Raw genomic sequence first — 130,570 nt, forward strand, 5'->3', positions numbered from 1 at the left:
CAGTATAATGCCCCCATAGCTGCCCCCACACAGTATAATGCCCCCATAGCTGCAAACACAGTATAATGCCCCTCACAGCTGCCCCCACACAGTATAATGCTCCCCATAGCTGCCCACACAGTATAATGCCCCTCATAGCTGCCCCATACAGTATAATGCCCCTCATAGCTGCCCCATACAGTATAATGCCCCTCATAGCTGCCCCATACAGTATAATGCCCCCATAGCTGCCCACACAGTATAATGCCCCTCATAGCTGCCCCATACAGTATAATGCCCCCCATAGCTGCCCCACACAGTATAATGCCCCCCATAGCTGCCCCACACAGTATAATGCCCCTCATAGCTGCCCACACAGTATAATGCCCCTCATAGCTGCCCCTACACAGTATAATGCCCCTCACAGCTGCCCCCACACAGTATAATGCCCCTCACAGCTGCCCCCACACAGTATAATGCCCCCCCATAGCTGCCCACACAGTATAATGCCCCCCATAGCTGCCCACACAGTATAATGCCCCCCATAGCTGCCCCACACAGTATAATGCCCCTCATAGCTGCCCACACAGTATAATGCCCCTCATAGCTGCCCCATACAGTATAATGCCCCTCATAGCTGCCCCATACAGTATAATGCCCCTCATAGCTGCCCACACAGTATAATGCCCCTCATAGCTGCCCACACAGTATAATGCCCCTCATAGCTGCCCCATACAGTATAATGCCCCCATAGCTGCCCCACACAGTATAATGCCCCCCATAGCTGCCCCACACAGTATAATGCCCCTCATAGCTGCCCACACAGTATAATGCCCCTCATAGCTGCCCCCACACAGTATAATGCCCCTCACAGCTGCCCCCACACAGTATAATGCCCCCATAGCTGCCCCCACACAGTATAATGCCCCCCATAGCTGCCCCCACACAGTATAATGCCCCCCATAGCTGCCCCCACACAGTATAATGCCCCCATAGCTGCCCACAGTATAATGCCCCTCACAGCTGCCCCCACACAGTATAATGCTCCAGATAGCTGCCCCCCATACAGTATAATGTCCCTCATAGCTGCCCCCACACAGTATAATGTCCCTCATAGCTGCCCCCACACAGTATAATGTCCCTCATAGCTGCCCCCACACAGTATAATGCCCCTCATAGCTGCCCCCACACAGTAGAATGCTCCCCATAGCTGCCCCCACACAGTATAATGTCCCCCATAGCTGCCCCCACACTGTAGAGTGCTCCCCATAGCTGCCCCCACACAGTATAATTCCCCCCACAGTATAATGCCCCTCACAGCTGCCCCCCACAGTATAATGCCCCTCACAGCTGCCCCCCCACAGTATAATGCCCCCATATCTGCCCCCACACAGTATAATGCCCCTCATAGCTGCCCCCACACAGTATAATGCCCCTCATAGCTGCCCCCACACAGTATAATGCCCCTCACAGCTGCCCCCACACAGTATAATGCCCCTCACAGCTGCCCCCACACAGTATAATGCTCCCCATAGCTGCCCCCACACAGTAAAATGCCCCCCATAGCTGCCCCCACACAGTATAATGTCCCTCATAGCTGCCCCCACACAACATAATGCCCCTCATAGCTGCCCCCCCACAGTATAATGCCCCCCACAGTATAATGCCCCCATAGCTGCCCCCCACAGTATAATGCCCCCATAGCTGCCCCCCACAGTATAATGCCCCCATAGCTGCCCCCCACAGTATAATGCCCCCATAGCTGCCCCACACAGTATAATGCTCCTTCATAGCTGCCCCCCACAGTATAATGTCCCTCATAGCTGCCCCCACACAGTATAATGCCCCTCATAGCTGCCCCCACAGTATAATGCACCTCATAGCTGCCCCCACAGTATAATGCCCCTCATAGCTGCCCCCACACAGTATAATGCCCCTCATAGCTGCCCCCACACAGTATAATGCCCCTCATAGCTGCCCCCACACAGTATAATGCCCCTCATAGCTGCCCCACACAGTATAATGCCCCCATAGCTGCCCCACACAGTATAATGCCCCCATAGCTGCCCCACACAGTATAATGCCCCTCATAGCTGCCCACACAGTATAATGCCCCTCATAGCTGCCCACACAGTATAATGCCCCTCATAGCTGCCCACACAGTATAATGCCCCTCATAGCTGCCCACACAGTATAATGCCCCTCATAGCTGCCCACACAGTATAATGCCCCTCATAGCTGCCCCACACAGTATAATGCCCCTCATAGCTGCCCCACACAGTATAATGCCCCTCATAGCTGCCCCATACAGTATAATGCCCCCCATAGCTGCCCACACAGTATAATGCCCCCATAGCTGCCCACACAGTATAATGCCCCCATAGCTGCCCACACAGTATAATGCCCCCATAGCTGCCCACACAGTATAATGCCCCCATAGCTGCCCACACAGTATAATGCCCCCATAGCTGCCCACACAGTATAATGCCCCCCATAGCTGCCCCAGATCAGTATAATGCCCCTCATAGCTGCCCACACAGTATAATGCCCCTCATAGCTGCCCCCACACAGTATAATGCCCCTCACAGCTGCCCCACACAGTATAATGCCCCCATAGCTGCCCCCACACAGTATAATGCCCCCATAGCTGCCCCCACACAGTATAATGTCCCTCATAGCTGCCCCCACACAGTATAATGTCCCTCATAGCTGCCCCCACACAGTATAATGCTCCCCATAGCTGCCCCCACACAGTAGAATGCTCCCCATAGCTGCCCCCACACAGTAGAATGCTTCCCATAGCTGCCCCCACACAGTATAATTCCCCCCACAGTATAATGCCCCTCACAGCTGCCCCCCCACAGTATAATGCCCCCATAGCTGCCCCCACACAGTATAATGCCCCTCACAGCTGCCCCCACACAGTATAATGCTCCCCATAGCTGCCCCCACACAGTAAAATGCCCCCCATAGCTGCCCCCACACAGTATAATGCCCCCATAGCTGCCCACACAGTATAATGCCCCCCATAGCTGCCCACACAGTATAATGCCCCCCATAGCTGCCCACACAGTATAATGCCCCTCATAGCTGCCCCATACAGTATAATGCCCCTCATAGCTGCCCCATACAGTATAATGCTCCCTCATAGCTGCCCCCCACAGTATAATGTCCCTCATAGCTGCCCCCACATTATAATGCCCCTCATAGCTGCCCCCACACAGTATAATGCCCCTCATAGCTGCCCCCACAGTATAATGCCCGCATAGCTGCCCCCACACAGTATAATGCCCCTCATAGCTGCCCCCACACAGTATAATGCCCCTCATAGCTGCCCCCACACAGTATAATGCCCCTCATAGCTGCCCCATACAGTATAATGCCCCTCATAGCTGCCCCATACAGTATAATGCCCCTCATAGCTGCCCCACACAGTATAATGCCCCTCATAGCTGCCCACACAGTATAATGCCCCTCATAGCTGCCCACACAGTATAATGCCCCTCATAGCTGCCCACACAGTATAATGCCCCCCATAGCTGCCCACACAGTATAATGCCCCCCATAGCTGCCCACACAGTATAATGCCCCCCATAGCTGCCCACACAGTATAATGCCCCTCATAGCTTTCCCACACAGTAAAATCTCCCTCATAGCTGCCCCCACACCATATAATGTCCCCCATAGCTGCCCCCACAGTATAATGCCCCCCATAGCTGCCCACACAGTATAATGCCCCTCATAGCTGCCCCCCACAGTATAATGCTCCCCCATACAGTATAATGTCCCTCAGAGCTGCCCCCACAGTATAATGCTCCCCATAGCTGCCCCCACAGTATAATGCCCCTTATAGCGGCCCCCCCACAGTATAATGCCCCTCATAGCTGCCCCCACACAGTATAATGCCCCCACAGTATAATGCCCCTTATAGCGGCCCCCCACAGTATAATGCCCCTCATAGCTGCCCCCACGCAGTATAATGCCCCTCATAGCTGCCCCAACGCAGTATAATGCCCCTCATAGCTGCCCCCACGCAGTATAATGCCCCTCATAGCTGCCCCCACGCAGTATAATGCCCCTCATAGCCGCCCCCACGCAGTATAATGCCCCTCATAGCCGCCCCCACGCAGTATAATGCCCCTCATAGCTGCCCCCACGCAGTATAATGCCCCTCATAGCTGCCCCCACACAGTATAATGCCCCTCATAGCTGCCCCTCAGTGTTTTGTAGGGTATCGCGCCATTGAAAATCATTCTAATAATAAAATAAAACAATTATGATATTCCACATACCCCTTACATTAAAGTGGACTCTAAATAAAGAAATTCCCTGTCCAGAATGTTTTAGTGTAGATTGCCGCACTGTGTATATAATTACATAAGTGTACAGACCTACCCACGCATTATATTAAACGCCCCCATTACGTATAGACCTATATGCGCACGTTCAATATCCTAAGCGTGCTGAGCCCATTTAGTTAGACTGTGCACATGAGAAGGGTGGAGGACAGTGCGGCGTGCACAGTAAGCCACGATAGATCTGGCAGCTAATGCACAGATATGGTGTCTGGATCAAGCTCAATACATATATACAGCACCAGAACAAATGTCAGTACATATATACAGCACTAGAACAAAGGCCAGTACATATATACAGCACCAGAACAAAGTTCAGTACATAAATACAGCACCAGAACAAAGTTCAGTACATAAATACAGCACCAGAACAAAGTTCAGTACATAAATACAGCACCAGAACCAAGCTCAGTACATCTATACAGCACCAGAACCAAGCTCAGTACATCTATACAGCACCAGAACCAAGCTCCGTACATCTATACAGCACCAGAACCAAGCTCAGTACATATATACTGCACCAGAACAAAGGTCAGTATATATATATATATATATACAGACCCAAGCTCAGTACATATGTACAGCACCAAAGAAAAGCTCAGTAAATAAATACAGCACCAGAGAAAAGCTCAGTAAATAAATACAGCACCAGAACAAAGCTCAGTACATAAATACAGCACCAGAACAAAGCTCAGTACTTAAATACAGCACCAGAACAAAGCTCAGTACATAAATACAGCACCAGAACAAAGCTCAGTACATAAATACAGCACCAGAACAAAGCTCAGTACATAAATACAGCACCAGAACCAAGCTCAGTACATAAATACAGCACCAGAACCAAGCTCAGTACATAAATACAGCACCAGAACCAAGCTCAGTACATAAATACAGCTCCAGAACAAAGCTCAGTACATAAATACAGCTCCAGAACAAAGCTCAGTACATATACACAGCTCCAGAACAAAGCTCAGTACATATATACAACTCCAGAACCAAGCTCAGTACATATATACAACTCCAGAACCAAGCTCAGTATATATATATATATATATATACACACATACATACAGCACCTGTACAAATACAGCTCAGTACAGAGATAATTAGCAAATTTAGTTTAACCCCTGCCATATAAGTTTGTACGGCATAAAACAACAGCTCCCAGTATAGCGAAAACGATGGTAAGGATATGCTCTGAGTTGCTGTTTCACAAAGAAGAACGATACACACATCATCACTTCAGATCATACAGTGACTACAGTACTGAGCAGTCACAGTGAGAATAAACATTTACATTTGTTGACTCATCGGTGACGACTACTCAGATTCTAGTCGTTCTCTTTACTTTTCCATCTGGTCCAGAACTCCATGATGCTTCCTGGCCATGACCTATTTCTGTAGGGTCAATTTGCTGCTCAGATATCTTCGGAAGCTCTCTTTTTCAACATTTCTGCACCTATAAATGAAGAGCAAATTCTTATGGTACCACATTCTATGCCCCCAAATATAATAGTATCATACGCTGTGTCCCCGAATATAATAGTGCTACACACTGTGCCCCTGAATATAATAGTACCATACACTGTGCCCCTGAATAAAATTGTGTCAAACACTGTAAAGTAATGCACCACACACAGTGCCCCCTGTAGATAGTGCTCCCAGTAGAGCCCTCTATAGATAGTTCTCGCAGAGCCCTCTATAGATAGTTCTCGCAGAGCCCTCTATAGATAGTTCTCGCAGAGCCCTCTATAGATAGTTCTCGCAGAGCCCTCTATAGATAGTTCTCGCAGAGCCCTCTATAGATAGTTCTCGCAGAGCCCTCTATAGATAGTTCTCGCAGAGCCCTCTATAGATAGTTCTCGCAGAGCCCTCTATAGATAGTTCTCGCAGAGCCCTCTATAGATAGTTCTCGCAGAGCCCTCTATAGATAGTTCTCGCAGAGCCCTCTATAGATAGTTCTCGCAGAGCCCTCTATAGATAGTTCTCGCAGAGCCCTCTATAGATAGTGTTCCCAGTAGAGCCTTCTGTAAGTAGTAGCGTTCCCTGCAGTCCAGGCCCCCTGTAGTGTTCCCTGTGGATAGAGCCCCCTGTGGCATTCAATTTAGCGTTCTCTGTATAGTGCCCCCTGTAGCGTTCCCTGTAGATAGGGCCCCCTGTGGCGTTCCCTGTAGATACGGCCCCCCTGTGGCGGTCCCTGTAGATAGAGCCCCCCCCTGTGGTGGTCCCTGTAGATAGAGCCCCCCCCTGTGGTGGTCCCTGTAGATAGAGCCCCCCCCTGTGGTGGTCCCTGTAGATAGAGCCCCCTCCTGTGGTGGTCCCTGTAGATATGGCCCCATGTCGCATTCCCTGTAGTTAGGGCCCCCTGTGGCGTTCCCTGTAGATAGTGCCCCTGAGGCATTCCTGTTGATAAGGGCCCCTATATAGTCTCCTGTAGTTAGTGTTCCCTATATAGTCCTCTGTAGTTACTGTTCCCTGTATAGTCCCCTATAGACAAGGCCCCCAACGCTTCCCAGAGTAGAAGGAGAAAAACATATGCTTACCTGTCCCATTCCCGTGACATCCTCCAGCGACGCCAGTCTTCCTCCAGTGGCGCGATGACGTCATCTGGCCGACTGCATCATTACTAAAGCGCCGAATAGCGAGGCATCATGTGCCTCGCCAGGGCAGCGCTGGGCTACTCAAGTGTATCCGAGTCCTAAGAACGTGGATACAAATGAGTGCAGGGGACCGGTTCCGGCTTCCCTCTTCACTCAGTTCTCCGAACCGGCTGTAATTTTAACAACCAGTTCGGGAGAACGGGCGAACTGGCCGGATCCCACCCCTGCTCACATCTTCCTCAGTCTTCTGTCTGTGGGTGGAGTTAACTGGTGGTTGGGCTGTGAGTGGAGCTCTATGTGGGCGTGGCTTTTTGTGAGCTTCGGACACCACGTCCTTCTTGGTTATATAATAGATTATCACTTCTGAGGTGGAGTTCATTCACACGAGCCGTCCTGTGTAGTAATAACCTCCTCCAGTCTCTGCCATCGTCTTGGTCAGCGTTTGCGCATAATCCGGAGATAGCTACGATCTCAGTTTAACCGCTTAGGCCTTGTTCACACAGTGCAGGTTTGCTGAGGATTTTGCATGCATTTTTTTAAATTGGATCTAGGAGGGCAGACCTACAAGACCTTCCGTTATGCTTTTTAGCATCCGCTCCTGGTTTTGGCTTGAAAAATGCATGTAAAATCTGCAGCAAAACTGCACTGTGTAAACAAGGCCTTAGATGTAAGGGGTAATTACAATTGCAGCACTAATGGGGTTTTACAATTAAATTCTGGCCGATCTTTAACCCCTGCACCCTTGGGAGGCATTCTGAGGAAACGTCTGTTGGCACATTGTTCACCTCTGGTTTACAGATTTTCCCCAGTTAGTTCAGGGTATCACTACTCCACCCAACTAACTTTCTCCAACAGGAAACCCAGACTCGCTGAGGACGACGTGTTTCACTAAGGGCATGGTCACACGTGGCGTATTGCTGCAGACACTGTCCGCATCAATGCCGCACATAATCTGCGTTGCAGATTCCGTTGCGCCTTTGCCTAAAATGTGCTGTAAATTGAAGCGGATTAGCCGTTGCGTATTCAGGTGAAGAGTACTTCCTGCTGTCTTGTAAAACATTTCTTCTCAGTCTGGCTGTAGACCTCGAAATACATAGGTCCAGCCAGAATGAAGAAATATCCTGTTCGCAAAAACAATCCGCAACGCAACACACATAAGATCTGCGGATTTCATTGCAGAATTTTGCAACTCCATTGAAGTCAATGGAGAAGGACACCAAATTCCGCACCACAGCCTATGGTCCGCAACGTGTAAATGAGGTGTGGAAACCAATGGAGTAACTGTCCGCTGCGGATTTCCACCGCAATTCCGCCACGTCTGGCCGTGCCCTAACTCTCTGTAATGAACTTACCGTGCCCGACCAATCAGATACTAGACGCCGTATTTCATCACCCGTTCACTGCCCTCAGTGTCTGTTCGCTGTCTGGCTTGTGCCTTTCTGTTGTGATGAATTTTATCTCAATCTACTCCACTGGATCATCCTCTGTATTGCACACTATGAAACTCAGAACACCAAATGGGTATTGTATAAGGCAAGAATTATGTATCAAAAGATAACCATTTAGGTAACTAAAAAATATATTGATTTAAATTTAATACACCACAAAGAGAATAAAAACAATTAAAATCAGCATGTAAATGCTGTACAAGAATCACTGGGAGGGGCACCCTGATAAGTGCCAAACAATAAAAAACCCCCACTCACTCACCTAGACCCCTCAACAGACGTTCAATACATGAAATATCCAGCAAAATGTTGCATAAGATCAGCTTGTCCTGGTTTCGAACCATGAGGGGATTGAAAGCCCCACGCGTATGGCCACAATGTGGCTTCCTCGGGATAATTTGCTTGTGAGAGTGTGGTCATGTTATATAGTAACATAGCTAAGTAGTAATTATAAGTGCAATAGTTTGCACCCTAGGGCGCACTTACCCCTCTCTGTGCTCCAATGGACAAGAGGTGTGGCACAAGTCGACGTCCGCTCGTGTGCACCTGATGACGGCCCTGGCGCACGCGCAGTACACCCAGTGGAAGTGCTCTACGTCGTGAAGGGAAAACGGCGTATTGCCACATTGACTGCTCATGCGGCAGGACCGTCACCATGACAACATGATGCGGCTACCCGCGCATGCGCAGACCATGTCCAGGAGTGTGGGGAAAAGAGGGGGGACGGGAGCGGGCAATTTGCCTTCGGTTCAGAAGGTTAGAGGTATTCTAGCTGGAGAACAATGTCTGTTATGACGATAATCTAAAATAGCATAAACATTTATTTGCATATATAAGTATTCTGGGAGGGTAATGCCAGGACCTGTGCAGAAATAAACATGCACCATATTATTTGTATGTGTGTGCTGTAAGAACACATGTGAAAGTGCAAAGTACAATAATGAAAATATATATAAATATATCTAATACATAACACTAATACTGTCTCATGGAGGAGACCGTACAAATGTATGATAGAAGATATGCACGTACCAATATCCAGACGTAGCTCCTCACAATACATTGTATCTCATTTAGACACTCTAGTATTTCCTTGAAACATTCAAATGTTTTTAGAAAATTAGCCTGTCAAGAACAATTAGTAGCACTTCATGTGGAAAGATAGATAGAAAAATGAAGTGGAATTATCATTATATTGCTTTGCTTTTCTTTTTTCTTTTTTCTTTGTCAAATACTTTCGGATCTCACTCATACCAGATGGAACAGGCATTCAAGCCGACCAAGTATGTAAATATTACATTACTGTAGTGTTTTTCAGAGAAAACTTTCATGTTGGCGGCACGGTGGCTCAGTGGTTAGCACAATTGCCTTGCCAGCGCTGGGGTCCTGGGTGCAATTCCAACCAAGTACAACATCTGCGTGGAGTTTGTATGTTCTCCCCGTGTTTGTGTGGGTTTCCTCCGGGTACTCCGGTTTCCTCCCACACCCCAAAAACATACCAATAGGGAATTTAGATTGTGAGCCCCAATGGGGACAGTAAGAAAGAGGACCACTGCGTAATATGGTGGCACTATATAAGTAACTGAAATAAATAAATATGTCATTCACTACCCATGGATCCCACCCATTCCAGGTGGGACAGGGTCTCAGACCAGTCAAACGTATGGATATAACCTGAGTGGAAGAACATTTTTCGTTTCTATAGACGAGTTGAAGGTAAGGTAGGTACAAATCCTGTTAATTTACCTTCTAAATTCTTGATGCGTTCCTTAATTCGTCCCACCAATGTATGGTCATGTTCTATCAACATGCGTATGAGGATCTGTGAACATTGTAATAGACCCTGTTCCCACATCAACCTCCCAAGCGGGAAAGATTTGTGCTCTAAGACCACCTGGTGAAATACCTAATTTCAAGTATTCCTCTAAGCTTTTAACATTCCACCATACTCTAGTATACCTTGTGATAATTTCCTCTGTCAGCATCTTAAATTCTACATCTAAAGTCTACCACCAGTTACAGTGGACGTTCGTCCTAAATCCACGTACTATCCAGCCCATCATCGGGGTCCGGCCGTAGATACTTTTTCATCCCTTGTTTGGAATGAATTAAATACTCTCGAAACCCCCCTAATAACTAAGGATAATTTAACTGCATCGGAAAGAAAAGCCATCAGATCACTTAAATCCAATACCTCCCTGGTCATTCGGTCTGCAGACAATGGGGGAGGGGGGTATAGTTCTCCAAGACCGTGTTGAGTATATTAAAGAGGCTTCACGAATACTATCTGATGTCTCCTTTTTTGAGAAATTAACTAACAACCCTTTACCTTCTCACATTATCAGTTTCAAATCTCTTATTGATACGGCCTTCACCGAAGGATTACTGATCAAAAAAGAAATGCAATTTTTACAAGTCCCCTTTCTTTCAATACCCTTCATGTATCATCGACCAAAAAGCCACAAGTCTATAACTATATCACCGGGATGTCCGATTATTGCTGGCATAGGTTCTCCCACCAGCAATCTTTCTCATTACATAGACCTACATCTACAACCTTATGTTCTTAAATTACCCTCATATCTTAGGGACTCGACTCAGTAAATTGGGGACCTTCGGGCACTTAATTGTAACTTCGATTTCTCTTTTCGTTTCCTTTCCGCAGACGTTTCAGCTCTCTATAGTAATATCCCTCATGACAAAGGTCTAAATACCATAGAATCTATTCTCTACGCTGATCATCAGATACCTAATACACAAGCCCGTTTTCTTACTGACTGTATCGATTTTATCCTCAAACACAATGTTTTTACTTTCAACAATGGATTTTATAAACAGATCAGGGGGTGCGCTATGGGCTCACGATTTGCGCCTTCCTACATGGGAGCATTTGAAGAGGTATACATTTCGGGTGACCACCCTTTTAAAAATCATATCCTCTTCTACCGTCGTTATATTGACGACCTTTTTTTCATTTGGAATGGAAATCGCTCCGATGCCGATTTTTTTTTTTTTTTTTTTTTTTTTTTTTTTATCAAACACCTTAATATGAACGACTTTGGCCTGAATTTTACGCACAATTATTCTGCCAGGACAATAGATTTTCTAGACTTGAACATTGGTAAAAATACCAAGGGTAAACTGATCACCAAAGCCCATTTTAAAACTGTAGACGTGAACTGTTATTTCAATTTTAACAGTGCACATTACCCCCCCCCCCCCTGATTAAAAATATCCACTTTGGCCAATTTCGAAGGATTAAGACAAATTGCTCTGACCCTAAAAAATTTAATTCTGAGTTTAAAATCTTAGAAAAGCGGTTCAAAGAAAAACACTTCCCTAGAAGTCTCATTAAGGGGGCTCTGAATAAAATCAAAACCTGTAAAGGATTTGCCAGGCACAACTTCTGTGTATACGCCCATAGGTAATCAGTCTGCACCTGGTTCTATGTCTCTGAGACTGACTCCATCTTCCACCACTCAGGATGGCAGGCTTAGGAGTGGGAGAGCCTATCGCAGCCTGGCCAGACGGAGCTAGCTCCCGCCCTCTGTCTATTTATACCTGCCTTTCCTGTTCCTCCTTTGCTTGTGATTCTTCTCGTGTGGTTTCCTGGCCCAGCTACAGCTCCTGACTATTTGATTCTGCTCCATACTGACCCTGGCTTACTGACTACTCTCCTGCTCTGCGTTTGGTACCTCGTGCACTCCTGGTTTGACTCGGCTCGTTCACCACTCTTGTTGCTCACGGTGTTGCCGTGGGCAACTTCTCCATTTCCCTTAGCTTTGTGTACCCTTGTCTGTTTGTCTCGTGCACTTACTGAGCGTAGGGACCGCCGCCCAGTTGTACCCCGTCGCCTAGGGCGGGTCGTTGCAAGTAGGCAGGGACTGAGTGGCGGGTAGATTAGGGCTCACTTGTCCGTTTCCCTACCCCTGTCATTACAAAACCATTCGTCATGAGGAATGTCTACTACCTGTTCCTAAAACCACAGACGCCGAATATTCTAAATGTAATTTTATAACTACTTATAATAATGGTAACAAGCAGATTAGGTCTATTCTTTTTAAACACTGGCACATTCTAACCAATGACGCCTTTTTAAAAATCTTCTTACCTGCAAAACCTAATATCACATTTAGAAGATCACAGACATTACGAAACATTCTCGCTCCCAGTAGATGACGTAATCCCAAACTCATTTCCACCACAATGCTTCCTACTTTAATTGGATTTTACCGTTGCGGCCACTACAGATGCATGTGTTGCTCTAACATTGCACATAGGGTTAAAACTTACACTTCAGTGGTTACTGCGGAAAGTTTTAATATCAGAATGTTTTTAAACTGTGGTAGTGACTATGTCATCTATTTGTTACAATGTCCTTGCAATCTGCAGTACATAGGAAGGACTATCCAATCCCTACGCTGTAGAATTAATAAACATCGGTCTAATACCAGTAAAGGTTTTCCTAATCACAGTGCATCACGCCATTGTTCGCTGGTATATGAATGTCAATTTGACAATATTGTGGCGACACCAATTGAACAAATTCCGGCTGGTATAACCAACAGATTCAACCATCTTAAAGGGAAGGTGTCGCAAAACATTTTTTTTTTCATATGTAATATTGCTTTTAGTATGTTATTAAAATAAATTTTATGCGCCGTTGCCACACAGACGGCGTACTCTGCAGTGAATGGAACGGCTCCCGTTCGCATTCTCTATGGGGAATTATGTGCCTTATTCCATCTCTGTATGTGGGCGTTGTGGAGAGAAGTGTATGAGGCTGACCAATCAGTGACTAATCCGTGTCATACACTTCTCATTGTTCCAGCCCAGCTTCTTTCACTGGGCTGGAACAATGAGAACTGTATGAAGCTGATTGGTCACTGATTGTTCAGCCTCATACACTTCTCTCCACAACGCCCACTTGGTCAAAAGTAAAACCACGCCCAGTTGTCTATTAAGAAACTAATTAGCATAAATCTAAAATTGTTCATAACTTGCTCAAAAATGATCGTTTTTCAAAATAAAAACCACTGTTATCTACATTACAGCGCTGATCAGATTATGTAGGAGACAGGGCGCTTATAATGTGGGGACAGAGCCTCTTTAATACTAGGACCACTGTTATCTACATTACAGCGCCGATCAGATTATGTAGGAGACAGGGCACTTATAATCTGGTGACAGCCTCTTTATTACTAGGACCACTGTTATCTACATTACAGCGCCGATCACATTATGTAGGAGACAGGGCACTTATAATGTGGGGACAGAGCCTCTTTAATACTAGGACCACTGTTATCTACATTACAGCACCGATCAGATTATGTAGGAGACCGAGCATTTATAATCTGGTGACGGAGCCTCTTTAAATGTAACTGTACAACGTATGGGAAGAAGACTGAATTAGTGTTTGGCATAGTAATGATTTGCTCATGCTGCGGCTCCTGTCAGAAGTTGTATAACAGGATTATCCGGTGTACGTCTTCTGTGCGCAGCTGCCGATCCTCCGTTGCTGCCAGGGATGTTTTTCTTTTAAATTTTGATTGTTTAGTTAACATAGAAATAGACAAATGTTGTGAGTATAAACAATCCAAGAGCGGAGATAAACAGAAAAGTAACAGTTGTATAAAGAAGGTAATAAAATGAAGCAAAATGTGAGGTGGGAACAGGACAGGACAGGATATGACATGAGAGGGACAATGGTGTATGGTGGTGTGTGGGCTGTGTATGGAGGTGTGTGGGCTGTGTATGGTGGTATTATGTGAGCTGTGTATGGAGGTATTATGTGAGCTGTGTATGGAGGTATTATGTGAGCAGTGTATGGTGGTATTATGTGAGCAGTGTATGGTGGTGTGTGGACGGTGTATGGTGGTATTATGTGAGCAGTGTATGGTGGTATTATGTGAGCAGTGTATGGTGGTGTGTGGGCGGTGTATGGTGGTATTATGTGAGCAGTGTATGGAGGTATTATGTGAGCTGTGTATGGAGGTATTATGTGGGCTGTGTATGGAGGTATTATGTGAGCAGTGTATGGAGGTATTATGTGAGCTGTGTATGGAGGTATTATGTGGGCTGTGTATGGAGGTATTATGTGAGCTGTGTATGGAGGTATTATGTAGGCTGTGTATGGTGGCATGTAGGGTGTGTATAGAGGTATTATGTAGGGTGTGTATAGAGGTATTATGTGGGCTGTGTATGGAGGTATTATGTGAGCTGTGTATGGAGGTATTATGTGGGCTGTGTATGGAGGTATTATGTGGGCTGTCTATGGAGGTATGTGAGCTGTGTATGGAGGTATTATGTAGGCTGTGTATGGAGGTATTATGTAGGGTGTGTATGGAGGTATTATGTAGGGTATGTATGGAGGTATTATGTGAGCTGTGTATGGAGGTATTATGTAGGCTGTGTATGGTGGCATGTAGGGTGTGTATAGAGGTATTATGTAGGGTGTGTATAGAGGTATTATGTGGGCTGTGTATGGAGGTATTATGTGGGCTGTGTATGGAGGTATTATGTAGGCTGTGTATGGAGGTATTATGTAGGCTGTGTATGGAGGTATTATGTAGGGTATGTATGGAGGTATTATGTGAGCTGTGTATGGAGGTATTATGTGAGCTGTGTATGGTGGCATGTAGGGTGTGTATAGAGGTATTATGTAGGGTGTGTATAAAGGTATTATGTGGGCTGTGTATGGAGGTATGTGAGCTGTGTATGGAGGTATTACGTGGGCTGTGTATGGAGGTATTACGTGGGCTGTGTATGGAGGTATTATGTGGGCTGTGTATGGAGGTATGTGGGCTATGTATGGAGTTATTATATAGGTTGTGTATGGAGGTATTATGTAGGCTGTGTATGGAGGTATTATGTAGGGTGTGTATGGTGGTATTATGTGGGCTGTGTATGGAGGTATTATGTGGGCTGTGTATGGAGGTATTATGTAGGGTGTGTATGGAGGTATTATGTGGGCTGTGTATGGAGGTATTATGTAGTGCGTGTATGGTGGTATTACGTAGTGTGTGTATGGAGGTATGTAGGCTGTCTATGGTGGCATTATGTGGGCTGTGTATGGAGATATTATATAGGTTGTGTATGGAGGTATTATGTGAGCTGTGTATGGAGGTATTATGTAGGCTGTGTATGGAGGTATTATGTGGGCTGTGTATGGAGGTATTATATAGGTTGTGTATGGTGGCATGTAGGGTGTGTATAGAGGTATTATGTAGGGTGTGTATAGAGGTATTATGTGGGCTGTGTATGGAGGTATTATGTGGGCTGTGTATGGAGGTATTATGTAGGCTGTGTATGGAGGTATTATGTAGGCTGTGTATGGAGGTATTATGTAGGGTATGTATGGAGGTATTATGTGAGCTGTGTATGGAGGTATTATGTGAGCTGTGTATGGTGGCATGTAGGGTGTGTATAGAGGTATTATGTAGGGTGTGTATAAAGGTATTATGTGGGCTGTGTATGGAGGTATGTGAGCTGTGTATGGAGGTATTACGTGGGCTGTGTATGGAGGTATTACGTGGGCTGTGTATGGAGGTATTATGTGGGCTGTGTATGGAGGTATGTGGGCTATGTATGGAGTTATTATATAGGTTGTGTATGGAGGTATTATGTAGGCTGTGTATGGAGGTATTATGTAGGGTGTGTATGGTGGTATTATGTGGGCTGTGTATGGAGGTATTATGTGGGCTGTGTATGGAGGTATTATGTAGGGTGTGTATGGAGGTATTATGTGGGCTGTGTATGGAGGTATTATGTAGTGCGTGTATGGTGGTATTACGTAGTGTGTGTATGGAGGTATGTAGGCTGTCTATGGTGGCATTATGTGGGCTGTGTATGGAGATATTATATAGGTTGTGTATGGAGGTATTATGTGAGCTGTGTATGGAGGTATTATGTAGGCTGTGTATGGAGGTATTATGTGGGCTGTGTATGGAGGTATTATATAGGTTGTGTATGGAGGTATTATGTGAGCTGTGTATGGAGGTATTATGTGAGCTGTGTATGGAGGTATTATGTAGGCTGTGTATGGAGGTATTATGTGGGCTGTGTATGGAGGTATTATATAGGTTGTGTATGGAGGTATTATGTGAGCTGTGTATGGAGGTATTATGTGAGCTGTGTATGGAGGTATTATGTGAGCTGTGTATGGAGTTATTATGTGGGCTGTGTATGGAGGTATTATGTAGGCTGTCTATGGTGGCATTATGTGGGCTGTGTATGGAGATAATATGTGGGCTGTGTATGGAGGTATTGCGTAGGCTGTGTATGGTGGTATTATGTGAGCCGTGTATGGAGATATGTGGGCTGTGTATGGAGGTATTATGTGTACTGTGTATGGAGGTATTATTTAGGCTGTGTATGGTGGTATTATGTGGGTTGGGTATGGTAATATTATGTAGGGTTTGTATGGAGGTATGTGGGCTGTGCAAGGAGGTATGTGGGTTGTATATTAAGGTATAATGGAGGTTTGATGTGGGCTGTGTATGATGGTATGTGGTTTGTGTATGGAGGTATTATGTAGGGTGTGTATGGGGGTATTATGTAGGCTGTGTATGGAGGTATTATGTGGGCTGTGAACGGAGGTATTATGTGGGCTGTGTATGATGGTATGTGGTTTGTGTATGGAGGTATTATGTAGGGTGTGTATGGTGGTATTATGTAGGCTGTGTATGGAGGTATTACGTGGGCTGTGTATGGAGGTATTACGTGGGCTGTGCATAGAGGTATTATATAGGGTGTGTATGGAGGTATTACGTGGGCTGTGTATGGAGGTATTACGTGGACTGTGTATGGAGGTATTACGTGGGCTGTGTATGGAGGTATTACGTGGGCTGTGTATAGAGGTATTATGTGGGCTGTGTATGGAGGTATTATGTAGGGTGTGTATGGAGGTATTATGTAGGGTATGTATGGAGGTATTATGTGAGCTGTGTATGGAGGTATTATGTAGGCTGTGTATGGTAGCATGTAGGGTGTGTATAGAGGTATTATGTAGGGTGTGTATAGAGGTATTATGTGGGCTGTGTATGGAGGTATGTGAGCTGTGTATGGAGGTATTACGTGGGCTGTGTATGGAGGTATTACGTGGGCTGTGTATGGAGGTATTATGTGGGCTGTGTAAGGAGGTATTACGTGGGCTGTGTATGGAGGTATTACGTTGGCTGTGTATGGAGGTATTATGTAGGGTGTGTATAGAGGTATTATGTGGGCTGTGTAAGGAGGTATTACGTGGGCTGTGTATGGAGGTATTATGTTGGCTGTGTATGGGGGTATTATGTGGGCTGTGTATGGTGGTAATATCTAGACTTAGTACAATAATATGTGGACTGATCTTAAGATGAGCAGCTATGATAAGGATGTGATGTATGAAGGTGACCTACAGTCAGACTCTCCCCAGTATGAAATGTCTGATAACAGGGAACAATAGATTGTATTTACCTGTCCTACAGTCACCCCCCCCCAGGCTAACATGTCTGATAACACAGAAGAATATATTAAAGATGCTTTGTCACCAGATTATAAGTGTCCTGTCTCCTACATAATCTGATCGGCACTGGAATGTAGATAACAGCAGTGGTTTTTATTTTTAAAAACGATAATTTTTTAGTAAGTTATAAACAATATTAGATTTATGCTAATTAGTTTCTTAATAGACAACTGGGCGTGTTTTTACTTTTGACCAAGTTGGCGTTGTGGAGAGAAGTGTATGACGCTGACCAATGAGTGACCAATCAGTGTCCTACACTTCTCATTGCTCCAGCACAGCTTCTTTCACTGCACAATCACACTAGGCTGGAACAATGAGAAGTGTATGAAGCTGATTGGTCACTGATTGGTCACTGATTGGTCAGCGTCATACACTTCTCTCCACAACGCCAACTTGGTCAAAAGTAAAAACACGCCCAGTTGTCTATTAAGAAACTAATTAGCAGAAATCAAAAATTGTTTATAACTTGCTAAAAAATTATCGTTTTTCAAAATAAAAACCACTGTTATCTACATTACAGCGCCGATCAGATTATGTAGGAGACAGGGCGCTTATAATGTGGGGACAGAGCCTCTTTAATACTAGGACCACTGTTATCTACATTACAGCGCCGATCAGATTATGTAGGAGACAGGGCACTTATAATCTGGTGACAGCCTCTTTATTACTAGGACCACTGTTATCTACATTACAGCGCCGATCACATTATGTAGGAGACAGGGCACTTATAATGTGGGGACAGAGCCTCTTTAATACTAGGACCACTGTTATCTACATTACAGCACCGATCAGATTATGTAGGAGACCGAGCATTTATAATCTGGTGACGGAGCCTCTTTAAATGTAACTGTACAACGTATGGGAAGAAGACTGAATTAGTGTTTGGCATAGTAATGATTTGCTCATGCTGCGGCTCCTGTCAGAAGTTGTATAACAGGATTATCCGGTGTACGTCTTCTGTGCGCAGCTGCCGATCCTCCGTAGCTGCCAGGTATGTTTTTATTCTAAATTTTGATTGTTTAGTTAACATAGAAATAGACAAATGTTGTGAGTATAAACAATCCAAGAGCGGAGATAAACAGAAAAGTAACAGTTGTATAAAGAAGGTAATAAAATGAAGCAAAATGTGTGGTGGGAACAGGACAGGACATGACATGAGAGGGACACTGGCGTATGGTGGTGTGTGGGCGGTGTATGGAGGTATTATTTAGGCTGTGTATGTAGATATGTGGGCTGTGTATGGAGATATGTGGGCTGTGTATGGAGATATGTGGGCTGTGTATGGAGATATGTGGGCTGTGTATGGAGATATGTGGGCTGTGTATGGAGATATGTGGGCTGTGTATGGAGGTATGTGGGCTGTGTATGGAGGTATGTGGGCTGTGTATGGAGGTATGTGGGCTGTGTATGGAGGTATATAGGCTGTGTATGGAGGTATTATGTGGGCTGTGTATGGAGGTATTATGTAGGGTGTGTATGGTGGTATTATGTGGGCTGTGTATGGAGGTATTATGTGGGCTGTGTATGGAGGTATGTGGGCTGTGTATGGAGGTATGTGGGCTGTGTATGGAGATATTATGTGGGCTGTGTATCGAGGTATTATGTGGGCTGTGTATGGAGGTGTTATGTGGGCTGTGTATGGAGGTATTATGTGGGCTGTGTATGGAGGTATTATGTTGGCTGTGTATGGAGGTATTATACGGGCTGTGTATGGAGGTATTATGTGGGCTGTGTATGGAGGTGTTATGTTGGCTGTGTATGGAGGTATTATGTGGGCTGTGTATGGAGGTGTTATGTTGGCTGTGTATGGAGGTATTATGTTGGCTGTGTATGGAGGTATTATGTTGGCTGTGTATGGAGGTATTATGTTGGCTGTGTATGGAGGTATTATGTGGGCGGTGTACGGAGGTATGTTGGCTGTGTATGGAGGTATTATACGGGCTGTGTATGGAGGTATTATACGGGCTGTGTATGGAGGTGTTATGTGGGCTGTGTATGGAGGTGTTTTGTTGGCTGTGTATGGAGGTATTATGTTGGCTGTGTATGGAGGTATTACGTGGGCTGTGTATGGAGGTATTACGTGGGCTGTGTATGGAGGTATTATGTGGGCTGTGTACGGAGGTATTATGTGGGCTGTGTACGGAGGTATGTGGGCTGTGTATGGAGGTGTTTTGTTGGCTGTGTATGGAGGTATTATGTTGGCTGTGTATGGAGGTATTACATGGGCTGTGTATGGAGGTATTATGTGGGCTGTGTACGGAGGTATTATGTGGGCTGTGTACGGAGGTATGTGGGCTGTGTATGGTGGTAATATCTTGGCTTTGTACAGTAATATGTGGGCTGATCTCAAGATGAGCAGCTATGATGAGGATGTGATGTATGAAGGTGACCTACAGTCAGACTCTCCCGAGTATAATTTATCTGATAACAGAGAACAATAGATTGCATTCACATGTCCTTCAGTCATCCTCCCCCCAGCCTGACATGTCTGATAACAGAGAACAATAGATTAAATCTAACTGTACAGCGTAAAAGACAAATATTGATGTGAGTGTAGACAATCCAAGAGTGGAGACAAACAGAAAAGTAACAGTTGTATAAAGGAGGTAATAAAATGAAGAAAAGTGTGAGGTGCAGAAGAACAGGGCAGGACATGAGAGGGACAATGGTTTAGCGGTCGGCGACCGCCCCCAGTATGTATAGGATGGACGGTCCAAGTCCTTACAACCCGCACGATAGTATATCTATGGCGCTGGCTCTAACTGGTTACCCGAGCGAGCAGGAGGCAGCTTAAATGTTTCTGACTGCCGGACATCCTGGAGAGACGATATAAGCAAATTTTACCACTTCTGTCTTCTCTAGTTTAACATACACAGCGCTCATTGTTTTTTTTTACCTTGGAGGAACAGGCCATAATGAGAAAAATCTAAAAGTAAAATAAAAAATTAATAAAATACTAAACAAACATAAAATACCCCTCCCCAAAAAACATTTTATACAGTGGGAGAGTGGAGTAGTTATTTTCTACGTTGACGCCTGTATTCTAAAGAATTCCTATACAGCGTGATGATTTCCTCCTTATATATTTAGTTCTTCCCCGGCCTATACATAATCTGTAGCCCAACAGCATACCTTTCAACCATCCCAGATTCAGCGGGACATTCCCGTAATCCGGGCGGTTTACCGCTGTCCCGGGCGGCCGTGCTATGTCCCGGTGTCAAATCTATTTGCATCCTTAGGACGCAGATGCAGTTGAACCCAATGATGAAGCAGGGAACAGTTGGCTCCCTGTTTCAGCATTAGTACAGAGCGAGCTCCTTCACTCGTCAGGATTTCCTGGGCACAGTGCTACTTTAAGCTCTGAGCCCAGGGAAGCTCTTGACTTCACTGTCCATATATGGACAGTGACGTCAGTGGCTACTACTGGAGCAGAATCCCCTGCCTGAGTGTTGCCAATGCTCTTGCCGGGCATTCGGGTCCTAGTGGCAACCCCTGACGTCACTGTCCATATATATGGACAGTGACATCAGGGGCTACTCCTGTAGCGGAATCTCCGTCCCGATGCTCTGGCTGGGAACTTTGCTGCTAGAGGGAGCCCCAAAGGTGCGATCTACAGGAGGGGGATAGCGCTATCTACAGGGTGGGTGGTGCTATATTCAAGGGCGGTGTGGCACTATCTACATGGGCACTGTGGCACTATATAGGGGCACTATCTACAGGGGACACTGGCACTATCTACATGGGCACTGTGTTACTATCTGTGGATTCTGGCAGCATGAGCAGCTAAGGGGGTATTATACTGTATTGGGGCAGCTAAGGTGGCATTAAACTGTATGGGGCAGCTATGGGGCATTTTACTGTATGGGGCAGCTAAGCCTGCATTATACTGTATGGTGGAAGCTATGAGGGAATTATACTGTGAGATCAGCTATAGGGGCATTATACTGTATGGGGGCAGCTATGGGGCTTTATACTGTATAAGGGCAGCTATGTGGGCGTTTTACTGTAAGGGGAAGCTATGGGGCATTATGATGTATGGGGCAGCTAAGGGGCATTTTGTATGGGGGCAGCTGTGGGGCATTATACTGTATGGGACAGCTGTGGGGGCATTATACTGTATGGGCGCTGCTATGGGGCATTATGCTGTATGAGGGTAGCTTTGGGGACATTATACTGTACGGGGGCAGCTATGGGGCATTATACTGTATGAGGGCAGCTATAGGGACATTATGCTGTATGGGGGCAGCTAGAGAGCATTATACCGTGTGGGAGGCACTATGGGAGCATGATATTGTATGGGGGCAGCTAGAGGGAATTATACCGTGTGGGAGGCACTATGGGAGCATGATATTGTATGGGGGCAGCTAGAGGGCATTATACCGTGTGGGAGGCACTATGGGAGCATGATACTCTGTGGGCTGAACCGGATGTGTATGGGCGGGGGTGGGATTAGAGGCATGGCTTAAAAGAAAAAATGTGCGATGTCCACAGGATAGGTCATCAGTATATGATCGGCGGGGGTCCATCCCTGGACCACGCACTGATCAGTGGCTACGGCTGTTTTCGTGCACCGGATGTCCTTCTGGGAAGCAGATGGCTATGTCACAGTATAGCGGTTGAGCTGCAGTACTATTCAAGTAAATAGGAGCGGAGTTGCAGTTCTGCAGCATGGCCGCTATACACTGCATAACATCCGGTGATGGAGGCAGCCAGAGCAGCTGATCGATGCAATCATCATCAGTATGAAAAAACGGTCCCTGCCCTGGCAACCCCTTTAAACTCTGCATCTGGCAAGGCTTAATAACAGAGCACTGATGACAGGCTGGGAGGCCTTCGATAGGCCTCCGGCTGACATGGCAACCGATCAACACATCTATTGCTATTGGCCATGTCATCTGAGGGGTTAAATGGCCAGGATTGGGTAGTGCATACCCGACGTACGCGTACAGTGGATGTTACAATGGTTAAAATATTTTCTGCCATGGTGGAAAGTAAAGGTAAATCAAACAATTGTTTAGCCTGAGATATTACCAGGTCATTAATGGACGTAACCAGGAGAGAGAGATTTAGCAGTAGGGTGTTTCACGCCTGTGCCGTGCCAGAATACAGGTAAGAGGATTGTTCTCAAGGAAAAGTCTGGAGAGGTGATGTTCCAGCCATAGCAAGGAGGTCCACGGAAGACTTAAAGGGGTTCTCCAGGGACACAACATTTTTATTTTCTATGTAACTATTTAATAAAGTTGCTAATATATAGTCTGCATTAAATCTGATCACTTTCCTTCATATTCTCTCTACCTCTGCCCTGCCGGATGTTCTGATTTTCGTGTCTCTCTTTTTTTCCTCTCGACACCGGCTCGTGCATGAGAGTCATTATACACACAGCCCTGTGTCAATACCTCACTGACCTACGTAACGACACAGGGCTGTTCTTTACTAGTTATTCCTCCCCCTCTTTGTCTATTGGCCCCCCACTAATTCTCCCTACCCCTTTAGTTTATCCCGCGCACCTCAGATATATAATGTGATCCCCATCATAATATATGTAGCCTATATATAAAGCAAAGAATGAACGGAGCGGACATTGAGGAGGCCGTGCACCAATAGGATGCCTCAAAACCCGGAACTTCTGACGTACACCCGGGTTTGAGGCATCCTATTGGTCCACAGTCTCCTCAACGCCCGCCTCTTTTATTATGCCTCAATGCCCGCTCCATTTGCCTCTTATTAGTAAAACTCCTCAGTGCTCGTGCGCTGCACGGCTTGAGAAAAAAAATGTCCCTCGAAAACCCCTTTAAAGTTGCCTCCTCCACAGGCACATGCAATTTGGTGGTAGATGTGTCAAACCAGTCGACTAGACGGGAGAGTTGTACTGCTTGATAGCAGATCATAATATCCCTTGAAGGCAGGTCTTTGTTTAGAGCCAACCCAAATATATAAAACGTGTGTCTCAAGGGTGGGAGGAGCAGGGTAGAGGTATCAGAACAGATGGAAGGGCGTAAAACTTTTTGGTAAAATAATAATTTTAAAGGCATTCGTTGTCCCTTTCTATGATTTATATATCGGATTTGCCATTTAGAAATAGTTGATTTTTTTGGGGACAATAGGGGGTTAATTGTCTTCATCTCAAAAATCAGGGAATGCCGTCGGCTTTATCCCAAGGTATATGATATCATCAAAATGAAGGGGGAGGTCTTAAAGTTAGACACTGTCACGGCACGGGGTGTGGACCCACTGGGCCGTACCGCGTAGCGTGATAGCAGCTGACCAACTAGGTACAAAACAATGTCTAGTCCAGAATGGGTACTTGAGGCAATGTAGACAGTAGCAGTGACACAACTTGACTTTCACTGTAGATGGCACGGTAGATGCAGCGGAAGACACGACTTGACTCTCACTGTAGGTGACACAGAGGCACGGTAGCACGGGATACAGGATACAGGCAGCAGGAACGGGTAACACTGGGAACTGGAAAACACTGGTAGACCATTTGCAAGACAAACTATAGGTAGACAACAACGCTCAGGCAAGGAACAAGTGGGCAGAGCCCTTTTTATAGTTCAGCAGAATTCTGGGCTAATTATTGACTAATGACAGCTGGATGCGTACTGGTCCTTTAAGGCCGTGCATGCGTGGGCGCGCGCGCCCTGTGGGAAACAGTCCCAGAACCAGGAAGTTCCCTGGAGGCAGATGTCGCCGAGAACACAGATGTCCATGGCCGGGGCCCTTAGAGGGTAAGTCTGAACGATGGCCCTCGGCCATAGACGTTACAGACACCTTACCGAATTCCTCAAAAATATTTGAAAGACACGGAAGGACTGTGAGTGGGTAAGTAAATATAATAAGATCATCCGCAAAGGCGGCCATATAGTCTCTCCAATATCCACTCCTTCCGGCAACGTCTCCCGTGTCTGCCTCTGAATTATGGATTCAGTCGTGAAAATGAAAAGCAAAGGGTACAGGGGGCACCCCTCTATCATGCCATTTTAAATCAGGAAGGGCTGGGACAAAGGAACGTTTACCTTCACCCTTGCACTAAGGGAAGGATAGAGGGAAAAGATTGTGGATGAAGCCGGAGAGTTAGGGACATGAAGGTCCAGTCCACCTCATCGTAGGCCTTCTCGGCATCAGTCGATAACAAGACTGAAAGGAAATTTTTTCGTTTGGGTGTACTTCATGAGGTGGTGGAGAATGCGGGCAATGGGATGGTAAGAGACAAGGGGGCAGCTGCATGATCTGGAATAATGATAATCCCTGCTTAGGGGTTGAAAGTCAAAGTCAAGTGGTTTTGAGGAATGAATAGATAATCGAGCCCCTGCTATGATTTTTGAGGGTGTGTGTAGATTGAATAGTCCCTGATAGAAGGACCTCCAGAAGCAGTGGCGTAGCTATAGGGGTCGCAACGGTCGCGACCGGGCCCTCAAGCCACGTGGGCCCACAGGGCACCCGTTGTCACACAGCGCTGACCGCACTTCCAACTGTATTTGCGTCCTCAGGACGCAAATACAGTTCAGTGAAATACTGGAGCCTCGCTCAGATGGCTCGTTGCAGGCAGGCGCGATGTAGTGACATCACTGTAGTGAGTCACTCACAGCACAGACCGGAGGAGAAGGATCCCCCACCCGTCGTGGGAACGGGGATAGGTAAGAAATTATGTTATTGTTTTTCTATTAGGTACATACATATGGTAGCATTATACTGGGTATGGGAAGGGGCTCATATGGCTGCAGCTGAGGGGGCATTATACTGTATGTGGCAGCTATGGGGGCCATTATACTGTGTGGGGGCAAGATACTGTATGGGGCAGCTATGGGGGGCATTCTACTGTGTGGGGCATTATACTGTATGGGGCAGCTATGGGGGCATTATACTGTATGGGGCAGCTATGGGGGCATTATACTGTATGGGGCAGCTATGGGGGCATTATACTGTATGGGGGCATTATACTGTATGTGGCAGCTATGGGGGCATTATACTGTATGTGGGCATTATACTGTATGGGGCAGCTATGGGGGGCATTATACTGTGTGTGGCATTATACTGTATGTGGCACCTATGGGGGGCATTATACTGTATGGGCCCTTATACTGTATGGGGCAGCTATGGGGGGCATTATACTGTATCTGGCAGCTATGGGGGTCATTATACTGTATGGGGGCCTTATACTGTATGGGGCAGCTATGGGGGGCATTATACTGTATCTGGCAGCTATGGGGGGCATTATACTGTATCTGGCAGCTATGGGGGGCATTATACTGTATGGGGGCCTTATACTGTATGGGGCAGTATGAGGGCTATTATACTGTGTGGGGGCATTATACTGTATGGGGCAGCTATGGGAGGGGCATTATACTGTGGGGGCATTCATGGGGTCTGTCGGGCAAGGCGGCTGGACATAGGCGTGGGCAGGGGTCTGCCTGCAAAAAACTGTGTGTGAACAGGGCCTTAGAGTGTTTAGTGCAACTTTGTAATTTGTTTTTGCTTTTTTATATACAGCTTCTATGTTTCCTGGATACATAAAAACTGTATCCTGCACTGAAACCCATATCCGTCATCTCAGCTGGACTGACGGCCTCGGGGACTGCGGGTCTTGAGTGTCAGATCCATCTGTTATCCATCACATCAAAGTTCATAACCCGCTGACTTAACGGATACAGGTTTCAGTGCAAGTAGAAAAACATGGCTGCTCTCTCCCAAAGTCAGCGCCACTCCTGACCATGGGTTGTGTTTGGTACTGCAGCTCAGGTCTATTGAAGTGAATGGGGCTGAACTGCAATTCCACACACAATCTATGTACTGGTGTGACGCTGGTTTTGGAAGAGCGCAGCCATATTTTTCTAATCCTGAATAATCCCTTAAAGGAAAATAATCTCAATTAAATTTGGAGATTCGATCAAATGGGATGTTTCGCACCAAATGCTTTACTGACACCTTTTGTTTTGGCGCCATGTAGCAACGAGAGATTGTGTTGGGAAGTTCACCTTTGAGAAAGTCAGTTTCCTGTAAGAGGATGATGGTTGTGGTCATTCTTTTACATGCTTTAGATTTTCTTGGCGTTTGTTGACGTGACCTGGAAATGAGATATCACCTACTAAGAACGAGCGAACACAATCCAACAAGATAACGGTAATCCGTAACGTGGGAGTATTTCAGAGTACGCCGACGTAGAAACAGTAGGTAAATATTCCTGTGTAGGCTCAACACTAGACAATCCAGAGGAGGGGGAGCTCCAGTGTTATGTTGGCGAGAGCTTGTACCTTGTAAATGTCACTCAGGATGGGTGGAAAGTCCCTTTCTGTTAAATGATTGCTAAAAATGGGCTCTTAAGCCAAATTACAACAGGCTCAGTCAAATGGCCAGCAGCAGAGAGAGGTCTATTGGCAGTGATGTAGATTATCCACCCTTAGACCAGCCTCTCCTCTTATTGTATAATCGCTGAACCCAACTTGCTGAACGATTATTACGCTAATCCAACGCGTTTCTGCACCACTGATATCTGTGGTACATCATCAGGGATTATTATTGTTTAGATTGTTATTGCCGGCTCGCACGGTTCTGTGCTGAATCAACCTCCCGGCTCGTGCACAACTCAGATACAATGGTCGCACACGAGCCGGAGAGGTGCCGGTCTTTTATTGTATTATGGATTAGATTTATTGGTGACATTCTAATACTATGGAAAGGAACCAAGGGAGAATTCGAGGAATTTGTGGCAATCCTTAATGTGAACGATATAGGTCTATTCTTTACGTCAGAGATCAGTGTGAATAAAATTACATTTCTGGACGTGTGGATTTCCAAGACATCTTCTGGTAGTATTCAAACCAATATGTACCGTGAACAAACGGCTACAAACAGTCTTCTTAGATGGGAAAGCTGCCATCCAATGAACCTTAAACGTGCGATTCCGAAGGGTCAGTATTTGAGGGCACGACGGAATTGCTCAACTATGTCCGATTTTAAAATATCGGCACGTGAATTGGAAAATAGGTTCATTGGTAGAGGATACCCGAGACATGTCCTAAGGCTGGCCTACCAGAATGCTTTGGGGTGTAATCGGGATGACTTACTCAACCCCAGGCCAAAGAAAAAGGATGATGATCTCGTGAGGGTCATAGGCACTTTTGACTCCGCCAGTGTAGAGGTGAGATCAATCCTACAACGTTATTGGGAAATTTTAAAAGCTGACCCAGACGTAGGGGACTTGATAGGAGAATCTCCCCTGATCACATTTAGGCGGGGGCGCAATGTTAAGGATCATGTAGTGCACAGCCACATGGGTGGGCAGGATTCCCCTGCCACCTGGTTAAACAGCAATCTGAAGGGAAGCTTTAGATGTGGATCCAGCAAGGCATGTGCATCCATCGTATGTAACAGAAACTTTAAGAGCACGAATACGGGGAGGATGTTTGAAAATAGAACCTACATCAACTGTAAAACGAAGGGAGTCGTATACTCGATTACATGTGGTTGCCAAATACAGTATATTGGCAAAACCATAAGAGAATTCAGAAGGAGGATCCGTGACCATATAGGGGACATTAGGAGGAAAGAGGACACTCCGGTGTCTCGCCACGTCTGGGAATGTCACAACGGGGATAGCTCGATCCTTAAATTTCAAGGGATTGAGCACATTAGATCCACGCTCAGAGGCGGTGACCTTAATAGGATAATCCTACAAAAAGAGGCACAATGGATCTTTCGTCTACAGACTATCAGTCCTCTGGGCCTCAATGAACAAATCTCATATGCATGTTTTTTATGACGACACCTACTGGGGTATACCCAATTTGTACATGTTTAGTGCCATTCAGTGAGTTCATACTAATCAAGGGCTATGTTCCTGGTCCATCCCTAAAGCTGGCTATTTACTATGTATGTGATTCTAGCGCTCCTATATATATAGATTGCTTTGGTAGACGCTAATGTAGTGACCTCTTCATTTTGTAGATATGTGTAAGTCAACTGTACTGTGTATCCATCGTGCATGTATATAAGCTTTCAGGTATCCATGGCTACTGTGGACGCTATGCGTCCGAGATACCTGTGCGAGAATTAGGCTCGCCGTGACCCCGACACGTCATGACTAACGCACTCTACTCGGGCAGCAGGTCCTATGTTTAACTACAGTATGTGGTCATCCCCTTGCTAACTGACTAACAATGATCTGTGTAACAGGCAACATTTTGTTATGCCCCCAAGCAGTGATTTCTCATCTCTATTTATTTATGTTCAAATCCATAGTACTGTATCCCCGCAGTGTTTATACCCGCTTTCGGATCTCCAAGGTTACCAAGGACGCTTAGCGTCCGTAATGTCTCTGATTGGCTGTCTAAACAAGGGGGCTCGCCGCAACCCTGACAGGTCATGATTGACGTGTCTGACTAGGATTGGCGGCTTGACGCAAGTATGTCAGCAGAGGAGGAGGGCTTAAGCCTGTTAAAAGACCGGCACCTCTCTGGCTCGTGTGCGACCATTGTATCTGAGTCGTGCACGAGCCGGGAGGTTGATTCAGCACAGAACCGTGCGAGCCGGCAATAACAATCTAAACAATAATAATCCCTGATGATGTACCACATATATCAGTGGTGCAGAAACGCGTTGGATTAGCGTAATAATCGTTCAGCAAGTTGGGTTCAGCGATTATACAATAAGAGGAGAGGCTGGTCTAAGGGTGGATAATCTACATCACTGCCAATAGACCTCTCTCTGCTGCTGGCCATTTGACTGAGCCTGTTGTAATTTGGCTTCAAGAGCCCATTTTTAGCAATCATTTAATAAAATTTATTTTAATCGTTCTATTCAGGCAGTAAATCTAGAAATTAACGGAACGTAAACAATTCTATCAATGTGCACAATCTAAAGTCCCTTTATGCTTGATTTGGGTATTTGCCAAGTCTCATTTTTTGGTGCCTCTGGAAGAGAGTCGCGTACCGGAAGCCAAGAAGGTGTTGTGGAGGGATCTATGCCGAAGGGTGGGCATGCCGTTTCAAGGTCAGCAGGCGAGCGGATCGTATATTGTATTCCCTGGGATTTGTAGGACACTTCTATCTTTTACCACCTGTCCATCAGAGATATCGTGGAAGAAGGAAATTCTGGTTCCTTCAACTATTAACTATGGCCTGGCCTGGACCCTACGGTGGGCGCCTCTTTGGTGTTGGAGTTCAGCAGTTTACAGTCTCTAGGTGGCTCTCCTTCTGTGGGTTCAGGACGTAGCGGGCTTCTTGTTTGATGTCTGCTAGTTCACACATAACAGACTGAAGAACTATTTAAATTATTTGCTGCCAACTGTTTTGGGGATAAATGTTTTTTATAGGAGGATTCAGGTGCTTCATCATCATCATCATCATCATCATCCATTCAGCCTCTGATGTTTCATGGTGGTCCAGAGGGGTCCACGGGGAGGATTGTGGTCCACGGGGAGCATTCAGCACCACGTTTGTTGGGATAGCCGAGTGGCCTGGCATCCTTTTTTTTTAAGGAATTTGTCCAGCTCAGACAGGGCTTTTTTTCTGTTTTGCAGAGCTCGTCGGGTCTCCACCTTGGTTTGACAGATTTTCACCATCTTACTTTGCTGAAGTATGATTAACCCCTTAACGCAATATCACGTAAGTGTACGTAATAAGGTTTAAGGGAAAGTCTGAGCAAGCCCCATACTCGGCGGGTGACGGCTGTGTTAGACAGCCGACACCTCACTCCAGCGGGCGGAATCAAAGATCACTTTGATTCGGCCCATTTAATACCTCGCGACCGCTGCATTTTTAGTGTTAGAAACAGGGGGGCGCGATGGCTTGTTTGATGGAGCGCCCCCTGAGCCGGTAACAACGGCTAACAAAGGCCTCCAGGTCCGCCATCTTTGTACTCCTTTGAAGCACTGCCTCCAGCAGGAATTCAGAGGGGACTCTCAGAATCACGAGATACTGCAATACATAAGTATTGCAGTATATCATGCAAGCGATCCAACGATCGCTGCTTTAAGTCTCCTAGGGGGACTAATACAAAAAGTAAAAAATCTGTTAAATAACGGGTTTTTTTATGTTCCGAAAAAAAAAGAAAGTGTTTACAGTTCAAAAAACCCCCCTTTTAAATTTTTTTCCCTAAAAAAAAGAAAAGTTGACATAACTGGTATTGCCGTGTCCGTAGAAGTCTGAACTATCACAAAATAGCATTGTTTAGAGTCACCGGTGAATTCCGTAAAAACCAAAAATATAAAAAACACGCAAATTGCTGGTTTTTGGTCACCTTAGCGCTCCAAAAAAAATTAATAAAAAGTTGCATATATTAGGGGCGTGGCTACGACGGCAAGGTAAGCGGACGCACTTCCATGGCGCTCCAGTGTCTCATCTAAAATCAACAGGCATCCACCTCCAGGCGAGCTTCTGGGCTAACCCCCACTGCATGACTTTATTCCCCTAGACAAAGACGAGCATAATTGTGGTTTTGGGGCCGAAAACAAAAGATTTTTCAATCGCGGCCTACACACGAGGACGGAGCAGGGGACTAAATTTTGGTCCGGACGGAACTCAGGCAAACGGAACTTGTTGCCGCTGACTCCAAATAACAGGTGGGCTCATCAAACTGCCCCCACATCTTTACCTTACTCCCCAGGACAAAAACGAGCCATCTCCTCTATTTAGAGACCACTGTAGTCTCTGTACAGACATTTTCGCATTTGCGGCCTAGCACCGCATAGGAGACCTGGGCCTAGATTAGGGAGTGAGGCCAACTGCAGACCCATCCTCAGCTGGGAACACTACTGAACCACAGAGCAGTGGTTCAATGCCCTGCTAACCTAACAAATCATATAACAATATTGCAAAAACATCCCAGTGCTGACCTTTTAGAACTAAAGTGCTCTATGTAATGCCTTAGTCCTCCTATATGATCTGACACACCGCATAACTTTCTACCACGGACCTAAATAAGCTACATAACAACTAACTGACTACAAGGACCCTTGAATACGACCCAATGCCAAGACGGGGCAAGACTCCTAAACCGTCATCAACTCAGTCCTCCATCCCAGATATATTTTGCAGAAATTCTCTGCCTTCCATGCTTTAGGACACGGATTGAGAAATGTCGGCATCACAGGCGTCACAAGTTGATGATCCAGAACCTTTGCCGCAAAGGACTCCAAAAAGAACTTCACGCTCAATAGCCCCTGATACGGCCAGGGAAGACCATCTTACTAAAGAGGACTTAACAACATGTATGGATGCGTTGTATCACAAATGGAATGCCTCCATTCATAAAGAATTACAAAGACCGACGCATGATCTTACAATGGAAGTAACCTCAATTGGCTCCCGTACAGATCTCCTACAGACAAAACATGAAGAATTGCTAAAAGCACACGGAGATCTCAAAACAGAAATAGATTTCTTGAAGTCTTCTCAAGAATCGATACATCTTCATCTGGAAGACTTAGAAATCAGATCTAGACGGAATAACTTGCGCATACGAGGAGTTTCAGAAACGATAGAAGATCTCACAGACTATGCAGTACAACTTTTTGCCTAGTTCTTACCAAATTTTTCGACTAATCAATTCCAGATGGACCGTATACACCGCGCACTGCGTCCTAGGCCTGCTGTCGGAGAAAGACCAAGAGACATCGTTCTTCGTCACTTTACAGTAAAGGAAGAAGTTCTTAAAGTGGCTAGTGACAAAACCCGCTCTCCTTCAAACAAGAATCACTACATATTTTTGCGGATGTATCTCCAGTTACCTTGGAAAATCGACGACAACTGAAACCTCTTACGGACATCCTAAGAGCGGCTAGGATCAGATACAGATGGGGTTTCCCATTCAGACGGACTTTTAACTACAAGGGCTCACCGCATAATATCACAGCACTAGACATGGGATGGAGACTGCTCATCCGACAAGGTCTCAAAGAAGGGACTCCCATTCCAGCATCAGCAGACCGACCTCATCAACGCCTCCCATTAGAACCCATTTGGACAACTGCATGGCGGCCACAACTACAAATGACTCCTCCAGCAGGTCCAGCTTCGCCAAGACCAAGATCACCAAATGTGACCCGAGGTGAAGGGTAAAGATATATAATGTAATGTATACCTGACATTTTTTTTTCTTATAGACACTATGGAGCTTTTTCCTCTTCAATACCACATCATCTTCCCGGCCGGGATTGAGAAGAACTGGGCCAAATACCATGAGTATATTCTGTAATACTCTGTATAGTAAGCCCTCTTCTTTGAACACTACCGGGCTACCTGACTGGCTCTCAACACAATCGCTTCCGTCTCTGACGGCTGAGGCAAGATTACAACTTAATTCGCCGATCACAGCAGGTGAGGTCACTGAAAGCATAAAAAAACCTTCCCTCATCCAAGACCTGGTCCTGATGGTTACTCCGCTCTATGTTACAAAACATTTCTGTTGACTCGAACTACTTGTATAGCACTCTTATTCAATTTGGCATTAGGGGTCTATACCTGACAGCTATCAGAGCGATATATCACTCTCCTCAAGCTAGAGTAATCAATACTCTCCCTATTTCCAGATACAAAAGGGGACGCAACTTGGCTGCCTGCTATCTCCTCTCTTGTTTGCTCTCGCCATGGAGCCTCTTTCACAACACATTCACCTATATCTGGACATTAAGGGATACCGTTTGGATACCCATGAGTTTAAATTTATCATATATGCAGATGATTTGCTTTTATTCATTTCAACACCACTTGTCACTATGCAAGTTAATATGTCGCCGGGTCAAGTGGAATTGTTAAAACTTAATCTTGGATTTCAATGGAAACATTCCCACTTGACATATTTAGGTATCGCTCTGGCTAGAGACCCAAATAATTTATACCTCACTAACTACCCCCAAACATTTGCATCTATCAGGAAACTACTGGAGGAATGGTCCAGGTACCACATATCATGGATGGGCAGACTCATTGCAGTTACAATGACAATTCTACCCGAGCTGCTGTATTTATTTAGGACCCTGTTAAGGATCCTCTTCGTGCCATCTCCCATATACAGTGGATAATAAACAAATTCATATGGGCGAATTGAGGATCAAGAGTTAGTAAATCCACGTTGCATCGCTCCACCGTTAGAGGTGGACTTAGCCTCCTAGACCTGAAATTGTATTATTATGCCTCTCAAATCTCACAAATCGCAGCCTGGAACTGTGACCCCGGCACTGTAAAATGGGTTCTGTTTGAATCTCTTACCACATCTCCATCCTCACTTCGGGCGCCGATGTGGTCTCCGGAATTAAAATCTCACATACCTGACATCAACAATAAAATTATGAAACGCTCCCTAACACTCCGGCTACTTTGCCGGGATAAGTTTCATCTAATATCACATCCATCTTCTTTACAACCTTTATTACCTAATCCTGATTTCCCGCCGGGATTGCACCCAGAGGACTTTCAGTGGTGGACCTCATCAGGTTTCAAATCCTCAATTAAATTATGCAAAGATGGTAAACCCCTCTCTTTTGAGACCCTACGTCAGGACCCTCAAATCCCGCTCCGGGAACATTTTAGTTACCTACAAATTCACCACCTTCTCTCTGGCTCTGCCTTTCTACCACATGACCCCAGTCTAACCTTTTATGAAGCTACCGGTCAAGACTCACCTAGGGGAAAAGGGGCTGATTTCCGTCTTGTACTCACAACTTATAAGCGCCACATACAATGGTCCTGCTACATATATACTAGCTTGGGAAAGAGAACTAGGGACTATACCTGATTCGACCTCGTGGCAACAGATATATGATAGAACGGCTACAGTCTCCCTATCGAACAACATTAAAGAAACCTGGTATAAAATCTTAACAAGTTGGTACCTCACTCCTGATAGAGTAGCCAAATTGTTCCCGGGTAGTTCTGATACTTGTTTTAGAAACTGTGGAGAAAGGGGAACTATGGCTCCTATTTGGTGGTCCTGTCCAATATTACCGGCCCACTGGAAAATAATAGAATGTCTAATTAATTCTAAATTACATCTACAAATCAAGTTATTCTCTTGGTCGGCGTTGCTGAACGCAGACATGCCGGATATACCTAGACAAAGTAGAAAATTAATCTCACATATTCTATCAGCAGTAAAATGGACCGTAGCAATCAGCTGGAAATCCCTGACTATTCATTTTCTGGGGACGCTAAACAAAATTAAAGAGATAAATCAATTTGAGAAAACAGTGTTCTCGAAAACAGACTCGCAAAATGTGAAGCCCAGTGGATCGGTTGGTCCTCGTAAAAATCGCTTTTGTTAGATTATGTGAATTATTTATACATGAAAGAAGTAAAATCTTTACTGAAGATAGCTGCACCAAGTTTTGATTGTTTTCGTTTTAAGTTTTATTCTTCCTTACGAACTTCTAATACCTCGAACACGATATTCAAACATCTCCTAGAGACAACCATTGACTGAGATTTAATACATAATAATCTAGGAAGGGATTCCGTGTTTTTCACTAACACCATACTCGTACGTATATTTGAATATATCAGTGAAAACTACAGCTCGCCCTGCAAAGTTTAAGCCCTCACACCGCTAAATTGATGGAAAAATTAAAAAGTTACTGCTCTCAGAAGATGGCGGCACAAAAGTTTTTTTCCATTTAGCAAATAGTTTTAATTTTTTTAAAGTGATAGAACAAAAGATATAAATTTGGAATCGTCGTAATCGTATCACTCTGTAGAATAAGGTGAATATGTCATTTTTACTGCCTGATGGACGCCGTACAAACAAAACCCCCCCAAAAATGGCGTAATCGCTGTTTTTTGCCCATTTCACCCCACAAATATTTTGTTCTCAGCTTTCCAGTACATTATGCAGTACAATAAATGGTGCCATGAAAAACTACAACTTGTCCTGCAAAAAACAAGCCCTCATAGGACTATATCGACGGAAAAATAAAAAAAAGTATAGCTTTTGGAAGGTGGGGAGGAAAAAACAAAAGTGAAAATCCGAAACATGGCTGAGAAGGGAAGGGGTTAATAAAGCCGAGCAATGGACTGGGAATGTAGAGCTCAGAGTTATAAGGCCATCCAGGAGTCTACTAATTAGATGGTGTGGACTATACGTTTAGTCCTGTAAAAACAAAGCAGACATAAGTGGACTCCCGATGTTAGCGTCCAGAAAAAATGAAGGCTATACCCCTACTCGTATGGTCGACTATTGTCGTCTAGTCCTTATTCAGGACTCAGGAGAATTCCCCGGGCTATTGATGAAAGTTGCTAGTATGCAGCTTCCTTGACAGCTGGTTGTTCGGAGGATATTCTTGCCAGTTGTGCCTGATGTCACCGGCTGTGGGCAAATGGAGTTGTCTTGTAAGTGGGGCATTGGGATCTCCTCTTTCTTGCTGCAGGTGAAGGACCCACTAGGACCAAAGGGACTGCAGGAGTGAGCGATGTGACCGTGCTACAGTCGGTTGCCACGGGATCGCTTCAGAGCAGCTCAAGACAGCAGGGAAGGCCACGGCCTCTGGGAGACAGGTAGGCCACACTGGTTTTGGCGATGGTGCGGTCATCGAGCTGTGAGCTCCAGATCTCGATTGGCAGTCTCAAAATCACAATTCCTAGTGTATGGGCTGCAAGACGTGGTCAGGTTTCGTAGCTCAGGTAGATTTTCCGAGAATATTTCAAAGTACACCGATTTCTCAATGTATAAACAGTATGTAAATATGAATGCATGGCCTTGGGTTGAGCTGTGGGAATCAGAGTGACTTGTTGGAGGGGACGATTACAGCCACAGGGTCCACAATGGACTCTAGGCCGAAGCCTTGTGTCCTCCAGGTCTCAGATAGTGTAGACTTTGTGAGAATGGCAAATACAACAAATAAGAGCTAGATGGGTGGCAAATTATTTGGTAAGATAGTGCATTTTTGGTGTAATTTGGCCTTGATTCCTTTGATAGTACTTGGATAGAGCACAAGGGATGTATGTCTTGCTCGGTTGCCAGTCAGCCACGCCCTGGCAAGGATGTTTTCAGGGTGTGAGCGGGTAGAGATGTTCTCTAGAACCAGTGGCATATCTAGTGGGGGGGTCGACGACTGGCGGGTATGTGTCACAAGGGTTGCCAACCGTCCGTAAATTTCTGTATTGCGTATGTAAAAAAACAATTGATTAGAAATCAATTATTGGGATTATAATTATCATTGTTTTAGAAGCCACAGTCCATGCTGCTAATGTGGTCATACCACTATACTAAGCTGTAGGTGGAAAATGACATAGAATCTTTGATTCATTGTGGTTTTCCAAATCGCCAGTAAAAAATGTTTTCTGTCCATGATTTTTGGACAGAAAAAAAACCATCTAGTTTGTCAACCCTGATGTGTCCTGGTAGCCAGGGGGCGCCAACGAACCACTCTGCCTTGGACAGGGTATTTAGAAACCGGAATAGGGCAGCAAATGGAATCTTTGCCGCGGGTAAAGGAGGCTCCCACTCTGACCAGGACATCCTACTGTTTCCTGTAGAGGGTCTTCTCTGAATTATAGGGTCTCAACTGGGGTCTGAAAAATAAGGTCTAGTTTGAAGCCTGAATTTTGGGGACTGAATTATGGGGTCTGGGATTGGGATTAAGTGGGCTCTGGAATTATTTTGGGGTCTAGTCCAAGATCTGGAATATTTTTTGGGTCTGGTTGGAGATCTCAAATAACTTTGGGGTTTAGTCCGAGATTTCAAATAACTCTGGGTTCTAGTCCGAGGTCTGGAATATTTTTGGGGTCTAGTCGGAGATCTGGAATAATATTTCCATTATGGTTTTCTTTATGTAGGTTTCACTCCCGGTTTTGGTTTGCAAATACAGATACAAAATACTGTTCAAGGTGCCGAGTATGTAGCGGTTAGTCCAGAAGGGGTTAATAATTAATCAAGAGTCACAAGGTGTTTATAAAAGACAGCAACTAAGATCTAAATAATCAGCGGCACTTCTAACTACAAAGGTAAAATCTGAGTCACTATCTAAGAATGTGGACACTGCACACGGGCCAGAACATGTAGCCAGAAGATAAGACTTCACCGCTCTGACATGTTGTAATCACAGGCTCATTAAAGGCAGGGGGGCACGACGGCAGAAGTCATCTCTGTCTAAGTGTCATATTGTCAAAGTGTCCTGGCAGTTATACATGGCAGTTAGACAGGGAAAGTGACAGGTAAGCTGCATTACCAAATCAAACAAACTAGCACACTAATTCTAATTATTAGATTCACGATTTTACTAGTTTACAAACAAAATACAAATAAAAATGTTCGCTGCCGCACTCATTATCATAGCTGCTCTTGCTTTACAATCCTACCACCCATTTAGGCCTTGGCAAAAAACAGTCCACATCAGTCCCTCTCTCCTTGCCTCGCCCATGTACAGCTCCCATGCACTATTCACTTTCCTCTGTCAACTTAACCCATCTCATCCCACTGCCCAACATAAAAAACGCTCTCATAAATCACAGAACCATCTGCTGTCTCTCTCCTTTCTCCTGCTACTAGCTGCAGAGGACATCTCTCCCAACCCTGGTCCTCCCTTCTCTTCTGCCAACCTTGCAAATCTTATTACCATTCCTTGTACGTCTTCTCCTGTCTCTTTTAACTGTGCTCTCTGGAACTCTCGGTCCGTGTGCAACAAACTCACCTTTATTCATGACTTATTCCTTTCTAACTCTCTCAACCTTCTGGCTCTTACAGAAACATGGCTACACCTGTCTGACACGGCTTCCCCTGCTGCTCTATCTTATGGTGGTCTCCAGTTCTCTCATGCCCCCTGACCTGAGAACAGGCAGGGTGGAGGAGTAGGTATACACTAGACCAGAGAACAGGCAGGGTGGAGGAGTAGGTATACACCAGACCTGAGAACAGGCAGGGTGGAGGAGTAGGTATATACCGGACCTGAGAACAGGCAGGGTGGAGGAGTAGGTATACCCCAGACCTGAGAACAGGCAGGGTGGAGGAGTAGATATACCCCAGACCTGAGAACAGGCAGGGTGGAGGAGTAGGTATACCCCAGACCTGAGAACAGGCAGGGTGGAGAAGTAGATATACCCCAGACCTGAGAACAGGCAGGGTGGAGGAGTAGGTATACCCCAGACCTGAGAACAGGCAGGGCGGAGGAGTAGGTATACACCAGACCTGAGAACAGGCAGGGTGGAGGAGTAGGTATACCCCAGACCTGAGAACAGGCAGGGTGGAGGAGTAGGTATACACCAGACCTGAGAACAGGCAGGGTGGAGGAGTAGGTATACACCAGACCTGAGAACAGGCAGGGTGGAGGAGTAGATATACCCCAGACCTGAGAACAGGCAGGGTGGAGGAGTAGGTATACCCCAGACCTGAGAACAGGCAGGGTGGAGGAGTAGGTATACACCAGACCTGAGAACAGGCAGGGTGGAGGAGTAGGTATACCCCAGACCTGAGAACAGGCAGGGTGGAGGAGTAGATATACCCCAGACCTGAGAACAGGCAGGGTGGAGGAGTAGATATACCCCAGACCTGAGAACAGGCAGGGTGGAGGAGTAGGTATACCCCAGACCTGAGAACAGGCAGGGTGGAGTAGTAGGTATACCCCAGACCTGAGAACAGGCAGGATGGAGGAGTAGGTATACCCCAGACCTGAGAACAGGCAGGGTGGAGGAGTAGGTATACCCCAGACCTGAGAACAGGCAGGGTGGAAGAGTAGGTATACACAAGACCTGAGAACAGGCAGGGTGGAGGAGTAGATATACCCCAGACCTGAGAACAGGCAGGGTGGAGGAGTAGGTATACCCCAGACCTGAGAACAGGCAGGGTGGAGGAGTAGGTATACACCAGACCTGAGAACAGGCAGGGTGGAGGAGTAGGTATACCCCAGACCTGAGAACAGGCAGGGTGGAGGAGTAGGTATACCCCAGACCTGAGAACAGGCAGGGTGGAGGAGTAGGTATACCCCAGACCTGAGAACAGGCAGGGTGGAGGAGTAGGTATACCCCAGACTTGAGAACAGGCAGGGTGGAGGAGTAGGTATACACCAGACCTGAGAACAGGCAGGGTGGAGGAGTAGGTATACCCCAGACCTGAGAACAGGCAGGGTGGAGGAGTAGGTATACCCCAGACCTGAGAACAGGCAGGGTGGAGGAGTAGGTATACACCAGACCTGAGAACAGGCAGGGTGGAGGAGTAGGTATACACCAGACCTGAGAACAGGCAGGGTGGAGGAGTAGGTATACACCAGACCTGAGAACAGGCAGGGTGGAGGAGTAGGTATACACCAGACCTGAGAACAGGCAGGGTGGAGGAGTAGGTATACACCAGACCTGAGAACAGGCAGGGTGGAGGAGTAGTTATACACCAGACCTGAGAACAGGCAGGGTGGAGGAGTAGGTATACCCCAGACCTGAGAACAGGCAGGGTGGAGGAGTAGGTATACACCAGACCTGAGAACAGGCAGGGTGGAGGAGTAGGTATACACAAGACCTGAGAACAGGCAGGGTGGAGGAGTAGATATACCCCAGACCTGAGAACAGGCAGGGTGGAGGAGTAGGTATACCCCAGACCTGAGAACAGGCAGGGTGAAGGAGTAGGTATACACCAGACCTGAGAACAGGCAGGATGGAGGAGTAGGTATACCCCAGACCTGAGAACAGGCAGGGTGGAGGAGTAGGTATACCCCAGACCTGAGAACAGGCAGGGTGGAAGAGTAGGTATACACAAGACCTGAGAACAGGCAGGGTGGAGGAGTAGATATACCCCAGACCTGAGAACAGGCAGGGTGGAGGAGTAGGTATACCCCAGACCTGAGAACAGGCAGGGTGGAGGAGTAGGTATACCCCAGACCTGAGAACAGGCAGGGTGGAGGAGTAGGTATACACCAGACCTGAGAACAGGCAGGGTGGAGGAGTAGGTATACCCCAGACCTGAGAACAGGCAGGGTGGAGGAGTAGGTATACCCCAGACCTGAGAACAGGCAGGGTGGAGGAGTAGGTATACCCCAGACCTGAGAACAGGCAGGGTGGAGGAGTAGGTATACCCCAGACTTGAGAACAGGCAGGGTGGAGGAGTAGGTATACACCAGACCTGAGAACAGGCAGGGTGGAGGAGTAGGTATACCCCAGACCTGAGAACAGGCAGGGTGGAGGAGTAGGTATACCCCAGACCTGAGAACAGGCAGGGTGGAGGAGTAGGTATACACCAGACCTGAGAACAGGCAGGGTGGAGGAGTAGGTATACACCAGACCTGAGAACAGGCAGGGTGGAGGAGTAGGTATACACCAGACCTGAGAACAGGCAGGGTGGAGGAGTAGGTATACACCAGACCTGAGAACAGGCAGGGTGGAGGAGTAGGTATACACCAGACCTGAGAACAGGCAGGGTGGAGGAGTAGTTATACACCAGACCTGAGAACAGGCAGGGTGGAGGAGTAGGTATACCCCAGACCTGAGAACAGGCAGGGTGGAGGAGTAGGTATACACCAGACCTGAGAACAGGCAGGGTGGAGGAGTAGGTATACACAAGACCTGAGAACAGGCAGGGTGGAGGAGTAGATATACCCCAGACCTGAGAACAGGCAGGGTGGAGGAGTAGGTATACCCCAGACCTGAGAACAGGCAGGGTGAAGGAGTAGGTATACCCCAGACCTGAGAACAGGCAGGATGGAGGAGTAGGTATACCCCAGACCTGAGAACAGGCAGGGTGGAGGAGTAGGTATACCCCAGACCTGAGAACAGGCAGGGTGGAAGAGTAGGTATACACAAGACCTGAGAACAGGCAGGGTGGAGGAGTAGATATACCCCAGACCTGAGAACAGGCAGGGTGGAGGAGTAGGTATACCCCAGACCTGAGAACAGGCAGGGTGGAGGAGTAGGTATACACCAGACCTGAGAACAGGCAGGGTGGAGGAGTAGGTATACCCCAGACCTGAGAACAGGCAGGGTGGAGGAGTAGGTATACCCCAGACCTGAGAACAGGCAGGGTGGAGGAGTAGGTATACCCCAGACCTGAGAACAGGCAGGGTGGAGGAGTAGGTATACCCCAGACCTGAGAACAGGCAGGGTGGAAGAGTAGGTATACACCAGACCTGAGAACAGGCAGGGTGGAGGAGTAGGTATACACCAGACCTGAGAACAGGCAGGGTGGAGGAGTAGGTATACACCAGACCTGAGAACAGGCAGGGTGGAGGAGTAGGTATACACCAGACCTGAGAACAGGCAGGGTGGAGGAGTAGGTATACACCAGACCTGAGAACAGGCAGGGTGGAGGAGTAGTTATACACCAGACCTGAGAACAGGCAGGGTGGAGGAGTAGGTATACACCAGACCTGAGAACAGGCAGGGTGGAGGAGTAGGTATACTTCTTTCCCCACACTGCACTTTCCAGGTCATTCCCCCGGTCCCCTCACTCACATTTCCCTCCTTTGAAGTCCACACCCTCAGACTCTTTCACCCTTTTCCCCTCCGAGTGGCAGTTGTCTACCGCCCCCCGGGCTCACCCCGCCAATTCCTGGATCATTTTGCTGCCTGGCTTCCACAATTTCTATCCTCTGAAACACCCACTCTCATCATGGGTGACTTCAACATCCCCATTGATAACCCAATCTCCTCATCTGCCTCCCAGTTTCTATCTTTAACCTCGTCCCTCGGTCTGTCACAACTTACTAACTCTCCTACACATGAAGACGGGCATTCACTTGACCTGCTCTTCTTCCGGCTCTGCTCAGTTTCTGACTTTATTAACTCTCCTCTCCCGCTTTCTGACCACAACCTTCTCTCCTTTACTATCAAATATTCTCTGCCTCCTCAGGTCATCCCTACGTATCAGACATACAGAAATCTACATGCCATTAACACTGTGAAACTCATAGACAGTCTACAGTCCTCATTGTCCCCTATCTCTTCCCTCTCCTGTCCCAATCTGGCTGCCAAACTTTATAATAACACTCTCAAAAATGCATTGGATGAAGCAGCCCCCCCTACACTCCGAACCACCCGACAAAGACGACGACAACCCTGGCACACGCCTCAATCCCGCTTTCTTCAACGGTGCTTGAGATGTGCCGAACGACTGTGGAGAAAATCGCATTTGGATGCAGATTTCCTCCATTACAAATTTATGCTAAAAACTTACAACTCTGCCCTTCACCGCGCCAAACAAGTCTACTTCACTTCTCTCATCTCCACACTATCTAATAATCCAAAACGCCTCTTTGATACTTTTCACTCCCTCCTTAGTCCTAAAGTTCAGACGCCAATCACAGATCTCAGTGCTGAAGACCTGGCCAATTATTTTAAAGTTAAAATTGACAACATCCGGCATGATATTCTCTCCCAGTCCCCTAGTAACATCGATCCCCTTCCCTCCCGCACTCCCTCTTCTTCACTCTGCATTTGACCCAATAACTGAAGAAGAAGTCTCGAGGCTCCTCTCTTCTTCTTCTCGTCCTACTACCTGCCCTAGTGATCCTGTCCCCTCACACCTCCTCCAGTCCCTCTCCCCGGCTGTCACTAGTCACCTGACTAAAATATTTAACCTCTTTCTTTCCTCTGGTATCTTTCCCTCCTCTTTTAAACATGCCATTATAAACCCATTACTGAAAAGACCAACTCTTGACCCATCCAGCGCTGCCAACTACCGACCGGTCTCTAATCTGCCCTTCATCTCCAAACTCCTGGAACGCTTGGTCTACTCTCGCCTTATCCGCTATCTCTCTGCTAACTCCATTCTTGACCCCTTACTATCTGGTTTCCGCACTCAACACTCCACAGAAACTGCCCTTACTAAAGTCTCAAATGATCTCTTGGCGGCTAAATCGGACAGTAAATCCTTCCTCCTGATTCTTCTGGATCTCTCTGCAGCCTTTGACACTGTAGACCACAAACTCCTACTTAACATGCTCCACTCTATTGGCCTCCAGGACGCGGCTCTCTCTTGGTTTTCCTCCTATCTCTCTGACCGCTCATTCAGTGTGTCATTTGCTGGTTCCACCTCTTCTCATCTTCCCCTTGCTATCGGGGTTCCTCAGGGATCAGTCCTAGGTCCGCTGCTCTTTTCTCTCTACACAGCTCCTATTGGACAAACCATCAGCAGATTTGGCTTCCAGTACCATCTCTACGCTGATGACACCCAATTATATACCTCTTCCCGTGACATCACCCCTGCTCTAATACAGAACACCAGTGATTGTCTGTCCGCTGTCTCTAACATCATGTCCTCTCTCTATCTGAAATTGAAGCTTTCTAAAACTGAGCTCCTTGTGTTCCCACCATCTTGCTTCTCTCTATTCAAACATTTCTACACCTATAAAGAAAGATAAAGTTCTCATCACACACACACACACACACACACACACACACACATATATATACACACACACACACACACACACACACATATATATATATATATATATATATATACACACACACACACACACGACACACACACACACATATATATATATATATATATATATATATACACACACACACACACACACACACATATATACATATATATATATATATATACACACACACACACACATATATACACACACACACACACACACGACACACATATATATATATATATACATACGCACACACACACACACACACACACACACACACACACACCATGCCCCCTGTAGATAGTTCCTGCCATAGAGCCACCTGTAGATAGTGCCCCCATATAGCCCACCCCTGTATAGTGTCCCACATATAGCTCCCCCTATAGTGATATACAGATAGCCCACTCCTGTATATAGCCCCCTGTAGATATAGCCCAGCCCTGTATATAGTGCTCCACGTATAGCCCAACCCTGTATATAGCCCCCTGTAGATATAGCCCACCCCTGTATATAGTGCTCCAGATAGCCCACCCCTGTATATAGCCCCCCTGTAGATATAGCCCACCCCTGTATATAGTGCTCCAGATAGCTCACCCCTGTATATAGCCCCCTGTAGATATAGCCCACCCCTCTATATAGTGCTCCACAGAGAGCTCACCCCTGTATATAGCCCCCTGTAGATATAGCCCACCCCTCTATATAGCCCCCTGTAGATATAGCCCACTCCTGTATATAGTGCTCCACAGATAACCCACACCAGTATATAGCCCCTGTAGATATAGCCCACCCCTGTATATAGTGCTCCAGATAGCCCACCCCTGTATATAGCCCCCTGCAGATATAGCCCACCCCTGTATAAAGCCCCCTGTAGATATAGCCCACTCCTGTATATAGCCCCCTGTAGATATAGCCCACCCCTGTATATAGTGCTCCACAGATAGCCCACCCCTGTATATAGTGCTCCACAGATAACCCACACCAGTATATAGCCTCCCTGTAGATATAGCCCACCCCTGTATATAGTGCTCCACATATAGCCCACCCAAGAATATAGCCCCCCATGTAGATAGAGCCCCACCATCGAAAAAGACCCCCCTGATAGATAAAGCCCCCCATAGGTAAAGCCCCCCTGTAGATAATGCCACACACTTTTTTCTTATGATAAAATAACAAACTATTTGTAAAGGATCTGCCAGGCACAGCTTTGGGGTTAACCTCCTTAGGTAATCAGTCTTCACCTGAGTCTATCTCTCTGAGACTGACTCCAGCTTCCACCACTGGCAGGCTTAGGAGTGGGAGAGCCTATCGCAGCCTAGCCAGACTCAGCTAGCTCCCGCCCTTTGTCTATTTATACCTGCATTTCCTGTTCCTCCTTGCTTGTGATTCTTTCCGTGTGGTTTCCTGGCCCAGCTACAGCTCCTAACAATTTGATCTCCTGCTCCATTCTGACCCTGGCTTTCTGACTACTCTTCTGCTCTGCGTTTGGTACCTCGTGCTCTCCTGGTTTGACTTGGCTCGTTCACCACTCTGTTGCTCACGGTGTTGCCGTGGGCAACTGCACCTTTCCCTTTGCTTTATATTCCCTTGTATGTTTTGTCTCGTGCACTTACTGAGTGTAGGGACCGTCGCCCAGTTGTACCCCGTCGCCTAGGGCGGGTCGTTGCAAGTAGGCAGGGACAGAGTGGCGGGTAGATTAGGGCTCACTTGTCCGTTTCCCTACCCCTATCATTACATAATCACAAGCCCATATACCTAGTCTACCCTGGTCCCTGACACTACTATGGACCCCCTTGAGACCCTGGTTCAGCAAATGCAGGGTCTCTTCCTACAGGTCCAGGCCCTGGCTCAGAAGGTCAACCAGCCTGAGGCTACCTTGGTAGTTCCCCTCACCTCTACTCCTGAACCCCACCTCAAGTTGCCCGACCGGTTCTCAGGGGACCGGAGGGCTTTTCTCTCCTTTTGGGAGAGTTGCAGGCTTTACTTTCGCTTAAAGCCCCACTCCTCAGGTTCTGAGAGCCAGCGAGTGGGTATAATTATGTCCCGGCTCCAGGACGGGCCCCAAGAATGGGCCTTCTCCTTGGCTCCTGACGCCCCTGAACTTTCCTCCATTGATCTTTTCTTTTCTGCTCTCGGACTCATTTATGACGAGACTGACAGGACTGCCTTTGCCGAGAGTCAGCTGGTGACCTTACGTCAGGGTAAGAGACCTGTTGAGGAGTATTGTTCTGACTTTAGGAAGTGGTGCGTAGCTTCTCGGTGGAATGACCCTGCCTTAAGGTGCCAGTTTAGGTTGGGTCTGTCGAATGCCCTGAAAGACCTGCTAGTTAGCTATCCCTCTTTTGACTCCCTAGACCAGGTTATGGCTTTAGCGGTATGACTTGACCGACGTCTCAGGGAACGACAACGCGAACGTTTATGTGTTTTCTCCTCCGACTCCCCCATGATGCCTCCCGAGGGTCCGTTGCTTCGTTCTTCCCCGGAAGACTCAGAGGTACCTATGCAACTCTGGGCCTTCGTGTCCCCCCAACAACGTAGAGATTTTCGCAGGAAGAATGGTCTCTGCTTCTACTGTGGGGATGACAAGCATCAAGTGAACAACTGTCCTAAGTGTAAGAATGCAGCAGGAGAACTTCCGCGCCTAAGTGATCATCGGGGAGGTCACTTGGGCGCACAGGTATTTCCCGTAAATATGAAACGTAATAAGATCTTGCTTCCCTTTCAGGTCTCTTTTGGTGGTAGGTCTGCTACCGGCAGCGCCTTCGTGGATTCAGGGTCCTCTGCTAATATTATGTCTGTGGAATTTGCTATGTCTCTTGCTATGCCTTTGATTGATTTGCCTAAACCTGTCCCGGTAGTGGGTATCGACTCCACTCCTCTTGCTAATGGTTATTTTACACAGCATACCCCTGTTTTTGAACTCCTTGCTGGCTCCATGCATTTGGAGCAGTGCTCTGTACTGTTGATGCAGGGATTATCGTCCGATTTGGTTTTAGGCCTTCCCTGGTTGCAGTTGCATAATCCCACGTTTGACTGGAATACTGGGGAGCTTACCAAATGGGGTAATGAATGTTTGACGTCATGTTTTTCTGTTAATTCTATTTCTCCCCCTGAGGAGGTGAATACGCTACCTGAGTTTGTTCGAGACTTCGCTGATGTTTTCTCTAAGGAGGCCTCCGAAGTGTTACCTCCTCATAGAGAATACGATTGCGCTATCGAATTGGTACCAGGAGCTAAGCTTCCTAAGGGTAGGATATTTAATCTTTTTTGTCCCGAACGTGAAGCCATGAGGGAGTATATCCAGGAATGCCTGGCCAAGGGTTACATTCGCCCCTCTACTTCTCCGGTAGGTGCTGGCTTCTTCTTCGTAGGGAAGAAGGATGGTGGTCTTAGGCCACGCATTGACTACTGTAACCTGAATAAGGTCACTGAAAGGAACCAGTATCCCCTTACTTTGATTCCTGATCTCTTTAATCAGGTTCAGGGGGCCCAATGGTTCTCTAAGTTTGATCTACGGGGGGCGTATAACCTTATCCGCATCAAAGAGGGGGATGAGTGGAAGACTGCGTTTAACACGCCCGAAGGTCATTTCAAATACCTCGTCATGCCCTTTGGGTTGTGTAATGCGCCGGCGGTCTTCCAGAATTTCATAAATGAGATTTTGAGAGACTACCTGGGGTTATTTCTTGTAGTGTACCTTGATGACATACTGGTGTTTTCCAAGGACTGGCCCTCCCACATTGAGCATGTCAGGAAGGTGCTCCAGGTCCTTCGGGAAAACAAACTGTTTGCTAAAACCGAAAAATGAGTGTTTGGGGTACAGGAGATACCATTTTTGGGTCAAATCCTCACTCCTCATGAATTCCGCATGGACCCCGCAAAGGTTCAGGCTGTGGCAGAATGGGTCCAACCTGCCTCCCTAAAGGCGTTAGTGTTTTTTGGGGTTCGCTAATTATTACAGGAGATTCATTGCTAACTTCTCGGTCATCGCTAAGCCTCTTACGGACCTCACTCGCAAAGGTGCTGATCTCCTCCACTGGTCTCCAGAGGCGGTCCAGGCTTTTGAGGTCCTTAAGAAGTGCTTTATCTCGGCCCCGGTGCTGGTTCAGCCCAACCAAATGGAGCCATTTATCGTGGAAGTTGACGCATCCGAGGTGGGAGTGGAGGCTGTCTTGTCCCAGGGTACCAGGTCCCTCACCCATCTCTGCCCCTGTGCCTACTTCTCCAGGAAGTTTTCGCCCACTGAGAGTAACTATGATTTTGGCAACCGTGAACTCTTAGCCATTAAATGGGCATTTGAAGAGTGGCGCCACTTCCTGGAGGGGGCTAGGCACCAGGTAACGGTCCTTACCGACCACAAGAATCTGGTTTTCCTAGAATCTGCCCGGAGGCTAAACCCGAGACAAGCTCGATGGGCGCTATTTTTTACCAGATTCAACTTTTTGGTTACCTATAGGGCTGGGTCTAAAAATATTAAGGCCGATGCACTGTCGCGTAGCTTCATGGCCAGCCCTCCTTCGGAGGAAGATCCTGCTTGTATTTTGCCTCCCAGTATAATCATTTCTTCTATTGATTCTGATTTAGTCTCTGAAATTGCAGCTGATCAAGGTTCAGCTCCCGGGAACCTTCCTGAGGACAAGCTGTTTGTTCCCCTGCAATATCGGCTAAGGGTACTTAGGGAAAATCATGACTCCGCACTATCTGGTCATCCAGGCATCCTGGGTACCAGACACCTCATTGCCAGAAACTATTGGTGGCCTGGCTTGCCTAAAGACGTTAAGGCCTACGTCGCCGCTTGTGAGGTTTGTGCTAGGTCCAAGACTCCCAGGTCCCGACCAGCGGGCTTACTACGTTCGTTGCCCATTCCCCAGAGACCTTGGACACATATCTCCATGGATTTTATCACCGATTTGCCTCCATCCTAAGGCAAGTCGGTGGTGTGGGTGGTAGTAGACCGCTTCAGTAAGATGTGCCACTTTGTGCCCCTCAAGAAACTACCCAACGCCAAGACGTTAGCTACCTTGTTTGTCAAACACATCCTGCGTCTCCATGGGGTCCCGGTCAATATTGTTTCGGACAGAGGGGTACAATTTGTTTCTTTGTTTTGGAGAGCCTTCTGTAAGAAGTTGGAGATTGATCTTTCCTTCTCCTCTGCTTTCCTGAAACCAATGGCCAAACTGAGAGGACTAATCAGTCTCTAGAACAATATTTAAGGTGTTTTATCTCTGACTGTCAATATGATTGGGTCTCATTCATTCCCCTCGCTGAATTTTCCCTTAATAACCGGGTCAGTAACTCGTCAGGGGTCTCCCCCTTTTTCTGTAATTTTGGGTTTAATCCACGGTTCTCCTCCGTTTCACCTGGTAGTTCCAACAATCCCGAGGTAGAGGTCATTCATCGGGAACTGTGCACAGTCTGGGCCCAGGTTCAGAAGAACCTAGAGGCGTCCCAGAGCGTACAAAAAACTCAGGCCGATAGAAAACGTTCTGCTAACCCCTTGTTTATGGTCGGGGATCTGGTGTGGTTATCATCTAGGAACTTGCGTCTTAAGGTCCCGTCCAAGAAGTTTGCTCCCCGGTTTATTGGGCCGTATAAGGTGATTGAAGTCCTCAATCCTGTCTCCTTCCGGCTGGAGTTGCCCCCATCTTTTCGTATACACGACGTGTTTCATGCCTCCCTCCTTAAACGCTGCTCCCCGTCCTTGGCTCCCTCGAGGAAACCTCCTGTTCCCGTTCTCACCCCTGAGGGGGTGGAATTCGAGGTGGCCAAGATTGTGGACAGCAAGATGGTCCAAGGCTCCCTCCAGTACCTGGTCCATTGGAGAGGATACGGGCCTGAGGAGAGGACTTGGGTACCCGCCCGGGATGTTCACGCTGGGGTATTGGTCAGGAAGTTCCACCTTCGTTTCCCCAGTAAACCAGGTCCGCTTAGAAAGGGTCTGGTGGCCCCTCGTAAAAGGAGGGGTACTGTAAAGGATCTGCCAGGCACAGCTTCGGGGTTAACGCCCATAGATAATCAGTCTGCACCTGCTTCTATGTCTGTGAGACTGACTCCATCTTCCACCACTCAGGGTGGCAGGCTTAGGAGTGGGAGAACCTATCACAGCCTGGCCAGACTCAGCTAGCTCCCGCCCTCTGTCTATTTATACCCGCCTTTCCTGTTCCTCCTTGCTTGTGATTCTTTCCGTGTGGTTTCCTGGCCCAGCTACAGCTCCTAACAATTTGATCCTGCTCCATACTGACCCTGGCTTTCTGACTACTCTCCTGCTCTGCGTTTGGCACGTCGTACTCTCCTGGTTTGACTTGGCTCGTTCACCACTCTGTTGCTCACGGTGTTGCCGTGGGCAACTGCCCCTTTCCCTTTGCTTTATATTCCCTTGTATGTTTTGTCTCGTGCACTTACTGAGCGTAGGGACCGCCGCCCAGTTGTACCCCGTCGCCTAGGGCGGGTCGTTGCAAGTAGGCAGGGACAGAGTGGCGGGTAGATTAGGGCTCACTTGTCCGTTTCCCTACCCCTATCATTACACTATTCAAACTCACCTTAATCCCGTTCCCACGCCGTCCGGCAGCAATGGAGACCTGCTCTCTTCTGCACAGGTCTCCTGGGGTTGAACGCTTCCCTTTCAATCAGAGCCTTTCAATGACGCAAGCGGCGCAAAGTATTGCGCCGCCTCACTTATAGAAAGGCGCTGAATGGCCGGCAGTGGCGGATTAAGTAGACCACAGGCCCTGGGCTGTTACACAAACTTGGGCCCCCCTTCCCTACCGCCGCTCTGCCGTGTCTATAGTGAACACCACCTTTCTGTGTGATCATTGACAAATGGTTGTTACGATTGCTCTTGTCAAAGGGCTGCGTCCCTACATACTGACAGTCTCCAAACATCGCTGACAGTATCACTGTGTAGGGACACTTCCTCCTGACAATGAGAATGGTAACACACATTTATCTATTAGTCCTGGGTACACAGAGATATGTAGAATACAAGGATTACCTCCAACAGACATGTCAGGAGAGGAGATCCCCTATAGATCCAGTGATGTCTTCTCTAACGGGAGCCGTTTTCTTTTCTTCTCCATCTGACACAGACCGCTATGGCGACTTCTCCTGATGAGACATCTTTGCTCCTCGCTTCTGCAGCCATTTCCAGCCCTTATAGAAACACACAAATTTAGACACCAAGGCCCAGGATCATACATTAAAGGGGTTGTCCGGGCACAGACCGTTTTTCATACTGATGACCTATCGATGTGCCCGGACAACCCCTTTTACTCAGACTAATAAATTTGGACCCAAGACTAAATCATAGAATAAATACAGAGCCCAGACCTTCTAAGCTATTGCAGACCTCAGACCAGACCCCCTAAACAAATACAGACCCCATCACAAGCACCCTGAATAAATACAGACCTCAGACCGGACCCCTAAATACAGACACCAGACCTGACCCCCTACACGAATAATGACCCCAAACCTGACTCCCTTAATACAGAACTCAGACCAGACCCCCTAAACGAATACAGACCACTAAATAAAAGACCTTAAAACTAATACAGACCCCATAAACTAATAGACCCCAGACCACACCCCAAAATACAGACCCCCTAAATACAGACACCAGACCTCAAACTAATACAGATCCCCTAAATACAGACCCCCAGACCAGACCCCCTATTCTAATAGAGACCTCAGACCAGACCCCTAAATAGACCCTGTAAACTAATACAGACCCCAGACCTCAAACTAAAACAGACCCCCTAAATATCGACCCCAGACCACTTAAACTAACACAGACCCCTAAATATACAGACCCTAAACCCCTTAAACTGATACAGACCCCAGACCAGACCCCCTAAATACAGACCTCAGACCCCTTAAACTAATAAACACCAAACCTCCTAAATACAGTCCCCAAACCTGGCCCCCTAAATACAGACCCATTAAACAAATCAATCCCCTTATACTTACAGTCAGTCTTCTCTGTGGAGTCACTGCTGCTGCTGCTCGTCCTGCGGTCACGTGACCAGCAGCTCTCTAAGCAATAATAACAACTTTAGAGATGAGGTCATGTGACCTTATGTCTAAAGGTCCTTTTGCAGGATATACACATTGCAGTTTCGTCGCGGTTTTTGGCGCGATTCGCGGCAAAATCGCGACAAAACTACAATGTACCATGATAATTATAGTGCAGGAGGGGGTTGCGCTTGCGCCCGCCCTCTAAATTGCGCCCAGGGCACATGCCCCGTCTGCCCCCCTTAGCTGCGCCCCTGCTATAAGTAGACATCAAGCAGAGATCTTGAAAACTTTAAAGATTTGATCCAAAAAGTAATTTGGAAAGTTGTATAAGTTTTCATTATACAAAGAGTAACATGTATTAAAGAGGCTCCGTCACCAGATTATAAGCGTCCTATCTCCTACATAATCTGATCAGCGCTGGAATGTAGATAATAGCAGTGGTTTTTATATTGAAAAACGATCATTTTTGAGGAAGTTATGAGCAATTTTAGCTTTATGCTAATAGTTTCTTACTAGACAACCGGGCGTTTTTTTTAACTTTTCACCAACTGGTTGTTGTACAGAGGAGTGTATGACACTGACCAATCAGTGACCAATCAGTGACCAATCCTACACTTCCCATTGTTCCAGCCCATTGTTCCAGCCCATTGTTCCAGTGTGATTGTGCAGTGAAAGAAGCTGGGCTGGAACAATGAGAAGTGCATGACGCTGATTGGTCACTGATTGGTCACTGACTGATCACTGATTGGTCAGCCTCATACACTTCTCTCCACAACGCCCAGTTGGTAAAAAGTAAAAACACGTCCAGTTGTCTAGTAAGAAAGTAATTAGCATAAATCTAAAATGGTCTATAACTTCCTCAAAAATGATCGTTTTTCAAAATAAAAACCTCTGTTATCTACATTACAGCACCGATCACATTATGTAGGAGACACGGCGCTTATAATCTGGTGACAGCCTCTTTAAGTGTAACATTCCTGTAACTATGGACAAAGTTCAGCATGTCCTTCCTCCGCCTCCTCCGCCTCCTCCTCCTGAACATATTGCAATATTCACTTGCTTCTAGCTCTTTCTTCCTGCGGTTTGCAGCCTTCCCAGTCTTCTTTTCTCCTCTCTCGCAGAATTACACCCCCTCACCTCACCTCGCAGGGTCCCTGTATAGCAGCAACATGGAGAACATCACACCCAGCCCAGCGGAGTCCGGATTTCTGACGACAGGCGACCCCCAATCATGTAGGCAGACACCAAGTGGAACTTTAGAATCTCTTTATAGCGAAGAACATGAACTGCAGAACACCTGGGATAACCCAAGAAAGGTGAGTGACGGGGGGGCGTCAGGTCAGGGGTCTTTATATAACATCAAGCATATATCTGTGTGTTGCTGGGTGATACGCGGGTGCTGGAGGGTGAGATCTTGCAGATAAGGGATTGTTACACCCCAGGACGTAGGATATTAAGGTTTGGCCGTTTTTCTCTGTGCTGTGTCGTTGTCGTATTCTTTACAACTTAATTATAAGAATTTAGTTTTATACTTTCTTTATTATTGTTATTTTTTATTTTGCAGTTTTCATCTATATTTTAGATATGATTTTCTCTGAACTTGTCGGCGACACGTTGTGTATTTGGAAGCGCAGGTTTTGTATCTGAATATTCAGCTTGTAACACTCGGAGCATTGCAAACCTGGGGAGAAGTTGAGAGCTCACTGAGCGGGCACTGGCTGGGGCGAGATGAGGGTGCGTGGAGGGGGCAAAACTCCAGACCCACAGATTAGTATCTGGGTTACAGTTAGAGGAAGGGGTAGGGGAAAAGTGCCCGGGAGGATAGTCCTTGGCTGGCACACCCTGGTAATTACGCCTTTTGACTGATATTGAGGATGTAAGACCAGGACTAGCGCCACTACATCAGGGCATTACCTCTACCACCAAGGACAATGACTGCTGTGGGAAGGATGGGAGTAGTAGTGCAGCAAACGTCAGACAGATGCTGGTGGTAGTGGATTCTATTATGAGATGGGCCGTTTGTCGCCGCGACCGTGAATGCCGAACAGTGTGTCGTCTCCCGGGTGCTCGGGTTCGGCATATTGCGGATCGAATAGACAGATTGCTGGGTGGGGCTGGGGAAGACCCGCCTGTCATAGTACAAATTGGTACCAATGACAAAGTCAGCTGGAGATGGAAGGTCCTTATAAATGGTTCTAGGAGAGAAGCGAAAGTCCAGGACCTCCAAGGTTGTGTTTTCAGAAATACAACCAGCGCCACGTGCGTCTCTAGAAAGACAGCGGGAGATTAGGGGGTAAAATAAGTGGCTTAGAAATTGGTGAGAAAAGGAAGGGTTTGGGTTCATGGAGAACTGGGCTGACTTCTCTGGCAGGTACAGGCTCTATGATGGGGACAGGCTGCACCCAAATGGGGAGGGGGGAGGCTATGCTGGAGGAAAGAAAGGTGAGACGGCTGGAGAGGTTACTTCCCGCACGAGGACGTACAGTTACTGAGTTTTTCCCGGTGCACACTGTCGGCGACACTGTGCACACTCCACTCTTGCCGACCAGCGGTCCTTTGCCGCTGGTTTCGGCAAATTAACCCCTTAAATTCGGCGATCAGCTGCAATCGCCGAATTTTGGGGGTTTCTAACATATCGGCAGACCCCGGTCCGAAATCGCGGGGTTTGCCGATAGTTACTATGGCAAACGGAAGCCAAACAATGGCTTCCAGGTCTGCCATGGACGGAAGCCCATCAGGACCAACCTTCGGCTGGTCCTGATAGGCTTCCTGTCAGAGTGACAGGAAGTCACTGTGTCGTTCCCGATGGCACACTGTCGGCGACAAGGTGTGCATCGGGAACTTGGAGATCAGCTGTCCCCGACAGCTGACACTCCAGTGTTGCCGATCAGCAGCTCATCGCCGCTGATTTCGGCAATTAACCCGTTACATGCGGGGCTCGATTGCGATCTCCGCATGTAGCGGGTTTGTAGCACAATCGCAATTGCAATCGTGGGAGCTTCTGATGCTTGTGATGGCACCCGGGGGCCAGACAACGGCCCCCAAGTCTGCCATGTATGTCAGCCTATGAGGATCAGCCTCTGCTGATCCTTGTAGACCAACTGTCAGAGTGACTGTGACGTCACACTGACAGTTGGAATACGTTACACTACCTAGGTAGTGTAATGTATTCTAGCAGCGATCAGAGCTGCAGGTCAAAAAAATAAAGTGTAAAAAGTAAAAAAAAGTTAATAAAAATGTTTTATAAAAGTGTAAAAATAAAAGGTTTTGTTTTCTTATAATAAGTCATTTATTATAGGGAATAAATTAAACCGTTAAATAAAAGTACACATATTTGGTATCACCGTGTCCGTAACGACCCAAACTATGAAACTATAATGTTCATTTTTCCGCACGGTGAACGCCGCAAACAAAATAAACGGAAAACTGCCAGCGTCGCTATTTTTTGGTCACCACCCCTCCCAAGATATAGAATAAAAAGTGATCAAAAAGTCGCATTTACCCCAAAATTGTACCAATAAAAACTACAACCCGTCCCGCAAAAAACAAGACCTCCGACAGCTTTTTTTGACGAAAAAAATAAAAAAGTTACGGCTCAGAATAGCGTGTCCCAGAAAATAAATTATTTTATAGAAACTTAATTTTATTGTGCAAACGCTGCAAAACTTAAAAAAAACTATACACATATGGTATCGGCGTAATCGTACCGACCGGCAGAATAAATTAAACCGTAATTTATTGCGCACGGTGAACGCTGTAATAAATAAAGAATTTAAAGCGCCAAAATCGCTGTTTTTTGGTCACCTTAGCTCTAAAAAAGATCCTGAGAGGCCAAAATGCTCACTATACCCCTAGAAAAATTCCTTGGCGGGTGTAGATTCCAAAATAGGGTCACTTTTAGGGGGTTTCCACTGTTTTGGTCCCTCCGGGGCGTTTCAAACCTGACATGGCACTGAAAACCAATCCAGCAAAATCTGCGCTCCAAAATCCAAAAGGCGCTCCTTCCTTCCTGAGCCCTGCTGTGGGTCCAAACATCAGTTTACGACCACATATGGGGTAGTGCTGTAATCGGGAGAAATTGCTTTACAAATGTTGGGCGGCTTTTTCTCCATTATTCCTTGTAAAAATGAAAATATTCTATGTTTCCACAGAAAAATAGGTGATTTCCATCTTCACAGACTAATTCCACTAAATTCTGCAAAAAAACTGTGGGGTCAAAATGCTAACTATACCCCTAGAAAAATGCCTTGAGGGGTGTAGTTTCCAAAATGGGGTCACTTTTTGGGGGTTTCGACTGTTTTGGCACCACAAGACCTCCTCAAACCTGACATGGTGCCTAAAATATATTCTAAAAAAAAGGAGGCCCCAAAATCCTCTAGGTGCTCCTTTGCTTCTGAGGCCGGTGTTTCAGTCCATTATCACACTAGGGCCACATGTTGGATATTTCTAAAATCTGCAGAATCTGGGCAATAAATATTGAGTTGCGTTTCCCTGGTAAAACCTTCTGTGTTACAGATTTTTTTTTATTACAAGTGAATTTCGGCAAAAAAAATGAAATTTTTTAAATTTCACCTCTACTTTGCCTTAATTCCTGTGAAACGCCTAAAGGGTTAAAATACTTTCTGAATGTGGTTTTGAATACCTTGAGGGGTGCAGTTTTCAAAATGGGGTGATTTATGGGGACTTTCTACTATATAAGGCCCTCAAAACCACTTCAGAACTGAACTGGCACTGAAAAAATGGCCTTTTGAAATTTTATTGAAAATATGAGAAATTGCTGCTAAAGTTCTAAGCCTCGTAACCTCCTAGAAAAATAAAAGTACGTGAAAAAAAACGATGCAAATATAAAGTAGACATATGGGGGATGTTAACTAGTGACTATTTTGTGTGGTATTACTATCTGTTTTACAAGCAAATACATTTCAATTTAGAAAAATGCTAATTTTTGCAAATTTTTGCTAAAATTTGACGTTTTTCACAAATAAATATTGAATTTATCGACCAAATTTTTTTTCACTAACATAAAGTACAACATGTCACGAGAAAACAATCTCAGAATCGCTTGGATGGGTAAAAGCATTCCGGAGTTATTACCACATAAAGTGACACGTCAGATTTGAAAAAATCATCTGTGTCCACAAGGCCAAAACAGGCTGCGTCCTAAAGGGGTTAATGGCCGTGCTGTGCAAATAGCATTGGTACTCTACGTTAATCGTGTAGCGTGCCGCGCTGGTTAGGATGGTGCTTGCTCTATCTGTATCCCATATGTAATAATGCTACACCATTAATGTAGTGTGCCTATGCTCTATTACATGCTGTATGTAGGATTAGAAGAATAGTATATAAGGAAGCATTGCTTCTAGGAGACTCTTTCATATAAGACACTAAGCAATGAGAAATAGATAAAGTAATAATATTGTAAGACTGAAATGATATAAGAGGTGATATGTAATAATAATAATAATAATAGGACTGATAAATGGTATAAGAAGTGATATATAATCATAAATAATACAAAGTCCTTCCATATTTTCTCCTTCTAGCCCTTCAGATCCCGATTACATTCTTCATCTGTGAATGATTTAGATGAGGAGCCCAACGTTTATAGTCCCCAGCCGGTAAGGACAATTACTAATAATATATCTTGTATTATTATATTGTGCACCTTTAGATTTGAGTACAGTGAGCAGTGCCTACTGTGTCCCCCCCTTGACGACTCTGTCCTCTCCGGACGCCTCTGTCCACTCCGGACACCTCTGTCCCCTCCGGACACCTCTGTCCTCTCCAGACGCCTCCTGTGTCCCCCCCGTGACGCCTCTGCCCCCTCCGGACGCCTCCTCTGTCCCTTCCAGACGCCTCCTGTGTCCCCCCCCTGACACCTCTGTCCCCTCCGGACATCTCCTGTGTCCCCCCCCCTGACGCCTCTGCCCCCGCCGGACGCCTCCTCTGTCCCCTCTGGACGCCTCCTGTGTCCCCCCCCTGACGCCTCTGTCCCTATTCTACAGCATAACATTTTTTTCTTTAGAAAATACCATATTTCGTTGAGTGAGGGGCTGCAGGATGGGGACTCGGGTCACTTTTCATCGCGCAGTCCCTCTAATTTTCTAAGTATATTGCCTCCTTTTATAGGAGTTTCTTTGACGACCTGTTTTTTTTATCTGCTTGCAAACACAACAAGAAGCTAAAAATGTTATTCACAAAATTAATAATAATGATTGGGAATTAAAACTTACCCTTAATTTTTCTAAAAATTCTATTGAATTGAGGGATTTGGTTATTATGAAGGAATGAGATGGGACAATTAGCACCAAGATCAATTTCAAGGGGGTTGATATAAATAGTTATCTTAAAGGGGTTATCCCACAGGATATGCCATAAAGGTCCAATAGTTGCAGGTCCCACCTCTGGGACCCGCATCTATGTCTAGAATGGGGCCCCCTAAACCCCATTCTAGCTTAATCGACTCTCGCTGCCACCTGGCCATTTCCTGGTTAGGTGGTCAGGAGTTACGGAAACAGCCGAGTGCTCACTGAGCTACGCTGTTTCCGTAACTCCCATAGAAGTGAATGGGAATTATTGAAACAGCATAGCACCGCGAGCTACGCTGTTTCTGGAACTCCCGACCATGTAATCAGGAAGTGGCCAGGAGGCAGCGAGAGCTGAGTAAGCTAGAACAGGGTTTAGGGGGCCCCATTCTAGAGATAGATGCGGGTCCCACATCTATCGGACTTTAATTGCCCAAGATGAGAAAACCCCCTTTATTTTTACCCGTAGTCATCTTCCCATGTGGTTAAAGAATGTTCCCTATGGACCGTATAGAAGGGCAAGGAGAATTGTACGAAAGATGAGGATTTTGTTGCACAACCAAAATGATTGAGGAAACTCTTCCTGGACAAGGACTATCCAGGACAGACATTAACATGAGCTTATAATGAAACGAAAAACTGAGGATTGTTTAAAATGTGAAACTGACAAAAATATGAACAAAATTTTTGCTAATAATAATAATAATAATAAGAAGAAGAACCACTCATCTCTGTACACATAACTTCATTACCTCTTTTAATTCTGCATCTGCTGATATCGGGACTTCAGTGAAAAGAGATCCCTTACTAAAAGATATCCGGCCGGATCAACCAGGGGTAACTTTCCGTAGGGCAAGGAACCTCAAAAACATCTTGGCCCCCAGCTGCTTACCTAGAATCGGTCAGTCCGTTAGACCCCATACACTGGGTTTATTCATTGGTCTATGTGACACAGAAATTTTCCATCTAATGTAACAGGCGAATCTTTATCAATTAAGAGTTTTCTCAACTGCTCTTCTTCCTCTTGTGTAATTTGCTTGTTGATTGCAAATTACAGTACGTTGGTAAGACAATGCAAACCACAAGATCTAGAATGACCAAGCATCGTTCTAATATCAGGAATGCTGTGTGGACTCGAGACCCTAATGTCGATCATGATGAGGATCATACCAGTTTGAGACTTACCATTCTTAAACAGATCTCGGATCAAATTGAGAACCGATTGAAATCCATGAACTTCCACGCCTTGGCATGCTGTTAATGAGGTTATTAATGGCTGTCTGGGGACTGTTATGCCACGCTGAATGCTCTGGGCACGTAAATGATCAGGATTGTCTGCTCGCAGCTCCATTTACAATTGCTGACCAATGACCCAGAGTTACTCGATAGGAGACAAGTCCGGAGATGCTGCAGGCCATGGCAGCACGTTTAGTCCACGTTTAGTCCACACAGTAGCACAAGCAACATGCGGCCTGGCATGATCCTGTTGAAAACGGCTTCTGGGACTCTTTGGAGAAATGGCCGTACCACTGGTTCCACGACCAAATCAATAATGTAACGCTGAGCTGTCAGTGTACCTGAAATAACAACTAGAGGGGTCCGGCTACCATAGATTATGCCACCCCACACCATAATCCCTGGAGTAGGACCAGTGTGACATTCCCTTGTGAAGGCCTCTTCATGGAGTTTCTCACGTGGTCTCCAGACCAATCTCCAGCTATCACTACGTCCGAGACAAAGGCGGCACTGATTGCTGAAGAAGATAGACCTCCATTCCAGCCTGCATTGCCGTCTTGCTGTGCACCATGACAGTCTCAGAGTGGTGGCGTGTGGTCAATGGAACACCTGTAGCTGGACGTCTAGCTTGTAGTTTAATGTCGTGCAAACGCCTTCTGATGATTTGTGTGGACACTGGTTGCCGCCCTGGGCTTGGGATGTGACGTCCAATTTCACTTGCAGTACAGAATGGATCACTACATGCCGTTCTTCCAATCAGATGATCCATCCGTGCAGAGGTGGTAACTGTTGGATCCTGTATTTTTCTGTTTGTTGGTTTAAATGTTTTCTATCTGCATGATAAGACCTGAAGACTTGTTGTTATTATTATCTGCTAGATCAGCCCCAGTCATCTGTAAGTGTTATCCTTATCTTCTAGATCTGCCATGATCACATGTAAGTGTTATTATTATTTGCTAGATCTGCCCCGGTCACCTGTAAGTGTTATTATCTGCTAGATCTGACCTGGTCATGTGTAAGTGTTATTATTATTTGCTAGATATGTCCAGTCACCTGTAAGTGTTACTATTATCTGCTAGATCTGATCTGGTCACGCATAAGTGTTATTAATATCACCTAGATCTGACCTGGTCATGTGTAAGTACTATAATTGTGAAGTGAAGGTCTGAATGTTGTGTATTCCAGGGACTATCCTACTACTTCTTATAGGACCAGGGGAAAAGTGTTTGAAGGAGTGTACATTTCACCCAGGTTCCTGTCTTAGTGCTCCTGCACACATCTGAGATCAGGCCGTAAAAAACGGTCCGAGTGTCGGCTGGATTCACTGGCCCGACCACGGTACAGGTGAACGGGACTCCTGCCATCATAGACCTTTATGATGCTCAGAGTCTCTACCTCCTCGTGGAGCTGCTGTTCCATACTGTATCATTTTGTTCAGTGCGGAACAGCAGATCCGCGGGAAGGCGGGGACTCCGAGCATCATAAAACGTCTATGATGCCTGGATACCGTTCACCCGTACCGTGGTTGGGCCGGTGAATCCAGCCGACACTCGGACCATTTTTCACGGCCGATCTCGGTTGTGTGCAAGAGCACTTGTACGTTTTAAAAAGCAGCCGGGGAGTTTTTGTAGCAAGGAAACTGTCTTTCCCTGCTCAAGGACTTTATGTAAAACCAGTGAAAAGGGCCTGACTGTTAAAGTGGGGAGAGTTGGGTGGGTTCCTACTCCATGTAGCCACTCTGGGTGCGTCGGATGATTGTGGCTCATCACCTGTAAAGGCTGAGGTGTATTGTAAAAAGGCAGAGAGTTTACAAGCTGAGGGCCATGGCTCCTGGGACAAAACTGCTGTGAGTAAAGCAACGTGTGGTTTGTTAGAGAATCTGAGCTCAGGGCTCTGCTCTCTATTGCGTTAGCATCTTTATGCGTAGTTAGTGGCTGGACGGGGCTCTGCTCTCTATTGCGTTAGCACCTTTATGTGTAGTTAGTGGCTGGACGGGGCTCAGCTCTCTATTGCGTTAGCACCTTTATGCGTAGTTAGTGGCTGGACGGGGCTCTGCTCTCTATTGCGTTAGCACCTTTATGTGTAGTTAGGGGCTGGACGGGGCTCAGCTCTCTATTGCGTTAGCACCTTTATGTGTAGTTAGTGGCTGGACGGGGCTCTGCTCTCTATTGCGTTAGCACCTTTATGTGTAGTTAGTGGCCGGACATGGCTCTGCTCTCTATTGCGTTAGCACCTTTATGCGTAGTTAGTGGCTGGACGGGGCTCTGCTCTCTATTGCGTTAGCACCTTTATGTGTAGTTAGTGGCCGGACATGGCTCTGCTCTCTATTGCGTTAGCACCTTTATGTGTAGTTAGTGGCTGGACAGGGCTCTGCTCTCTATTGCGTTAGCACCTTTATGTGTAGTTAGTGGCTGGACGGGGCTCTGCTCTCTATTGCGTTAGCACCTTTATGTGTAGTTAGTGGCCGGACATGGCTCTGCTCTCTATTGCGTTAGCAACTTTATGTGTAGTTAGTGGCTGGACATGGCTCTGCTCTCTATTGCGTTAGCACCTTTATGTGTAGTTAGTGGCTGGACAGGGCTCTGCTCTCTAATGCGTTCGCACCTTTATGTGTAGTTAGTGGCTGGACAGGTCTCTGCTCTCTATTGCGTTTGCACCTTTATGTGTAGTTAGTGGCCGGACATGGCTCTTCTCTCTATTGCGTTAGCACCTTTATGTGTAGTTAGTGGCCGGACATGGCTCTGCTCTCTATTGCGTTAGCACCTTTATGTGTAGTTAGTGGCCGGACATGGCTCTGCTCTCTATTGCGTTAGCACCTTTATGTGTAGTTAGTGGCAGGACGGAGCTCTGCTCTCTATTGCGTTAGCACCTTTATGTGTAGTTAGTGGCTGGACGGAGCTCTGCTCTCTATTGCGTTAGCACCTTTATGTGTAGTTAGTGGCCGGACGGGGCTCTGCTCTCTATTGCGTTAGCACCTTTATGTGTAGTTAGTGGCCGGACGGGGCTCTGCTCTCTATTGCGTTAGCACCTTTATGTGTAGTTAGTGGCTGGACGGAGCTCTGCTCTCTATTGCGTTAGCACCTTTATGTGTAGTTAGTGGCCGGACGGGGCTCTGCTCTCTATTGCGTTAGCACCTTTATGTGTAGTTAGTGGCCGGACATGGCTCTGCTCTCTTGAGTTAGCACCTTTATGTGTAGTTAGTGGCTGGACAGGGCTCTGCTCTCTTTTGCGTTAGCACCTTTATGTGTAGTTAGTGGCCGGACGGAGCTCTGCTCTCTATTGCGTTAGCACCTTTATGTGTAGTTAGTGGCTGTACAGGGCTCTGCTCTCTTTTGCGTTAGCACCTTTATGTGCAGTTAGTGGCCGGACATGGCTCTGCTCTCTATTGCGTTAGCACCTTTATGTGTAGTTAGTGGCCAGACGAGGCTCTGCTCTCTATTGCGTTAGCACCTTTATGTGTAGTTAGTGGCAGGACGGAGCTCTGCTCTCTATTGCGTTAGCACCTTTATGTGTAGTTAGTGGCCGGACGGGGCTCTGCTCTCTATTGCGTTAGCACCTTTATGTGTAGTTAGTGGCCGGACATGGCTCTGCTCTCTATTGCGTTAGCACCTTTATGTGTAGTTAGTGGCCGGACGGGGCTCTGCTCTCTATTGCGTTAGCACCTTTATGTGTAGTTAGTGGCCGGACGGGGCTCTGCTCTCTATTGCGTTAGCACCTCTATGTGTAGTTAGTGGCTGGACGGGGCTCTGCTCTCTATTGCGTTAGCACCTTTATGTGTAGTTAGTGGCCGGACGGGGCTGTGCTCTCTATTGCGTTAGTACCTTTATGTGTAGTTAGTGGCCGGACATGGCTCTGCTCTCTATTGCGTTAGCACCTTTATGTGTAGTTAGTGGCTGGACGGGGCTCTGCTCTCTATTGTGTTAGCACCTTTATGTGTAGTTAGTGGCTGGACGGGGCTCTGCTCTCTATTGTGTTAGCACCTTTATGTGTAGTTAGCGGCCGGACATGGCTCTGCTCTCTATTGCGTTAGCACCTTTATGTGTAGTTAGTGGCTGGACATGGCTCTGCTCTCTATTGCGTTAGCACCTTTATGTGTAGTTAGTGGCCGGACGGGGCTCTGCTCTCTATTGCGTTAGCACCTTTATGTGTAGTTAGTGGCCGGACGGGGCTCTGATCTCTATTGTGTTAGCACCTTTATGTGTAGTTAGTGGCCGGACATGGCTCTGCTCTCTATTGCGTTAGCACCTTTATGTGTAGTTAGTGGCCGGACAGGGCTCTGCTCTCTATTGTGTTAGCACCTTTATGTGTAGTTAGTGGCCGGACGGGGCTCTGCTCTCTATTGCGTTAGCACCTTTATGTGTAGTTAGTGGCCGGATGGGGCTCTGCTCTCTTTTGTGTTAGCACCTTTATGTGTAGTTAGTGGCCGGACAGGGCTCTGCTCTCTATTGTGTTAGCACCTTTATGTGTAGTTAGTGGCCGGACGGGGCTCTGCTCTCTATTGTGTTAGCACCTTTATGTGTAGTTAGTGGCTGGACATGGCTCTGCTCTCTATTGTGTTAGCACCTTTATGTGTAGTTAGTGGCCGGACGGGGCTCTGCTCTCTATTGTGTTAGCACCTTTATGTATAGTTAGTGGCCGGACGGGGCTCTGCCCTCTATTGCGTTAGCACCTTTATGTGTAGTTATTGGCTGTACAGGGCTCTGCTCTCTTGAGTTAGCACCTTTATGTGTAGTTAGTGGCCGGACGGGGCTCTGCTCTCTATTGTGTTAGCACCTTTATGTGTAGTTAGTGGCCGGACAGGGCTCTGCTCTCTATTGCGTTAGCACCTTTATGTGTAGTTAGTGGCTGGACGGGGCTCTGCTCTCTATTGCGTTAGCACCTTTATGTGTAGTTAGTGGCTGGATGGGGCTCTGCTCTATATTGCGTAGGCACCTTTATGTGTGGTTAGTGGCTGGACGGGGCTCTGCTCTCTATTGCGTTAGCACCTTTATGTGTAGTTAGTGGCCGGACGGAGCTCTGCTCTCTATTGCGTTAGCACCTTTATGTGTAGTTAGTGGCTGTACAGGGCTCTGCTCTCTTTTGCGTTAGCACCTTTATGTGCAGTTAGTGGCCGGACATGGCTCTGCTCTCTATTGCGTTAGCACCTTTATGTGTAGTTAGTGGCCAGACGGGGCTCTGCTCTCTATTGCGTTAGCACCTTTATGTGTAGTTAGTGGCAGGACGGAGCTCTGCTCTCTATTGCGTTAGCACCTTTATGTGTAGTTAGTGGCCGGACGGGGCTCTGCTCTCTATTGCGTTAGCACCTTTATGTGTAGTTAGTGGCCGGACGGGGCTCTGCTCTCTATTGCGTTAGCACCTTTATGTGTAGTTAGTGGCCGGACATGGCCCTGCTCTCTATTGCGTTAGCACCTTTATGTGTAGTTAGTGGCCGGACGGGGCTCTGCTCTCTATTGTGTTAGCACCTTTATGTGTAGTTAGTGGCTGGACGGGGCTCTGCTCTCTATTGCGTTAGCACCTTTATGTGTAGTTAGTGGCCGGACAGGGCTCTGCTCTCTATTGCGTTAGCACCTTTATGTGTAGTTAGTGGCCGGACGGGGCTCTGCTCTCTATTGCGTTAGCACCTTTATGTGTAGTTAGTGGCCGGACGGGGCTCTGCTCTCTATTGCGTTAGCACCTTTATGTGTAGTTAGTGGCTGGACGGGGCTCTGCTCTCTATTGCGTTAGCACCTTTATGTGTAGTTAGTGGCAGGACGGAGCTCTGCTCTCTATTGCGTTAGCACCTTTATGTGTAGTTAGTGGCCGGACGGGGCTCTGCTCTCTATTGCGTTAGCACCTTTATGTGTAGTTAGTGGCCGGACGGGGCTCTGCTCTCTATTGCGTTAGCACCTTTATGTGTAGTTAGTGGCTGGACGGAGCTCTGCTCTCTATTGCGTTAGCACCTTTATGTGTAGTTAGTGGCCGGACGGGGCTCTGCTCTCTATTGCGTTAGCACCTTTATGTGTAGTTAGTGGCCGGACATGGCTCTGCTCTCTTGAGTTAGCACCTTTATGTGTAGTTAGTGGCTGGACAGGGCTCTGCTCTCTTTTGCGTTAGCACCTTTATGTGTAGTTAGTGGCCGGACGGAGCTCTGCTCTCTATTGCGTTAGCACCTTTATGTGTAGTTAGTGGCTGTACAGGGCTCTGCTCTCTTTTGCGTTAGCACCTTTATGTGCAGTTAGTGGCCGGACATGGCTCTGCTCTCTATTGCGTTAGCACCTTTATGTGTAGTTAGTGGCCAGACGAGGCTCTGCTCTCTATTGCGTTAGCACCTTTATGTGTAGTTAGTGGCAGGACGGAGCTCTGCTCTCTATTGCGTTAGCACCTTTATGTGTAGTTAGTGGCCGGACGGGGCTCTGCTCTCTATTGCGTTAGCACCTTTATGTGTAGTTAGTGGCCGGACATGGCTCTGCTCTCTATTGCGTTAGCACCTTTATGTGTAGTTAGTGGCCGGACGGGGCTCTGCTCTCTATTGCGTTAGCACCTTTATGTGTAGTTAGTGGCCGGACGGGGCTCTGCTCTCTATTGCGTTAGCACCTTTATGTGTAGTTAGTGGCTGGACGGGGCTCTGCTCTCTATTGCGTTAGCACCTTTATGTGTAGTTAGTGGCCGGACGGGGCTGTGCTCTCTATTGCGTTAGTACCTTTATGTGTAGTTAGTGGCCGGACATGGCTCTGCTCTCTATTGCGTTAGCACCTTTATGTGTAGTTAGTGGCTGGAAGGGGCTCTGCTCTCTATTGTGTTAGCACCTTTATGTGTAGTTAGTGGCAGGACGGAGCTCTGCTCTCTATTTCGTTAGCACCTTTATGTGTAGTTAGTGGCCGGACGGGGCTCTGCTCTCTATTGCGTTAGCACCTTTATGTGTAGTTAGTGGCTGGACATGGCTCTGCTCTCTATTGCGTTAGCACCTTTATGTGTAGTTAGTGGCCGGACAGGGCTCTGCTCTCTATTGTGTTAGCACCTTTATGTGTAGTTAGTGGCCGGACGGGGCTCTGCTCTCTATTGCGTTAGCACCTCTATGTGTAGTTAGTGGCCGGACGGGGCTCTGCTCTCTTTTGTGTTAGCACCTTTATGTGTAGTTAGTGGCCGGACAGGGCTCTGCTCTCTATTGTGTTAGCACCTTTATGTATAGTTAGTGGCCGGACGGGGCTCTGCCCTCTATTGCGTTAGCACCTTTATGTGTAGTTATTGGCTGTACAGGGCTCTGCTCTCTTGAGTTAGCACCTTTATGTGTAGTTAGTGGCCGGACGGGGCTCTGCTCTCTATTGCGTTAGCACCTTTATGTGTAGTTAGTGGCCGGACGGGGCTCTGCTCTCTATTGTGTTAGCACCTTTATGTGTAGTTAGTGGCCGGACAGGGCTCTGCTCTCTATTGCGTTAGCACCTTTATGTGTAGTTAGTGGCTGGACGGGGCTCTGCTCTCTATTGTGTTAGCACCTTTATGTGTAGTTAGTGGCCGGACAGGGCTCTGCTCTCTATTGCGTTAGCACCTTTATGTGTAGTTAGTGGCCGGACGGGGCTCTGCTCTCTATTGCGTTAGCACCTTTATGTGTAGATAGTGGGCGGACGGGGCTCTGCTCTCTATTGCGTTAGCACCTTTATGTGTAGTTAGTGGCCGGACATGGCTCCGCTCTCTATTGCGTTAGCACCTTTATGTGTAGTTAGTGGCCGGACAGGGCTCTGCCCTCTATTGCGTTAGCACCTTTATGTGTAGTTAGTGGCTGGACGGGGCTCTGCTCTCTATTGTGTTAGCGCCTTTATGTGTAGTTAGTGGCAGGACGGAGCTCTGCTCTCTATTGCGTTAGCACCTTTATGTGTAGTTAGTGGCAGGACGGAGCTCTGCTCTCTATTGCGTTAGCACCTTTATGTGTAGTTAGTGGCTGGACGGGGCTCTGCTCTCTATTGTGTTAGCACCTTTATGTGTAGTTAGTGGCCGGACATGGCTCTGCTCTCTTGAGTTAGCACCTTTATGTGTAGTTAGTGGCTGTACAGGGCTCTGCTCTCTTTTGCGTTAGCACCTTTATGTGTAGTTAGTGGCCGGACGGTGCTCTGCTCTCTATTGCATTAGCACCTTTATGTGTAGTTAGTGGCCGGACGGTGCTCTGCTCTCTATTGCGTTAGCACCTTTATGTGTAGTTAGTGGCCGGACGGGGCTCTGCTCTCTATTGCGTTAGCACCTTTATGTGTAGTTAGTGGCTGGACAGGGCTCTGCTCTCTATTGCGTTAGCACCTTTATGTGTAGTTAGTGGCCGGACATGGCTCTGCTCTCCTTTGCGTTAGCACCTTTATGTGTAGTTAGTGGCTGGACAGGGCTCTGCTCTCTATTGCGTTAGCACCTTTATGTGTAGTTAGTGGCTGGATGGGGCTCTGCTCTATATTGCGTAGGCACCTTTATGTGTGGTTAGTGGCTGGACGGGGCTCTGCTCTCTATTGCGTTAGCACCTTTATGTGTAGTTAGTGGCCGGACGGAGCTCTGCTCTCTATTGCGTTAGCACCTTTATGTGTAGTTAGTGGCTGTACAGGGCTCTGCTCTCTTTTGCGTTAGCACCTTTATGTGCAGTTAGTGGCCGGACATGGCTCTGCTCTCTATTGCGTTAGCACCTTTATGTGTAGTTAGTGGCCAGACTGGGCTCTGCTCTCTATTGCGTTAGCACCTTTATGTGTAGTTAGTGGCAGGACGGAGCTCTGCTCTCTATTGCGTTAGCACCTTTATGTGTAGTTAGTGGCCGGACGGGGCTCTGCTCTCTATTGCGTTAGCACCTTTATGTGTAGTTAGTGGCCGGACGGGGCTCTGCTCTCTATTGCGTTAGCACCTTTATGTGTAGTTAGTGGCCGGACATGGCCCTGCTCTCTATTGCGTTAGCACCTTTATGTGTAGTTAGTGGCCGGACGGGGCTCTGCTCTCTATTGTGTTAGCACCTTTATGTGTAGTTAGTGGCTGGACGGGGCTCTGCTCTCTATTGCGTTAGCACCTTTATGTGTAGTTAGTGGCCGGACAGGGCTCTGCTCTCTATTGCGTTAGCACCTTTATGTGTAGTTAGTGGCCGGACGGGGCTCTGCTCTCTATTGCGTTAGCACCTTTATGTGTAGTTAGTGGCCGGACGGGGCTCTGCTCTCTATTGCGTTAGCACCTTTATGTGTAGTTAGTGGCTGGACGGGGCTCTGCTCTCTATTGCGTTAGCACCTTTATGTGTAGTTAGTGGCCGGACGGGGCTGTGCTCTCTATTGCGTTAGTACCTTTATGTGTAGTTAGTGGCCGGACATGGCTCTGCTCTCTATTGCGTTAGCACCTTTATGTGTAGTTAGTGGCTGGACGGGGCTCTGCTCTCTATTGCGTTAGCACCTTTATGTGTAGTTAGTGGCTGGACGGGGCTCTGCTCTCTATTGTGTTAGCACCTTTATGTGTAGTTAGTGGCAGGACGGAGCTCTGCTCTCTATTGCGTTAGCAACTTTATGTGTAGTTAGTGGCTGGACGGGGCTCTGCTCTCTATTGTGTTAGCACCTTTATGTGTAGTTAGTGGCTGGACGGGGCTCTGCTCTCTATTGTGTTAGCACCTTTATGTGTAGTTAGCGGCCGGACATGGCTCTGCTCTCTATTGCGTTAGCACCTTTATGTGTAGTTAGTGGCCGGACGGGGCTCTGATCTCTATTGTGTTAGCACCTTTATGTGTAGTTAGTGGCTGGACATGGCTCTGCTCTCTATTGCGTTAGCACCTTTATGTGTAGTTAGTGGCCGGACAGGGCTCTGCTCTCTATTGCGTTAGCACCTTTATGTGTAGTTAGTGGCCGGACGGGGCTCTGCTCTCTATTGCGTTAGCACCTTTATGTGTAGTTAGTGGCCGGACGGGGCTCTGCTCTCTTTTGTGTTAGCACCTTTATGTGTAGTTAGTGGCCGGACAGGGCTCTGCTCTCTATTGTGTTAGCACCTTTATGTGTAGTTAGTGGCCGGACGGGGCTCTGCTCTCTATTGTGTTAGCACCTTTATGTGTAGTTAGTGGCCAGACGGGGCTCTGCCCTCTATTGCGTTAGCACCTTTATGTGTAGTTAGTGGCTGGAAGGGGCTCTGCTCTCTATTGCGTTAGCACCTTTATGTGTAGTTAGTGGCTGGACAGGGCTCTGCTCTCTATTGCGTTAGCACCTTTATGTGTAGTTAGTGGCTGGACAGGGCTCTGCTCTCTATTGCGTTAGCACCTTTATGTGTAGTTAGTGGCTGGACGGGGCTCTGCTCTCTATTGCGTTAGCACCTTTATGTGTAGTTAGTGGCCGGACGGGGCTCTGCTCTCTATTGCGTTAGCACCTTTATGTGTAGTTAGTGGCCAGACGGGGCTCTGCTCTCTATTGTGTTAGCACCTTTATGTGTAGTTAGTGGCCGGACATGGCTCTGCTCTCTATTGCGTTAGCACCTTTATGTGTAGTTAGTGGCTGGACGGGGCTCTGCTCTCTATTGCGTTAGCACCTTTATGTGTAGATAGTGGGCGGACGGGGCTCAGCTCTCTATTGCGTTAGCACCTTTATGTGTAGTTAGTGGCCGGACATGGCTCTGCTCTCTATTGCGTTAGCACCTTTATGTGTAGTTAGTGGCCGGACAGGGCTCTGCCCTCTATTGCGTTAGCACCTTTATGTGTAGTTAGTGGCTGGACGGGGCTCTGCTCTCTATTGTGTTAGCGCCTTTATGTGTAGTTAGTGGCAGGACGGAGCTCTGCTCTCTATTGCGTTAGCACCTTTATGTGTAGTTAGTGGCTGGACGGGGCTCTGCTCTCTATTGTGTTAGCACCTTTATGTGTAGTTAGTGGCTGGACGGGGCTCTGCTCTCTATTGTGTTAGCACCTTTATGTGTAGTTAGTGGCCGGACAGGGCTCTGCTCTCTATTGTGTTAGCACCTTTATGTGTAGTTAGTGGCCGGACGGGGCTCTGCTCTCTATTGTGTTAGCACCTTTATGTGTAGTTAGTGGCCAGACGGGGCTCTGCCCTCTATTGCGTTAGCACCTTTATGTGTAGTTAGTGGCTGGAAGGGGCTCTGCTCTCTATTGCGTTAGCACCTTTATGTGTAGTTAGTGGCTGGACAGGGCTCTGCTCTCTATTGCGTTAGCACCTTTATGTGTAGTTAGTGGCTGGACAGGGCTCTGCTCTCTATTGCGTTAGCACCTTTATGTGTAGTTAGTGGCTGGACGGGGCTCTGCTCTCTATTGCGTTAGCACCTTTATGTGTAGTTAGTGGCCGGACGGGGCTCTGCTCTCTATTGCGTTAGCACCTTTATGTGTAGTTAGTGGCCAGACGGGGCTCTGCTCTCTATTGTGTTAGCACCTTTATGTGTAGTTAGTGGCCGGACATGGCTCTGCTCTCTATTGCGTTAGCACCTTTATGTGTAGTTAGTGGCTGGACGGGGCTCTGCTCTCTATTGCGTTAGCACCTTTATGTGTAGATAGTGGGCGGACGGGGCTCTGCTCTCTATTGCGTTAGCACCTTTATGTGTAGTTAGTGGCCGGACATGGCTCTGCTCTCTATTGCGTTAGCACCTTTATGTGTAGTTAGTGGCCGGACGGGGCTCTGCTCTCTATTGCGTTAGCACCTTTATGTGTAGTTAGTGGCCGGACGGGGCTCTGCTCTCTATTGCGTTAGCACCTTTATGTGTAGTTAGTGGCCGGACATGGCCCTGCTCTCTATTGCGTTAGCACCTTTATGTGTAGTTAGTGGCCGGACGGGGCTCTGCTCTCTATTGTGTTAGCACCTTTATGTGTAGTTAGTGGCTGGACGGGGCTCTGCTCTCTATTGTGTTAGCACCTTTATGTGTAGTTAGCGGCCGGACATGGCTCTGCTCTCTATTGCGTTAGCACCTTTATGTGTAGTTAGTGGCCGGACGGGGCTCTGCTCTCTATTGCGTTAGCACCTTTATGTATAGCTAGTGGCTGCACGGGGCTCTTCTCTCTATTGTGTTAGCACCTTTATGTGTAGTTAGTGGCTGGACAGGGCTCTGCTCTCTTTTGCGTTAGCACCTTTATGTGTAGTTAGTGGCCGGACGGGGCTGTGCTCTCTATTGCGTTAGTACCTTTATGTGTAGTTAGTGGCCGGACATGGCTCTGCTCTCTTTTGCGTTAGCACCTTTATGTGTAGTTAGTGGCCGGACGGGGCTCTGCTCTCTATTGCGTTATCACCTTTATGTGTAGTTAGTGGCTGCATGGGGCTCTGCTCTCTATTGCGTTAGCACCTTTATGTGTAGTTAGCGGCCGGACATGGCTCTGCTCTCTATTGCGTTAGCAACTTTATGTGTAGTTAGTGGCTGGACGGGGCTCTGCTCTCTATTGCGTTAGCACCTTTATGTATAGCTAGTGGCTGCACGGGGCTCTTCTCTCTATTGTGTTAGCACCTTTATGTGTAGTTAGTGGCTGGACAGGGCTCTGCTCTCTTTTGCGTTAGCACCTTTATGTGTAGTTAGTGGCCGGACGGGGCTCTGCTCTCTATTGCGTTAGCACCTTTATGTGTAGTTAGTCGCTGGACGGGGCTCTGCTCTCTTTTGCGTTAGCACCTTTATGTGTAGTTAGTGGCCGGACGGGGCTCTGCTCTCTATTGCGTTATCACCTTTATGTGTAGTTAGTGGCTGCATGGGGCTCTGCTCTCTATTGCGTTAGCACCTTTATGTGTAGTTAGTGGCTGGACAGGGCTCTGCTCTCTATTGCGTTAGCACCTTTATGTGTAGTTAGTGGCTGGACATGGCTCTGCTCTCTATTGCGTTAGCACCTATATGTGTAGTTAGTGGCTGGACGGGGCTCTGCTCTCTATTGCGTTAGCACCTTTATGTGTAGTTAGTGGCTGGACGGGGCTCTGCTCTCTATTGTGTTAGCACCTTTATGTGTAGTTAGTGGCTGGACGGGGCTCTGCTCTCTATTGTGTTAGCGCCTTTATGTGTAGTTAGTGGCAGGACGGAGCTCTGCTCTCTATTGCGTTAGCACCTTTATGTGTAGTTAGTGGCTGGACGGGGCTCTGCTCTCTATTGTGTTAGCACCTTTATGTGTAGTTAGTGGCTGGACGGGGCTCTGCTATCTATTGTGTTAGCACCTTTATGTGTAGTTAGCGGCCGGACATGGCTCTGCTCTCTATTGCGTTAGCACCTTTATGTGTAGTTAGTGGCCGGACGGGGCTCTGCTCTCTATTGCGTTAGCACCTTTATGTGTAGCTAGTGGCTGCACGGGGCTCTTCTCTCTATTGTGTTAGCACCTTTATGTGTAGTTAGTGGCTGGACAGGGCTCTGCTCTCTATTGCGTTAGCACCTTTATGTGTAGTTAGTGGCTGGACGGGGCTCTGCTCTCTTTTGCGTTAGCACCTTTATGTGTAGTTAGTGGCCGGACGGGGCTCTGCTCTCTATTGCGTTAGCACCTTTATGTGTAGTTAGTGGCTGCATGGGGCTCTGCCCTCTATTGCGTTAGCACCTTTATGTGTAGTTAGTGGCTGGACATGGCTCTGCTCTCTATTGCGTTAGCACCTATATGTGTAGTTAGTGGCTGGACGGGGCTCTGCTCTCTATTGCGTTAGCACCTTTATGTGTAGTTAGTGGCCGGACGGGGCTCTGCTCTCTATTGCGTTAGCACCTTTATGTGTAGTTAGTGGCCAGACGGGGCTCTGCTCTCTATTGTGTTAGCACCTTTATGTGTAGTTAGTGGCCGGACATGGCTCTGCTCTCTATTGCGTTAGCACCTTTATGTGTAGTTAGTGGCTGGACGGGGCTCTGCTCTCTATTGCGTTAGCACCTTTATGTGTAGTTAGTGGCCAGACGGGGCTCTGCTCTCTATTGTGTTAGCACCTTTATGTGTAGTTAGTGGCTGGACAGGGCTCTGCTCTCTATTGCGTTAGCACCTTTATGTGTAGTTAGTGGCCAGACGGGGCTCTGCTCTCTATTGCGTTAGCACCTTTATGTGTAGTTAGTGGCTGGACATGGCTCTGCTCTCTATTGTGTTAGCACCTTTATGTGTAGTTAGTGGCTGGACATGGCTCTGCTCTCTATTGCGTTAGCACCTTTATGTGTAGTTAGTGGCCAGACGGGGCTCTGCTCTCTATTGCGTTAGCACCTTTATGTGTAGTTAGTGGCTGGACATGGCTCTGCTCTCTATTGTGTTAGCACCTTTATGTGTAGTTAGTGGCCGGACGGGGCTCTGCTCTCTTTTGTGTTAGCACCTTTATGTGTAGTTAGTGGCCGGACATGGCTCTGCTCTCTATTGTGTTAGCACCTTTATGTGTAGTTAGTGGCCGGACGGTGCTCTGCTCTCTATTGCGTTAGCACCTTCATGTGTAGTTAGTGGCCGGACATGGCTCTGCTCTCTATTGCGTTAGCACCTTTATGTGTAGTTAGTGGCCGGACGGTGCTCTGCTCTCTATTGCGTTAGCACCTTCATGTGTAGTTAGTGGCCGGACATGGCTCTGCTCTCTATTGCGTTAGCACCTTTATGTATAGTTAGTGGCCGGACGGGGCTCTGCCCTCTATTGCGTTAGCACCTTTATGTGTAGTTATTGGCTGTACAGGGCTCTGCTCTCTATTGCGTTAGCACCTTTATGTGTAGTTAGTGGCCAGACGGGGCTCTGCTCTCTATTGTGTTAGCACCTTTATGTGTAGTTAGTGGCCGGACGGGGCTCTTCTCTCTATTGCGTTAGCACCTTTATGTGTAGTTAGTGGCCGGACGGGGCTCTGCTCTCTATTGTGTTAGCACCTTTATGTGTAGTTAGTGGCCGGACGGGGCTCTTCTCTCTATTGCGTTAGCACCTTTATGTGTAGTTAGTGGCCGGACGGGGCTCTGCTCTCTTGAGTTAGCACCTTTATGTATAGTTAGTGGCCAGACGGGGCTCTGCTCTCTATTGCGTTAGCACCTTTATGTGTAGTTAGTGGCCGGACATGGCTCTGCTCTCTATTGCGTTAGCACCTTTATGTGTAGTTAGTGGCCGGACAGGGCTCTGCCCTCTATTGTGTTAGCACCTTTATGTGTAGTTAGTGGCTGGACGGGGCTCTGCTCTCTATTGTGTTAGCACCTTTATGTGTAGTTAGTGGCCGGACGGGGCTCTTCTCTCTATTGCGTTAGCACCTTTATGTGTAGTTAGTGGCCGGACGGGGCTCTGCTCTCTTGAGTTAGCACCTTTATGTATAGTTAGTGGCCAGACGGGGCTCTGCTCTCTATTGCGTTAGCACCTTTATGTGTAGTTAGTGGCCGGACATGGCTCTGCTCTCTATTGCGTTAGCACCTTTATGTGTAGTTAGTGGCCGGACATGGCTCTGCTCTCTATTGCGTTAGCACCTTTATGTGTAGTTAGTGGCCGGACAGGGCTCTGCCCTCTATTGTGTTAGCACCTTTATGTGTAGTTAGTGGCTGGACGGGGCTCTGCTCTCTATTGTGTTAGCACCTTTATGTGTAGTTAGTGGCAGGACGGAGCTCTGCTCTCTATTGCGCTAGCACCTTTATGTGTAGTTAGTGGCTGGACGGGGCTCTGCTCTCTATTGTGTTAGCACCTTTATGTGTAGTTAGTGGCCGGACATGGCTCTGCTCTCTATTGCGTTAGCACCTTTATGTGTAGTTAGTGGCTGGACATGGCTCTGCTCTCTATTGCGTTAGCACCTTTATGTGTAGTTAGTGGCCGGACGGGGCTCTGCTCTCTATTGCGTTAGCACCTTTATGTGTAGTTAGTGGCCAGACGGGGCTCTGCTCTCTATTGTGTTAGCACCTTTATGTGTAGTTAGTGGCCGGACATGGCTCTGCTCTCTATTGCGTTAGCACCTTTATGTGTAGTTAGTGGCTGGACAGGGCTCTGCTCTCTATTGCGTTAGCACCTTTATGTGTAGTTAGTGGCTGGACATGGCTCTGCTCTCTATTGCGTTAGCACCTTTATGTGTAGTTAGTGGCTGGACAGGGCTCTGCTCTCTAATGCGTTAGCACCTTTATGTGTAGTTAGTGGCTGGACAGGGCTCTGCTCTCTAATGCGTTAGCACCTTTATGTGTAGTTAGTGGCTGGACAGGGCTCTGCTCTCTAATGCGTTAGCACCTTTATGTGTAGTTAGTGGCTGGACAGGGCTCTGCTCTCTATTGCGTTTGCACCTTTATGTGTAGTTAGTGGCCGGACATGGCTCTGCTCTCTATTGCGTTAGCACCTTTATGTGTAGTTAGTGGCAGGACGGAGCTCTGCTCTCTATTGCATTAGCACCTTTATGTGTAGTTAGTTGCTGGACGGAGCTCTGCTCTCTATTGCGTTAGCACCTTTATGTGTAGTTAGTGGCCGGACGGTGCTCTGCTCTCTATTGCATTAGCACCTTTATGTGTAGTTAGTGGCCGGACGGTGCTCTGCTCTCTATTGCGTTAGCACCTTTATGTGTAGTTAGTGGCCGGACGGGGCTCTGCTCTCTATTGCGTTAGCACCTTTATGTGTAGTTAGTGGCCGGACATGGCTCTGCTCTCTATTGCGTTAGCACCTTTATGTGTAGTTAGTGGCTGGACAGGGCTCTGCTCTCTATTGCGTTAGCACCTTTATGTGTAGTTAGTGGCTAGACGGGGCTCTGCTCTATATTGCGTTAGCACCTTTATGTGTAGTTAGTGGCAGGACGGAGCTTTGCTCTCTATTGCGTTAGCACCTTTATGTGTAGTTAGTGGCCAGACGGGGCTCTGCTCTCTATTGCGTTAGCACCTTTATGTGTAGTTAGTGGCCGGACAGGGCTCTGCTCTCTATTGCGTTAGCACCTTTATGTGTAGTTAGTGGCCGGACGGGGCTCTGCTCTCTATTGCGTTAGCACCTTTATGTGTAGTTAGTGGCCGGACGGGGCTCTGCTCTCTATTGCGTTAGCACCTTTATGTGTAGTTAGTGGCTGGACGGGGCTCTGCTCTCTATTGCGTTAGCACCTTTATGTGTAGTTAGTGGCCGGACGGGGCTGTGCTCTCTATTGCGTTAGTACCTTTATGTGTAGTTAGTGGCCGGACATGGCTCTGCTCTCTATTGCGTTAGCACCTTTATGTGTAGTTAGTGGCTGGACGGGGCTCTGCTCTCTATTGCGTTAGCACCTTTATGTGTAGTTAGTGGCCAGACATGGCTCTGCTCTCTATTGCGTTAGCACCTTTATGTGTAGTTAGTGGCTGGACGGGGCTCTGCTCTCTATTGCGTTAGCACCTTTATGTGTAGTTAGTGGCTGGACGGGGCTCTGCTCTCTATTGTGTTAGCACCTTTATGTGTAGTTAGTGGCAGGACGGAGCTCTGCTCTCTATTGCGTTAGCACCTTTATGTGTAGTTAGTGGCTGGACGGGGCTCTGCTCTCTATTGTGTTAGCACCTTTATGTGTAGTTAGTGGCCGGACATGGCTCTGCTCTCTATTGCGTTAGCACCTTTATGTGTAGTTAGTGGCTGGACGGGGCTCTGCTCTCTATTGCGTTAGCACCTTTATGTGTAGTTAGTGGCTGGACGGGGCTCTGCTCTCTATTGTGTTAGCACCTTTATGTGTAGTTAGTGGCTGGACGGAGCTCTGCTCTCTATTGCGTTAGCACCTTTATGTGTAGTTAGTGGCTGGACGGGGCTCTGCTCTCTATTGTGTTAGCACCTTTATGTGTAGTTAGTGGCTGGACGGGGCTCTGCTCTCTATTGTGTTAGCACCTTTATGTGTAGTTAGCGGCCGGACATGGCTCTGCTCTCTATTGCGTTAGCACCTTTATGTGTAGTTAGTGGCTGCACGGGGCTCTGCTCTCTATTGCGTTAGCACCTTTATATGTAGTTAGTGGCTGGACATGGCTCTGCTCTCTATTGTGTTAGCACCTTTATGTGTAGTTAGTGGCCGGACGGGGCTCTGCTCTCTTTTGTGTTAGCACCTTTATGTGTAGTTAGCGGCCGGACGGGGCTCTGCTCTCTTTTGTGTTAGCACCTTTATGTGTAGTTAGTGGCCGGACGGGGCTCTGCTCTCTATTGCGTTAGCACCTTTATGTGTAGTTAGTGGCCGGACATGGCTCTGCTCTCTATTGCGTTAGCACCTTTATGTGTAGTTAATGACCGGACGGGGCTCTGCTCTCTATTGTGTTAGCACCTTTATGTGTAGTTAGTGGCCGGACGGGGCTCTGCTCTCTATTGCGTTAGCACCTTTATGTGTAGTTAGTGGCCGGACATGGCTCTGCTCTCTATTGCGTTAGCACCTTTATGTATAGTTAGTGGCCGGACGGGGCTCTGCCCTCTATTGCGTTAGCACCTTTATGTGTAGTTATCGGCTGTACAGGGCTCTGCTCTCTATTGCGTTAGCACCTTTATGTGTAGTTAGTGGCCGGACGGGGCTCTGCTCTCTATTGTGTTAGCACCTTTATGTGTAGTTAGTGGCCGGACATGGCTCTGCTCTCTATTGTGTTAGCACCTTTATGTGTAGTTAGTGGCCGGACGGGGCTCTGCTCTCTATTGCGTTAGCACCTTTATGTGTAGTTAGTGGCCGGACGGGGCTCTGCTCTCTTGAGTTAGCACCTTTATGTATAGTTAGTGGCTGGACGGCCTAGGATTTTCTTTTCTACCTGTTTATGTTGTTTTTTTTAACTGCTCGAAGAACAAATAAAACTGGTTGCGGCCAGTTGAACCACATTTGACTGGCATGGACTGTGTTCTTGTTGTGCCTGAAGTGTCTGTCTAACCCCGTAGACGGTGATCTATAATGCAGAGGAAATAATCACCAAGAAGAGATGCAAAGATCTAAAAAGAAACTTGGAAACAAAAAAAGTATTTGCTTTTGGGTGATTTAGAAAAAAGGAAATGTGTGGGTGCAATGATGCCTGGAAAGAAAACTAATGAAATCACCGTGGATAAATCCTTCAAAACATAAAAAAGAAACACAGCGTAACACAGCAGAACACGGTGTAACACAATACAGCGTAACACAACACGGCAGAACACAACACGGCAGACCACAACACGGCAGAACACAACACAACACAGCGTAACACAGCACAATGTAATACAATACAGCGGAACACAACAGAGCAAAAAACAACACAACAGAACACAACAGAACACAGCGGAACGCAACACAGTGGAACACAATACAATACAAGAGAATACAGCAGAGCACATAAGAGAGCACAAGTCTAGTGCTGACACCGCCAACCACTGCCATTCTACCTCCCCTGGTGGCCGTCAGCTTCTCTTACCTCGATGCCGGGATCTCCCTCCTACTCCCCGGGGACGCCAGTGTGTGCTGCTACCTGGTGTCTGCGCCCGTAGGGTGCGGACGCACACGCTCTGGTGGTCTTTTAAAGGGCCAGAGCGCGCACCACTAAAAGTTTCCCTAGCCTATTCCTGAACACCCTGGGCTATATAATCTAACCTGCCCTCTGTCCCAGTGCCTGAGCAATGTTGTGTCTTCCCAGTGTTTGTCATGCAAATGGTTCCTTCGCTGTTTCCCGTATCCAGTATCTGTGTCCAAGTGCCTGTGCTAAGCCGTATGTCCGTGATGAGTTATCCATCTGTGCCCGTGCCAATCCGAGGGTTCTAGACGACTGCAATACTCCAGTCTGGTGCCAAGTCCAGTGTCAGAGACGACTGCAGTATCTGTGTTCTGTATCCGAGACAAGCCAGCTTCCGATTGTCTGGCATAGGCCAATTCCCAGCAAGTTCTCTCCTAGGGCCTATCATTGACTTTTGTTTGGCCAGCTGCTACTCCACTACGGTGGAGCGGCCTAGTGGGTTCACATTCCTCACAGCCGTGACAACAAAAGAGCTCACAAGAGAACACATCAGCACAGAACACCCAAAAGAGCTCACAAGAGAACACAGCAGCACAGAACACCCAAAAGAGCTCACAAGAGAACACAGCAGCACAGAACACCCAAAAGAGCTCACAAGAGAACACATCAGCACAGAACACCCAAAAGAGCTCACAAGAGAACACAGCAGCACAGAACACCCAAAAGAGCTCACAAGAGAACACATCAGCACAGAACACCCAAAAGAGCTCACAAGAGAACACAGCAGCACAGAACACCCAAAAGAGCTCACAAGAGAACACAGCAGCACAGAACACCCAAAAGAGCTCACAAGAGAACACATCAGCACAGAACACCCAAAAAAGCTCACAAGAGAACACAGCAGCACAGAACACCCAAAAGAGCTCACAAGAGAACACAGCAGCACAGAACACCCAAAAGAGCTCACAAGAGAACACAGCAGCACAGAACACCCAAAAGAGCTCACAAGAGAACACATCAGCACAGAACACCCAAAAAAGCTCACAAGAGAACACAGCAGAACATAAACAAACACGACAAAACGCAGCAGGACACAAGAGACATCGGCAGGACGCAAGAGACCTCGGCAGGACGCAAGAGACCTCGGCAGGACGCAAGAGACCTCGGCAGGACGCAAGAGACATCGGCAGGACGCAAGAGACATCGGCAGGATGCAAGAGACATCGGCAGGACGCAAGAGACATCGGCAGGACGCAAGAGACATCGGCAGGACGCAAGAGACATCGGCAGGACGCAAGAGACATCGGCAGGACGCAAGAGACATCGGCAGGACGCAAGAGAGATCGGCAGGACGCAAGAGAGATCGGCAGGACGCAAGAGAGATCGGCAGGACGCAAGAGAGATCGGCAGGACGCAAGAGACATCAGCAGGACGCAAGAGACATCAGCAGGACGCAAGAGAGATCAGCAGAAAATCCTGTGCCATCAGCCATTAGTGTCAGTTGTATATTACCGCTGACACTCTGTTATAACGGCCGGTAGTGTAGCTAGCTACGATCCCGACCAATTAGCACCTTAGATGCTGCAGTCATCAGTGACCGCGGCATCTAAGAAGCTTGTAGCCCATTGTCATCCCCACAACTTCATCGCGGCAGTGCCAATGGTTACATATTAGGTTGTGCCATAGGCAATGTGTAACGAGTTGTAATATGTTGCACTACATAAGTAGTGTAATATATTATAATTGAAAAGATTGATTTGCCTACCGGCAAAAAAGCCCTGTTTTCCAACTATCGGAATTGAAAATAATAAAGTATTTATTTGATTTATGCAACAAAGACAAACTACATAAACATAAACACAAGGTCCATTGCTGACTGCAGTCAGCACAGTGCAGAGTATAAGGAGCCTAGAGTCAACGGCTGCAGCACGTTGCACCCAGCTCACAATTAGATTCTAGGAGTCAGCAGGACAGGTATTTAAAATTGAAAAGGAAGCCACCCCGACATGTTTCGCTACGATGTAGCGTCTTCAGGGGTATCGGGGCTACTGACAGCTTAAGTCCGTGCTTAAGTGTATACTGGGGTTGCTCAACGTGTTCCCCTGATTGGCCATTGGCCAATCAGAGAGAGGGCAAGGGACGAGCCCTCTGATGAGTGATAGACGTCTCACGCCACCAATTGCCGACTAGTTCAGATAGCCAATGGGGATAAAATGAAGCGCACAGGCGCATTGAGGTGAAAGCAGGTAAGATACTGCTGATAGTGACTACATGTTATCGACGCGCATGCGCAACAGCAAGAGAGAGGGTGATAGAAAAAATCCCGCATTTAAGCAGCTGTAATGATAGAACTACTATCATGGATAGTGATGGCCAATCAGAAAGAGGGCAGAGGACGAGCCCTCTGATGAATAATAGACGTCCCACACCACCAGTTGCCGGCTAATACAAATAGCCGATGAGGTTATAATGAAGCGCACAGACGCATAAGGATAGAGGCAGGTGAGATATTGTTAACAGTGAGTGCATGCTATCAACACGCACGCATAGTAACAGAAGAAAGTATGATAGAAAAAAATCCCATACATTAAACGGCTGTAATGATAGCCATGCTATCATGGGTAGTAATAATTTTGGGAACAGGTAGAGCAACTGTGTTACTCTATAACGTAGGGGTCTAACAAAATGACATAGACGCCACAGTGTCAGTTCCTGAGCATAGGTCTAAGATTATGTAAAAGCAGTTGTTGCCTACAAATTATAATAAATGGATCAATTAGTAGGATTAATGTCTAAGACATAAGAATAAACGTTTGGTTCAAAAAGGGGTCAGTATATGAAAAACATGACCCATAGATTATTATAGTCACAGATAGTACACTGGCAAAGTGCCATTCTAGTGGCCTGTGGCCTTGATTAGTAACATAATAGGCGCATATGTTTTCATAAGAACGCGGCGTAAGTGAAGCCCTCATTTAGACCTCCTGGGCTAAGAGAGCCCAGGCGATGGATCCAACGTGCCTCCTCTTGTAGCAATTTATGGTCCAGATTCCCTACTCTTGGACCAAGTTTCACCTGCATGACGCCCCAAAATTGCAACGAACAGATATCTCCATCATGAGCACAACGTATATGTCTGGATAGGGGTGTATCCTCTCTATTGTTAATAGTGCTGAGATGTTTAGATATTCTCCTCCTTAGCTCCTGTATAGTCTTACCCACATAAAACTTGGGACAGGGACATTTGGCAATGTAGACAACCCCCTTGCTCTGACAATTAATGAATTGTGTAATGATAGGGGTAGGGAAACGGACAAGTGAGCCCTAATCTACCCGCCACTCTGTCCTTGCCTACTGGCAACGACCCGCCCTAGGCGACGGGGTACAACTGGGCGGCGGTCCCTACGCTCAGTAAGTGCACGAGACAAACATACAAGGGAATATAAAGCAAAGGGAAAGGGGCAGTTGCCCACGGCAACACCGTGAGCAACAGAGTGGTGAACGAGCCAAGTCAAACCAGGAGAGCACGAGGTACCAAACGCTGAGCAGAAGAGTAGTCAGAAAGCCAGGGTCAGAATGGAGCAGGATCAAGTAGTCAGGAGCTGTAGCTGGGCCAGGAAACCACACCAGAACAATCACAAGCACTGGAGGAACAGGAAAGGCAGGTATAAATAGACAGAGGGCGGGAGCTAGCTGAGTCTGGCCAGGCTGTGATAGGCTCTCCCACTCCTAAGCCTGCCAGCCTGAATGGTGGAAGCTGGAGTCAGTCTCAGAGAGATAGACTCAGGTGAAGACTGATTACCTCTGGAAGTTAACCCCGAAGCTGGACCTGGCAGATCCTTTACAAATTGTCTAACCTGGTATGTTCTATTGTCAATAGGGTTAGTAAATTGTTTAATAGTAGGCATTAGATGGCAGAAGGAACAGCGGCCACATGGATGGGAGCCTATGACTGACGTCTTCAGCCAGTTTTTGGAGACAGTAGATGGTCCAGTATGATGACTATGCACCAGGTAATCACGAAGATTCCTGCCTCTGCGGTACGTAATAGCAGGGACGGAGGGTACAAATCCCTGGAGATCGGGATCGGACAGAAGAATTGGCCAATGGCGTTCAAGAATCTTACGAACCTGTTGTGAGCCAGTGTCAAAGGTTCCAATGCATCTGACACTGGTAGTTCCACCAGACTCCATAGCGGCAGTTGTATAGTGTATACTCGCGGATTTATGTTCATACAGTAGATCTTTTCTATTCGTGGCTCTCGCTCTGGCATAAGATTTATGTAGCCATTTCCTAGGATAACCCCGAGCTAAAAATTTTGTAAATAAACCGTTGCATTCAAGTTCAAAAGCCTCCTCATCGGAGCAATTACGTTTCGCACGAAGATATTGCCCGATAGGTATTCCTTTTTTAAGGGCAGGAGGATGATAGCTATCCCAGTGCAGAAGGCTATTACTCGCCATAGATTTACGTGAAATATCAGTGTGGACACCACCAACAGGGTCCAAAGAGATTTTAAGATCCAGAAAGGTGATTTCTTTTTCGAGTGAATTTCATACCAATATGATTAGAATTAAGTGCGTGTATGAAGTCATGAAAAGTGTTAATGTCACCATCCCATAGGAGGAGAATATCATCAATATATCTCCCCCAGAAAAGGATGTGACAAGTGTAGATAGCCAGTGTGTCAGTGAAAACCATAGTATCTTCCCACCACCCCAGAAATAAATTTGCATATGTAAGTGCACAGATAGTACCCATTGCTGTTCCTTTAATTTGCTGATAGAATTTGTGATCAAATAAAAAATAATTGTGTGTCAAAAGAAATCGAAGAAGTGTTAAGAGAAATTTATTGTGTGTATGGAATTGAATTCCCTTAGTGCCCAGAAAGTGTGCAACTGCTGTGAGGCCAAATTGGTGTTGGATATTAGTATAAAGTGACTCCACGTCAATACTGGCTATGAAGGTGGAGGAAGTGACATGTATCTCCTGGATCCTGTTGATGGTGTCCTTAGTGTCCCTTAAATAGGAAGGGAGAGAGGTGACAAATGGCGAAAGAATCTCATTAAGGTACATACTTATGCCCTGGGTGAGACTGTCATTACCAGATACAATTGGTCTACCCGATATTGGACGGGCCATCTTGTGAATCTTAGGCAGAGCATAGAAAGTTGCTAACGTAGGGGTGGAATTATAAATCCGTTTAAATTCCTCGTTACTTATCATATTTCGTATCTTAGCTGTGTTAAGTAACATATATAGTTCTTTTAAGAAAAGATCAGTTGGATTTTTATCCAAAATTGAGTACGTGGTAGTGTCATCCAACAGTCTATGCACCATGGCCACATAGTCATCGTGGTTCATAATCACAATGTTACCCCCCTTGTCAGAGGGCTTTATAGTAATGTGTTCATTGTCGCGGAGTTCATCCAAAGCTATTCTCTCCATGATGCTAAGATTCGAGAGTGCTCTCTTTTCGTCTGGTCTAATTTTTTTCAAATCAGCACATACTAGTTTAACGAAGACGTCCAGGTGGGCATACTGTGAAAAAGGTGGGGTGAGTTTGGATTTCGGACGCAGTGATGAAAAGGGACCGACTGCTGTGGTAGGTCCAAATTCATTCTCGTATAGTAGGCTTTCAAGGTCCATGAGTGTTTCACGTTCCATTTTATTGCTGTCCTCCATATTCATGGTGTTATTTTTAAAGAATTTATGTAGAGCTATTTTTCTAGCAAAAACGTTGACATCTTTGCTCCAGGTAAACTCGTCAAATAATGGAGTGGGGGTGAAAGACAGGCCTTTACGTAAAAGTATCAGCTGAGAGTCACTCAGATGGACAGAAGAGATGTTAAACACTTGCATTTGGTCACTGGTATTCTGTGCCTGAGACATAGAAGATACTGTTAACCCAGATTCCATCGAGGGTTCGTAATTCCTAAAAAAGGAAAAGTGTTCGGTGGTCCATTTACATTTGTCGTAGTGCCTGCAGGGCATTGGGTCACCATAGGGGTTTGGCTGGAACCACTTGCGGTTATGCGAGACAATATATTATAATAGCACCAGGGGTTCAGACCTTTAAGTTCCCTAGTAAGACTAAAAAATAAGTAAAAAAAACAAAAGCTTTTGAAAAAATAAAAGTTTCAAGTAATAAAATCGCCTTTTTTTCCTTTATCAAGTCCTTTATCGTTGGAAATTTTTTTAAAAATCTAACCATACATAATTGGTATCGCCGCATCTGTAAAGACCTTAACTATACAAATATAATGTTATTTATCCCATGTGGTGAATGATATAAAAACTATGCCGGAATTGCTGTTTTTTGGTCACCCTGCCTACCAAAAAATGGAATAAAAAGTTGCAAGTATTCAAAAATTTTACCAATAAAAACTACAACCTGTCTCTCAAAAAACAAGCCCTCATATCGCTCCATTGATAGAAAAATAAAAAGTTATGGATCTCAGAACGTGGCAACATAAAGAAAAATTCCTTTAACTAAAAAGTTATTTAATTGTGTAAAAAGTTGTAAAACGTTAAAAAAAAACTATAAAAATGTGGTATCGCAGGAATCATACTGACCCGGTGAACAGAGTTAACACGTCATTTATGCTGCACAGTGAACGCTGTAAAAAAAACTTTCAAAAACACCAATTCTGGCAATTGCCTTGAGTCCTTAAAAAAAATGAATTAAAGTGATAAAAAAAAGTTGTTTGTTCCCCAAAATGGTGCCAATAAAACGGCCTGCTCGTCCCACTAAAAACAAGCCATCACACTACTCCATGAATGGAAAAACCAAAAAGTTATGGCTCTCAGAATATGGCGACAAAAAAGACACAAAAAGAAAACGATATAGATTTTAGATTGCCATCATGCCTCAGAATAAAGCCAGGGTGCCCGTATTGTACCCGGACAACAATTTCCCAGCAACGGTTGTAAAACTACAAAGAAGAAAATGTTCCAAGAAAGGTGCAGAGTGTGTCTCCAGTGGCACAATCTGGTCGAAATATATTGGGCACTGAAATGGCAGATCTACGGAAAAATTGCAATTTTCCCTCTGCAACTTCCACTGTACAATAATTTACACCTGTGTAGTCAAAATGCTCATTGCACCCCTAGATGAATGCCTTGAGGTGTATTCTTTTCAAAATGGGGTCATTTCTAGGGGGTTTACACCTCAGGGGCTTTGCATATGTGACGTGGCGCCCAGAAACCAATCCAGCGAAACTTACGCTATAAAAGCCAAATGGCGCACCTTCCTTCTGAGCGCCGCCGTGTGCCCAAACAGCAGTTCATGACCACATATGGGGTATTGCTTTTTAAAATGTGGGGGGCTGTTCAGGGGGGTAGCTAAAGGCTCATGGGCCCTGGTGCAAGAATTCAGCTTGGGCCCCCCTACACCTCCCCAGCACCACCAGACCTCTACGCACACCTATGCCCAGCTGCCTTGCCCGACAGACCCCATGAATGCCCCACAGTATAATGCCCACCATAGCTGCCCCCACAGTATAATGCCCACCATAGCTGCCCCCACTGTATAATGCTGCCAAAGCTGCCCCCCACACAGTATAATGCTGCCATAGCTGCCCCGCACAGTGTAATCCCCCATAGCTAGAGAACATCTTAATGGAGCCACTAATCCTGAAGTTATAAATCCTTCTAATTCATCTAAACACTTTGGTCATATGCATCAAGGGAACATCAGCAGCTTTCAGTTCTCAGGAATTGAGAGGGTTAATAAACCAGTGCGAGGTGGTGACCATAGGGGAGCACTATCAAATCGTGGAGGATACTGGATTCTCATGTTGAACACTATAGTCCCCAATGGTCTTAATGTCAGAAATGATCTTATTATGAATTATTAATACTCTATATAACTTTTGTACTTTTTCTGAGATCTTTTATATATATTTTTGTATGTTTGTATGTTTTATTTGTCATCCACTTCCTGATTATTGTCTACACCTGATTAGAGTGGGTGGTTTTCTTTCCTGGCTACCATTTCAGCCACACACTCCCCCTCCCCTACCCATGAGTAATCGCTCTTGAGAGCTAGAAACGCATCAGAGGGGACCGACGCTTTATGTAATCTGTCCACTTCAAGTTGCTCAGTTTTTCTGCTGGCTATTCAAAATAAAGGAGATTTATTTTCTCATTCCACAAGGAGCGCTGATCTTTTCCTCCTGAATACTGCCACATACAGTATAATGCCCCCATAGCTTCTCCATACAGTGTAATGCCCCCCATAGCTGCCACATACAGTATAATGCCCCACATACAGTATAATGCCCCCCATACAGTATAATGCCCCCATAACTGCCACATACAGTATTATAATGCCCCACATACAGTATAATGCCCCCATAGCTGCCACATACAGTATAATGCCCCCATACAGTATAATGCCCCCATAACTGCCACATACAGTATAATGCCCCCATAACTGCCACATACAGTATAATGCCCCCATAACTGCCACATACAGTATAATGCCCCCCATACAGTATAATGCCCCCACATACAGTATAATGCCTCCACATACAGTATAATGCCCCCATACAGTATAATGCCCCCATAACTGCCACATACAGTATAATGCCCCACATACAGTATAATGCCCCCATAGCTGCCACATACAGTATAATGCCCCCATACAGTATAATGCCCCACATAGCTGCTACATACAGTATAATGCCCCCATAAAGTATAATGCCCACATAGTTGCCCCATACAGTATAATGCCCCATACAGTATAATGCCCCCCATAGCTGCCCCATACAGTATAATGCCCCATACAGTTATTGCCCCCATAGCTGCCACATACAGTATAATGCCCCCATACAGTATAATGCCCCCCATAGCTGCCCCATAAAGTATAATGCCCCATACAGTATAATGCCGCCATACAGTATAATGCCCCCATAGCTGCCCCATACACTATAATGTCCCACATACAGTATAATGCCCTCCATAGCTGCCCCATACAGTATAATGCCCCCATACAGTTACATTACATAGTTACATAGTTAGTACGGCTGAAAAAAGACACATGTCCATCAAGTTCAACCAAGGGAAGGGAAAAGGGAAGGAAAAATTTCTACACATACAGTATAATGCCCCATACAGTATAATGCCTCCATACAGTATAATGCCCCCATACAGTATAATGCCCCCATAGCTGCCACATAAAGTATAATGTCCCCATAGCTGCCCCATACAGTATAATGCCCCCATACAGTAAATGCCCCCATAGAGTAGAATGCCCCCATACAGTATAATGCCCCCATACAGTATAATGCCCCATACAGTATAATGCCCCCATACAGTATAATGCCCTCATACAGTATAATGCCCCATACAGTATAATGCCCCATACAGTATAATGCCCCCATACAGTATAATGCCCTCCATAGCTGCCCCATACAGTATAATGCCCCCTTAGCTGTCCCATACAGTATAATGCCCCCATAACTGTCCCATACAATATAATGCCCCCATAACTGTCCCATACAATATAATGCCCTCTCAGTAGCTATGCCCCCACGCATACCCAGTATAATGCCCCCATATGTATGTACCTAATAGAAAAATAATAACATAATTATTTACCTATCCCCGTTCCCACGTCGGGTGGAGGATCCTTCTCCTCTGCACTGCACTGTGAGTGACTCGGTGCAGACAGGCGTGATGATGCCACTACATCGCGCCTCCCTGCACCGAGCGAGACTCCAGCATTCAACCCAACTGAATGTGCGTCCTGGGGATGCAGATTCAGTTGGAAGCGGGACCAGCGCAGTCAGCGGCCCCCCAGGCTTAAGGGCCCGGTCACAGTTGCGACCCTTGTGACCCCTATAGCTACACATCTGAGTCTGTTTCTCCTAATTCCTTGTGGAAAGGAAAAATGTTGAGCTAAATCCACATATTATTGAAAAATATATATATCATTTTTTCTTTTCACGGCATGCAATGTTAAATACCTTTGTGTCAAAAAAGACAAAAGTATAGAAGGTCTGATACCTTTATTGGCTAACCATAGAAGTTCTATATGCAAGCTTTCAGAGCGCACAGGCCCCTTCTTCAGGCTGATTTACAAATGAATGACTTCGAAAAAAGCACAACATTTAGATGTTACACAAAGACAATTAGTACATGAGGTGATACATCATTAAGATAAGCCGGGGCAATAAAACGGAGGTTATAGGGGTGATGACATAGGAGTTAAGGCATCTGGAGTCCGTCTGATGGGGGACGTGACGTGTGTCCATGTAGTGGCTCATAAATCCTGGTGTTAGATTGAGGCCTTGTGTCAATGACTGGAATCTTATCATCAGCTTGAATTCCCAAACTTTTCTCTCTCTGTTGTTTTTAAAATGACCCTTCAGTATCAGTGGCGGATTAAGTGTACCATGGGCCCTGGGCTGTTGACACAACTTGGGCCCCCTCCTTCCCCGGTCACACGCAATCCAACCCCCCCCAACCTGCTGACACTGTACCAGTCAGTGCCACTGACCGGACGGATACAGGTTTTTGCACTAGATACAGCTGCTCTGTATTCAGGATATAAAGCAGCTGTATCTCAAAAAGTAAAAATCATTTTTAATAAAAAGTATTTAGAAAGCTGCACCAGACGCTGATACACTGTTTTATTAAAGAAAAAGTAATACATAATAATAATTAAAAAAAATTAACACCTCTCTTTAAAGTGTAACTAAACTTTTAAAACATTTTTGACAAGTCATACTGATATGTCAGAATTTTTAATCGGATGGGGGTCCGAGCACTGAGAACCCCACCGATCGCTAAAGTGAAGCGGCAGAACCGCACGATGGAATGCTGCGCCACTGATCGGCGTTCCTCGGAGTGGTGCACGTTCGTACACCGCTTGCTTGGCTTTCCGAGAAAAGCAGATCAGAAAGGAAGTGGCACAGCGGTCATCTGAGCGCTTCTGCGACTTTGTTTTAGCGATCCATGGGGGTCTCAGTGCTCGGACCCCCACCGATCAAAACTTCTGACATTTCACTATGACATGTCAGAATTTTTTTAGAAGTTTAGTTTCACTTTAAAGGGGTTTTCCCATGAGGGAAATTTATGACATATCCTGTGGATCCTGTCAGATAGGTGTGAGTGCCACCTCTGGGACCTGCACCTATCTCTAGAACCGGGTCCCCTAAACCCTGTTCTACCTCTTTCTGCTATCGCTGCCTCCCGGCCACTTCCTGACTTCATGGACTTTCCGTAACTTTCAGTTCTTTAGGACTTACGGAAACAGCGTAGCTCAGCAAGCTACGCTGTTTCCGTAACTCCCGACCATGTAATCAGTATGGGGCCGGGAGGCAGCGAGAGCAGAAACAGGTAGTAAGGGGATTAGGGGGCCCCGTTCCAGAGATAGGTGCAGATCCCAGAGGTGGGGCCTACATCTAGCTGACATTTATGGCAAATTATGTGGTCCTGTGGATATATCATAAATTTCTCTCATGGAAAAACGGAGGGCTGTATGGGGGGATTATATTGCAAGGGGAGGTGAGGTTGTCTGACTGACTGCTGGGGGCTCTATAGGGAGGTCTGAGTGTCTGATTCTGACATCTCTGTGTGGGGGGGGGGGGGGTAGCCCCCCCAATAGAGCTCGTCGCTCAGACCCTCCTATACAGCCCTCAGAACTTAGTCGCTCAGACCCCCCAGCAGTCAGACAATTTGATTTACCCTTGTAATATATGAGTAACTAGTGAGGGCTTTATGGGAAGGGATTATGCTAAATGGGGGGGGGGGTCTAACCATCTAAGTGACTCCAGAGGACTCCATGAAGGGGGAATAACCCCCCATCCCATCCCCCATAGAGCCCTCAGTATTTCAGTATTTATTATACAGCAGGGGGGGGGGGGGGTTGAGCGTGTAACTGACTGCTGAGTGTCTATGGGGGGAAATTATTGTCCCCCCATAGAGTCCTCTGCAGTGAGTTACACGCTCAACCCCCCCTGCTGTATAATAAATACTGAAATACTGAGGGCTCTATGGGGGTATTATTCCCCCCTTCATAGAGTCCTCTGCAGTGAATTAGATGGAAATAACCCCCCCCCCTTGCTGTATAATCTATCCCCGTTTAGCCTCTGCCGATTGTTGCTTGTGGCAGGCTGGCAGGAGACGAACATGAAGACTAACCTTCTTCCTCGTCGCTCGACCACCGCCCTTCTCGTCTGTTCCTCACTGGCGGTACGTGCAGTGTCAAAGAGGGGCGTGTTCTACCACGACTAGCAGACGCACGTCTGCTAGTCCTATCCAGCTACTGCTATCCATCCCCCTTTTCCTCATCAGCACTGCGCTGGCGGCTCCATTCTGTTTCAGTAAGCCCACCCGCCCCTCCCTCCCTTTCAACGGCCATTAGCGGTGCTACCACGCCGTGAGTCTTTAAGTGATTTTTAAAATGATGTGCGGTTCGGGCTGCCATGGGCCCCCTGGGAGCCTTGGGCCCCGGGCGGCCGCCCGAACCGCCCATATGATAATCCGCCACTGTTCAGTATTAGGACTTTTAAATCTGCCAAACTGTGATCAGGTCCGGAGAAGTGTTTTCCCACGGGTGTATCCACCTCCTGTTTTATTGTATGTCTGTGAAGATTCATCCTGGTTTGTAGTTTTTGTATGGTTTCCCCAATGTAGATTCCTTTATCTATGCACCTTGTACACAGTATCATGTACACGACATTGGAGGATATACAGGAGAACGTGCCAGTGATTTTATAGTCCTGCTGCGTGTTTTGTATCTGGATGGTGTTAGATGACAAGATGTTGGTACAGGTCTTGCAGAAAACACTTCTGCTGCTTTGTTTTAGCGATTGGTGGGGGTCTCAGTGCTCGGACCCCCACCAATCAAAACTTCTAACTAGTCACTATTGTCAGGTCCGTATTTCACACTGAATAACCACCTCTGTAAATTGAAAGCTGAAGGCATGCCTGGAGAGAAGTACACCACACAGAGTTTTGTTTGGTACAGCTCCTCTCTCAGCCAGGAGGAAGACTGAAAAACTTTTTATTCAGAACAAAGAAACACAGAAAGAGACACATGCCCCTCCCTCGAGATGTGGGACTTGCTTAAGTCCCATTGGCTCCTCTGCTGTAAGTTTTCCTATACATTCTTCTGCACACTCCTCTTTGCATTCCAGGGGGCGGTGTCTTCCATAGGCGTGTTATGCAGGCTCTTTGTGCTCCATGAATCCAATCTCTTTGTGTAATATACTGAATATATATATATATATATATATGTAAGGATAATATTTTTCAAACAATATACATGGTAATGATCCCTGACAGTCCCCCCTAAAAATATTATTCTATCCCTGAGTCTTGCCTAGCAACCTACCACTGACCACTCGAACCAGGCGGGTAGGGGTTTTGGATTTCTTCACCAGCTTGAGACGAGCTACTCCTGATGAGTAACCCCCCCTTTGTACCTGGATTTCCAAGGTGTCGGAGTGGTCCTAACTTTCCCTATTCTCCTCTGGATACAGGATGGTTGTCTTGATATAATCTACAAACAGCTGCTGGTTGTAATATATATATATAATTAATCCGGTCTACATTTTATTAATGGTAACAACTGTCGCACTGTCACTTACTGTCCTAATGGGACTTTTACCCCTGCAGATATAACAGGTCATGGGCAGCACAGTGACCTTCACCTCACACCTTCACATAAAACTCCTCAGATTGTAATTTGCAGCACCGTGGCATATTTGCACACATTATAATTATAAACCTCAGACATTATAAACAATAGGGCCTCAACTAATAATCATAATGCTATCACCCTCAGGTTTCGGGTCCCATCAGTTCATTGCCAGTCCCGTACACCATCGTCTTCTTCTTCTCCTGTCTTCTGCTCTTCAATGACTGTCACCCTCAGGGTAACCCACACAATTGTGAAGTCAGACTACGTTGGTGTCCAGTGTGGGAGTTATTATTACCCCCTCCTAGCCACTTACTTATCAAAACACTTGATCCTGCTGACGGATTCACTCAGGTCTTTGGTCTTTACTTTGATCTTTGCTGACGTCATCAGGACTTGGTTTGGTCCTTCTCATCTGTCCGACACCGTCTCCTTTAGTTTACGTCATCAGGCTGTACATAGCACCTCATGTTGTGAGCCTGGGGTGAGATCCCACGTAGGCAGATTAGTGGAGTTGTATTGTGACTATCAAACCCTCCGCATCTGTACTCTTCCTCTGGCAAGTTACTTGTCTGGGCGGCCGCTTAGAATTGTGACACTGCCGTCAGTTCATGATAAACGCGTTGTACTGGCTCAGGCTGTGCCTGCCGCATCTCAGCGATGGAGTTCATCGTGTTAAAAGTCTTTTAGTTCATATTTACTGGCATTTGCTGGGGACCCCCAACTCTTGTCAATTGTTAAAATAAATACTAATCTGGTGATAACATCATCCGCATACATTATAAACGTTGTTCTAAGTACATACAATAATGTCAGGCCCTTAAATGACATCAAACACCTTTATATAAGGAAAAACTTCTCTGTTACAATGGACGGGGCACCTAGAAGATGTGTGATTACTGGGTACATTTCATTTGCACTTGGTGATACTCTTTCAGCAGGATTTGTACCTTGATCTCATCTGATTGCCTAGAACATCTCCACCTCACAGAAATCTACACAGATTCCACATGTTTATCTGACAAGTGTCTCAAACCAATTTTTCTTACTCTAATCTGGTTCGTTCTACCTGGGAAGGCCTCTCAAGGTCTGTTCTCTTTGTGGGAGGCGGGTATGATAAGGTTGGCACCGGTCTGCCAGGACTGTTCTGTAGGCAAATCAAACAGCTCTAACAGAATTTAGCAGCGACAGCTGTAAAACCTGGGACATACCAATTAGATCTTACCACATCGATCCTTGCAGTCTTGGGGCAATCTTTCCTCATAACTTAAATTCTCCATGCCCCTTATTAGCTTCGTTGCTCTTCTTTGTATTTTTTCCAACTCCAGGGCATCCTTTCTATGAACTGGAGCCCAGAACTGAACTGCATATTCTAGATGAGGCCTCACTAATGCTTTGTAAAGTGGCATTATTACATCCCTGTCCCGCGAGTCCATGCCTCTTTTAATACACGACAATATCCTGCTGGCCTTTGAAGCAGCTGATTGACACTGCATGCTGTTATTGAGTTTATGATTTACAAGTACACCCAGATCCTTCTCAACAAGTGAATCCGCCAGTGTAGCGCCCCCTAGGACATATGATGCATGCAGGTTGTTGGTACCCAGATGCATAACTTTACATTTATCTACATTAAACTTCATCTGCCAAGTGTACGCCCAAACACTTAGTTTGTTTAAATCTGCCTGTAATTCATGAACATCTTCCATAGTCTGAACTATATTACATAGCTTGGTGTCATCTGCAAAAATAGAAATAGTGCTATTAATCCCTTCCTCTATATCATTAATAAATAAGTTGAATAATAGTGGTCCCAGCACTGAACCCTGGGGTACACCACTTATAACCGGGGACCATTCAGAGAAGGAATCATTGACCACAACCCTCTGGATACGGTCCTTGAGCCAATTCTCAATCCAATTACAAACTATATTTTCTAAACCTATAGTCCTTAATTTACCCATTAGGCGTCTATGGGGGACAGTGTCAAATGCCTTTGCAAAGTCCAAAAACACTAAATCCACAGCGGCCCCTCTGTCTAGACTTCTGCTCACCTCTTCATAAAAACAGATTAGGTTAGTTTGACAACTTCTGTCCTTAGTAAAACCGTGCTGGCTGTCACTTATAATGCTATTTATTGTCACATAATCCTGTATATAGTCCCTCAATAGCCCCTCAAACATTTTCCCCACGATGGATGTTAAGCTTACTGGTCTATAATTACCCGGGGAAGACCTAGAGCCCTTTTTGAAAATAGGCACCACATTTGCCCTGCGCCAGTCCCTTGGCACTATACCAGTCACTAGAGATTCTCTGAATATTATGAAAAGGGGGACAGAAATAACTGAACTAAGCTCTTTAAGAATTCTAGGGTGTAACCCATCTGGTCCCGGAGCCTTGTGCACATTTATTTTATTTAATTTAGCTTGGACCATCTCTACATTCATCCAATTCAGTATATCAACTGATATATTAACAGCACTGGCACCGGCTACATCAGCTGCTCTTTCTTCTGTTGTATATACAGAGCTAAAGAACCCATTTAGTAACTCTGCCTTCTCTTGATCCCCTGTGACCAACTCCCCATTACCATTATCTAGGGGTCCTACATGTTCAGACCTTGGCTTTTTTGCATTTATATGCTTGAAGAATTTTTTAGGATTTGTTTTACTATCCTTGGCCACCTGCCTTTCATTTTGTATTTTTGCTAATTTTATTACATTTTTACAGATTTTATTAAGCTCTTTATATTTTACAAAGGCTACAGCTGTACCCTCAGATTTGTATTTTTTAAATGCCCTTTTTTTGTCATGTATTGCCCCTTTCACAGAAGGTGTAAGCCATGTGGGGTTTAATTTGAGTCGTTTATACTTATTACCTGTAGGAATAAATTTTGCACTGTAATAACTCAAAGTAGATTTGAAAATCTCCCATTTATCATTTGTTCCATTATTTGACATTAGTTCTTCCCAGTCTATATCCTGAATTGCAGCCCTCATCCTGGGGAAATTGGCTTTCTTAAAATTAAATGTTTTTGCCCTCCCAGCCTGCGTTTGTTTTTTACAGTATAGGTAAAATGTAACTATATTATGATCACTGTTACCGAGGTTTTCACGAACATTGACATTCCCAACAAGATCTGCATTATTAGAAATGACCAGATCCAACAGAGCTTCACCTCTAGTCGGGTCTTCCACAAACTGGCCCATAAAATTTTCCTGCAACAGGTTGAGGAAATGTCTCCCCTTTGCAGTTGAAGCCGAACCATGACACCAATTAATATCCCGGAAATTAAAATCTCCCATTATCACTACAGTACCCGCCTGTGCAGCCCGCTCCATCTGTTTATATATCTGACCTTCCATCTCCTCAGTTATATTGGGGGGTCTATAGATTACACCAAAAGTAATTTTTTCAGTGTTTACCTCCCTTTCTAGTTCCACCCACAAGGTTTCAACCTCCTCACAGTCTTCACCCACTATTGTCTCTTTCACACTCGCCTTCATATCACTTCTCACATACAGACATACACCACCACCTTTCCTATTTGTCCTGTCTTTACGAAAAAGTGTAAAACCCTGTAGATTTACAGCCCAGTCATGTGAAGAGTCCAGCCATGTTTCAGCAACACCAACTATATCTATATTTTCTTCCAGTATCAAGGCCTCCAGCTCCCCCATTTTGCTTGCTAGACTTCTGGCATTTGTGAACATACACTTTAACTTGCCTGTCAGTTTTTCACTTTTATTATTAGAAATGTGATTTGACATTAATCGGTCCTTTTTATTTACACTGATGTTTTGTAACGAAAGGATCTCCTTATCTTGTTGTCTAGTCCTCTCCCCACATTCTGTTTCTCCCCCCACCAATATAGTCTGACCCCTCTCTAACCTGGCTACCCCTTTTTTTTCTACATTGACCTCCCTCCTCAGCCCTAGTTTAAATACTCCGCCACCCCAGCTAGAATTCTCTCCCCCAGCACAGCGGACCCCCTTCCATTTAGGTGCAAATCATCTGCAGAATACAGTTTGTACCCCAATGAAAAGTCAGCCCAGTGCTCTAGGAACCCAAATCCTTCTCCTCTACACCAAGACTTCAGCCATGCATTTAACTCCCTAAGCTCCCGCTGTCTTTCCTGTGATGCGCATGGCACAGGCAGTATTCCTGAGAATACAACCTTGGAGGTCCTTCCCTTCAGCTTGTAGCCTAGTTCTTTAAAATTATTCTTAAGGCTCCTCCACCTACCATTTATTCTGTCGTTGGTACCGACATGGACCACGACAGCTGGATCATCACCAGCCCCTCCCAGCAATTTGTCCACCCGTTCCACCACATGCCGAACCCTGGCACCAGGGAGACAGCAAACCATTCGGTTGAGGCGGTCTTGGCGACAAATTATTCTATCCGTCTTCCTGATTATAGAATCCCCTACAACTATCAATTGTCTTGGCTTGCCTGCATTACCATCCCGCCGACTACTAGCTGGGCTGTTCTCCCGGCTGTTAGGGAGATCAGTATCCACTAGGGCTGCCTTTTCTGAGACTGACACCCTCGCATCATCACCCAACCTGGCAATTTTGCTTGGAATGCCAGAAACCGGATCGGCCTTCCTTGTCTTTGACCCCTTTCTACTGCCCCTAACTACATTAACCCAGCTACTTACCTGATCCTGCTCACCCATGTCTTCACCCTCCAGTTCTAACCCACTAACTGCATGCTCTGTGAGCAGCAAGCTCCGCTCAAAATTGTCTATCCTCCTCAGTGTTGCATTCTGCTCCTCCAGATCTCTAATACGAGCTTCCAGGTGAACAACATGCTCACATCTGCCACAGAGATATTCACCCTGGAACTCCTGCTCCAGTCGTGTATACATATGACAAACTGTGCACTGAAGAAAACCTCCAATCTTGCTATCCATTATCCAAGTTACACCAAAACAGCGAACAATTGTCAAAGAAAAAGAAGAGTACTTACTGGGGCTTCAACTCCTCTTTTCAACTCCGGTTTTAGAACTCCACTTAGTTCACAAGCCACTTAAACCACCAAGCTCAGAAAGATGGTCATACACCATCAATGCAAAAGCCATCAAGAGTGCCTTGGGTGGTACCGGTTTACCTTCCTTTATCCGTCCACATTCTGTCAGAATCTGGTTCTCACGCCTTCCGCTCCCAGTTGGACTCTTCCTGTGGAGAACAAGCTTTTTCATTGTATAAACATTAATTGATCTTAATCAAATAATTAATTTGAAGAAAAACATTAACAAATAGCATCTTTACATCAAACGTTCACACTGGTCAGTAACTAAAACTTACAAATGGATTCTTCTTCTTTATATACATATCTATACATACACATATACACTGCACAGAATTCTCTGCTCTAAAATTTCCCTTTCACAACAAAAATAAAAATAAACAAATAAAAATGTTTTCGAATGAGAATATTCCACTTCTGTACCTTTTATCTGACGCATGACTCTAATAGTCCAATGCTAAGGCTGGTCCAGAACTTTACATAAAACTTAACCTCAGTATTTATTATTCCCACAACACTTATTAAATACAATTATTAAACAAATTAACTTTGGGACAACGTCTAGAGAACTGCTAACATCTTATCATTGTACAAACACCAGGTCAATACTTGGGATAAGCACTGTTCCCCCGTCACTTACACACAACATCTGCAATGGGGAAGATATCGGCCGGGCTTCAGGCCCCCCCTGAGAACAGATCTACACATATACGAGCACATTGTCATACACTTCTCCCTCGGGCAGTTGTATGTTCTGCAGTCGCTGGGACTGGTAATCTGGCCGGGCTGCACTTTTCACAGGTACCTTTGCTGTTTTACCTATGTCACGCCGTGCGCACATCATGCAGGCTGCTACAAACCTAGTGGTGGCATTATTGTATCCAGGGACAAGCCAATTTACTGACACCTGACTGCACATATCCTTGTTGTCAGGTCTGTCTTCTCTCGCTCTCTCAATTGGCTTACCCGATGATCCAATAAAGTTCCTACTACCAATGGGCCCATAATTGTGGGCGATGCCAAAAGTGTACCTAGAGTCAGTGTAGATGTCGGCCGTCTTACCTTCTGCCAGGTTACAGCCTCAGCAAGCACCTCCAACTCCGCTCCTTGAGATAAACAAGAAGGTGAGAGTGGTTTCTGGATGATTTACCTGGTGCCTCGTATCCTGTCTTGTACATATTGTATAATAAAATATCTCTTTATTACAAATTTACATTAAAAACCCATGTCACATATAGATAGAACATCTCAAAGGGGTGGCGTCTTCATCCTCTAAAATAAAACCAAATGTTATACACTTCTCCACACTCATCTGATAATCCAGAATACTTTGAGAATCTCACTTTTATCAGGTTCTGCAAATACTTGATTAATACAAAAACAAATAAAAATAAAACATTCCTAAAAACTTTACATCAAATTAACAATGTCCAGACAATTTTTGTTTTGCCTTCTCCCCCATCTAAATCTGTAAAGACTCATCTGTGAGTGACGTCACCTCGCCTCCTGTGTAACTTTGCTGGAGGGGGATGGTCTCTTACACATAAACCAAAATTGTACCTGATCAGTTCCTTCACCCTTCCCCCCTTTGTGGACTCTGCGAGAGTAATGTAGCAGAGTTCAAAACTACATCTCAACATAACACTAGTTTAACCCCCTGTAATGTACAACAGCCTGAAACAAAAATGACTTTTTCCTGACAAATACATTTGATCTTTACAATGACATAATTTATGTGTGAAATCAAAAACAAAACAATTGTAGTTAGTAATTCAATAAAACAGAAAATATTATCTCTGATAACATTAATTACTGCAAACCAATAAGCTGTACATAAGAATAGCGAACAGAGGGGGCACATACATTTTCAAAACCCTGTGTCTCACAGTATCTGTAGTTTAATACATCTGAATTATCAAAACACATGAAATCTGATCACATCATAACACATAAATATCGTAACTTTTATAAACAACAGCGCATGCGCAAAGAGAAGAAATGTATTTAGGTTTGTAGACATTACCGACATATATATATCTAAAAGCAGTGCATATTGAAATCCCTTTGTCTCATCAGCCCTGCAGACTGCACCCAGTCAGCCCCCCTCCTCCTCCCAAACACAGCACACTACAGGGGGGAGGGGGGGGGGGTCACACACTCATTTCTCACAACTTCTAGTCTCACACTCTTAACACTTTCAATGCCGGCAAAACAACATAGGTATCTGCAATCATTCATCACACCATTGTAAAGGAATTATCTAAACATCAAAAACATAATCTTTAACAGTACAATCTGTCGGCCACCATCTCTATATTATGATGACGTGTTGTTTCATCAGTGAACTAGACTGGAACTTCTGTAAATAGAAAAAAACACTACAAATGACAAAATTAACAAGGCGATTATTTCATACTGATTTGGTTGGACCGGGCGTGGCCACATCAGGGGTGGGTGGTGGGGGGCAGCCTCTCCCATTGGAAACACATTGTGCAGCTGTGAGGGGGGGGGGGGGGTTCCCCACCCACAATGAGGACACACTCAACATGAGGTATGGACACCATTACCGGGCGTCGGCTGGTCCTGTGTTTTCTAATACATATAACATACAATACCTTTCTTATTCCTAACTTCCATTCACTTCACCAAATCATGAATAGGATCGGGTGATCCTGATGATTTGAATATGGACCGTAAACCATCCATTCTAACAGTCTATATTATACACGTAACTTATATAACAATTTTCGGTCTACAACTCTCTTGTCTGGCCACTATATTACCTACAATTTAATACACGACTTAACAGTTTTTTTGTTTTTTTTTTGTTTTTTTTTTTCCAGTTTATACACCCCGCATATGCCTTATCACACGACTTATCAGTGTTTTTGTCTCACGTCTTATCACACGTCTTATCAGTGCATCATTGCACCCCGCGTGCCCGCGTCTCACGTCTTATCACACATGTACTTATGCCCGCGTGCCTATCCACGACTTATCACACATGTACTTATGCCCGCGTGCCCCTGTATAAGACAGGTTATAATACTATCCACGACTTATCACACATATATATTGTGTCCGCGTATTTTCTATCTAGTCCCTAATTACCCAGAGGATGGTTAGTCGGGCGCGACTAAGGTCTCACAGGTTTTTTACCTCACAGCGGAAAATATCACCTCTGTCGCCTGAGATAGTCCAGGAAATCAACAAAAGGGTTCTACAGATCGCCACAAGACTGTCCACTAACACAGATAAGACGAAGATTTATAAAATCAATTCGCTTACCGTGTTATTGCGGAGGTGATCAAATTCCTTCAGTGGGCAACTTTGAGTTATCTGTTTCACCCTGTGATTGTCGATTGTCCGGATTTTGATATTTCCTCGAGTGAGGTCCCATCTGGGGTGCCAAATGTCAGGTCCGTATTTCACACCGAATAACCACCTCTGTAAATTGAAAGCTGAAGGCATGCCTGGAGAGAAGTACACCACACAGAGTTTTGTTTGGTACAGCTCCTCTCTCAGCCAGGAGGAAGACTGAAAAACTTTTTATTCAGAACAAAGAAACACAGAAAGAGACACATGCCCCTCCCTCGAGATGTGGGACTTGCTTAAGTCCCATTGGTTCCTCTGCTGTAAGTTTTCCTATACATTCTTCTGCACACTCCTCTTTGCATTCCAGGGGGCGGTGTCTTCCATAGGCGTGTTATGCAGGCTCTTTGTGCTCCATGAATCCAATCTCTTTGTGTAATATACTGAATATATATATATATATGTAAGGATAATATTTTTCAAACAATATACATGGTAATGATCCCTGACACTATGACATGTCAGAAGTTTGTTGTACGTTTTGTTACCCTTTAACGCCTAAGTCATCGCCCCTATAACCTCAGATTTATGGCCCCGGCTCCTTTTATTGATGTATCACCTCATGTACTAATTGTCTTTGTGTAATATCTTAAATCTTGAGCTTTTTTCGAAGTCATTCATTTGTAAACAGCCTGAAGAAGGGGCCTGTGCGCTCTGAAAGCTTCATGTATAATGTTTCTCGTTAGCCAATAAAGGTCTCACACCTACTATACCTTTTGTCTTTTTTGACACAAAAGTATTTAACATTGCATATTTTACTACTCTCAAATTTCACCTCCACTTTGCTTTCATTCCTGTGAAACGCCTAAAGGGTTAAGACACTTTCTAAATACTGTTTTGAATACTTTGAGGGGTGCAGATTTCAAAATGGGGTGATTTATTGGGGTTTTCCATTATATAGGCCCTTCAAGCCACTTCAGAACTCATCTGGTTCCTAAAAAATAGTTTTGGAAATCTTCTTGAAATTGTGTAAGATTGCTGCTAAAGTTCTAAGCCTTGTTACGTCCTAGAACAATAAATGGGTGTTCAAAAAACGATGGCAACATAAAGTAGACATATGGGAAATGTTAACGATCAACTTTCTTGTGTGGTGTTACTATCTGTCTTCCAAATAGAGAAAATAAAATGTAGAAAAATGCAAATTTTTTTAAATACATTGAGTTTCTTTGTCAAAAAAACACCAAAATGTATCACTAACATAAAGTACTATGTGTCACAAGAAAATAATCTCAACATTTCTTAGAAAAGTAAAAGCACTACAAAGTTATAAACATAAAATGAGACTAGTCAGATTTGAAAAATGAGGCTCTGTCAGAAAGATCAAAACTAGCTGCGCGGGGGTTAGTGTTGAGTAATGTTGAGTAAATGTTTAAAGTAAAGAATTTTTAGTGCAGATAGGCATTGTATAAATGAAGGGGTTCTTTATAGTAAGAGCAGTTACTACAGAGGAAGGGTTTCTTTACAGTGCAGATGGGCATTGTGTTTATGAAGGGGTTCTTTATAGTAAGAGCAGTTACTACAGAGGAAGGGTTTCTTTACAGTGCAGATAGGCATTGTGTAAATGAGCGGGTTCTTTATAGTAAGAGCAGTTACTACAGAGGAAGGGTTTATTTACAGTGCAGATGGGCATTGTGTTTATGAAGGGGTTCTTTATAGTAAGAGCGGTTACTACAGAGGAAGGGTTTATTTATAGTGCATATTGGCATTGTGTGTAAGAAGGGGGTTTCTATAGTAAGAGCGGTTACTCTAGAGGAAGGGTTTCTTTGCGGTGCAGATAAATATTGTGTAAATGAAGGGGTTCTTTACAGAAAGAATATTTACTACAGAGGAAGGTTTTTTTTTATAGTGCAGATAGGCATTGTTTATATGAAGGGGTTCTTCACTGTAAGAGCGGTTACTACAGAGGAAGGGTTTCTTTACAGTGCAGATGGGCATTGTGTATATAAAGAGGTTATTTACAGTAAAATCAATAAATATTAATAGTAACTGGTTCTTTACAGTAAGTGGCTACTATAGTGCAGAGCAACAGGGATTATTGTTTTGCACTTCTCTTTGAAGCTGGCGGCTTTACGTGGCCTCCTTTACTTGACAAATGACCTAATGGCCTCTCTAATCTTCTACTTTTGATGTCTTTCTACAGTTCCATTATCCCAGTTCCCCGAATATTCCAGAATCTTATTTGAACAGGATCTTGCAGGAGAATTGTAAGATCAATGAGGCTCAAACGGTAAGTGAAGGTGATCACCTCTGTTTATTCTTTACTGTTACCGCTGACTTACACATGGCGCCTTCAGTATTTTCGAGGGCCAGTACAAAAGGTAGGAAAAAGAGGCAGCTGCATAGGGCAAGACTGAGCTTCAGCCAATCCCAAACAGGAGAGTGGCTATAAAATGTCAGCCGCTCCGCTTTCTACATTCTGGAACCATCTGTATCAGGACTGAATCTAGGAAGAACTTGAGTCACGCAAAGCAAATTGGCACCTCTGGGGGTAACATTCTGTATTGTATGTGTTCTGTACACTATATGCCCTGCACTCTATACCCTACACTCTATACATCACACTATATACCCTACACTCTATACATCACACTATATACCCTGCACTCGATACATCACACTATATACCCTACACTCTATACACCACACTATATACCCTGCACTCTATATACCACACTATATACCCTGCACTCTATATGCCACACTATATACCCTACACTCTATACCCTACACTCTATACCCTACACTCTATACATCACACTATATACCCTGCACTCTATACATCACACTATATACCCTGCACTCTATGCGCCACACTATATACCCTGCACTCTATACGCCACACTATATACCCTGCACTCTATACGCCACACTATATACCCTGCACTCTATACGCCACACTATATACCCTGCACTCTATACGCCACACTATATACCCTGCACTCTATACGCCACACTATATACCCTGCACTCTATACGCCACACTATATACCCTGCACTCTATACGCCACACTATATACCCTGCACTCTATACGCCACACTATATACCCTGCACTCTATACATCACACTATATTCCCTGCACTCAATACCCTGCACTCTATACGTCACACTATATTCCCTGCACTCTATACCCTGCACTCTATACGTCACACTATATACCCTGCACTCTATACGCCACACTATATACCCTGCATTATATACCCTGCACTATATACCCTGCACTCTATACGCCACACTATATACCCTGCACTCTATACATCACACTCTATACCCTGCACTCTATACGTCACACTATATACCCTGCACTCTATACGTCACACTATATACCCTGCACTCTATACGTCACACTATATACCCTGCACTCTATACGTCACACCATATACCCTGCACTCTATACATCACACTATATACCCTACACTCTATACCCTGCACTCTATACACCACACTATATACCCTGCATTCTATACACCACACTATATACCCTGCACTCTATACACCACACTATATACCCTGCACTCTATACATCCCACTATATACCCTGCACTCTATACATCACACTATATACCCTGCACTCTATACATCACACTATATACCCAGCACCCTATACGCCACACTATATACCCTGCACTCTATACATCACACTATATACCCTGCACTCTATACATCACACTATATACCCTGCACTCTATACGTCACACTATATACCCTGCACTCTATACATCACACTATATATCCTGCACTCTATACATCACACTATATACCCTGCCCCCTATACGCCACACTATATACCCTGCACTCTATACCCTGCACTCTATACGTCACACTATATACCCTGCACTCTATACATCACACTATATACCCTGCACTCTATACATCACACTATATACCCTGCACCCTATACGCCACACTATATACCCTGCACTCTATACATCACACTATATACCCTGCACCCTATACGCCACACTATATACCCTGCACTCTATACACCACACTATATACCCTGCACCCTATACATCACACTATATACCCTGCACCCTATACACCACACTATATACCCTGCACTCTATACACCACACTATATATCCTGCACCCTATACATCACACTATATACCCTGCACCCTATACATCACACTATATACCCTGCACCCTATACGCCACACTATATACCCTGCACCCTATATGCCACACTATATACCCTGCACCCTATACGCCACACTATATACCCTGCACTCTATACACCGCACTATATACCCTGCACTCTATACACCACACTATATACCCTGCACTCTATACATCACACTATATACCCTGCACTCTATACATCACACTATATACCCTGCACTCTATACACCACACTATATACCCTGCACTCTATACATCACACTATATACCCTGCACCCTATACACCACACTATATACCCTGCACTCTATACACCACACTATATACCCTGCACTCTATACATCACACTATATACCCTGCACTCTATACATCACACTATATACCCTGCACTCTATACACCACACTATATATCCTGCACCCTATACATCACACTATATACCCTGCACTCTATACACCACACTATATACCCTGCACTCTATACGCCACACTATATACCCTGCACTCTATACATCACACTATATACCATGCACCCTATACATCACACTATATACCCTGCACTCTATACATCACACTATATACCCTGCACCCTATACGCCACACTATATACCCTGCACTCTATACATCACACTATATACCCTGCACTCTATACCCTGCACTCTATACATCACACTATATACCCTGCACTCTATACATCACACTATATACACTGCACTCTATACATCACACTATATACCCTGCACTCTATACGCCACACTATATACCCTGCACTCTATACCCTGCACTCTATACGCCACACTATATACCCTGCACTCTATACATCACACTATATACCCTGCACTCTATACACCACACTAGATATCCTGCACTACATAACTTGCGCTCTATAATTCATGCACTGCACTACATACCCCACAATCTATACTCTGCTCGCCGACTACCTCAGCCCCAATTCCCAGCAATCACGGACCCATCACCTGCACACAGCATACATATACAGATAGTGTATACACACTCCATGTACAAGGCAATAAGAATAAACCAGTAAAGCCGTTCTTCTCAAACATCTGCGCGGTCTCTCGGATAATCACTGCGGTCTTTTAAAGTGTAAGACGCGGTCTCTGAACTGCACGGATTATATGTTCTGGATCTGGGATTTCTGCGTTGCTGACTGTGGGATTGTTGGTTTCTTTCTACAGGAGCGCGATCCACCACAAGAGTCACAACCGTTTATTAATATTTCTGGAGAGACCGGAGTCAATGAAGAGAATAAGAAGAAGACACAATCAGTAAGTGACGCGGCGTCCGTGACTACTCTCATCTTCCTGCATTATGATGGGGGTCACTAACTGTAAACTGGAAATCACTGACTGTATGAACACTCAGGTAATAGAGGAGAAGACCCAGGTCCTAGACCGCAAATACCTGCACCTGCAGGCGTCCGTACATTCTATTACTCACTGTTATCAGCCACGTCACCCAGGAGACAGGATGATATTAGGACAGATAAATATATTCTAGTGCTCACTGTTATCAGTCATTTCTGGCAGGGGAGAGGGTAATTGTAGTGTTCAATGGTATGAGAAACAGTAAGTACAGAAACCGCCCCCCATGATCAGGGCTCAAAATAGTAGAAAATATTCGGGATGAGTAATAGTTATCGTTATAAAAGATCAGGAAAACCTCTCACGAAGAACGATGAACAATGGAGTGAGGATCAGAGGTAGATAAAGGAAAAAAATCACTCTTCTCTAGATATCAACTCAATTTTGGGTTCCAAATAATTTGGCGCAATAAGCGAAGAAAATCCTCGATCAGTAATAACGATCTAATAATTATTAATATGTTTTTTTTTTCTTGAACAGATTTGATAGATTTTTTGTAATTTTTTGTCTTTGTTTTTTTTTCCCAGTTCCTCCTCTTGCTCCTCCTGGCTCTCCCCTCTGCTGTCACTTTGCTCTGGCTCTCCAATTGCCATAAATGTTCTATTCATTTCTGTATGTTGTTCTCTCCTGTCCGGTGACTGTTCCCTTTCCCCTCACACTGCAGAATGGCCTCCCCCCCTTCCAGTTTATGCATTTCCCATTGGCTCCTCCTCCTCCTTCCCACAGTGCACCCTGTCTCTGACATGCAGGTTGCCGCCCGCGCTGCCCCCTAGATGGTTGTAAATATGACTTATGTCAAACTACACAGTGGGGCACTGGGGCAGCATAAAGATGTTGGCCGCGGGATTGTTGTGGTGATGAATGATTACCTGGGTCACATGACCGCGACTCAAATGCGGCCGACTATACAAATGCTGTGTTACCGTCTTAGAGCCGGCCCTCAGTGCTTTCTGCTTATTTTTCCACAGCAGAGAAGGGTCGTAGCATCACACCAACTGGACTTTGCTACCAGTCGACGTGACGGCAGGTCGGTCAAACCACGATTCTAACATCGTACCAGGGCCGTGGTCATGTGACCTTGAAGGTCACCATCATAAGAACTGGCATGTTGACACCCGTGGCTCTTTTCTGTAGCCGCGACTGACATGTCCATGCCCCACATTAGTTAACCGCAGGCTGGCCAAGGCCTCCCCATCAAAATGTTTTTTTTTTGTTGAAGCTGTTGAGAGAAGAACTAGCGGCCATCAGCTCACCACCGTGGCGGCCTCCATATTATTGATGTTGTCTGGGGTGGCACATCCCCTTTAAGGACCAGGACCACCTGCCGTAACCAGGCAGTCTTTAAGCTGGTGGGGTTGACAAGCAGTGTTCTAGATTTCCATCTTTGGGGGCCACAATGCTGCTGTATGAGTCCAAGGCTCTTCTCTCTGTGATCTGTGGACTGCAGGGTCCGGTATGATGCAATATGCCGATGAAATAATGGTCATACGATTAAACCTCTAGTGGCGATGAGACCAAAATGCCAGACCTGGCAGAAGTAGGGTGACGAGAAAAACCTGCTCTGAATCATGCAAAGACAAATGATCATTAATGGTTGTCACCAGAACCGGGAGGAACAATGGGCCAGCGGAGAATATATATAAGCTTTAACAATATTGCATGATATAAGGTGAAGGTCCACCCCAATGCATCTTAAAGGAAAGATGAAGCGACTTTGCAAATAGTCCACATTAGAAAATCCCCTACTTTTTTGTGTCTCCATGGTAACAGACTACAAACAAACCCTGTGTAGTCTGATCCTGCAGTTATAGATCTCAGGCAGCTGTTATGATAGTATGTAGCACGCTGTTCGTAGTAGATATATAGACACCCATATATAACAGAGGACATTCTCATAGTCTACAGTTGTGGTCAGTGGCGGTATTGCATAGCTGCACATGAGGCCTTGTGTGTTTGTGATAACACTGAGATGTCAGGGCTCAGAGGCAGGAAGTGTTGCCATTGGGAAACAGTGGTTAATAATGGCACTCGAGTCCTATAAATTATTTCTTTCTCTTTTAGCTCTGTCAAAAATTGGTGAAGAAGTGGTGGATTGTTTCCCATGTGATCTTATGTATCGTCATAGCTGTATTGTTGGGTACGTTTCACAAATTTGTGGCCTTTTTATTTTTTATACGACTTGTGCACATCAGGTTTTGCCCTATGTTTAGCATGTACGTCCGGAAAGCTCTTGACGTTAACGTGTTCATAGGGCTCCATCAGGCTGGGGTATATTGGTGTACCTTTTCTTGGAGGACGGAATAGCATAGTAGAATACACTATTCCATCCTGAGGGATCTCCCCTGCAAAAAAAAAATTTCAACATGGGAGCCTACAGTATGTGTGATGAATGCCACTGTATGGCATTCGTCAGAGGTAAATGTTAAACATACACCTCCGGTAGCTTTACCAGTTTCGGAGTCACGAGGGAAAAGCATCAGGTAGTGCTCGGCCTGGGGAGTCTGGCTCTGGGTAAGCTTCTGACTCCATATATGGAAAGTGAGGTCAAGGGATTCCTCAGGACCGGAATCACTTGAAATGCTCTGGCCGGGGACTCCGGCATTGTAGTCCTGACATCACTGTCCATACATGACGTCAGGAGCTTCGCTGGGCACCACGCTTTATGTAGAACTCTGCCTGGGGAGTTTGGGCGAGTGGGATACGCCACTACCTTCTGTCGGAGGTATACGTCGGGACTCCTCCGTGCAAAGTCTCCAGTAGGGCTGGTGGGACACTCATAGTGGTCATATTGTACCAACATCTATTGGAGTACAATGCAGCAAATCATCACGTCACAAGTCCCAACCCAACATAACTTCATTAGACAATGGGATGGTGTGGGTGGAATCTCACCGTTAGAGATGAGCGAACCGGGACAACCGAACCCGGTTTCGGTCCGAACTTCCGGTAAAGTTCGGTTCGCAGCGAATCCGAACTTCACCGGGTTCGGCCGAACCCGTTTTGACCGAACCCGGTCAAAAACATTATACAAATCGGGAGCCACTTATCTCTATCAATCACTGATAGAGAAAAGAGGCTGCTGATTAAAAATAAAATAAAAAGCATTTCATACGTACCCGGTCGTTGTCTTGTTGACGAGTCCCTCTTCTTCCTCCAGTCCGACCTTTTCTGACGCGGCAGCCTGTGATTGGCTGCAGAGGCCTCTGCAGCCTGTGATTGGCTGCAGAGGCCGCGGCAGCCTGTGATTGGCTGCAGCGCTCACAAGGCTGCATCGTCATCAAGGAATGTCGGGCCGGATGTCGAGAGGGACGCGTCACCAAGGCAACGGCCAGGAGACCGGACTGGAGGAAGCAGAAAGTTCTCGGTAAGTATGAACGTCTTTTTTTTTACAGGTACTGTGATCGGTAGTCACTGTCCAGGGTACTGAAACAGTTACTGCCGATCAGTTAACTCTTTCAGCACCCTGAACAGTGACTATTTAGTGTATGTGCACACACACTAATTACGTCCGTAAATGACGGACGTATTTCGGCCGCAAGTACCGGACCGAACACAGTGCAGGGAGCCGGGCTCCTAGCATCATACTTATGTACGATGCTAGGAGTCCCTGCCTCTCTGCAGGACAACTGTCCCGTACTGTAATCATGTTTTCAGTACGGGACAGTAGTTCCACGGAGAGGCAGGGACTCCTAGCATCGTACATAAATATGATGCTAGGAGCCCGGCTCCCTGCAGGGTGTTCGGTCCGGTACTTGCGGCCGAAATACGTCCGTCATTTACGGACGTAATTAGTGTGTGTGCACATACCCTTACTGACGTCGCCTAGCAACGCTGCCGTAATGACGGGTGCACACATGTAGCCACCCGTCATTACGGGGCCTCATGCACACGACCATAAAAACACCCGTTATCACGGGTCGTAATTACGACCCGAAATAGCGGGCCCATAGACTTCTGTTAGCCACGGGTACCTTCCCGTTTTCTCACGGGAAGGTGCCCGTGCCGTTAAAAAGATAGAACATGTTCTATTTTTTTATTTTACGGGCCGTGCTCGTAATTACGACTCGTAAGTACGAGCACGGCCGGCCGGCCACGGGCAGCTGGCCGCTTTTGCGAACCGTGCTGTCATTATAATTATAGCAGCACGGCCCGTAAAATAGAACATGTTCTATTTTTTTAACGGCACGGGCACCTTCCCGTGAGAATACGGAAAGGTACCCGTGGGTAACAGAAGTCTATGAGCCCGTTATTGCGGGTCGTAATTACGACCCGCAATAACGGGTGTTTTTACGGTCGTGTGCATGATGGGAGCACGGCTCGGAAAAACGAACGGCTGCCCGTGCTCATCTCCTGAAATAATCTGTGCTGCCTTAAACTCTGTGGACAGGTCAGGATCCTGTTTCTTTTAAATGCTGCTAGGGAACCCGCTCGATCCACTATATAAGGCTACGCTACAGTGCAGCATTTAAAAGAAACAGGATCCTGACCTGTCCACAGAGTTTAAGGCAGCACAGAGTATTTCAGGAGATGAGCGTGCAGATTCAGTGCTGTTGTGAACTCTGCTCTTACCATTACGTAGCTCTCAGTCTGTTATCTCTCCTCCACTCCTGTCCTCAAGAACACCTTCACATGATTGGCAAGTCACCACGTAATGGTAAGAGCAGAGTTCACAGCAGCACAGAGTATTTCAGGAGATGAGCGTGCGGATCTTGTGCGTGGTGGTGACTTGCCAATCATGTGAACGTGTTATAGAGGACAGGAGTGGAGGAGATGTAACAGACTGAGCTACGTAATGGTAAGAACAGAGTTCACAGCAGCACAGAGTATTTCAGGAGAGGAGCGTGCAGATTCAGTGCTGCTGTGAACTCTGCTCTTACCATTACGTAGCTCTCAGTCTGTTACCTCTCCTCCACTCCTGTCCTCAATAACATCTTCACATGATAGGCAAGTCACCACCCCGCACAAGATCCGCACGCTCATCTCCTGAAATACTCTGTGCTGCTGTGAACTCTGCTCTTACCATTACGTGGTGACTTGCCAATCATGTGAAGGTGTTCTGGAGGACAGGAGTGGAGGAGAGGTAACAGACTGAGAGCTACGTAATGGTAAGAGCAGAGTTCGCAGCAGCACTGAATCTGCACGCTCATCTCCTGAAATACTCTGTGCTGCCTTAAACTCTATGGACAGGTCAGGATCCTGTTTCTTTTAAATGCTGCACTGTAGCGCAGCCGTATATAGTGGATCGAGCGGGTTCCCCAGCAGCATTTAAAAGAAACCGTGTTTGTGTATGTGTGTGTTTGTGTATATATGTGTGTTTGGGTATGTGACTTTGTCTGTTTTTGTTTTTATATGTGTGTGTGTATATATGGGTGTGTTTGTGTATATGTGTTTTGTGTATATGTTTGTGTATATATGGGTGTATTTGTGTATATGTTTGTGTGTAGATGTTTGTGTGTGTTTTTGTATATGTGTATATGGGTGTGTGTTTGTGTGTATATATGGGTGTGTTTGTGTATATGTGTTTGTGTATATGTGTGTTTGGGTATGTGTGTTTTTGTTTGTATATGTGTTTGTGTATATGTGTTCGTGTATGTGTGTATAACTGTGTGTGTGTGTGTTTGGATATGTGTGTTTTTGTTTGTATATGTGTGAGTTCGTGTATATGTGTGTGTTTGTCTGTTTATGTGTGTGTGTATATCTTGTTGTGTTTGTGTATATATGTGTGTGTCTGTGTATGGTTGTTTGTTTGTGTGTGTGTGCGTGTATATATGTGTATAGGTGAGTAGAAGTATTGGTATTGTTCACATTGATAACTGTTTTTTTATGTTGTTGCAGATTTTGATGTACCGATTGGACTACATCTTCGATTCGTTGGACTACTGCGTAGATCTGCGTTTTTTCAAATTTTAATAAAATGGTTAACGAGGGTTTTGTTGGGGATTTCTTATTTCAATAAAAAAGAATTGTCTTTGTGTTTTTTTTTTCAAACTTTATTAGTGCCTAGATAATGGCAGTTGGCTGATTGACAGCGTCCATTATTAAGGCGGGGCTTAGTGTTAGCCGGTGCAGAGGCTAGCACTAACCACACATTATTACCCCGGTACCCACCACCACCAGGGGTGCCGGGAAGAGCTTGGTACGATCCAGTACCCGACCATCTGTTGTGATGGTCGGGTACTGGGGCGGCCGTAGGCTGGTATTATGAGGCTGGGAAGGGCCAAAATCAGTGGACCTTCCCACCCTTGTAATGCTAGGCTGCTGCTGCTGTGTTGTATCGGGCTGGTTATAAAAATGGGGGGGACCCCCACGTCGGTTTTTTTTGGAATTTAACAAATTTAGCAATAGACGGGTCCCCCACATTTTTAATAACCAGCCATATACAAGGCCGCAGCAGTCTGGCATTACATTGGTGGGAAGGGCCACTGGTTTTGTCCATTCCCAGGCTAATAACACTGTGTTGTATGTGGCTGGTTATGATAAATTGGGTGGAACCCCATGTCTTTTTAAAAAAAAAATGTAAATAAATAATTTAAAAAAATGACGTGGGGTCCCCCCCACTTTTATAACCAGCCCGATACAACACAGCAGCAGCAGCCTAGCATTACAAGGGTGGGAAGGTCCACTGTTTTTGGCCCTTCCCAGCCTCATAATACCAGCCTGCGGCCGCCCCAGAGCCCGACCATCACAACAGATGGTCGGGTACTGGATCGTACCTGGCTCTTCCCGGCACCCCTGGTGGTGGTGGGTACCGGGCTAATAATGGTGGTTAGTGTTAGCCTCTGCACCAGCTAACACTAAGCCTCGCCTTAGTAATGGATGTTGTCACTCAGACAGCGGCCATTACTAAAGTGGTAATAATAAAATTTGAAAAGAAAAAGACAAAGATATAGATAAAATATTTTATTGAAATAAAGCACCCCCAACACAACCCTCATTAACCATTTTATTGTAGAAAAAAAACCGTCATCGAAGTAGTCCTCGAAACCGACGTAGTCCAAACACCAAACCTGTAAAAAAAAAAATAATGAAATAAAACATGTTGTAGGCTTAGATTCAGTTTAATGTGTGATACTGACTGTTATACCATGTATAGAAGCCTGCCGTGAAGTTGACTTAGATACAGGGCGCCAGCAGACAGTATCATACATGGCCATACATACATATATACATGCAAACTATCATACATACATGCATACACACACACACACACATGAAAACATACATACATACAAACAAACATGCAAAGATACATACATACATATATACAAGCATGCACAAATATACATGCAAACATAAATACATGCAAACATAATTACATGCACATATATACATACATACATGACAACATACATACAAACATACATGACAACATACATACATGCAAACATACATACATGCAAACATACATACACACATGCAAACATATATACATGCAAATATACATACAAACATGCACATGTATACATACATGCCAACATACATGCAAACATACATGCACATATATACATACATACATGACAACATACATACATGCAAATATACATACATACACACATGCACATATATACATACCAACATACATGCACATATATACATACATGACAACATACATACATACATGACAACATACATACATATATATATATATATATATATACACACATGCAAATATACATACATTCATGCAAACATACATGCAAACATACATACAAATATACATACACACATGCACATATATACATACATGACAACATACATACATACATACATACATGACAACATACATGCAAAAATACATACATGCAAATATATACATGCAAATATACATACAAACATGCACATATATACATACATGCCAACATACATGCAAACATACATGCACAGATATACATACATACATACATGCCAAAAAATAATAATAATACGTTCATACTTACTTTCCTCCTGTCCGGCCTCCAGCGATGACGTTTCATCCATGTCGCCGCTGCAGCCTGTGATTGGCTGCAGAGGCGGTCACGTGGGATGAAGCGTCATCCTGACGTGCGTGACCGCCACTACAGCCTGTGATTGGCTGCAGCGGCGAAAGGGATGAAACGTCATCGCTGGAGGCCGGACAGGAGGAAAGTAAGTATGAACGTATTATTATTATTTTTTTATTACATTTAAATGGTATTTTCCGCGTGCCGAGCATGTACTGTGAAGGTTGCTGAAAGAGTTAGTGCAGCCCATTAACTCTATCAGCACCCCGGACAGTAGCATGCTCGGCGCACGGAAGTGACAGGTTCGGTCAGAACTAGTTCGGTCCGAACCGAACTTTTTTGTGAAATTCGGCGAACTAGCCGAACCGAACTTTTGATAAGTTCGCTCATCTCTACTCACCGTCTTGGACCCCATACTGCTCTCTTTTACCCCTACATCTACATCCCCATTCAGTTTCCTCCAGCTAATACTCACCTTCCATTTTTTGCCATGGCGCCCCTTATAACACGCAATGCTTCTTCCCTCACCTCCATATATCTGAGGACATCGTTACGATGAAATAAGAATTCATGGATTCAACACCCTGAGCGGTCATTTACAATACGCATATTTGTGGACCGATATGGACATTCTGGTTGTTGGGTTTCGACCAGTAACAATTCCCTTGGGGTGAGGGACGTTCATTGAACTTTGTCCATGTTTTGGATGCCAAGTGTGGGATGTGCCGGGTATTCAGCAAAAATGCACCAATTTTTGTCATTTAAGGTTTTCTATTCTCACGGGGTGCGGTGAAGGATGTCCCCTCCTGTGAACCCCCATGTAATGAGTCCTGGATGTTGTTTGAGGGTCATTGTTACTACTTCTCGAATGTTGCTAAAACCTGGAATGACAGCCGGGACTTCTGCACTGAACATGACTCCACACTGGCCGTGCTCACAGACCCGAAGATAGAGGTGACTTCATCTTCAGCCCCTCCCTCTGTCCCCACCCTCATACCGATACATGCGGTCCCCTCCTAGTCCTGAGTCTGGTATCTTCATATGAAGCTCTGACGCTCCTCACGTGACTATGGTGGTTGGGTGGTTATTCCTGGATTACCAAATCTTAATTGGCTCAGGCAGGACCTGATCTCATATAATCGGCATTATATTTAATGCAATGCATTTCCAGGACCTTCCTCCTCCCATCATCAGACGCGATTAATACATTTGGAGCATAATGTGTTAGGAATCTATATATATATATATATCTATATTTAGATGGAGAATCCTCCTTAAAGGAGACTCGTCATTATACAGGTCCCAAATGGGATATTCTTAAAGGACAACTCCACCTTACTGGAGATTTCTTCCTGTGGCTTTAAAGTGGAGATGCCCTTTAAAGGAGCACTCCACTTTATTTTGTTATTGCCCCCTACATTTGTACATTGGTGTTTCAGTGCGGTGCTGTGTGCAAAAATACTTACCGATCAGCCGCATGTTGTATTTTTCGGGTCCGGTGCCGCTCACGAGATCTTCCCTCTGACTTGTCTCAAGTGACTGTGCTCTTGAATAAACCGGAACTCAGGCTCTCAATGCATTCCTAATGAATGGGAACCAGAACGAGGCCGGAACGAGGCTCCATAGGGATGCATTGAGAGCCTGACCTCCGGTTTTCTGAAAAGCAGCGACTCCAGACCAGGTCAGAATAAAGATCACTTGAGCGACGCTGGACCCGAAAAATGACAAGATGCGGGGATCGGTAAGTATTTTTGCACACAGCACTCCACTGAAACACCAATGTACAAATGGAGGGTGCCATAAAAAATTAAAGGGGAGTGCTCCTTTAAGTCTTCCACACCACTCAAGCTGCAATTTAGGAGGGGCGCAGACTGCTCCTGCTGGCAATGAAGAGGAGATGCAGCATCAGGTGGAGGACATCAGGTACAGCAGGTCAGAGCCATGAGTTATATAGAGTTCTTGGGGTGGTACCTTGATAACCGTCTTGTTCCTCTTCCAGAAAAACATAGGTCGATACCGGGAAAATGTGAATTACTGGATTGGACTCTACATGAACAATAACGGGCTGTGGATGTGGATTAATGGTTCACTGTATAATGGCAGGTAGGTTCTTAATTTAAGAGCGCCCCCCCCATAGACATAAGTCCCTACATCCTGTCTGTAGGAAAGCTGGGTGACGGCCAATATGGCTGCCAATACAACACCCACGGAGCTTCTCTCCCGACCTTCCTAGGGAATGACATAAAGACGTGGTCTGTATAACAGGGACATCATTGTATTTCCTAGTGTGGATAATCACAACAGCAACCAACTGAGATGCGCTTTCCTGAACTCTCACCTGGGGGCGCTAGACTGCTCTACAAGCCGACAATGGATTTGTGTGAAGAAGTCGACATAGTATTAGCCGGTATGTTCTGGGACCCCCCCATGCTCCAACACGACTCTGTTTTTATGATATATACCCTGCATGGTTTATTCATTACATTACCAAAAGTATGTGCACCCCTAAACATCACCTCCAAACCCATCAGCAGTGATTTGGCTCTGCCCCCATTTACTGCTGCAACTAATAATAGGGGTGCACATACTTTTGGCCAGGTAATGTATGTATATACTGGAAATATGATTTCTACCAGTCATTAGAAGAAGCTGACGATACTTTGTCCATGTGCCCCTGTCTATATAGGACGCGGCGGGCGGGATGAGCGTGACCCCCTCATTCAGTTGATGTATCACACGATCTGGGGTCGGAGTAACAATGTATCAACAATCACCGATTGATTATGGACAATCCGTCTTGGCAACCAAATAACACCTGGCCAACCTGTGATATCACAGCGCTCCACACGTCTATACCCCGCGAGAGCTCGGACTGCTGGAACATCATCTGCACAAATATTACAATTATGAAGATCAACTGGAACTATTTATTCTCATGACCACGCACTTTCTTTTGAAGCACAATTTTTTTTTAACAACACATTTTTGTTACAGTGTACAGGTTGTTCTACGAGTGCCCGATTTTCCCCCTCGCTTGCCAATATATATGTGGCAAGATGGGAGGAAGAATATATATATATATGTTCTCCAACCCTTTATGTCTGACATCCTCTGGTATGGACGCTACATTGACGATATCCTTATCGTCCGGCAAGGTCCTGTAGCGCTCATACCGCAGTTTGTCAGACATATTGAGGCTTCATGCACACAACTGTGCCCGTTATTACGACCCGTAATTACGGGCATGGCCGGCCGCGGACAGAGGGACATATTTACGAGCCGTGCTCCCATTATCAAGTATAGGAGCACAGTCCAAAAATAAATAAATTAGAACATGTCCTATTTTTTTGGGGAGGTTTCTACGGCTTGGACACCCTCCCGTAGACATCCGGGAAGCTGTCCGTCGGCCATAGAAATGAATAGGCCCGTAATTACGGGCAATTTTACGGTCGTGTTCATGGGGCCTAACAACTTGATCTTCACCTCCATGAACCACCCGGATCATATCCCGTTCCTTGATTTAATTTTAACGGGATATAACCAGAAAAATCATTACTTGTGGCCTGTAAAGAAAACCCATTGCGGGTAATTCAATATTACATGCGACAAGTTCCCATCCAAAACACGTAACTAGAAACCTGCCCATCGGGGAATATACTAGAGACAAACGGATCTGTACCAATCATGATGATTATTTACAGGAGTGCGTCACTATAGACAACAGATTACCTGTTGTGTTTACTTATGTTGTGCTGCTAATTTTATTTCATTGTAACCTGTGGTCGTTTATTTGTACCGGCACTTGATGGTTGGCGCGCTTGCTTGCTCTAAATTACTTTGCACCAGGATGTACGGCTTAGACGCTAGATTTGCTAAATTTCATGATGTGTCATAACAGCACCTGAACGACGCAGTATGGCTATGCCACATCCTGACACTGGGCGTGGCGCTTAGTGTTAGTATATAAAACGTCTGCGTTCCCGCCAAGCTATGTTCAGTGTTCAGGTGGAAGAGGAGGAAAATGGGCTGGGAGGAAGTGGCATAGAGCTGCTGAGAGGATGTTGGGTAGAGCCGCTGAGAGGAAGTTGCGTAGAGCTGCTGAGAGGAAGTTGGGTAGAGCTGCTTAGAGGAAGTGGCATAGAGCTGCTGAGAGGAAGTTGGGTAGAGCTGCTGAGAGGAAGTTGGGTAGAGCTGCTGAGAGGAAGTTGGGTAGAGCTGCTTAGAGGAAGTGGCATAGAGCTGCTGAGAGGATGTTGGGTAGAGCTGCTGAGAGGATGTTGGGTAGAGCTGCTGAGAGGAAGTTGGGTAGAGCTGGTGAGAGGAAGTTGTGTAGTGCTGCTGAGAGGAAGTTGTGTAGTGCTGCTGAGAGGAAGTTGTGTAGAGCTGCTGAGAGGAAGTTGTGTAGTGCTGCTGAGAGGAAGTTGTGTAGTGCTGCTGAGAGGAAGTTGTGTAGTGCTGCTGAGAGGAAGTTGTGTAGTGCTGCTGAGAGGAAGTTGTGTAGTGCTGCTGAGAGGAAGTTGTGTAGTGCTGCTGAGAGGAAGTTGGGTAGAGCTGCTTAGAGGAAGTGGCATAGAGCTGCTGAGAGGAAGTTGGGTAGAGCTGCTGAGAGGAAGTTGGGTAGAGCTGCTTAGAGGAAGTGGCATAGAGCTGCTGAGAGGATGTTGGGTAGAGCTGCTGAGAGGATGTTGGGTAGAGCTGCTGAGAGGAAGTTGGGTAGAGCTGGTGAGAGGAAGTTGTGTAGTGCTGCTGAGAGGAAGTTGTGTAGTGCTGCTGAGAGGAAGTTGTGTAGTGCTGCTGAGAGGAAGTTGTGTAGAGCTGCTGAGAGGAAGTTGTGTAGTGCTGCTGAGAGGAAGTTGTGTAGTGCTGCTGAGAGGAAGTTGTGTAGTGCTGCTGAGAGGAAGTTGTGTAGTGCTGCTGAGAGGAAGTTGTGTAGTGCTGCTGAGAGGAAGTTGTGTAGTGCTGCTGAGAGGAAGTTGTGTAGTGCTGCTGAGAGGAAGCTTCATAGTGCAGATAGTTGCAGCCTTTTAGTCTTGAATTTGCCCGGCCACCCCCTGCATCAGGGACGAGCGCCCTTGGCTTTGCCCGATACAAATGTGAGACAGCCAGCCATCATCCGCCTGCCTGAGCCGTGTCTAAGAACTGTGCCTCTCATATTGAGAAGTTTTGTTGATTTTCTTCTGTGCCGTGAACACTGGCAAAGTAAAGTTGAGTTGCCAGAAATCTCCTGTCTTCATGCCATCATTGGCGCGACTAGGGATGTCACAATACCAGAATTTGGACTTCGATACCGATACTTTGTGTAGTATTGCGATTTTTCGACACCAAAACGACACTTTGCAACAGTAATAATAAAAAAAATGTCCTTCCATTTTCTTATGCCTCATCATGTTCCTCAGTCATAATGGACAACGTTGGGTTAATGTGTGAGGTACATGATGGAGTTAATTACTATTAGGGCTTATTTAGACGAACATGATATACGTCCGTGCAACGCGCGTGATTTTCACGCGTGTCGTATGGACCTATGTTAGTCTATGGGGCCGTGCACACAGTCAGTGATATAGCGCAGCGTGAGTCCGCTGCGTAAAACTCACGACATGTCCGATATTTGTGCGTTTCTCGTGCATCACGCAATGGGTGCATGAAAAATTTTGCCGCGTTTTTTGCGAGCGCAAAACGCACACGCTCTTGTAAATCAAGCCTTAATGTGAGGCACGTAGAGGTTTAATTAATCGCACCTCCGGTATTCCGTCTGACTTTTCCGTCGGGTGAACTCCACAGCAGAAAGTCAAACGGAAACCACAACTTCCGTTTTCTTGCTAAACATCGCTAATGGTTTCCGTTCATCACCATTCGGGCAGGTTTCCGTTTTTCCGACGGAATCAATAGCGAAGTCAACTGAACCCCTGAACGGAAAGCCAGCGCTGATGTGAACAGGCCCTACCAGTCATAAGGGAAAGAAAGACGTTTTTTTTTATTTTTTAACAGCGTAAACATGAATAACGCCATAAATGTGATATTACGGCCGCGCCGATACAGAATATACTGATAGTACACAGGCATATATCTATATACTGATAGCACACAGGCATATATCTATATACTGATAGCACACAGGCACATATCTATATACTGATAGTACACAGGCATATATCTATATACTGATAGTACACAGGCATATATCTATACACTGATAGCACACAGGCATATATCTATATACTGATAGCACACAGGCACATATCTATATACTGATAGCACACAGGCATATATCTATACACTGATAGCACACAGGCATATATCTATACACTGATAGCACACAGGCATATATCTATACACTGATAGCACACAGGCATATATCTATATACTGATAGCACACAGGCATATATCTATATACTGATAGCACACAGGCACATATCTATATACTGATAGCACACAGGCACATATCTATATACTGATAGCACACAGGCATATATCTATACACTGATAGCACACAGGCATATATCTATACACTGATAGCACACAGGCATATATCTATACACTGATAGCACACAGGCATATATCTATATACTGATAGCACACAGGCATATATCTATATACTGATAGCACACAGGCATATATCTATATACTGATAGCACACAGGCACATATCTATATACTGATAGCACACAGGCACATATCTATATACTGATAATACACAGGCATATATCTATATACTGATAGTACACAGGCATATATCTATATACTGATAGCACACAGGCATATATCTATATACTGACAGCACACAGGCATATATCTATATACTGATAGTACACAGGCATATATCTATATACTGATAGCACACAGGCATATATCTATATACTGATAGCACACAGGCATATATCTATATACTGATAGCACACAGGCATATATCTATATACTGATAGCACACAGGCATATATCTATATACTGATAGCACACAGGCATATATCTATATACTGATAGTACACAGGCATATATCTATATACTGATAGCACACAGGCATATATCTATACACTGATAGCACACAGGCATATATCTATATACTGATAGTACACAGGCATACATCTATATACTGATAGTACACAGGCATACATCTATATACTGATAGCACACAGGCATATATCTATATACTGATAGTACACAGGCATATATCTATATACTGATAGTACACAGGCATATATCTATATACTGATAGCACACAGGCATATATCTATATACTGATAGTACACAGGCATACATCTATATACTGATAGTACACAGGCATATATCTTTATACTGATAGTACACAGGCATATATCTATATACTGATAGTACACAGGCATACATCTATATACTGATAGCACACAGGCATACATCTATATACTGATAGTACACAGCCATATATCTATATACTGATAGCACACAGGCATATATCTATATACTGATAGCACACAGGCATACATCTATATACTGATAGTACACAGGCATATATCTTTATACTGATAGTACACAGGCATATATCTATATACTGATAGTACACAGGCATACATCTATATACTGATAGCACACAGGCATACATCTATATACTGATAGTACACAGCCATATATCTATATACTGATAGCACACAGGCATATATCTATATACTGATAGCACACAGGCATATATCTATATACTGATAGTACACAGGCATACATCTATATACTGATAGCACACAGGCATACATCTATATACTGATAGTACACAGCCATATATCTATATACTGATAGCACACAGGCATATATCTATATACTGATAGCACACAGGCATATATCTATATACTGATAGTACACAGGCATATATCTATATACTGATAGCACACAGGCATACATCTATATACTGATAGCACACAGGCATATATCTATATACTGATAGCACACAGGCATATATCTATATACTGATAGCACACAGGCATATATCTATATACTGATAGTACACAGGCATATATCTATATACTGATAGTACACAGGCATATATCTATATACTGATAGCACACAGGCATATATCTATATACTGATAGTACACAGGCATATATCTATATACTGATATCACACAGGCATATATCTATATACTGATAGTACACAGGCATATATCTATATACTGATAGTACACAGCCATATATCTATATACTGATAGCACACAGGCATATATCTATATACTGATAGCACGCAGGCATATATCTATATACTGATAGCACGCAGGCATATATCTATATACTGATAGCACACAGCCATATATCTATATACTGATAGCACACAGGCATATATCTATATACTGATAGCACACAGCCATATATCTATATACTGATAGCACACAGGCCTATATCTATATACTGATAGTACACAGGCATATATCTATATACTGATAGCACACAGGCATATATCTATATACTGATAGCACACAGGCATATATCTATATACTGATAGCACACAGGCATATATCTATATACTGATAGTACACAGGCATATATCTATATACTGATAGTACACAGGCATATATCTATATACTGATAGCACACAGGCATATATCTATATACTGATAGTACACAGGCATATATCTATATACTGATAGCACACAGGCATATATCTATATACTGATAGTACACAGGCATATATCTATATACTGATATCACACAGGCATATATCTATATACTGATAGTACACAGGCATATATCTATATACTGATAGCACACAGGCATATATCTATACACTGATAGTACACAGGCATATATCTATATACTGATAGCAGACAGGCATATATCTATATACTGATAGTACACAGGCATATATCTATACACTGATAGCACACAGCCATATATCTATATACTGATAGCACACAGGCATATATCTATATACTGATATCACACAGGCATACATCTATATACTGATATCACACAGGCATATATCTATATACTGATAGTACACAGGCATATATCTATATACTGATAGTACACAGGCATATATCTATATACTGATAGCACACAGGCATATATCTATATACTGATAGTACACAGGCATACATCTATATACTGATAGTACACAGGCATATATCTTTATACTGATAGTACACAGGCATATATCTATATACTGATAGTACACAGGCATACATCTATATACTGATAGCACACAGGCATACATCTATATACTGATAGTACACAGCCATATATCTATATACTGATAGCACACAGGCATATATCTATATACTGATAGCACACAGGCATACATCTATATACTGATAGTACACAGGCATATATCTTTATACTGATAGTACACAGGCATATATCTATATACTGATAGTACACAGGCATACATCTATATACTGATAGCACACAGGCATACATCTATATACTGATAGTACACAGCCATATATCTATATACTGATAGCACACAGGCATATATCTATATACTGATAGCACACAGGCATATATCTATATACTGATAGTACACAGGCATACATCTATATACTGATAGCACACAGGCATACATCTATATACTGATAGTACACAGCCATATATCTATATACTGATAGCACACAGGCATATATCTATATACTGATAGCACACAGGCATATATCTATATACTGATAGTACACAGGCATATATCTATATACTGATAGCACACAGGCATACATCTATATACTGATAGCACACAGGCATATATCTATATACTGATAGCACACAGGCATATATCTATATACTGATAGCACACAGGCATATATCTATATACTGATAGTACACAGGCATATATCTATATACTGATAGTACACAGGCATATATCTATATACTGATAGCACACAGGCATATATCTATATACTGATAGTACACAGGCATATATCTATATACTGATATCACACAGGCATATATCTATATACTGATAGTACACAGGCATATATCTATATACTGATAGTACACAGCCATATATCTATATACTGATAGCACACAGGCATATATCTATATACTGATAGTACACAGGCATATATCTATATACTGATAGCACACAGGCATATATCTATATACTGATAGTACACAGGCATATATCTATATACTGATATCACACAGGCATATATCTATATACTGATAGTACACAGGCATTTATCTATATACTGATAGCACACAGGCATATATCTATACACTGATAGTACACAGGCATATATCTATATACTGATATCACACAGGCATACATCTATATACTGATATCACACAGGCATATATCTATATACTGATAGTACACAGGCATATATCTATATACTGATAGTACACAGGCATATATCTATATACTGATAGTACACAGGCATACATCTATATACTGATAGCACACAGGCATACATCTATATACTGATAGTACACAGCCATATATCTATATACTGATAGCACACAGGCATATATCTATATACTGATAGTACACAGGCATATATCTATATACTGATAGCACACAGGCATATATCTATATACTGATAGCACACAGGCATATATCTATATACTGATAGTACACAGCCATATATCTATATACTGATAGCACACAGGCATATATCTATATACTGATAGCACACAGGCATATATCTATATACTGATAGTACACAGGCATATATCTATACACTGATAGTACACAGGCATATATCTATATACTGATAGCACGCAGGCATATATCTATATACTGATAGCACGCAGGCATATATCTATATACTGATAGCACACAGGCATATATCTATATACTGATAGCACACAGGCATACATCTATATACTGATAGCACACAGGCATATATCTATATACTGATAGCACACAGGCATATATCTATATACTGATAGCACACAGGCATATATCTATATACTGATAGTACACAGGCATATATCTATATACTGATAGTACACAGGCATATATCTATATACTGATAGTACACAGGCATATATCTATATACTGATAGCACACAGGCATATATCTATATACTGATAGTACACAGGCATATATCTATATACTGATAGCACACAGGCATATATCTATATACTGATATCACACAGGCATATATCTATATACTGATAGCACACAGGCATATATCTATATACTGATAGCACACAGGCATATATCTATATACTGATAGTACACAGGCATATATCTATATACTGATAGTACACAGACATACATCTATATACTGATAGTACACAGGCATATATCTATATACTGATAGCACACAGGCATATATCTATATACTGATAGCACACAGGCATATATCTATATACTGATAGTACACAGGCATATATCTATATACTGATAGCACACAGGCATATATCTATATACGGATAGCACACAGGCATATATCTATATACTGATAGTACACAGGCATATATCTATATACTGATAGTACACAGGCATATATCTATATACTGATAGTACACAGGAATATATCTATATACTGATAGCACACAGGCATATATCTATATACTGATAGTACACAGGCATATATCTATATACTGATAGTACACAGGCATATATCTATATACTGATAGCACACAGGCATATATCTATATACTGATAGTACACAGGCATATATCTATATACTGATAGCACACAGGCATATATCTATATACTGATAGTACACAGGCATATATCTATATACTGATAGCACACAGGCATACATCTATATACTGATAGTACACAGGCATATATCTATATACTGATAGTACACAGGCATATATCTATATACTGATAGTACACAGGCATATATCTATATACTGATAGTACACAGGCATATATCTATATACTGATAGTACACAGACATACATCTATATACTGATAGTACACAGGCATATATCTATATACTGATAGCACACAGGCATATATCTATATACTGATAGCACACAGGCATATATCTATATACTGATAGCACACAGGCATATATCTATATACTGATAGTACACAGGCATATATCTATATACTGATAGCACACAGGCATATATCTATATACTGATAGTACACAGGCATATATCTATATACTGATAGCACACAGGCATATATCTATATACTGATAGTACACAGGCATATATCTATATACTGATAGCACACAGGCATATATCTATATACTGATAGTACACAGGCATATATCTATATACTGATAGTACACAGGCATATATCTATACACTGATAGCACACAGGCATATATCTATATACTGATAGTACACAGGCATATATCTATACACTGATAGTACACAGGCATATATCTATATACTGATAGCACACAGGCATATATCTATACACTGATAGTACACAGGCATATATCTATATACTGATATCACACAGGCATACATCTATATACTGATATCACACAGGCATATATCTATATACTGATAGTACACAGGCATATATCTATATACTGATAGTACACAGGCATATATCTATATACTGATAGTACACAGGCATACATCTATATACTGATAGCACACAGGCATACATCTATATACTGATAGTACACAGCCATATATCTATATACTGATAGCACACAGGCATATATCTATATACTGATAGTACACAGGCATACATCTATATACTGATAGTACACAGGCATATATCTATATACTGATAGTACACAGGCATATATCTATATACTGATAGTACACAGGCATACATCTATATACTGATAGCACACAGGCATACATCTATATACTGATAGCACACAGGCATACATCTATATACTGATAGTACACAGGCATACATCTATACACTGATAGTACACAGGCATACATCTATATACTGATAGCACACAGGCATATATCTATATACTGATAGTACACAGGCATATATCTATATACTGATAGCACACAGGCATATATCTATATACTGATAGCACACAGGCATATATCTATATACAGATAGTACACAGGCATATATCTATATACTGATAGTACACAGGCATATATCTATATACTGATATCACACAGGCATATATCTATATACTGATAGCACACAGGCATATATCTATATACTGATAGCACACAGGCATATATCTATATACTGATAGCACACAGGCATATATCTATATACTGATAGTACACAGGCATATATCTATATACTGATAGTACACAGGCATATATCTATATACTGATAGTACACAGGCATACATCTATATACTGATAGCACACAGGCATATATCTATATACTGATAGCACACAGGCATATATCTATATACTGATAGCACACAGGCATACATCTATATACTGATAGCACACAGGCATATATCTATATACTGATAGCACACAGGCATATATCTATATACTGATAGCACACAGGCATATATCTATATACTGATAGCACACAGGCCTATATCTATATACTGATAGTACACAGGCATATATCTATATACTGATAGTACACAGGCATATATCTATATACTGATAGTACACAGGCATACATCTATATACTGATAGCACACAGGCATATATCTATATACTGATAGTACACAGGCATATATCTATATACTGATAGTACACAGGCATATATCTATATACTGATAGTACACAGGCATATATCTATACACTGATAGTACACAGGCATATATCAATATACTGATAGCACACAGGCATATATCTATATACTGATAGCACACAGGCATATATCTATATACTGATAGCACACAGGCCTATATCTATATACTGATAGTACACAGGCATATATCTATATACTGATAGCACACAGGCATATATCTATATACTGATAGTACACAGGCATATATCTATATACTGATAGTACACAGGCATACATCTATATACTGATAGTACACAGGCATATATCTATATACTGATAGTACACAGGCATATATCTATATACTGATAGCACACAGGCATATATCTATATACTGATATCACACAGGCATACATCTATATACTGATATCACACAGGCATATATCTATACACTGATAGTACACAGGCATATATCTATATACTGATAGCACACAGGCATATATCTATATACTGATAGCACACAGGCATATATCTATACACTGATAGTACACAGGCATATATCTATACACTGATAGTACACAGGCATATATCTATATACTGATAGTACACAGGCATATATCTATATACTGATAGCACACAGGCATATATCTATACACTGATAGTACACAGGCATATATCTATATACTGATAGCACACAGGCATATATCTATATACTGATAGTACACAGGCATATATCTATATACTGATAGTACACAGGCATATATCTATATACTGATAGTACACAGGCATATATCTATATACTGATAGCACACAGGCATATATCTATATACTGATAGTACACAGGCATATATCTATATACTGATAGTACACAGACATACATCTATATACTGATAGTACACAGGCATATTTCTATATACTGATAGTACACAGGAATATATCTATATACTGATAGCACACAGGCATATATCTATATACTGATAGTACACAGGCATATATCTATATACTGATAGTACACAGGCATATATCTATATACTGATAGTACACAGACATACATCTATATACTGATAGTACACAGGCATATATCTATATACTGATAGCACACAGGCATATATCTATATACTGATAGCACACAGGCATATATCTATATACTGATAGCACACAGGCATATATCTATATACTGATAGTACACAGGCATATATCTATATACTCAGGGGCGTAACTAGGAAAGACTGGGCCCCATAGCAAACTTTTGACTGGGGCCCCCCCTCTGCTGGGTATCACACAACCCCCCCCCCCTTGTAGATAGTGCCTCCCTATAGATTCCACCACACAGCGCCCCCCTATAGATAGCACCATACACAGCCCCTGCAGATAACGCCATACAGCCCCCCTGTAGATAACGCCATACAGCCCCCCTGTAGATAACGCCATACAGCCCCCCTGTAGATAACGCCATACAGCCCCCCCTGTAGATAACGCTATATAGCCCCCCCCCCCCAAAAAAAACGTCCTATAGTTTGTCCTACAAAAGACATGCATCCCCTATCCACAGGATAGGGGATACATGTGTGATCACTGGCAGCGATAAGGAGAACGGGGGACCGAAAGTCCCCCGAAGTTCTCCATGACTAACCTCGGACTTCCGGCGTCTGCGCAGTTCAATAAAAATGAAAGGAGCGCTGGTCACGCATGCGCACAAGCGCGACCGGCGCTCCATTCATTTCTACGGAGCTGCCGACACAGACCCCGGAAGTCCGAGGTTTGTCATGGAGAACTTAGGGGGGACTTTCGGTCCCCCGTTCTCCTCATCGCTGCCAGCGATCACACATGTATCCCCTATCCTGTGGATAGGGGATACATGTCTTATGTAGGAACAACCCCTTCAGTGGCGTCGCGCTGTAGCAGCCATAGCGGCTGCTAGCGGAGCCTGCGGCCATGGGAGGGGGCCGTGCCGGCGGGTGGCACGGGCCCCCTCATGCTGCAGGCCCTGTAGAAGTCACTACGGCTGCTATAGCGGTAGTTACGCCACTGCGTATAAGTTTGTACGGCGTAAAACTACAGCTACCAGCATGGCCGGAACAATGGTAAGGATATGCTGGGAGATGCGGTTTCACAAAAAAAATCCTATCACCATCATCTCGCTGCAGATCATACAGTGACTACAATACTGATTAGAGGCAGAATAAACATTTACATTAAGTGACTCACCGGTGACGTCTCAGATTCTAGTTCTTTTCTTCTCCCTCCGGTTCAGACATCTATGATGGATTTCTCCCGGCCATGACCCATTTCTGCAGTTTTCCGTTTAGATGTCTTCAGCTTCTCACTTTTAAAACATTTCTGCACCTATAAAACGAAGTTAAAATTCTCAACACATCTAAATATAACTGTCACAAACACACAACATGTCCCCTGTAGATAGTGACCTACATAGAAGCCCCTGTAGATAGTGCCCACATATGGACTCCAGAGCTGCAAGGCAATAGTGCTAACCACTGAGCCACCGTGCTGCCCTACATATAGCTTCCCCTATAGTTAGTGCTCCACGTATAGCCCACCTCTGTATATAGTGTCTCACATATAGCTCCCCCTGTATATAGTGTCCCACATATAGC

General features: G+C 45.3%; 1 protein-coding gene across 1 annotated transcript; it reads left to right on the plus strand.

The window, feature by feature from the left end:
• The first annotated feature begins 53,230 nt into the window (after window positions 1-53,230).
• LOC142760599 (C-type lectin domain family 2 member A-like) lies at window positions 53,231-116,876 on the plus strand. Its single transcript, XM_075863787.1, has 8 exons — window positions 53,231-53,512; window positions 57,740-57,814; window positions 103,136-103,222; window positions 106,310-106,399; window positions 108,557-108,632; window positions 115,241-115,428; window positions 116,474-116,577; window positions 116,761-116,876. The coding sequence occupies exons 1-8, from the start codon at window positions 53,366-53,368 to the stop codon at window positions 116,870-116,872; spliced, it is 879 nt and encodes a 292-aa protein (XP_075719902.1). The 5' UTR covers window positions 53,231-53,365; the 3' UTR covers window positions 116,873-116,876.
• Window positions 116,877-130,570: the final 13,694 nt, after the last annotated feature.

Source organism: Rhinoderma darwinii, chromosome 4 (genome assembly GCF_050947455.1).
Source record: "Rhinoderma darwinii isolate aRhiDar2 chromosome 4, aRhiDar2.hap1, whole genome shotgun sequence".
Classification (NCBI taxonomy): Eukaryota; Metazoa; Chordata; class Amphibia; order Anura; family Rhinodermatidae; genus Rhinoderma; species Rhinoderma darwinii.

Coding starts and splice junctions, on each gene's coding strand:
- LOC142760599 (XM_075863787.1), top strand. CDS start 53,366: ATGGAGAACATCACACCCAGCCCAGCGGAGTCCGGATTTCTGACGACA. Junction 103,223..106,309: donor AGATCAATGAGGCTCAAACG/GTAAGTGAAGGT, acceptor TTCTTTCTACAG/GAGCGCGATCCACCACAAGA. Junction 108,633..115,240: donor CGTCATAGCTGTATTGTTGG/GTACGTTTCACA, acceptor TTGTCATTTAAG/GTTTTCTATTCTCACGGGGT.